Source organism: Orcinus orca, chromosome 2 (genome assembly GCF_937001465.1).
Source record: "Orcinus orca chromosome 2, mOrcOrc1.1, whole genome shotgun sequence".
In the NCBI taxonomy this organism is placed as follows: Eukaryota; Metazoa; Chordata; class Mammalia; order Artiodactyla; family Delphinidae; genus Orcinus; species Orcinus orca.
Window position 1 is genome coordinate 117264279 of NC_064560.1, and position 144179 is coordinate 117408457.

Here is a 144179-nt window from a genome sequence, read left to right on the forward strand (position 1 = left end):
TTTTTTGTTTTGTTTTTTGTTTTTGAGAGTTCTGAGTTTAAGTTTTATTCAGGGTCTTATTGCAGACTATAGCTTGAGAGACAGCCACTCAGTACCTCTGAGTAAACTGCTCAGAAGAGGTAGGGGAGAAGCATATATATATATATGGATTTTTCTTCACACACACACACACTGTATTTTATTTTTACAAGAGATAAATAGACTGACACCAAGCATTGTAAATGGATGACCACAACAAAAGCAACAATGATTGCAATTACCAAACATGAAACACACTCATACTATGTCATAACCTGCTCAGTTTTAATCCCCCCATTTCTTTGATACTCCTCAATCCTGAGGGTAACCGGGGCACGACAAAAAAGGGAACAGTTTTGGATAGAGAGGTTAATCATAAACTTGGCAGTGGAAGTCAGTTTTAGGGGGACTCAGTTTCAATCTCCACTCCTGTTTTAACTTTCCCCAAATCTTTGAGGGAATGGGGCAATAACCACTCTGGATACTTCCTACTAAAATGGGGTGTAGTCCTGCCTCAGCTGGGGAATGGACACCAAGATGGAAATATTCCCAAGTTCCAGGTCTTGGAACCTAGTCTTGCATGATGAAGATATTAGTTCCTTGGTCCACCATTTTAGTGTAATAGTCCCAGTTAGAAGTAGGAGGAGGAGTGACGACCTGAACTTTAATAAACCTTGAAAAGTAGATCTCATTCTCTGAGGAATTCAGGAGAATAAGCCTGAAAACCAGTCTGTACCTGTTACTTCTGGGGAGACGTGTAGCCAGGTAACCAGTTGCCTAATGTTATTTAAGGAGGTTTTAACTTCTGATGTGTTATTAACATACACAAAACAGGAGCTATTGGCCACTACACATATGTCTCCTTTTTCTATTAAAATCTAATCTAAAGCAATTTTATTGTCCAGTACTACTCTGGCTAAAGAATCTAGTGTCTTCTGCTGGGAGGCTATGGCTTGAACTGTCTCATTTGTTACTATTTCCAAAATAAGAAAAAATTTAATAGTTACAAGAGGAGACCACAAGGATGGTCTCCAGCTGGCAACTGCTAGCAGACACTGCCTTGAGAACCAGTGAGTGTCCTTGACACAGTTCAGAAAATACAGCAATACAGGAATGTGTCTAAAAATCACATCCAAAAAACAAAAACAAACAAACAAAAATGAATAAAAATGGGTGACTTCCCTGATGGTCCAGTGGTTAAGACTCCCACTGCAGGGGGCACAGGTTCAATCCCTGGTTGGGGAACTAAGATCCCACATGCCATGTGGCAAGGCAAAAAAAAAAAAGAATAAAAATCACATTCACAATGGCCATCCAGCTCCACCTTGGATGCCTGAACTACAGCCACTCCATTTGGATTTTCAAATGATTCCCCTCCTTAGTGGTCAAAGCAGTTATACAATACATGTTTGATAGGTCACAAAGCAGGCGGTTCTGGTCAGCATAAAGTTCAGGTTAATTATGTATTAGCCAGAATGACTTACCCATACTTCAGTGTGAAGATTTCTTCTATCATTTCCCCTTTTGTTTGCAAATCTTTGTCTAGATCAAAATATTTGTCCTTCAGTGCCAGTAAGGTTGCTGCCTCACCCTGGTCCATCATGTCACTCAGTGCTAGGTCTCCTTTATGTTTATACAGATATTTGCCTAGTTATCTACTTTGGGGGAAAACTAATCAGACCACAGAGAACAAGCTCAGAGGTATGCTAATGGGAAAACTTTTTATAGGCTATACATTTATCAATTATACCGAATTGTTACACATTGTACATGTGCTTTTAACAGTAGACTTAAAGCAAGCAATGATACATGTCATGAGTACTTAGGCTCTGTGACAACTTCACTAGAGAATCTTCTTTCCATTCTATACATTGGGGTCACCAGTATGGTTAGAAATAAAACAATAACTTTCAATATTAATAGGCAGTTACAAACATTTGTTAAAGAGTTCGATTAAATTAGTAGGATGGGTCTTACAGGCCTAGTCCAGATTCTTGGGTCAGCTGCCTACCATTGTTGCTGTCTTCTTGTCATCCTGGTGTGGATGTTGTTTGGAGTCAGCAGTTCTTTCTATAGACCAGTCCAGTGCAGAGGCCTTTCTTAAGTGGGAAATATGAACTCAAGAGTCAGTTCCCTTCAGTTTCACTGCACATGAGCTAGTTAAGGGTACCTGGTAAGGATCCTTTTATCTAGATTGGAGACAGATGCCTAATCTCCTGGTTGCAGGTCATAGGGCATCTGATCTTCATCTAAAGATAGATTGCTGTGATAAGCTTTAGAAACAAACTTAGAGTGTATTTTTAATAATTTAATTAAACTTTACAGTTCGGAACCCTCCTACATTCAATGGGAATGTAAATTGGTACAGCCACTATGGAAAACAGTACAGCCAAATTAAGACTAATTTGTTTGCTACATAAGTCTAATTTCAATAAACTTGGCCTGATTATTTACATAAGTCTAACTGATCATAAAGGGTCTTTTCAATTAGCTGTGCTGGAACTTTTCATAAGGAATCTCAGATTGAATCTTTAAAAGGCCTCTCAAGGCCAGAAAAGCCACGTCAAGAGCTTGCCACAGATTCTGCCTGTGATATCTACAGATTTGGATGAATTCCGCTCTTCTTGAAGTCGCAAAATACTTGAGATTTCTGCACCTGTTGGGAGGTGACCTTCCTTGTTCACCTGACAGGCTGCTGGGAACCTAAGGGTTTCAGTTTCTGGAGGGATTAGGTAGAAAGAAAAGTGTTTCAATTCTGCTTACATAGGTATAATTTACCAAGTTGCTGTCAATCACAATTAGCTTAAGTGGAAATGTTTCCTTATATCTGGAAAACACAGATTAAAAGCCAGTAATATTTCAGACGAAAAACATAAATATTACAACCATATTCACCAGTTCACTCAGTCCTATGTAACTCATCCTTGATTGCCTCAGGCTTAAGGGGATACTGCTTTTCTCGAGGATATTGATCAGAATTCCTTAAGGTGATCCTAATCAGCTGTATGTTTTTAGCTCTTCCGACTCAACCCTGAGACCATACATCTGGGTTCACCTTCTCTAAGATATGGGCAGGTACGTTCTCAGACTTTCTTATATCCTCTCCCAGGGCTAGTAAAAGCTGTTTTCCCCCACTGAGAGATATGCCTTTCCATTAGGCCAACACTTACAGAGGCTTTTAACTTTGAGAGCAGGTCCCATCCCAACAGAGGGATGGGACACTCTGGGACATATAGGAAGGAGTCCGGTAGTGTGGAGGGTCCTATTTTCATGTTAATTGTTCTAAAAATAACCTCCTAGTAAAGTTGCCTAATGCCTCTTTAATAGTACACTCCAGTGTGGACAGTCTTCCTCTCAGGGTGGTCCAGACTGAATAAGTGACTCCAGTATCTATTAAAAATTCTACTTTCTCCCCCTCTAGTTCTAAGACAACCTGGTGCTCCTTTGGGGAGGTTGGGATTATATATTATCAGGTTTATAAGGCCCTGTCAGTCTTCCTCTACTTGGGGTATCATGAGCTTTGGGATTTCTGTGGCCCTCCTGCTCTGAGGATGGTCAGGACATTCCCTTTTCAAATGCCCTTCCTTCTTATAGAAAGCACATTGATTGGGCCCCAACTTCACTGGTGGCCCCACTTTGGTCCCTCGGTGGGGGCCGGGGTTACTCACCCACATTGGTCTATCTGATGCCCGTGGCTTACCTGAGGTGAACTGGAGAGCAACAGCCAGGAGGGTGCCTGGCCTTTTCAGCTTCTTGTCCCCCTTTTCTTCCTCAGCCATATCTCGGTTGTTGAACACCCCAAAAGCAATATCTACCAGATGGGAGTTTGGGGTGTTTGGGCCCATTGCTACTTTCTGCAGCTTCCTTTGTATGTTGGGGGCACTCTGAGATATAATAAGTATTGACCACTGGGTTACTCTCAGGGGTGTGTAGATCAAGAGTTGTATACTGTTGGAGACATTTTCTAGTCCTCTCTAGGAATGCTGATGGGTTTTCAGCCTCTTGCTGAATATTTGACTTTTCCCCAATTAATGGGTCTCCGGCAAGAAGGCTTTATCCCCTTAAGTGGAAGACTGGTAATTCTCAAGCCAGGCCCTATTCACTGAAACACAGGATCCCATGTAGGGTCAATGGCAGGGACTGCTTCCGCTGCTGGTCTCCAGATCTGGTGGTTGGCTGAGTTAAGTGCTGCTTATCTGCCTCTTCCCCAGCCTTCGACAGGACGCTGGTCTTCCTCAGCTCTAAGGAGGTTGAGAGGGACTGAATTAGACTGCCCAATTAGAGTCATGAGTCATAAATATTCCACTCATTAAATCTATGAATCTCTCTGGATCCTCTCTCAGGCTTCTAGTATGTTCTTTCCAATTATAGAGGTCTGAGGTAGAGAAGGGGACATAGATGGTTGTAAGCCCCTCTCACCATCAGGGACCTGCCTGAGGCGGCAAACAGAAACCTCAGGTTGATAATTAGCCCCACTTCAGGTGGTTCCCCCTGAAACAGAGGGCCCAGGAGGAAGGGGCGGGCAAAAATCTTGAGAGGGAACGGTCAGGCCCTTCTTCACTTCTGCAGGAGGTGGTACACCTCTCTTCCCTTCTGACAGGGAAGGCGGAACAGGGTCAGGTGTTGGTACCCGGTAAGAGGTACCCGGTAGGGAATTCCATGGCAGTCCAGTGGTTAGGACTTGGCGCTTCCACTGCAGGGGGCACGGGTTCGATCCCTGCTCAGGGAAATAGGATCCCACAAGCCGCATGGTGGCGTGGCCAAAAGAAAAAAAAAAAAGAGGTGCTGGGTAAGGGGGTGGTACAAGAGGTTGGGCCCTTCCCATGGGAAGTCCTGAATCTACAGGGCCCTCTGATATATAGGCCCTCTATGGTTGGCAGAATCGGTTTCCCAATGCTTACTGGTTTTTGGCTTGCTGTCACTTTACAAAGGGCCATAAAGCACTGTACATGTGGCATCTCGAGCCATTTTTCTAACCTTCTGCAGTAAAGAACTAACTATAGGATGATATTGTGATTTGGAGATCCATTCTCTGGTCATTTGTCTTGGCTTCCTAGTGAGCATTGGGGCCAGACAACGTTACAGAAGATCACTATCTGTTTCTTTGTCATGGGTTGTTACCCAAAAGATTTACAATTACTTATAATACATCTCAACGGACTACAATCGGGAACAGAAATGTTTCCCATTCTGATGTACCACAGGGAAGCAGCCATTCTCAGGGGCTGACTGATACAATTTACAGACATCAGAGTCTGCTCCTCCTGAGTCTGAAAATAGTTTCCCACCTCTCATCCTCCTGATTGAAAAACTGGGACTTCCCTGGTGGCGCAGTGGTTAAGAATCCGCCTGCCAAGGCAGGGGACACGGGTTCGATCCCTGGTCAGGGAAGATCCCACATGCCACGGAGCAACTAAGCCTGTGTGCCACAACTACTGAGCCTGCGCTCTAGAGACTACGAGCCACAGCTACTGAGCCTATGCCCCACAACTACAGAAGCCCGCACGCCTAGAGCCCATGCTCCACAACAAGAGAAGCCACCGCAATAAGAAGCCCGGGCACCGCAATGAAGAGTAGCCCCTGCTCACCGCAACTAAAGAAAGCCCGCACGCATCAACTAGAGAAAGACCCAACGCAACCAAAACAAAAAAAGAAAGGAAAAACCTGATGTGGGGGACTTCCCTGGTGGTGCAGTGGTTAAGAATCCGCCTTCCAATGTGGGGGACACAGGTTCGAGCCCTGGTCCAGGAAGATCCCACATGCCGCGGAGCAACTAAGCCCGTGTGCCACAACTACTGAGCCTGCGCTCTAGAGCCCGCGAGCCACAACTACTGAGCCTGTGTGCCACAACTACCGAAGCCTGTGCGCCCTAGAGCCCGTGCTCCCCAACAAGAGAAGCCACCGCAATAAGAAGCCTGCGCATCGCAACGAAGAGTAGCCCCCGCTCCCCGCAACTAGAGAAAGTCCGCACTCAGCAACGAAGACACAACACAGCCAAAAATAAATAAATTAAAAAACAAACAAACAAAAAAACTGATGTGGTTGAGTATCCGGCCCAACTGATCTCAAGTGGGAACTCCTAAGTCGTGGCAAGTTTTCTGTTGATCCCCAAAAAGCTGTGACAACAAGTTGCCCAGTCTCCAGTGTCCCAGAAACTTGATAGGGGCCCTATCCAGGTCTGCATTCCCTGAACCCAGAGGTCGCTTGTTTCTTATTAAAAAATGAACTTAACCTCCTCAAGTCACAGAAAACATGGCTTCTAAACCCAGAGGTCTCTAGTCTCCCACAGGAGGAATGCAACACCCCAGAGCAGTCGGAACGAAGTTCCCACTCACAGAGGTTTCTGGCTCCTTACCAGGAAGAACACAACCTCCCAGAGTTACAGAAACCCAAGGTTTAATTTGTCCCACCTGAAACCCCAATTGCACGTTCCTGAAATTCTGCTTTAATCAAAAGTGAAATTATCCCAACACTTGCACTTAAATATAGCACTGGTTCTGAACTCTACTCACCCTCTGAAGTCTGCTGGCACTGAACAAAGTTGTTCAGGTGGGCACTCCACCCACAGAGATCAGCCTGTGAGCAGTCTCTGAGCTGTTAGATACCAAGCAGACCTCTGACCGACCAAGACACCCCAAGCGGCCTGATCAGTAGCGGAGGTAAGCCCTGGAGGAGTTGTCCCCACCAACTGCTTCACCCCAGTGTGGCCGGCCATCCTAGTCCCTGATCAGGACCCACCAGCGTCGCCAGAAATTGTTACCAGACTCAATGGGTCCGTGGCTTGGGGTGCATAGCCAATGAACACGCCAAGTACTTTTGATCAAAGCAGAGATATTTTTCACTTGTGACAAGTAAGGAGACAGGGAGATAGCTCTCAAAACACTGTCTCCCAGCACAGCAAGATCAGGGAAGTGTTAAGCTAAGGGTGCATGCATATTCATGAAAGGGTGAGTGTGATCTTTCACGTGGAGGTGGAGTTCTAGTTGAGCAGCACAACATGTTCAAACATACTTGCCTGTTAAAAAATGGTAGCAATCCCTGCCCTTGGGGTGGACATTTTAGTCTTAAAATGAGGCAAAGTTTACTCTAGGTTAACAAAATCCAGGCACCTAGTTGAGTGAAGTCAAGAGAGTCAGCAAAGGTCAGCGTAATCAATCCTTAAGCTCCAGTTAGTTTAGTGGTTGAGTGTTCAAGGGGGTTTAGATTTTGCAAAAACAGCTCAAGGATGTGCTTATGGCTGGTCTTTACCTTTTTTTTTTTTTTTTGCGGTACGCGGGCCTCTCACTGTTGTGGCCTCTCCCGTTGCAGAGCACAGGCTCTGGACGCGCAGGCTCAGCGGCCATGGCTCACGGGCCCAGCTGCTCCACGGCATGTGGGATCTTCCCAGACCAGGGCACGAACCCGTGTCCCCTGCATCGGCAGGTGGACTCTCAACCACTGCACCACCAGGGAAGCCCTGGTCTTTACCTTTGATATGGAACTGGGAGATTTTGTGACTGATTTATTGTATCTGCTATGATTACTTCTCTTGCCCAATAATAATTCCTGCATTCTTTGATTTTTTAAAAATAAATTTATTTATTTTATTTTATCATTTATTTTTGGCCCCATTGGGTCTTTGTTGCTCTGCGCGGGCTTTCTCTAATTGCGGCGAGCCGGGGCTACTCCTCATTGCAGTGCGCAGGCTTCTCATTGCGGTGGCTTCTCTTGTTGCGGAGCATGGGCTCTAGGTGCATGGGCTTTAGTAGTTGTGGCATGTGGGCTCAGTAGTTGTGGCTCGTGGGCTCTGGAGCGCAGGCTCAGTAGTTGTGGCGCACAGGCCTAGTTGCTCCATGGCATGTGGGATCTTCCGGGACCAGGGCTCAAACCCGTGTCCCCTGCGGGTTTCTTAACCACTGTACCACCATGGAAGCCCTCTTTGATCTTTTAAAATCATTACTTAGTGAGACCTGTTCTTTGTTTCACATGAAGACCTAGGAGGCCATAGTTCTCCTTCCTCCTAATCATCAGTAAAGAGAACACAAAGAGGTTTCTGAAATTCACACTCTGGTTCTTAACTTAAGCTTGTCCAGCACATGTTACAATTTCTCTTATTGCCTGGTATGGTGTTCTACTTCGGCAAGGTATGACATACTCTAGTTTAACCCCAGCCCTTCCTTATTACTGTCTTGCTAACAAATCTAGCAGGGTAGAGAAAAAAATTTTCCTCCTCAGCAGTTTACACTGAAGTATATGGATACATAAACTTAACATTTTGTTAATAACCATTAAGATCTTCTGGGATGGTATATATTACACTGGATAATAGCTGCTATGAAAAAAATCTCTTGTGAATTTGGTTAGTGTGAGTCTAAATATCTTGCTGAGTTCCAGTAAAGGTAATTTGTGTACTTGCAAATCTGAGCATCAGACTGGATTTTGATGTTCTTTCCAAGGAAATGATACCATGGTGATTAAAATTTTCTACCTCATTACTTTTTTGCCCTTGTTAAATATTTCTAGTGATTTTTTTTTTTTTTTTTTTTTTTTTGTGGCTGCACCACGGCATGTGGCATCTCAGTTCCCTGACCAGGGATCCAACTCATGCCCCTGCACTGGAAGTGCAGAGTCTTAACCACTGGACCTCCAGGGAATTCCCCCTAGTGAAATATTTTAAAAGGGTTGGAATATATATATATATATATATACACACACACACATATATAAATATATAAATAAATAAATAAATAAATAAATATATATATATATATATATATATATATTTGTGCCACTTGGGATTTATACCATTTTCAGTCTAAACATCTTGACTTTCTTCAGCTGTGAGTGTAATTACTCTCAGCTATATAGGTCCTACCTGGGCTCAGTCTGATATGTTATTCATTGTTCATTTTCATAAACTTTGAAACTGAAGATATGAACATTTTAAGAGCAAATATATCGGTAGTGCAAATCAATCTCTTGCCCCTCAGGTATTCTTCATTTGTGGAAACACCCACCTTCAAAATTTCATCTGTTTTCCAAGTCCAATCTGTAACCTTGGGACTGAGTGCTGTTATGAAGTACAATAATGATCTCATTTTCTTATTGACCACAAAAGAAAAAAGACAAATATATGGTATATATTAATACGATATAGAAACATAATATATATTTAAAACATCATGTAGAAGAACTAAGTGATAACAAAAATATTACTTAGAAATAAATATATACGGACTTCCCTGGCGGTCCAGTGGCTAAGACTCCGTGCTCCTAATGCAGGAGGCCTGGATTTGATCCCTGGTCAGGGAACTAGATCCCACATGCCACAACTAAGAGTTTGCATGCCGCAATTAAAAGATCCGGCATGCCACAACAAAGATCCCGCAAGCAGCAACGAAGATCCCGTGTGCCGCAACTAAGACCCGGTACAGCCAAACAAACAAACAAACAAATAAATAATTAAAAAAAGGAAATATGTAGCCTTAAGTACATAGTAGAAAAGAAGACTAAGAATTGAGCTAGATATCTACCATCGCAAGAAGTTGGAAAAAGAACAGCAAAATAAACTTAAAAATAGTAGGACAGACAAAATAAAGATATAATCAAGGATTAGTAAACTGGAAAACTGCAAAGCCAAAATTTGATCTTTTATTTTAAAATGCTAATAATCTCCTGACTAAACTTATCAAGGAAAAAAAAGAATAAGTTCAAATGGCCAAAGTCAGGATCAATAAAAGGAACATAGCTTCACATTGTAGAAAAAATAATAAGCATATATAATAGTATTATGAACTATTTTATGCCAATACATTTTAAAACCTAGATTAAATGGATGAATTCCTAGAATTCACCACACTAACGGATAAAAGTGTAAATCACAGAATCATCACAATAAATAAAATAAACTGTGATAAAACTTTAGTATCCACTCATGTTAAATTTCTTAGAAACTAAGAGTAAAAGGGAATTTTTCTTAACTGGATAAAGGGTATATCAACAGCAACAGTGACATCACAAAACCTTAAGTAAACATCACACTTAATCGGAAACTTTAAAGCTTTACTTTGAGATAACAAGACAAAGGTGCCTGCCTATCACCATCTCTAATAAACACTGTACTGGAGGTTTAATCTTGTGCATTAAGGCACGAAAAAGAAAGAAAAAGAATAATTATTGTAAAGGCAGAAATAAAACTCAGTTTCACAGATGATATGATTATGTATATAAAAAAATTGAAAAGAAATTTCATAAGCTATTAGGATTATTAAGAGTTTTAGAAAGGTGGCATTACAAAAATCAACATACAAAAATTTTATTTTATATAATAGCAAAAATAATGACATTTGAAAAAGATATCTTTTATAATAACATCAAAAAGTAACAAGAAACAAAATATATACACAATCTCTATTGGGAAACTTATAAAACTTTATCAAAAGGCTTTGACTTGAAGACTACATAAATGAAGAGACATTTATGGATTGGAGACTCAAAATTGTAAATATGCCAATTTCTCTCAAATTGGTCTATTGATTCAATGTTATCAATAAAAATCCCAACAAGTCTCCCTTTCCCCTGTGAATCTTTACAATCTGATTCTAAATTTTATGTGGAAATGCAAAAGGCTAAGACTAGCCAAGGTGATACTGAAGAAAAATAAAATGACAGGACTTTCCTCTCCAGATATTAAAATTTATCTTGAAGCTATAGTAATTAAGACAGTGTTTTATTGGCTTGGCTATAAACAAATAGGTCAGTGGAACAAAATAAAGAACCCATACATATATGGATTCTTCATTTATGACAGAGGTATCACATGTCATTTCTCAGTAGGGAAAGAATGGTCTTTTCAATAAATGATGCTCAGACAATTGGGTATGCACTTATGGAAAAAAAAAACAAATAAACTTCTACCTCACATCATATGTAAAACCAGCTTCAGGTTTATTAAAGATATGACTGTGAATAGAAAAATTATGAAGTTTTAGAAGATAAAATAAAGGACTATCTTCATGACTGGGTTTGGGAAAGATTGATATACTTGTGAAAACAATTTGGCTTTATCTAGTAAAGCTTAAGATTCATATATCTTTTGACTTAGAAACTTCTCTCTTTAGAATGTGCCCTACACTCTAGGGCCTAGAGAAACATTTGCATCAGAAACAACTAGAATGTCTATCACTGAATTGTACGCTTATGGTTAAAATGATCAATATTATGTATTTTACCACAATAAAAACTATTGCACACCAAAAAAGTTAATTGAAGAAAGTAATTCAGGGCTTCCCTGGTGGTGCAGTGGTTGAGAGTCCGCCTGCTGATGCAGGGGACACGGGTTCGTGCCCCGGTCCGGGAAGATCCCACATGCCGGGGAGTGGCTGGGCCCGTGAGCCATGGCCGCTGAGCCTGCGCGTCTGGAGCCTGTGCTCCGCAACGTGAGAGGCCACAACAGTGAGAGGCCTGCGTACCGCAAAAAAAAAAAAAAGTAATTCAATAGAAGGATAGGCTTTAAAAAATTTTTTAATTAATTTATTTTTGGCTGCTTTGGTTCTTCGCTGCAGTGCGCGGCTTTCTCTAGTTGTGGTGAGTGGGGTCTACTTTCGTTGCGGTGCACGGGCTTCTCATTGCAGTGGCTTCTCTTGTTGCGGAGCACGGGCTCTAGGGTGCCCAGGCTTCAGTAGTTGTGGCACGCGGGCTCTAGAGCGCAGGCCCAGTAGTTGTGGTGCACGGGCTTAGTTGCTAAGCCCGTTAACCACTGCGCCACCAGGGAAGCCTGAAAGATAGGCTTTTTAAAAATGTGCTGAAGCAATTCTATGGGCATAGGAAAAAAATGAACCTCAATCTAAACCTTTTACAAAAATTAATTCAAAATGGATAAAAGATTTAAATGTAAAGCATAAAGCTATAAAACTTTTAGAAGTACATGGAGGAGAAAATCTTCAGGAACTAGGACTAAGTGAAGAGTTCTTAGATATGCCACCAAAAACACAATCCATAAAATAAAAATTGTTAGTTGGATTTCACCAAAATTTTAAGTTTGTTCTGCAAAAGACCCTGTTAAGAGGATGAAAAGACAAGCTCTAGACTGGGAAAAAAACATTTGCAACCCACATATCTGACAAAGGAGTTGTATCTATAATACATAAAGAACTTCAAAACTCAGCAGTAAAAAAAAAAAACAAATAAAAAAAACAATCCAGTTTGTTTAGATTGTCAGAAAACGGGCGAAGACATGAACAGACATTTCATCAAGAAGACATACAGATGTCCAATAAACACACAAAAAGATGTTAGCCATTAGGGAAATGCAAATTTAAACCACAATCATATTATTATACCTCTGTTGGAATGGCGAATGTAAAAATTGTGCTAATAATACTAAATGCTGATGAGGATATAGAGAAACTGGATCTCTCATGCACTGTTGGTGGGAATGTAAAATGGTGTACCCACTCTGAAAAATAGTATGATACTTTCTTATAAAACTAAATATACACTTGTCTTATGACCCGGCAAGCTCTTAGGCATTTATCCCAAGGCAATAAAAATGTATGATCATACAAAATATGTTCATGAATATTCATAGCAGCTTCATTTAGTATAGCCAAAAACTGGAAACAGCCCAGTAGTTTTCAATGGGGGAATGATTAAACAAACTATGATACATCCTTACAGTGGGAATAACCCTCTACAATAGCAAGGAACAGACTATTTATACACATGGCAACTTGGGTGGATCTCAAGGGCATTATGCTGAGTGAAAAAAAGCCAGTATCAAAAGGTCACATACCGGGCTTCCCTGGTGGCGCAGTGGTTGGGAGTCCGCCTGCCGATGCAGGGGGACATGGGTTTGTGCCCCGGTCCGGGAAGATCCCACATGCTGCAGAGCGGCTGGGCCCGTGAGCCATGGCCGCTGAGTCTGTGCATCCGGAGCCTGTGCTCTGCAACGGGAGAGGCCACAACAGTGAGAAGCCCGCGTACCGCAAAAAAAAAAAAAAAAAGTCACATACCTTATAATTCCATTTATATAACATTCTAAAATTGATAAAATTATAGAGATGGAAAACAGGTTAGTGGTTGCCAGAGGATAAGGATGCAGGTGTGGCTGTGACTATAAAGTGGAAGCAAAAGGGAGTCCTAACTGTGGTGATGAATCAGTTCTGTATCTTGATTGTGGTGGTTGTTACACAAATCTATATATACATGGGATAAAATTGCATAAAACCACACACACACACACACAAATGAGTTGCATATAAAAACTAGTGGAACTGAATAAGGTCTGTATTTACCTCATATAAGTGGAATCATACAATATTTGTCCTTTTGTGTCTAGCTTATTTCACTAAGCATAGTATTTTCAAGGTCCATTCTTATTGTATCAAAATTTTATTCCTTTTTATGGCTGAATAATATTCCATTGTATGTATATACCACATTTTGTTTACCCATTCATCTGTCGATATACACTTGAATTGTTTCCACCTTTTGGCTAATGTGAATTATGCTGCTATGAACATTAATGTACAAATATCTTTCCGAGTTCCTGCTTTCGGTTCCTTTGGATATATACCTAGGATTGGAATTGCTCAGTCATTTGGTAGTTCTATGTTTAACCTTTTCAGAAACTGATAAATTGTTTTCCATAGTGGCTGCATCATTTTTCATTCATAGTGGCTGCATTATTTTACAACAATCACAATGTTCCAAATTCTCCACATCCTATCCAACACTTATTTTCAATTTTTAAAAACTTATATAACCCATCCTAGTAAGTTTAAGGTGGTATCTCAATGTGGTTTGAATTTTCATTTCCCTAATGACTAATGATGTCAAGCATCTTTTTCATGTACTTTTTGGCCATTTGTAGATCTTTAGAGAAATGTCTATTCAAGTCCTTTGTCCATTTAAAAAATAGAGTTGTCTATTTATTGTTAGGTTGTAAGAATGCTTTACATATTCTGGATACTTGATCCTTCTCAGATATATGATTCATAATCAGCTTTTCTCATTCTTTAGATTGTCTTTTCACTTTGATATTCTTTAATGCACAAAACCTTTTTATTTTGATGAAGTCTAATTTGTATATATATATTTGTTGCTTGTGTAATCTCTAAAATCCCATTACTCTAATACATATAAATAAGATGTGGTATATTCATGCAATGAAATATTATTTGGTCATAAAAAGGAATGAATGAAGCTGATACATAACTTGACTGAACCTTCCAACATTATGCTAAAGAAACCAGTCATAAAATATCACATATTATATGCTTCCATTAATATGAAAGGTCTAGAATAGGCAAAGTCATAGTAATAAAAAGTAGATTATATGGTGCTTTACAATGACCTAGAGGGGTGGGATAGGGAGGATGGAAGGGAGGCTTAAGAGGGAGGGGATATGAAGACATGTGTATGCATATGGCTGATTCACTTTGTTGTACAACAGAAACTAACACAGTATTGTGAAGCAATTATACTCCAATAAAGAGCTATTAAAAAAAAAAGTAGATTACTAGTTGCTTTAGGGGTAAGGTGGGTTGGGGTGATGTGAAAATAGGGGGCAATACCTAAAGGCTATAGGTTTTGCTTTTTGTTTGTTTTGCACGCAGGAACCCAGCATTTATACATGTGGGGCTGAAGGGGTTCACTCACTCCAGTGGTGGCCAAAGTGTGGGGCCCTGCACAGGTAGTGCCGGTTCATGGCGTCCTCAGCCCTGGCTCTGTGTGACTGGAAGAACACTGCCTCCTTGTGGCCGCACTTTTGGCAGTGGTAGTGCTCGGTTCCAGGCAGCATCTGGTCCTGGGACACGTCAGTGATGTTCTGGGTCAGTTGTGTTATTTTGCTGACGTAGATGATGCCCCGTTTTTCTTCTCCGGCTGGTAATCACAATTCTAGCATGCGTAGAGAAGAATGCGGTTGTCTTTGTCCCCCTTGGGTAAAACATGTTACACTCCTGGCAGAATATAATAACCAAGAAGCCTGGTTCCTAGGTCCTGTCTGTTTCCATAGCAACACCTATGGATGTTTTTAAAAAATTGTGGTAAAAGGCACAAAAATTGACATCTTAACCAATTTTAAGTGTACATTTCAGTAGTGTTAAGTACATCCACAATGTTGTGCAATCTCTAGAATTCTTTTTCATCCTACAAAAGTGAAACTCGATACATATTAAACAAGAATTCCTCATTCCCTGCCCCCTTCCACTTTGTGTCTATGAATTTGACCACACTCAGCATCTCATGTAAGTGGAATCATGCAGTATTTATCTTTTTGTGACTGGCTCATTTCACTTTGCATAATATCCTCAAGATTCATATATGTTGTAGCATGTGTCAGAATTTTTTTCCCCTTCTTAAGGCTGAATAATATTCCATTTTATGTATATAACATTTTATTTATCCATTCATCAACTGATAGACACTGAAATTGCCTATCAGTGAATATGCTATGAACGTGAGTGTACAAATATGTTAAGAGTTCCTGCTTTCACATCTTTTGGGTATATACCCAGTAGAATTGCTACATCACATGGTTAATTCTTTTAATTTTTGAGTAACTACTGTGCTGTTTTCCATAGCAGCTGCATCATTTTATTTCCATCAATTCAACAGTGCACAAGGGTTCCGATTTTTCTGCATCCTTGCCAACACCTGTTATCTTGTCTTTTTCCCTCTTTTTTGGGGGCCGCACTGCGTGGGCATGCGGGATCTTAGTTCCCTGACCAGGGATCGAACCGGTGCCCCTTGCAGTGGGGACTGAGTCTTAACCACTGGACCACCAGGGAAGTCCCCATCTTCTTTTTGATCATTGTGGTGGGTGTGAGTGGTATCTCATTTTGGTTTCAATCTGCATTTCCCTAATACAAATAATGCACATCTTTTCATGTGCTTGTTGGCCATTTGTGTATCATCTTTGGAGAAATGTCTATTTAAGTCCTTTGCCTATTTTTAAATTGGGTGATATGGGTTTTTTTGTTTTTGTTATTGAAGTTCTTTGAGTATTCTGGATATTAAGCCCTTATCAGATACATTATTTGCAAATATTTTCTCCCATTCTATACATTACCTTTCCACTCTGTTGATTATGTCCCTTGATGCACAAGTTTTAAATTTTGATAGTTCTATTTAACTATTTTTACTTTTGTTGCCTGTGCTTTTGGTGTCGTATCTAAGAAATCATTACTGAATCCAATGTTTTGAAGCTTTTCCCGTTTTCTTCTAAGTTTTAGAGTTTTAGCTCTTACATTTATATCTTTGATCCATTATGAGTTAATTTTTGCATATGGTGTAAGAGTCCAACTTCATTCTTTTGTATGTAGACATCCAATTTTCCCAGCACCATTTGTTGAAAAGTGGGGTTTTTTTTTGAGGTGATGAAAATGTTCTAAAATTGTGATGGTTGCACGTATCTGTGAATATACTAAAAACCATTCATTTGGGCATTTTAAATGATGAGTCAGGGACTTCACCAGTGGCGCAGTGGTTAAGAGTCCGCCAGCCAATACAGGGAACATGGGTTCGAGCCCTGGTCTGGGAAGATCCCACATGTTGTAGAGCAACTAAGCCTGTGCACCACAACTACTGAGCCTGCGCTCTAGAACCTGCGTGCCACAACTACTGAAGCCGGCGTGCCTAGAGCCTGTGCTCCGCAACAAGAGAAGTCGCAGCAATGAGAAGCCTGCACAGTGCAACGAAGAGTAACTCCTGCTCGCTGCCACTAGAGAAAGCCCGCACACAGCAACGAAGACTCAACGTAGCCAAAAAAAAAAAAATTTAAAAAATGATGAATCATATGTAAATTATATTTCAATAAAGTTGTTTTGAAAAAAAGAAAGTAAAAAAACCCCAACAACCCAGATTGCTGGTCCCCTCCCTCAGCGTTTCTAATTCAGCAGCTTTGGGGTGAGGCTGCTGCTACTGGTCTAGGGACTATACTTTGAGAACCACTCCGTTAACTCATAAGAAGTGATAGTTTCCTAAGGAACTTCAAAATAGCTTTCTTTTACTGTCCTTTAGAGACATAAGGATAACTATGGTTTGTACCTGGTTCTTTGATTAAGGTCCTGACAGACTTTAATCTTATCTGAGTTTTCAAATAGGTGGGTGTTCCTAAATGGAGCTTTCTTTGGCATATCTTCAAAGATGTATTGGATACATGGTTAAAAAAAAAAAACTTCATAAAGAGACACTGCTTTTAAAATATTTCATATAATAAGCTTATTTTAATAGCACAAAAACTAATCTGCTTCCAATCAGTAGAGGAAAAACTTCCAAAGAATTTTATAAAAATAACCAATACTTTGAACAAATACAAAAGCAAATAACTAGGTAAATATTACAATTATGTACTCCAAGCCCAAGAAAGCAGAGACCATCATTACAAGCCAAATCATTCTGGGAACTGGTCATTCCAGGTTACCAAAATGCATAAAACAAAACTTCTATTTTTTAGCTTTACAGAAAAGAAATAACTCCAGTAAGAAAACTAATTTAAGTTTCATGAGAAATAGACCATATTGGTGACTTTAAAAGTTTTTCAAGGAGTTCACAGAAATAGGGAACATCTACATCTTGATTTTTATGGCAAATGAGTTTTATGTTGACTTTTGAAGCTTAAAAGACCAGTTGCTCTTTTGACAAAGTAGCTCCGAAGTAAAAGCCAATCAAAAGGGCAGATAACATCCGTGGGACCCATAGGTCTTTAAACCCCATCCTAAAGTATAATGCAAAATGTTAAGACGAACTAGTTTAAAAATGCAAATATATTTTAGTTTAGGCTTCAATATAAGAGAAACAAAAATTATCATGATTAGGATTTGACTAAAGATTGGGTGAAGTTTTTTCATATTTGTCTATCTTACAGATAATACTGATCATTCAATATCAATGATGTGCTTATTTTTGTGTATGAGAAACGTATGGCTTCAGAAACCAATACTTACATTAAGTTCATTACTATTGCCAAAACTTGACAAACCTGTATTTTGGGTGTGATATTGTTTGAAGCTGGTTATTAAATAAAAGGAGACTGAGAATCTTGCTGGAAAGCATCCTTCAGAAAGACAGAAACTGCCCAGGCAGAAGGGTGTCTATACATCTTTCTGCATTTCTATATACATCTCCTTACTACCTCACAAACACAAGAACAAATTAATATATTTACATATATGTATTGGACCAAAGATGAATTAACTTTCCCTACAAAATTATATTTATTAGGAAAATACTAATAGACACTATTTAAAAGAAGGCAAGGTCTTCGAGAAAAGATGGCAACCATTCCAATAGCTGAGTGCTATTGCTTTCTCTTAATAACATCTCTGGAATGGAGCAAAAGGAGGATGAGTGGTTGGTAGATAGACATGACTACCCCAGAAATACCTGGTAGGCAGAAGCCAGCAACTAAAAATCACAGCCCTATATATGGAAAATGGCTAATGTTTTTGTTGGTGGTGACACCTTTTCTTATACTTAAAAGTTACTCCTTAGGGCTTGTACTGAAGCGGAGAGCACAACTTTAGTTAGGAGAAATTTTCCCTAAGTATTCTACTACTTAAACCTTTGGTAGAAAGGTGAGTAAGTGGACAGCAGGCTATTTGAGGCCTTTCATTACTCCTGACTGTAGAAATTTAAAAACCATACAAATTAACTGTAACATCATCAGAAGAAATTTTAGGCTTCTATGACCTAAAGATGATTAAACAGCAATGGAGACTCCGACATAATATTGTTACTTAGTGTACTGTGCTTGATTTGTTACAACTGTAGTCCATGGGTCTACTGGTAGAAATGGCAGTCAGTCCTGAAGCAGATCTTGGTAAATTTGCTTGACTACATTCTTTAGGTAGTTGTCTTCCAGTGGCGCTTTAGATAGAATGGCAGCGATTTTATCTTGGCTGTAAAGAACAAAAGGTTACTTAATTTTTCTGGAAACTTGTCTTAATTTCAGTGCAATTCATATCAGAGTACAGTTTGAGTACAGTTTCTGAGTCTGCTAGGAAGCACAAATAGGTATTTCTGGAAATAGCTAGATTGTCCAGTTTAAACTGAGATTCCAAAAATAAGGCCTAAGAACCAATTCTGTATATAATTGTGAGGTATCTTGACTTAGCTGCTTTCTCTAGCTATAAATATCTGTTGGTGTTTGCTGATGGATTTGAGGTGGGCATATTCTAAACTCTGTCACTTTACAATCTGTCAGCAGTGTGTCCAAAAAGTCACAAAATATACAGTAGAAATGAAATATTTTTAGGTCTGTTTCCGCAGACTAATTGAGAAAAGCACTATGACTGCACCATAAAAGTTGTTCAAATATGATCTGGACTAAGCTTATGCAGGATTTTTATCCTTCTTGATTCCTGTTTAGGTAGGGGTGTTCAAAAAGTGGAGCAAGTGTAAAAAAATAGACCAGCTGTCTCCAGCATCCACTGGAGATAGCAATGAAGGTCACTGACTTTAAAAGAACAAATTCTTCAAAATGAACTCAGATAGAGGTGACATTTGGCTTTCACTATGGTCTATCCATTTTCTGATCACTTTGAGAGATCTTTCAAAAGATATAACAAAGGTAAAAAAGTAGTTGGGGGCCCTTTCCTGCTGGCCTTTTACTCACCCAATGTTTCCAAGGTGATTTTGAATAGAGAAAGGTAATGGGACAGATGGGTAATGGGCTGAGAGAGACAAAGTTATCTCAAACTTTGCAAATGCTGCTGAGCTGCAGAATAAAAGCCTCAATCTGTAAAAGACAAGATCCTCAGTTAAAAATACAAAACAAAAATAGAATGAAACACAAATACATTTTGCTTTTATACTGGCATGAGAAACTTTGGTATACATCATTTCTTGTCCTTATCAAACAAACAGAGAGTAAAACAACTGCAACAAAGTATGATTATGATTGTATTTTCATTAGTCATGAAACTCAATAAAATAAATTATCTTAATAAGTTTTCAACTAATTACTTACTGTTATAGATTGAGCTGTGTCCCCTAAAAATTCATGTGTTGAAGCCCTAATCCCCAGTACATCAGAATATGAGCTAATTTGTAAACAGAGTCATTGCAGATTTAATGAATTAAGATGAGGTCCTCCTGGAGTAGGGTGGGGGCCCCTAATCCAAAATGACTGGTGTCCTAATCAAGAGGGAACATTTGGACACAGACATGCACACAGGAAGAATGTCATGTGAAAATGAAAGGAGCTATTGGGATTATATATTTACAACTAAGGAATGCCAAAAGACTGCCAGCAAATCACCAGAAGTCAGGAGGGAGGCATGGAAAAGATTCTCTTTCACAGCCATCAGAAGGAACTGACCCTGCTGACACCTCAATCTTAGACTTTCAGCCTCCAGAGCTGTGAGACAATAAATTTCTGTTGTTTAAGCCACCCAGTTTGTAGTACTTTGTTATGGCAGCCCTAGGGAACTAACACACTTACTCAGTATTATTCACAGCTATGTTCATTAGGTTATAATTTGGTCCCCATCGCTTTAAAAACTCAATCTCCTCTCCAAGAAGTTTGCAATGGCTCACTACCAGTGAGATTTCTTGAAGCATCTGGGAAAAATAGGAAAAAAAAAAAAAAGAGAGTATGAAAACATTTCAGTGTTTAGTGGCTCTTTTATAAAGAACCCCCCAAAGTTAAACAATTTAATATATTTATCATTTCAGGATACACTATTACATATATAAAATTTCAGTTCTGCTGTTTGGGACAGTTAACATAATTTTCCTTTAAATACTTCAATGGGAATTTACCTTGGGTACCTGATGCTGTGTTGTACATTTCTTCTTCCAGGATTGCCTTTGCTCAATGTACTGGAAAATAAGGTTATGAACTAAAAGGGAGGAAGGAGGAGCTTTATCCTCTGAGGAAGGGGAAAAAAAAATCAAAAGCAGAGTATTACTTATTATTCATATATTTTATATATATATATAAATACAAGCTAGAAATATTAACTAAAAATACCTTCAAACTACTAGGTGTCTAAGTATCGTCTCCATTTTATTTTCAAACACATAAATCAACATATATAGTGAACATAAGACATTCTGATATAAACTCAAGCCTTTATCACATATAGAATAGAACTTAGTTAAAAGTATAGGCTTAAATGTAACATAACCCTGAGTTTAAATTCTGGCTTTCCTTACTAGCTGCGTGATCCTAAACACAATACTTACTTCTTTTGAGCTATAGTTCCCTAACTGTAAAATGGGGAGTAGTGTTGATGTAAGTAGTACACATGCCTGATACAGAGTAAGTACTCACAATGGTAATTTGTAAATTATGGAAATAGCTATTATTAACCATTGTTCAAGATCTAGTAATAACTTTTTAAAAAAATTTCTTTTAAAACCCACCCAATATTTGGAACAATACCCAAGCAGTTTTAGGTCTAATACACATTTCTAAGAACAAATTATTATTATTGTTGTTGTTTATATTTAATTTAGTATGTAAAAGAGTTCTCAAGGAGCAATATACACTTGTAAATTTCCAACAAAGTCTTGTTGGTTTAAATGTTTTGAACTTACCATCTAACAGAGATTGAAAATTCAGGTCAACAATCTTCCTACAAGCCTTGTCCAGGAAACGGAGACCAACTAGGAAAAACCAACAGAAGGATAGTATTTCTTTTTATTATCTGATTCAAAGCCACATATAACTCAGTACTTTAGAATCCTCCTCTTTCTGGGTAGCAAGGTTTTTTTCATAGGCAGCTGAAGGTTTATCCTTGAATCATATTATTCTCTGTGTATGCAAAGTTTCCCCTGAGAATGCTGAACTATATTAACTGGGCAGGCCTTTAAATGACATTTAAGGTGTGGAACATTTTTGTAATTTATCAGGGCCTCCTCCTTTGATCCCTAACTTCTGTGTGAAGATAATATTATTTTCAGGAACCATATAAAGAAAATGACTATGACCTCCCCAGACCTACTATCTTTGTACTAATACAGTGAAAATCATGTATGCTTTCAGCATTATAGTAATGAATTTTAGGTAGCCAGGAGAGCTGATTGCTCTTCCAGACACCAGTTATCTCCTGTATCTCAAATTCAGATTCTTTTCACTTTGTTGATTATTTTCTATGTATTAGGCACCGTGGATATGACAGTGAGACAAACAGACATGATCAATCTATGCTCTAAAGAAGCTTACAACTCAGGGGAACACACAGATAATTGTACTAATAAACATACCAAGAACTACAAACTATAATAAGCTCAATTAAGAAAACTGCAGGAAGCAATGAGAACACATACCAGGAGGGCAAGTAGTGGAGGGAATGAGTAAAGGAGAGTCAGGGAAAACTTTCCTGAGAAAGTGATAATTTAGCTGAGCTCTTAAAGACTATTAGTAGACATTTATTTAGTGAAGAGGAGGTGCTATGGTCTGAAATTCATAGGCTGAAATCCTAATACCCAGTGTGATAGTATTAGGAGATGGGACCTTTGGGAGTTGCTTAGATCATGAGGGTGGAGCCCTCAGGAATGGGATTAGTGCTCTCACGACAGAGACCCTGGAGAGCTAACTAGGCCTTCAGTCATGTGAGGATACAATGAAAAGTCTGCAATCCGGAAAAGGGCCCTTGCCTGACTCTGCTGGCATCCTTATCTTGGACTTCCAGCCTCCAGAACTGAACTTCCAGCCTCCAGTAGTTGTTTATAAGCTACTCAGTTTATGGTATTTTTAAAATGGCAGCCCAGAAGGACTAAGACAGGGGAAAGAGCTTCTAGGCATAAGAAACATCAGTATGAATGTCCTGAGGTAGGATGAAATATGACTGAGCATGAAAGACCATGACCTTTTAAGGAAATGAAAGAAATCCATTGTGGCCGACGTGCAGAGAACAGTGTAAAATGAGGCAGGAAAAGGAGGAAAAATTCAATTCATGCAGGGCCTTACAGGCTATATTAGTATTTTGATCATTAGTCTAAGAATAGGGGGTGCATGATAAACTTTTAAACAATCACTATTGCTACAGGAAGGAGAAAGAATTGGAGAGGAAAAGGAAAAGATCCAGAAAGACCAGCTATAGTGTTATTGTAATCATTTAGATTAGAGATGACTATTGATAGAGAGACACAAAAAAGTAGATGAATATTAAATTAAAATCAGTAAGTCTTATTCATGATTTAGATATGCCTGGTGAGGAAGAAAGAGGTATAGGGACTTCCCTGGTGGTGCAGTGGTTAAGAATCCTCCTGCCAATGCAGGGGACAAGGGTTCGAGCCCTGGTCCGGGAAGATCCCACACGCCGCGGAGCAACTAAGCCCATGCGCCACAACTACTGAGCCTGCACTCTAGAGCCCGCAAGCCACAGCTACTGAGCCTGTGTGCCACAACTACTGAAGCCCACGTGCCTAGAGCCCATGCTCTGCAACAAGAGAAGCCACCGCATGCAATAAGAAGCCCGTGCACCACAATGAAGAGCAGCCCCCACTCGCTGCAACTGGAGAGAGCCTGCGTGCAGCAACGAAGACCCGACGCAGCCAAAAATAAATAAATAAAAATAAAGAAAGAGGTATAGAGTGATTCCTAAGTTTTAATTTTGAACCTGAACAGAAGTTGATGGTATTCATTAGAAAAAGAACTTTTTTTGGGGGTGCCACACCATGCGGCTTGCGGGATCTTAGTTCCTCAACCTGGGATTAAACCCGGGGCCATAGTAGTGAAAGCTCCAAGTCCTAACCACTGGACTGCCAGGGAATTCCCAGGAACTTTTAAGGAGAATTGGGCTTGGAGGCTGGGAGATTATAAAGATCCTAAGTTTCAATTTGGCCATGATCACCCAGGGTTGGCCATGCTGAAGCTATCTGTTTCAAGAGAAAAGACCTAAAGATACTGACAGGAGATTTTAACAAAATAGCTAGGACTCTGTCAAGTTACCATATAGTGATGTCTACCTACTTTGATAAACCTACCAATACACACAGAATTTCCAATTAGCTTTTTAGGTTAACTTATATACAAAAAAACAACCAGTCAAGAATCATCAGCCATTAGAGTAAATTCTCTATCACAAAAGACAGATGGAAAAAAGGAACTCAGAGTAAACAGATATGAATAGCATGTTGATCCATTATTTTGGATAGGCAAAATTTCTATCTAATGTAATTCGACAAAGGGTAACTTTCACTAGCTGAATTTTTATTTTATTTTTTATTTAATAAGATAAAATTCTATTATCACTAATTAAAGTGATTGCCTCTTTTAATTAAGATTTTCAGCAGTGCTTTTATTATGTCAATAGTTATTATTGTATTAAAATAGAGATATGAATCTTTAGTAAGTTTAGCTGTACATTTATGTGCAGGGGAATTATCTTATTCTTGCTACTCACCTACTGGCTCTCCAAAGGTGATGGTGAGTTCTACTGTGTCATAAAGAAAGGTGAATATAGCTTGATCATCACTCCACTCAATGACATCCCATTCAGACAAGCTGAAGAGAGAATAAACAAGACAAAAAAAACACTTTTTGAGATAAAAGAAGAGAGTTAACTTCTTATACCACCTGAATAGTACCATCAGCAGCTGTTGGAGTTTTCTACTATCTTGGGAGACAATCATTATTTTAATTCCAATATTGTGAATATACAAACTTATGCTTTTGAAAGAAATAAGAATGGACTCAATCTTGAGTTGTATATCAGAGAAAAACCAAGTCTAGGCAATATAAAATATTAAATATTTAAAAATTATAATTCCATAGCTCTCCCACCTTGTATACTTTCAGCTTAGTGTTGAGTATATTAACTTTTTTTTGAGAATGCATTGTATTATAGGTTAAAAACAGTGATACACATTACAAACATATGTCAACTGCACTAGTGGATTTAGACAACCGTGAAGGTACAGGATAAAACACAAGTTAATGTCACCTACTTTTCCTTACCTCAAATGATCCAGTAGCTCTTCAGTTCTATTTGTTTGTTTTTGCACAAAGTCTATTTGAGCAAGGGTCTGCTTTTTCTGTACCTCCAGCTCTAAGAGATTTCTGCAAATCAAACCAGGTATTTAGAGAAAGATAAGGCCACTGTTAGAGAATTCAGACTTCATTAAAAGTTTATGACAAAAAGTCATGTGCTAAATGGCTCCCCAGTGAGGTGTATGACATCCATTTTGCATTCTTAGTTGTTTTTTTTTTTTTAATAAGCATTAAACTAGAAGTTTGGGTCTAATTAGGAAAGGCCTAAATCAATGGCGCTCAAATTGGGATCCATGAAGATATTCTTAGGGGTTCACATGTTCTTTAGGATTATTATTAAAATTTACATTTTCATTTTGATGTTAAAAATGTAAGCATAATGTAGACCATAAGAATGCCCAACATAAAACTGAGACATGACATAATTTCAGTGCCTGCATTTGGTTTTGTTTAGTTTATTGGAGCTAAATAGAACTTATAATTTGTTAGTCATTTTGCTAGCATCAATTTATTTTTAGCCAAATATTGATATTATCACCTGTCAAATTTACATTTTCAATTGGAATTTTTTTGGTTTTGCCATTATTTGTATTTGATTTCTTTTAGTCTTATAGTTAAATAAGATCCAGAGTATAAGACACACACGGGCTTCCCTGGTGGCGCAGTGGTTGAGAGTCTGCCTGCCGATGCAGGGGACACGGGTTCGTGCCCCGGTCCGGGAGGATCCAACATACCACGGAGTGGCTGGGCCCGTGGGCCATGGCCGCTGAGCCTGCGCGTCCAGAGCCTGTGCTCCGCAACGGGAGAGGCCACAACAATGAGAGGCCTGTGTACGGCAAAAAAAAAAAAAAAAGAAACACATACCTCATTTTATATTTATTTATACTTAAGTGCCATATAAAAGCAGTTTAATGCTAGATTTTCTTTAATAGGATCCTGATATTTTTTTTGTTTCGTTTTGTTTTTTTGCAGTACGCAGGCCTCTCACTGTTGTGGCCTCTCCCCTTGCGGAGCACAGGCTCCGGACGCACAGGCTCAGCGGCCACGGCTCATGGGCCCAGCCGCTCCGCGGCATGGGGGATCCTCCCGGACCGGGTCACAAACCCGTGTCCCCTGCATCGGCAGGCGGACTCTCAACCACTGCGCCACCAGGGAAGCCCAGGATCCTGATATTTTACAAGCTTGAGAACTACTGCCTTGGATTAATGCTCTGTAAACAATAAATGCTTAGAAAATACTACTGACTAAGATGGCCTCCAAGGTCAAGTTCAAAGTACAGTAGAAGCTCTGACTCAGCCTTAGTCAATACTCATGCCCTCAATCTTGTCAGTTTCTGGAGGTAGGAAGTCACTTAGCCATGTGAAGTTTAGCGTATTTTCTAACACTCAAACAGAAGACTAACCTTTGAAGCTTTTCTTCTTCAGTTTTCAGCTGTTCCAGTTCTTTGAAAAGAAAAATAAATCTATCAGAATGTACACATTAAAATATTGGTACAAAAATCATCTGTTTTATTGAAAAGTCTATCTCACCAATCTTACCTAAATAAATAAATAAACTCAGAACAGGGGATTTTTTCCCCCCATTTATCTCCTTAATTAATTCAGTTACCTTTCTCTGCAGACTTCATTTCAGAATCCCACTCTTCCACAGGATTGTCTTTCTGTTCATCCTCCAAATACTTAGTTTCTAAAGTAGACAACATGCATTAGAATAACTCAGTCAAAAATAAACAACCAGAAATGAAAAGAATAGATGGTCCCCAAATGAAGTGTTAAGAATATTTCACATTCATCTTTCCCTACCTTTCCTTGCCAAAAAAGCACTGAGCTATAATAATAATTTCATACTAAGACTTGCTTCTAGTGGCAGACAAGTGAACTTTGAGCCATATGGCAATGATCTCCAATAGCAGCTTCTTAGGGGACACTCTGAGATGGAAACTGTTTATATATAATTTGCATATATTAAAGTTATTGTTAGGAAACCCCACGGACTAAGCAGGAACAGATACACATATACAGATGCACATACACAAATTTACATTTTTAAATTTAATTTGTTTCTGAAACCTTGGACACATCCTTAAAAGCCTTCTCTCTCCCCACATCCAAACCCAAGTTTAGATTTTTACCTCAAAAATATTTTCTGAATCCACTTTTATCCTTTGCCACCACCAGGTTCCCTTAATATAAGCTATTGTCCTTTCTTAACCATATCAGTCCAATAACTACACTTAACTTCTTATAATTACTCTTGATCTATTCAAATCCAGTATCTACACTGCAGCCAGTGCTTAACAACCTTCAAATGGCTATTCACTGTTCTTAGAAAAACTCAAAACTCCTTAAGAGGCCCTCCTTGGCCTGGCCCCTAAAAGTGACATCTCCACTTTCATCTCAGACTGTGTTCCCTTTTGCTCTTTCTATTCTAGCCACATTGGCCTTATTTCAGACCCTTGTACTTGGTATATTCTTTCCCATAGAAGGGCTTCTACCTGTGCTATTCATATTGAATAGTCGGCTCTCCCCTCCCTTCTCACTTTAACTCCTACTTATTCTTCAGATCTTGACTTAAATGCCACTTCCTCAGAGGGAAGCCTCTCCTGACCTGACTAGGTCAGATTTCTGTTTCAGGAACTTATAGCACCATGGAACCACTCTTCCATAGCAGTTACCATAAAACTATTTAATTCTTATAATCTTTTCTCAGTATTGTAATAGCAACTTGTCAAATCCAAGCATATTTGAATGTGATCTCCCATGATTTGCAATTGAAATAGTATTGTGGTTCTGTATATTATGTTTAAAAATTAAAGCATGGAAACCTTTCTTTGTGTATAAATGTTTGAATTAAAAGAAGGTAATGGGGGACCTCCCCAGTGGTCCAGTGGTTAAGAATCTGCCTTCCAACGCAGAGGACATGGGTTTGATCCCTGGTCAGGGAACTAAGATCCCACATGCCGCGGGACAACTAAGTTTGCACGCCACAACTAGAGAGAAGCTCACACGCCGCAACGAAAGACCCTGCATGCTGCAACGAAGATCCTGTGTGCCGCAACTAAGACCCGACACAGCCAAATAAATAAATAAATATTTTAAAAAAAGAAAGTAATTGAAGTATTGATAAATGAAAAAAAAATGCTCCACGAGGGTATAAAGTTTTGTTTTTAATCACCATAGTACTCTTAGCACCGAGCACTATACAAGGCACATAACAGGTACTCAGTAATTTGCTCAAGGAATAATGAAGAAAGAAATAGGGAGCCATCCAGTGGTACCTAGAAAGAGTGTGGTTGTTGGTATTTTTAAAGATAAGAGAGAGGTGAACATATCCAGTGGAGGAGGCAGAGAGGTTGAATATACAATAGATAAGGGAAAATCAGTGCTATAAGATTCCTGAGAAGACAAGAGGGGCTGCAATTCAAAGTTTAGGTGGAAACACTGATCTTAGGGAAAAGGAAGGATGAAAGAATTGATATAGAGATATAAAAGTTTGGTTTGTTTGGTAGCAGAAAGTTTAGAAGTTCTGGCCCTAATGGCTTCTATTTTTTTTCATGAAGTAAAAAAGCAAGACAATGAACAAAGGGGTGGTACAGTTTAAGATTATGAAATTCATATACTTATCAATTCAATGTAGAAAACATGTACTAGGCACTTATTCTGTGCAAAGCATAGTGCTAAGAACTTTGAAGGATATGAAGAAAAATAAAAGCTGATCTTTGCCCCTATGGAGCTTCCAATTTACTTAGGAAAATAAACTATAAAAAGTAACCATAATTACAAGTAGATATGATAGGTAATATAAGAGGTACTAACAAAGTAGCCATGGTAGCTCAAGGAAGATAGAGAACATGTCCTCTGGTAAAAATAGAGGGAGAATACATTAGGCAAAGACAAAGTGGCAGGACTGCACAGAAATGACAAAATTTGGTTGGAATTTAGGATGTGTAAGGGAATAATAGTAAAATCATATAAGAAAGGAATATCTGAAAATGATTGTAGAGATTGTTAAATGTCAAGCTCAGGAGTCTGCATTTTATTTTGTAATAAATGGAAAGGCAGAAAAGTTGTCAGAGAAGTAACATAATGAAAACTGTCTTTCATAATCATTAATCTGGCAGCAATGTGCAGGTTGGACAGGAAAGAGACAGAATGAAATTAAGAGTGTAATAGAATAAAATTAAGAGTGTAGAAAGATTAGTTAGAAGACTGGAAATAGCACGTCAGAATTAATGACAGCCTTAATGTGAATGGGAAAGAACACAGGGGATACTGAAGAAGCAGATATGACAGGACTTGATAAGAGAGACTACAAGACAATAAAATTTCGAGCCTTTTACAATTTATAAGAATGGTGATGCCGTTAAGAGATGAGAAAGAAAACTTGTTTATAGAGATAAGAAGTTTTCAGATTTTATTTTGGAAAAGGAAGACAATAAATTCCATTTTTTCACATAATGTTTAAGGTGATTAAGGACACTTTTGCCAAGAGGTTCAGCAAGAAGCTGGGAACATTAAGTCTGAACTCAAGAGAAAGAGGCAAAAGATGCCCTCACCCAAAATGATTATAAGCCACTTAAAGGCAAAAATCTGTGTATATCTTTTTTCTGATGCTAAGCACAGTATCTGGCAGGTAGCAGGTGCTCAACAAATGCTTGATGAATTTCACTGAATTTGGGAATTATTCATATAACATAATTGTTAAGGCAGATGAAAGCATTAGGGGAAAGAATATAGAAATGAGTAGATGATAAAATCTAAATGCTTACACAAGGGGTTAGAGAAGGGACAACAGAGGAGCTAAAAGGAACAGCTAGGAGAAAAGAATAGGGTCAGGGTAGTGCAGTATCATAGAGTTTAGGGAGAAGAAAATTTCAGGAAGAAAAGAATAATCAGCAGTGTCAAATGATGAAAGACATCTAGATGGCTAAGGACTGAGAGCTACCAAATCTGGTGATGATGGGAAATTTTGTGATCTTTGAGAAAGTAGTTTCAAGATAATACTAACAAGTCGGGATCATGAGAGATCCAACTGAAAGGATAGATAATTTTCAAACAGAGGTAAGTTCATTTATTAAAACAACAACAACAACACAACATCACGGTCTAGGTTATGAAGAGCTTCCCAAAGAGACTTATTATCTTGGGCATTTCTTGTTGATTGCATTATGAATGACAGTAAAGGAGTTTTAATTTGCTCGAATTTAATGGCTCAAGCTACTAATACAAGGCTTCAGCATAGTGCTACCAGCAATGTGTACTGTAGGGAAGCATTTAGATACAATTAAATTTTCTTTTGGAAAAGTATTCAGGATACTTTACCTATTTCCACCTCAGTGAGACAGTTATCAATCTTCTGAAGTATGTTGTCCATCTCATCTATCCTTTTCTGAAGCTTCTCCCTCTCGTTCTAAACACACAATATCATAGACTGTCAAGTTAAAACTCCAAACAAAACATTATAACATTATAAGTGGTTCAAACTGCTGTGTCTAATTCTTGAACAGGCAAATCTTAAAACAAAGATCAAAACTTCAAGTCTGGTCTTAAAAGAATTTTTTAAAGCATACAAAACAGATTAATATAAGTTCATATTTTGTGCTTTATTTTAGCATTTCCATGTAATATAAGATGTTAATATATATTACTTAAAAAGAGTTCATGAAAAATGTTCTATGGTTAAATAAATTTGGGAAACACTGGTCAAATAGAATTATAGCATTTTTTTCTTTTTAGACTAAAAAAATATATATATATGTATATTTCTGACCTTAGACTTTAATATGCTAGTTATTATATTTCTCCAAAAGGGGGACACTGCATGTAACATTTCCCAGACATTTTCAATGGAAAGTTTTTTTATGCAAGACCTTTCTTAAAGGATGATCATTTTGGGAAATGCTACTTTAAACACATGCACACACAAACACAGCTGAGTATGGACTATGAGGAAGATCATACTACAGCACAGTCCTTAGCAATGGAAGATCAGAATCCTGTATTGTTTTATTTCAGTATGTATAATGAATAACAAATTTGAGATGACACATAGGCACATATTAGTAAATATATTCTAGAATTACTCAAGATGCCAGGATTTACTACTTTCAATAAATTGAACCCCACCTCTTATGAACAATTTTAAGTTTTTGCCCAGCTCTCATTCACATGTCTCCTAAGGAACATGCTTCATATTCCATAACCACTATAAAGTAATTTTTTTTTTTTTTTTTTTTGCAGTACGCGGGCCTCTCACTGTTGTGGCCTCTCCCGTTGTGGAGCACAGGCTCCAGACGCGCAGGCTCAGCGGCCATGGTTCACGGGCCCAGCCGCTCCGCGGCATGTGGGATCTTCCCGGACCTGGGCACAAACCCGCATCCCCTGCATCGGCAGGCGGGCTCTCAACCACTGCACCACCAGGGAAGCCCCAATTATAAAGTAATTTTAATAGATCTTTCTAAGCTCTTAACTGTCTCAAATTACCTGAGCCGACTGTACCAGCTTGCTGTACAGGGACACTTTTCCTTGGTGAGTGAAGACTTTAGTCATCTTGGTAAAACGCGATTTTATTTTGTTCAGGTAAATTCCAAAGGCCTTCAGCTGTAAGGGAAAGTCAAAGATTACACTGCACTCAAACAAATGAGTTAGAGAAGGCAAATGGTCTGGGAAGGCTGGTTCAGCTGGTACCTGCTAAGCTTTGCCCATCCTAGACTCTGATTCCTAAGGCTTCTCATTTGCAAATTTAATACCATTTAATAGTTTAAGTCCAGAACCAAAGATTTCAATTTTGATTCCTACTTTTAATTCACTTATATTACAAATTAGAAAATGACTGGCTCTTAGTTAATAAAATTCTTTAATTAGGGCAAATATAAAATGAGTTGCTTATTATTTAATCAATTAAAGTAAATCTCTTCCCCATCTTAATCTAAGTGAAAAGCAAACAAGGAGGGAACTCAATAAATTTCAAATATATTTCATATATTAAATTGATCACTTAAGGTTTGAAAAGATTATATATTAATAATCATTCATGTATAATAAAATCTTGTTTACATATTATATCTGAGAAGTAAATTTTAAAGAACTCATCACTAATTATCAAGTAACAGTTACTAATTTCACAATAAACATTTTTCAAAATGTCTATACTGATTCCCATTCAGAAAATGAGAAAAAAGTACCTCCTCATCAGAGTAGTGTCTCACTTTTTCCCATAGGTTCCTATTTACATCAGTGAACAGTTTATCTTGGTTCAGTGCAGAAAGCTTTAATCTAAAATATAGAAAAGTTAATTAGCACAGAGTTCAGAAGTCAGCTAGAATGAATCAGCTCAGATCTACAGGCACACTTAATTTTTCCTAGTTCTTTTCTACATAAAGAGGGGAATTCACTCAGGAACAGCGGCCAGCCTGATTATTTCAACACTTGGAGAACAGTTCAAGAATGTTATGATTCAAAAAAACTTCCCTCCCAAATAAATAGAATTCTCATCTCAATGCATCAACTTGTTCCAAAATGAAAATACGTCGCTTATAGAGAATCCTTAAGCTTGTGAATGCATTATTGTTGTGAAGTTGTAGCTATTATTTTTTCTTGTAATAAATTTATTTATTTATTTATTTTTGGCTGTGTTGGGTCTTCGTTGCTGTGTGCGGGCTTTCTCTAGTTGTGGTGAGCGGGGGCTACTCTTCATTGCGGTGCGCAGGCTTCTTATTGTCATGGCTTCTCTTGTTGCAGAGCATGGGCTCTAGGCACACAGGCTTCAGTAGTTGTGGCACGTGGGCTTCCACAGTTGTGCCACACGGGCTTAGTTGCTCCGCAGCATGTGGGATCTTCCCGGGCCTGGGCTCGAACCCGTGTCCTTTGCATTGGCAAGCAGATTCTTAACCACTGCGACACCAGGGAAGCCCCGTAGCTATTATTTTAAGTAAAGGTTTCCAATTCACTTTGGTCTTATCTCATCTTTATAGAATACCATTAATAAAAGTAGCAAAGTTATATATTAGTTTCTTGTTAATAAGTAGAGGAAATACATTTTTATCAGAGTTAGAAGATAATATATACAGGCACATAGGTGCAAAATCAAACAGTAGAGCACATCTAAACAGACTTTTCATTGTATACAAGATCTACCTATTTCGTTCAAAACAAAACATTCTCAGACAAATCCTGAGACACCCAACTCTTTTAAACAACATTAAGGTAAGAAACTTGTCTTGTTCAGTGATGAACCCCAGGACTTAGTACAGTGCCTGGCACATAGTAGGTGCTCGATACATATTTCTTGAATGAACAAGCCAGAAATCAGGCAAATCTGCAGTACTATAATTTAACAGCATCTTAAACTTCTAGTTTTAAAACTACATAATTCCCTTTAATTATTTTTATTTATTGAGGTAACTGGTTTATAACATTATATAAATTTTATGTGTAAATTATATTTTGACATCTATGTACACTACAGTGTGCTCACCACCAAAAGTTTTAAAACTACACGATTCTTAAAAGATTGTTTCATTTCTTTTCTATTTGTTAGATTGGTTCAAATTTAGTTTGACAGTTCTAGATAAGTATGATATAAACATTGTCTTGAGTCGCAAGTCTTGATTTACCTGCGAAAATCTAGATATACCTAATTTGTAAATTAGTCTGCAGCATCTACTTATACCAAACCACTGACAATAGTCTGAGTAAAACTTTGTTCTTTTATAAATGCAAATCAAGGGCAAATGTGATAGAATTATAAACCCAAAGTCAATCTTGATTTTAGGCACTATATATAAATCTCTAAAGGGTATTATCTTCTTTTAAAGATGTTCTTTTGCAATTTTTGATATCATAATCTAATAATGATTGCTTATTAAGGACCTACTCTTTGCTAAGAATGGCATGCAACCTTTTTATATACACTATTTCTACTGCTCATTTCTACCTACTAAGTAGGTATTATTATCCTCAATTGATGGATGTGGAAATGAAGGTTAAATGACTTACCTAAGGTTACACAGCTACTGTTGTAGCCAGGATTGAACTTCCATCTGTCTGACTACAAAGCTGAAACTCTTTCCCATATACTATATCACACTGCCAATTAATGCTATCAACTTTTCCTATGCCGGTGTTATTCTTATCAAAACCTTGCCACACAGATTATTTACCCATCCAACAAACACACAAAAAAATGAAAACTTTCATACTCTTCAATCTTCTGGCGAAGAGCTTCACAATCTTCTTTATAAATCTGTATCTTGGGTCGGTAAACATATTGACTTAACATCAGGTCTTCTGGAGTAGGTGATGTGTTTATAGTAAACTGGAAAAAAAAAAATCAGTCCCTCAAAACTGGTATTTTGAGAACCAAACCATGTTCAAGAACTGTTTCAAGTCTCAGAGTGCCTATTTTAAAAAGTTCTACAAAGAAAAATTTGAAAACTCTGTTAAATTCATATACCTAGTAAGCTACTACTTGGAATCTGAAATAAAGTCTCTAATCTCAAAGTCAACTTCTCACAGATGTTTAGAGGAACTGTGGATGTTCCACTCATAGGATTGAAAGTGATTTGAAAATGACTATGCATTATTTGTCAATTATACCTCAATAAAATTGAGGAGAAAGGAAAATGGCTATGCATTGTTTTAAAAACTATCAATACCTGAAAATTCAAACTTACCAAAAACCTCTCCCTTAAAAGAAAGAAAAAAGATGCCAGTTTCCAAGATTATTCTTTTCTATTTTTATTCTCTAACCCTGTTCCTTACTTGTATCCCAGGTTGAACTCAAACTTTTCTGATATACATAAAATACAGCAGTAAAAATTTAGTTATTTTTAAAATGTCTTAAGTGTCTTTTGGACATTTTTTAAATGTCTTACAGCTCTAATCCAATGACTTTCTGATGTCCTTAATGCAGTATTGGAAAAACCAAGTTGGCTCATTACATATAAAAACCAAACCAAACAAAACGCCACAACTGTACATTATTTATAGGCAGTGTGGCACGGAATAAGTCATTTTACCACTCTAAGCTTTGGTCTCCTCATCTATAAAATGGGCACAATATTGACCAACCTCTTAAGATTAAAGTAAAAGTCTTTTAAAAAGGTACCAAAGCGGGACTTCCCTGGTGGTCCAGTGGTTAAGAATCCACCTTCCAATGCAGGGGATGTGGGTTCGAGCCCTGGTCCGGGAAGATCCCACATGCCACGGAGCAACTAAGCCCATGTGCCACAACTACTGTGCCTGTGCTCTAGAGCCCTCGAGCCACAACTACTGAGCTCACATGCCACAACTACTGAAGCCTGTGCACCTAGAGCCCGTGCTCCGCAACAAGCCACCGCAATGAGAAGCCCGTGCACCGCAACGAAGAGTAGCCCCTGCTTGCTGCAACTAGAGAAAGCCCGCATGCAGCAACGAAGACCCAACACATCCAAAACTAAAAATAAATAAATATTAAAAAAAAAGAAAAGGTACCAAAGCTCAGGGCCTGCTGAAGTAATCTAACAAATGTTAGTTTCCTCTCATTCTCCCCCTTCAGTTGACAAATTAAAAGGAAATAACGAATGAGATTTTACTCTCATTTCTCTATCTGTAACAAGCTTTCTAACAGATGTGCTCAGAAAGTGTAAAAATGTGCTAAAAGCAATTATAACTGATGTTGACTCTCTTTCTTAAAAAATATTTTTAAGGCTAAATTTATAAAGAAAAATCAAAGCTCTATACTTCTTCTCAAAGAAATCAGGCCTCCTTGGGAAAATGGCTGACTGCCTTTCATATAGGAGCCAAATACTTGATAAAGGAATATTTCTTTTTATAGAAGTATTTAGACAATAAATGAAAAAAAAAAGAAGAAAATTAGGATATCACTACTTTACAACTCCTAATGAATTACTAGATCTAGATAATCTAGTAATAATGGTTGATCATTAAATAATGGTTGATCATCACATCATCACCAGATACTATCTCCTGATGAAAGTACAACTATAAAGTAAACTTGAAAAAAAAACCCTTCATCTGAAAAGGCCTCTGCCAATTTACAGAAAATACAAAGGGCAGAGGAACACGTTAAAATGAAAGTTTGGGTACACACAATGGGCAAAATCCATACTTAACAGAGTATGGAAAAATCTGGCTTCCTCATAAAAAGGGAGGGGTTAGGGGAGAGAGGGGGAGAGAGGAAGAGAGAGAAAGAGAAGCAGGGGGAAGGGAGGGTTATGGAAGGGGACCTTATACTTCAAAAGATAATTGAGAGAGAGATATCAAGTGTTTATAATGTTTGGACCTCACCCGGGATGCAACTTAACAAATTGGAAAATAATGCAGACAATCAGGGAAATATAAATACTGACTTAATAATTAATCATTTTAAGATATGATTATGGTATTTGGATATTTTAAAAATAAGAGTTCCCATCTTTTTAGGGATACATACTGAAATACAGATAAATTGATGATGCCTGGGATTTGCTCCAAAATAACAGGGGTGGGGAGGTAGGAAAATGTAGAGAATAAAGAGTTGATAATTTTTGAAGTTTGGTGATGGATACATGGGGATTTCATTAAACTATTATCTATTTTTGTATATGTTTGAAAATTCCTATAATAGTAAAGTTTTTTTTTAAAAAAGAGTAGGTTTCCTCTTGAAGCTTCATAACCACAAAGTGAAACATGGGACCACATTCTCAGAGATTCACCAGGAATGCCAAGTGCCAATGGATATTAGGCTCATGCACTATGGGTACATACTGGATGCAACTGCCCATGCTGTATGCAATACATGGGTAATTTGCTGTACCTTGAGTCCAGGACTATATGCACAGGTCACCCTCCTCACTTGACTTATTTATTTTGATTAAGTGCCCAATTTATGCACAATCAGCTCTTGGGTATTTCAGGCCTGGCAGGGGTACTTGCAGTAGTTCCTCAACCGCACTGAAAGGGTGTAAGTTATAGTGTTTTGGCCTGAGCCACTCCTTGGGCATGCAGGAGGTCTTGGGGCACTACCATAGCACCTTTTTTTTTTCTTTCAGTTTTATTGAGATATAATTGACATATAGCACTGAATAAGTTTAAGGTTTACAGCTAATGATCTGACTTACGTATATTATGAAATGATTATCACAAGTTTAATAAACATCCATCATCTCAAAAAAACAAACAAAAAAAAACATCCATCGTCTCATACAGATACAAAATTAAAGAAATAGAAAAAAATTTTCCTTGTGATGAGAACTCAGGATTTGCTCTCTTAACAACTTTCATAGATAACATACAGCAGTGTTAATTATATTTATCATGTTGTACCTTACATCCCTAGCACTTATTTATCTTATAATTGGACGTTTGTACCTTTTGGCTGCCTTGATCCTATTTCCCCACCTCTCACTGCCTGCCTCTAGTAACCACAAATTTGATCTCATTTTTAATAAGTTTGTTTGTTTGTGAAATATAACTGACCTACAACACTATGTTATTAGTTCTTGTTACACAATATAGTGATTTGATATTTCTACATAGTACCTTTTGCCGGTGCTGCCAGCTGAGCTCCTACAACTGCACACACACACATGGATGCTGTACATCTGTCTATGAGGGCTGCCACACATCTCCCCACCTGCCTCAAAAATGCTCTCCCCAGTTCTACCCTAAAGGAGACTCATAGTCATCTAAGTCCTGCAACAGATGCCCATAGCTGTGAACCTCACTTTCCACAGCCCATACATACTCCATTTCTTTGGCCTTCCTCTACTTTGGGATTTTTAAATTTCTTTCCTGATATAGCTTGAACTCTCTTACCATCTTTTTTAAAAAATTTATTTTATTGAAGTATAGTTGATTTCTCTTACTATCTTGATGGGTTTGTTCCCAGATTTATTTCCCTAACACTGCCCCTCCTGACCTCTGTAGGGCCTGAGAGGAAAGGGGAGCATTCATACCCTCAAAGATTAGCTTCCTACATATCCTCTCCCTCTTCCACCCTGCCAGCATCCTCTCTGTTCCTACCCTTCCCCTCTGCTTTCTCTGGTCCCCTGGTACTCTTTCTGCTTTTCCTAAGACTCTGGCTGCATACCTAGGCACCTTTCTACTCCACATCTTCAGCTGAGGCAAGGAGATTCTACTAGGAAGGGGCACTATGGTGATAAGAATAATGAGGTTGGCAACCCAAAAGATGCACGAGTATCTTCCCAGTTTCCATCTTTGATTTACTTTTCACGTTAGATATACAATCCTCCTATAATTGATTTCTTTCTAAACAGCTTTATTGAGATTTAATTTGCACATCATATAATTCACCCATTTAAGTATACAATTAAATTATTTTAAAAATATATTCACAGGGTTGTACAACATCAAGCCCCAGCTAATTTTACAGCATTTTCATTCCCCTAAAAGAAACCCTGTACCCATTAGCTGTCATTCCCCATTCTCCTCCACCCCATCCCAGCTTCAAGTAACTCATAATCAGTTCACTTTTTGGCTATTATGAATAATGCTCATGTACAAGTTTTTGTTTAGATGTATGTATTCAATTCTCTTAGGTAAATACCTAGAAGTGGAATTGCTGGATCATATAATAGTTCTATGTTTAACTTTTTGAGGAAATACCCAACTGTTTTCCAAAGTGGCTACACCATTTTACATGCCTATCAGCAATGTATGAAAATTCCAATTTCTCCACATTCTTGCCAATACTTATTATTTTGTCTTTTTGACTACAGCCACCCTAGTGGGTGTGATAGTAACTCATTTTAATTTGTATTTCTTTAATCACAATTTTGTTTATTGGCCATTTGCATAGCTTCTTGGCTTTTTTTTTTTTTTTTTTGGCCACACCACGGGGCATGTGGGATCTTAGTTCCCCAGCCAGGGATCGGATATGCCCCCTGCACTGGAAGTGTGAAATCCTGACCACTGGACTGCCAGGGAAGTCCCAGACGATTTTTTAATTTGGTTGTCTTTTTGAGTTTCAAGAGTTCTTTATATACTCTGGACACAAGCCTCTTATAAGATGTATGATTTGCAAATGTTTTCTCCTATTCTGTGGGTTGTCTTTTCCCTTTTTTTTTTTTTTTTTTGTGGTACGTGGGCCTCTCACTTTTGTGGCCTCTCCCGTTGCGGAGCACAGGCTCTGGACGCGCAGGCTCAGCGGCCATGGCTCACGGGCCCAGCCACTCTGCGGCATGTGGGATCTTCCTGGACTGGGGCATGAACCCATGTCCCCTGCATCAGCAGGCGGACTCTCAACCACTGCGCCACCAGGGAAGCCCTCCCTTTCTTGATGGTATTATTTGTAGCACACAAGTTTTAAATTTTGATGAGCTCCAAATTTTAATTTTGTCACTTGTACTTTTGGTGTTGTATAGAACTGATTTTTATGTATAGGGTGAAGTTTGAATCAAGGTTCATTTTTTTTCCTATGGATATCCAACTGATGCAACACCATTTATAGAAAAGGCCACTGTTCTGCAAGGGCATCTTTGTCATAAACCAAATATTCATGTATGTGTGGATCTATTCTTTAAAAGTTAGAACTCATCTGGTCCTAGTGACAATTTTAATGGTAAATTGTAAAAAAAAAAATTTCAATGGTAGTTAATTAGAGTTTTCCAGTTCCTGGGTTAATTTTGGTAATTTATGTTTTTCTGAAAAACCATCTAGGTCTTAAAATTTGTCGTCACAGTTGGTGGATTAAAAAAAAATTCTTTTAATCTCTCCTTTAATCTGTGGACATGTCTTCTTTCTCAACCATATATATTTTAGCTTTCTCCTTTTTCTTAATTAGGCTCTTTAAGAGTTTTCTTATTTTATTGTCTTTTCAAAGTACCAGTTTTTAGATGTTATATTTTCTACTTATTTTTTTTCTATTTCAATAACTTTACTATTTACCTGCATTAAATCTGTCTTCCTGCCTTTTTATGGATGTTATTTTATTGTTCATTTTCCAATTTCTTAAAGTGAGTGTTAAAAAATCCTTTATTTTTAGAGTCTTTTCTATAACAATGATATCTCAGGCTTTTAATTCCCTGGTAAGTATAATTTCTGCTGTATATCCCATATATTTGGCATTAAATGTTCTCCTTACTTTGCTTTCTAAATAGTTTTGATTTCTTCTTTGATATGAGTTAACTAGAAATGTGTTTCTTAATTTCCAAGAAGCTAAGATATTTGTCCTTTCATTAGTTCTAATTTTATTGGATTAAGATCAGATGATGTCCATGAAATCTCCATTTTTTTTTCCATTTTCTTTGTGGCCAAGGGCATAATTAACTTTTGTAAATGTTCGACAGACTTAAGTGAAAAAAATATTGTGTAATTTTGTATGTAAGTGATATGTTTGTCTATTAATCTTTTAAACTCAGTTTGTTGACTGTATTATTTAAGTATTCTATGAGAGCCCTGCGTACCGCAAAACAAACAAACAAACAAACAAAAAAACTTCTGCCGGGGACTTCCCTGGTGGTGCAGTGGTTAAGAATCCGCCTGCCAATGCAAGGGACACGGGTTCGATCCCTGGTCTGGGAAGATCCCACATACCGGAGAGCAACTAAGCCTGTGCGCCACAACTACTGAAGCCTGCGCACCTAGAGCCTGTGCTCTGCAACAAGAGAAGCCACCACAATGAGAAGCCCGCACACTGCAACGAAGAGTAACCCCCACTTGCCGCAACTAGAGAAGGCCTGTGCGTGGCAGTGAAGACCCAATGCAGACAAAAAACCAAAAAAAAAAAAAAAACCCCCCAAAAAACAAACTTCTGCTGTACTTTGGTTTTTTAAAAACCGTATGTTCAGGAAAAAGTATAAAAAACAAAATAGATGGCAAGAAATGAAAAAAATTTTTTTACATTTTCAAAATTCATGATTATTTTTTAAAAAATCAATTTTTATGCTAACCCCAAATGTACCTTCTACAGGAAAACCTTCTATAGGAAAATTTGCTTCCTTAGATTCTTTTTTTGTTTTTTAATAAATGCTTGCTTTGATGCGGTTTAGTAAACAAGTACAATATATTTTAACTGAGATAACTATTTTACCAAGAAACTGAACTTACTTTGGTTGGGAGATTGCTCTGTCGAGGTTTTTGTATCAGAATGTGGACCTGAAGAAGTATAAAGAACTCCTTTATTGTTATTCTCCCATCTCTGAGTTTCTGAGGAAAAAAAAAAAGTTTGCATGACCATTCAAGGTGAGTCATTTTGACTATAACCACCACCTTTGTTTCTAAATGGCTTAAAGTACTTTGCATATATTTGTGGAAACACTATCCAGATATTTGTAAGCTATACATAAGCAGATTTTATCTAATATTATTTCTTAAGTTTATTCAGTAACAGTAAAATTGGGAAAAAATCCAACAAAACAAAACATAGGTCTTCCAATTATGATTCTACTCCACATAATTAATTGCCATGTTGGATCCTTAACCAAAAAAAAGAAAAAAAAGAAAACTAGCCTCCTGTATATTTGAAACATTTCATAATTAAAAAAAATTAAACAAGAGAAAACAAAATAAGGAAATTAGTTGCATTAGAAATGAGAACTACTTTAACATACCTCCTTCAAGCTCTCTTCACAAACGGTATCTCTGAGGAACTGTGATTCTATTTGACTACTGGGGTGTGCTACAAGTAAAGCAAATTCAAGTGATGAATAAGTCAAAATTAAATTGTAAACTTAATTTTAGTTATTGTTCAGGTTTATGTGTGGTTCAAGCTCTTGAAGCTATCTGCTAGGATTTTTCTGGGAAGACAGTCGTTTGTAGGGCAAAGTGTATTACAGTTTTAAGGCTCCATATATGTTTCTCTACTAATTATAAGCCTCTTAAGAAAATCACTTTCATAATATACACTTCTCAATTTATTAAAATAACTAAGAATTAAAAATAAACTAAGTATAACTTTACTTATCAACTACCAAAAAGCTTATACAACTTTCAAATATCTCCTGAACTGAAATATATTTATTATTAGTCAAGTAAGCAGATGACTTCTATTATTTAGCCTTCATGAAGGTCTTACTGCTGAAGTCCAGAGAGGTCCCATCAGCCTTGACTGAATCCAGAGAACTGCTGCAACTAGATGGGGTCCTGCTCAGGCTTTTTATCAACACACTGTTAGCATTTTTATCTATAGCTCCTTCAGCACGGTGATCAAAAATCTGAAATGATCAGTAAAGAAACATCATAAGAATAATGTTATGACAGTGTATACTTATAATGACTAAGTGTTCAATGTTAAGAGAAATACTTCTATAAAATTTATCTATAATCATATAAAATACCTTAATAAAGAATTAGAATAAGGCTTTTAGACTTCAAAGTAATTTTATTTAAAAATATATAGAAATAACTTTGTGCATTATACTATATAAGCAAATGTTTCCCAGAGGTATCTAGGTTACAGCCATATCATATGAGCTACCAAACGTTGACCTATCCGATTTTTCAACTACTAGTCACCATGGTCAGGGCTACCACACTGCAGAAAACCAGAAGAGAATACCGGCTGTACACAATGGCTCTGTCTGGAGTACAGAGAAGGCATATATTTCCAGGCTTTAGTACTTCCTTCCCCAGGTGACCAAGATTCCTTTGATTGAAGTCAAATAAGTCATATGGTCCTGCTTTTACCATTTTAACCATTTGACTTTACAGCCTTAAATGCCATTTTCATCTACCTACTTGCTTATATTTTTTTAAAAAATAAATTTATTTATTTTATTTATTGATTTTTGGCTGAGTTGGGTCTTCATTGCTGCGCGCGGGCTTTCTCTAGTTGCGGTGAGTGGGGGCTACTCTTTGTTGCGGTGCGCAGGCTTCTCACTGCAGTGGCTTCTCTTGTTGCGGAGCACGGGCTCTAGGCATGCAGGCTTCAGTAGTTGCAGCATGCAGGCTCACTAGTTGTGGCACACGGGTTTAGCTGCTCCACGGCATGTGGGATCTTCCTGGACCAGGGATTGAACCCGCGTCCCCTGCATTGGCAGGCGGATTCTCAACCACTGCGCCACCAGGGAAGCCCTACTTATGTTTTTAAGGGCAATATATTCCTTGTCTAAGTGCTAGGATGTGACCTCTATGAGAACAGATTTTTGTCCGTAAATCCCACTGAAGCATTCCCAGGACTTAAACAGGACCTAGGACATAGCAGATACCCAATAAATATTTATTAAATAAAATAATACTAATTTTCATAGAATCTATTCAGTTATACATTTTATATTACTGTTACAACTTTCTCAAAGCTTCATAGATGAACAATTTCCTCAGGACCTCACCTTAAAGAACCAATGAAATCATCTTCTAAGCTTACTTACGTATTTCTTAACAGAGTTTAAACTTTGTTTCTATGAACCTATGATTCTTTCTTTTTTTTCATAAATTTATTTGTTTTTTTATTTTTGGCTGTGTTGGGTCTTCTTTGCTGTGCACGGGCTTTCTCTAGTTGCAGCGAGCTGGGGCTACTCTTCGTTGTGGTGCGCGGGCTTCTCATTGTCGTGGCTTCTCTTGTTGCGGAGCATGGGCTCTAGGCACGCGGGCTTCAGTAGTTGTGGCACACGGGCTTAGCTGCTCCGTGGCATGTGGGATCTTCCTGGGCCAGGGATTGAACCCATGTCTCCTGCATTGGCAGGTGGATTCTTAACCACTGCACCACCAAGGAAGCCCCCTATGAACCTATTATACTTTCTAATCTTTATTTCTCCACCTATAAAACTCAGTTTCAGTGACAAGTTATCCAAATCAGTGTTCCCTCAACTTTTAAAATCTATGCCTTTTTTTTAAAAGGTTTTTAAAATAACACTTATTTCTTAAAAGTTAACACATGCAAAATAGGAAACCAAAAAACACAAGAAGAAAAAACAAAGTCATCCACAATCACAAGCAGTTTACTGTTTGATGTGTCGTCCTAGGTCTCGTTTGTGTACCTACAAAACTTAGCATCCATTTTTATGTAATTAAGATCATACAGTTATGTATCATGCTTTTTCACACATCATGAATATTTAACATTTCAAAGTCCCAAAGCTATGAGTATTTTGATAACCAAGAATACACTAAACCAACTCAATCTGGAAGGAAAAAATGTAATCCTGCCTTTCTTGGCAACAAAAATTTCATAAAAGACAAAAATGGCAACAGGCCTCTAGATAAAGATATTGGCAGAGTTATGATTAAAATACTACATTCCCTTAATGTTCAATTAAAAATGAGACATAAAAAAAAAAATGAGACATAATGCAACAGAGTACGTAAAGTATAATGCTTCTAAGAGGATTCATTACCTGATCTAAACTATTAAAGTATTAGCAAGGAGGTATGTTTCCACTGAATTACTTAATGTATTCCTATAGTATAGCCAAGAGATACACACATACATCAATGGTTATCATCAAAATTTAAATATGAACACATCCACATTTAGCCCTACCTTTATACTTCCTTCTGCCCCTCTGCTGCCAACCTAATGAACAAGTCCTGACGTACATTTCTCAGCTGAGGGTTTAACAATTCCATGTTTTGCTTTTTTATCAATTATAACAAAGATATTTACAAATGGGTTAATTCACTAGCTCTACTTTTTATCATACATTGTCACCTCAGGACTTCCAAAATGCCTAGATGTTGCAAAATAAAGAACCTTTTATGACTTTTAAATAAACACAAAATCTCACTTACTTCACTTTGAGATACTGGGCTTGATCTAGGCATTCTCCCATCCTCGAAAGAAATGGACTTTCAGCTTCTATATACCCTCACTAGCCAAGAAAATTCAGTCCAGCTTTTCTTTAAGCAGTTTGCATAATTAAAAAGCTTTTTACCCTCCAAATATTTTCACACTGAAGATGACTTGTCAAACCACATATACCCTGGCTGGAGATTCTAATATGCAAAGCCAAAATGACAAATCACTAGAAGTGACAGAATACTTAGAATTACACAATTTTGATATTAATTTTTGTACTACTTTCCATTTCATTTTTTGTGACCATTTGTCACTTCAAATTGTGTTTAAGTCTAACTGCCAGTCAATTAATTTCTTAAGATTCTACATAGGAATATTTCTCCAGATATATATATATATATATATATATGCATATAAAATTGGAAATAATTAATTCCTGGTTACCCGAGACTAAAATTAAAATTCAAGAATACTCATAAAAAATCAAGAACATTTCTTAATTCAAGACAGAGCTCACCTCCTGATCTTGTGCAGTATCATTAAACCTAATTTCACTTTTTCTGATTTTTTTCTCATCCTGAATATCATCTTCTTCTTCTTGTACCCAGGTTCTTTTCTGGCTATTGCAGGTTTCTTCCAGTTTATTTTCAGATGGTGAAATCTCTTTTTGGTATGTCTCAGTCAAAGCCTTTTCCTCAGTATCTATGCTAATAGAGTCTGAGGAATTAATCTCACCCGGATATATAGGAAGATTTTCCTCATTTATATACTGAGATGGACTTAAGTTCAGTTTAGCTGCAACAAATCCAGTGTCTGAATGTTTACTGGAGACTGGCTGAGTTTCTAAGTTATTTAAATCAGTTGTGTCTCCTGGAATCGGCTTCAGGTCATCAATACCAGTGACACTACAATTTCTCCTGTTTGGCAATCTGGGCAAAAATATTCCCAAAGAACATCTCCTCACTTTATCTTTTATAGTTGTCATTAATGGTACAGAGATGGTTTCAGCTCCATTATGAGAAATTTTATTTTCTTCATCCCTATCATCTTTAACACTGCTGGACACTATGTTAACATTATGTATTTCTGTAGCTTGCACTATACTCATATTACTGTGTGCCTTATTTACTAATTCAAGTAATTGTTCTGGAGAAGGTGGTATATGAACTGGTTGGAAATCTAAAAATTCTTCAGTTTTTTCATTCAAATTATTCAGATGTGGTTTGATACTACTAAAAGTTGCAGCATTAGATGCAATTACAGGATCTGATGCTTCTCTAGGATTGATATGAGTTTGAATAACTTGCTTAGTCAAGTCTGAGTTATTGTGGAAATCTATAGCTGTATTACATTTAGCTGTTTGAATATTTTTCTTTAGTTCTTTTTTACAGGCCATAGTAAACTGTTTCTCATTATTGAGCATTGTGGAATCGTTTTCACATATGGGTTCAGAGGCATTTCCTCTAACAATATTTAAATTCTTATTTCCCACTTTAGACAATATTGTTTCATCTTTACTGACAATACTCTTTCCTTGTTGAGGTAATGGATGTTGCTGGGCTGACAGATGATGCTGAGGAGCAACACAAACATCATCAACAAAGGTCTTCTTTAAACTATGCTCTGCATTATCAACAAAGGCCTCCGTTTGATCCTTTGGAAGCTTACAAGATACTCGCTTTGAGTTAAGTTTAGTCATCTCCCCCAAATCTTCACCATATACTAAAGTTTCATTAGCTAATAGATTTGGGGGCTCCTTAATCAGATCTTGATCTTTGAGTACTGTTAGGACACAGTCTAACTGTCCTTGGGTACTGGTTTGAACAACTTTTTCCTTCTCTAACAAAGAACAAGGAGCAGAAAGAGGCAGTCCCTCAGATTTCAAATAATATTCACTAGCTAAATTGTTTGCATAAGGAAGCTCATTTTGCACTGGGCAATGACTGGCTTTTACATCATCTTTATCACATAAGGGCATGCCATTCTCCTCCAAATTATCAAAAAAGGAAACATTAGGTAAACAGGAATAATTATCACTGGATCCACAAACAGCAGTTGCAGAACTGCCTGTAAAACCCACATTTCTTCTATCTGTACTATTTAAGTGACAGCTTTCAATTTTGGCTTTTTCCAATACATAGGCCTGGACTACAACTTTCACGGCCTCTTCATCCACAGCAGTGCTATGGAATTTGACTTCTGTCTCACCTTGACCCCCAGAAAATGTATTAGTAGGAACAAAGGGTATCACATGATGCTTTTGCTCAGTGTGAAGGACAGTTTTGTTTTCTACAGCCAGTGCTTGTTCTTTAGTGATTTCTTGAACAGAGCTACCATCCTTACGAAAAGAAACACCCAAGGTTTTTCCTTTTGCTATTCCAAATTTAGGGTACTCTTGAAGTATTTTCTCCATGGCTTGACAATCAATGAAAACAGTGTGGGACTTAGTAACTTCCAGATCACTGTGATTATCTACAAACATAACAGTTTTGTCCATAGGCCCAGTGGTTCTTTTATCTGGTGAGAGAGGTTTATATTCTAAGGCAGTTGTATGACTTGTGGTAATCTCCATATCATCCTGCCCACATGTATATAAAACAGTATTAGAAGTTCCTTCCAAAGGCACCCAATGGGAGTCCTCTCTATCTTCCAGGACACCTTTGTTATTTATTTCCACTGTACAACTCTGGATGACATCCACACCATTTCTGTCATTCTTTGAAAATGCAATGGTCTTGTCATTTTTGAGTCTAAGGCTCTTCCTTCTCTGACTTTTGCCTGATAGAGATTCATTCAGAAATCCAGACTTTTGTACATTTTTGTCATTTTTCCAAATGGTTGATTTAGACACTTCCATGTTATCAGCAGCTAAAAATGCTTCAGCTTTCTCTAAAGGATCACTATTAGACCATTCCCCCGGTAATGTTAGCTGGCTGACTTTTGCTACTGAATGATCACTTTCACTATTGTCCGGAAAGAAAACACCCTCCTTAGCAGGATTAGGTGTCACTTTTGACTTTTCTAGGCTTTTTCTTTTGGATAGTTCAAAGTTAGAGCTGTCTGGAAGCATAGTTTTCTCCTTTGCTTGGTAGTCAATGAAAACAGTATGGGACTTTGTCATCTCTAGTTCATCGTGATTATCTATAAACATTACAGTTTTGTCCACAGGCCTAGTAGTTATTTTATCTGGTGAGACAGTTTTACTTTCTGTAGCAGTTGTGTGACTTCTGGTGACCTCCATGTCATCCTGCCCACATGTATACAAAACAGTTTTAGAATTTCCTGCCAAAGGCACCAAATGGGAATCATGTTCATCTAGTAAAGGTCTATGATTTATTTCCACTGTGTAACTCCTGGTGATATCCATATCATTCTCATCTCCCTCTGAAAATACAACAGTCTTATCAATTTTTAGTCTGCCAAGACTTTTCCTTTCACAAATTTTGACATCTTGCTTTTCATTCAGAATTCCAGTTTTGTCCTTCAACACACCCATGATATCATTAGAAATAAATACTCCAGTTTTTTCTATCGGACTTTCATTACATTTTTCAACTTTTACAGCTTTCTGTCTGTTTACTGCTGTTAGCTGGTTGTTAGTGTTTTCTAAATTAGTCTTACCTAGTTCTAGTACTTCAGAAGGACCAAATCCAATGACAACAGTGTGACTCTTGGTTAGGTCCATATTTTGCTCCTTCTCTGAACAAATAATTATCTTGTCATGAAAACAGTCAGGCGTGGGACTGCCTAAACTTTTCCTCAGTGGCTCAGGCAGTTTAGAATTCTGGTCTGGTACAGGTTTCACTGTTTGACTATTAACAGCAGCATTATGATTTCTCATGGCAGACTGTCCTTCTGATGAAAACAATGGCTTTGTAGTAGGAAACAAAGATTGCTCACAAGAAACTGTATTTCTATTATTTCTCAGTGTTACTTGTTTATCAAGATCTCCACCAGAGTATACTATATTATGGCTTGTTGCTATGTTCTGGTTAATATCAGGTGACTGAGGAGAATCTTTATCAAGATGGGGTGAAATATTCAAAACTTGATCTTTTCCTTTGTCCCATGTGTCAGTTGGGATGTTTTTAGATATTATGTTTGGTTGTCGGGATGGTTCAATACGACCTTTGGTCATTTCTTCCCATTCATCTGAAGGGCTTATGCTGTGAGAGTGAGATTTACTGGTATTCTCAGATGCCAGACTGTAAGATGCAAGAGGAAACTGACTTCCTACATTAGCTATGTGACTTTTAGTCAAATCCATATTTTCATCTGTGAAGATTTCAGTCCTTTTGTCAGTCAATGAAGTAAATAAAGGATTTTCCAGGCTCTGCTGTAATCTTTCCTTCGATACGTGAGGAACTGAGCTATAATTTATATTCATTTCCCCATCCTCTGACACGATTATGTGATTTTGGATCATCATTTCTTTTTCAGATACTGGTGCAGCTGCTATCTGTACATTTGTCTGAACTTGTTTAAAAATTTGATTATGTATTGCAACTGTGTGACTCTTGGTAATGTCCATGCTTTCTTCTCCCGAATAAATCGTATTCTCTCTGAGAAGAGAGATGGCATCTGGATTGGGATACATTTTAGAATAACTCCTGTCATGCTTTAGCAAATTCTTCTCCTCTCTCATACTTGAGAAACACTTGGTCAGTTCCATGGCATCATTACAACTAGAATAGAAAAATGTCTTATAATCTTGAATAGCTGGACTGGAACGTTTAGATTCTGGGATCATGGCCAATGTTCTGACGTCCTGGTTGGAAGTCTGTGTGACTGTCTGAATTTCTGTCCCTGTAATATGACTGCTGGTAATATGTATGTCACCTTCAGGGTTTAAGGAAGGGTCTTGAAAAGCATCGTTTGGTTTACCCTTAAAGACTGTCTTCTGTCCTAGTGCTTTAGCTCCACGACCTGTTGAAACATCCATCATGACATTCTGAGTTTGATTTTCTATTTCAGACAGATTATCTGCTGAAGGTAACTTCTGTATAGTGTGGTTAATTGTCAGGTCCATAAAGTCATTGCCATAAATTGTAATATCATCACCTTTAAATTCCCTTAAGCTGGGCTCACTGGATGTGGGAACCAAAGTCTGAATATTGGCTGTATGACATTGGGTAAAATTCATCCCATCGTCTTGTTCTCTAAAGTGTCTAGTCATATTACTGCTATTTGCATCTACACTAAGAGATACATGCATTTGATGCATAGAAGAGGCCCTATTTGATTCTTTGTAATGAATAGGCATCTCAGAATTTTCTTTATCAGGTCCTGTAAAAGGAGAAGCATTCGATTTTCCTGTTTTCAATCTTTTTATGAAGTCATTGAAATTTATTTTCTTTTCTGAAAAAGTGCTTTGATCCCTGGAAAAATTTAATTCTTTCTTCATTCTTGAATCCTCAATGTGGAGCTTTAAGTTAGCCAGAAATGATGTGGTATCTATCTTGGTGGATTTTTCACTTTGGGTACAATCTAAAAGGCCTTTGGTAATCATCACAGTATGACTTGCTGTCAGGTCCATCTGGTTTTCATCTGAAAAGATGACTGTCTGGTCATTTGCATGTTTCCTTTCATGGTTGTATTCTGTAATTGAAACCTACAAAGAAAGGAAAATATAAGAGATCAAATCAAATGCAAACTTCTAAAAAGATATTTTATAACATGTACTATATAGAAAGAGTATTATATAAACAATCCTAGATGATGGTTTCATGTTACATTGGTTTGTTTGAATCAATGGTGTGGTGTGCAGCACAGAATTTCTTATTTAAATTTTTTTCTGAAGTCTGTGAATACTTTTAGTGTTTCTGAACAAATTAAAAGTTAATTATTCACCCACTAGACTGACTAAAAAATGAAAAGACCGACAATACCAAATGTAACTATAATGTAAATTCTAATTGTTATATTAGATAGGTCATTCTCATTCTAAGTAAAAAAGACTTGGAAGGAATAAGTGCGTGATGGCTAATTTATAGTACACTCTATACTCTTGGGTGGTTGAGTTGTCCTTGAATGCAGTGGTTTTACTTGTGAGGACATGGTCTAACTCTTTTTTTTTTTTTTTTTTTTTGGTCTTTTTTTTGTTTTGTTTTGTTTTGTTTTTTTTGGTCTAACTCTTTATTGCTCAAAGTACGGTCTGTGGACCAGTGCATTAGTATCATCTAGGAGACTGTTAGAAGTATAGAATTTCAGGACCTACCGCAGATCTGCTGGATAAGAATCTATATTTTAATAAAATCCTGAAAAGATTCACATGCCCATTAAAGTTGAGAAGTCCTTATATAATTAACATATTTCCCTATTATTTAAACTGGCAGTGATTTAACTATACTTAGTTAACTGGAAAGGTATGTAGTTTTTCCAATCTATGTTGGTCCATTTTGGTAAGTAATCCCTAAATCATGTCACTAACATGAAATTTTTTGTGTTTTAGAAGTTTTAACTATCAAAGAAGATTAAAATATGAAGGCACTTGCATGAACTCATACCTCTCTCTGGGGCATCTGGGTCTGAATGGGAGCACAAAGCAATGTATTCATCCCTATTAAGTAAAAAGAAAAACTATAGTCAATGACAAAAATATATATCACCAAGAGCCTGACTTCCCTTTTCTTAGGAATTTCATCAGCTACAAGTATTTACTAAAGTTTTTTCAGTTACTAAGTCCTTCCTAAATTTCACTGATACTTTAAAATTTTCCCACTTTAGAGACAGAGAGTTCAGTGATTACTGTATTCTCTGTGTGATTAAAATATTTTTCGAATGTGGTAGAGAAGGTGGGATTCTAAAAGTGTAAAGTGTGGACTACTTTTTTTCCTCCTTCACTTCTCCATTTTTATTTCCTGGATAGTAGAAGTTACATAGTAATGAGTACCAACTGATAAGACCAAAATGTTAATAGCATAGATGAACTTATTTGCAAAGCAGACAGACATAGACATAGAAAACAAATGTATGGATACCAAGGGGGGAAGGAAGGGTGGGGTGGATTGGGAGATGGGGATTGACATACAAACACTACTATGTATAAAACAGATAACTAATGAGAATAGACTGTATAGCACAGGGAACTCTACTCAATGCTCTGTGGTGACCTAAATGGGAAGGAAATCCAAGGAAGAGGGGATATATACATACGTGTGGCTGATTCACTTTGCTGTACAGCAGAAACTAAGACAATATTGTAAAACAACTATACTCCAATAAAAAAAAACAAAAAAAGACCAAGATATTAGGGTAAGATTCTGAGGCATCTTTTATTCTATGTTAAGGAGTCTAAATGTTTCCAGGATGAGACCTGCATTTTATAAAAATAATTCAAGAGAAGGAGAAGAAAGAAGATTCAAGAGAAGATAAACCAATGAGGAAGCTACTCTAAAAGTTCAGATACAACATGTTGAGAGTTTGTCTTAGGGCAAGAGACAATAAGAATGGAAATAAGGGATTAGACTCAGGACATTCTAGAACTAGAGATTGGTTCAAGATGGCAGAGTAGAAGAACGTGCGCTCACTCCCTCTTGCGAGAGCACCAGAATCACAACTAACTGCTGAACAGTCATTGACAGGAAGACAGTGGAACTCACCAAAAAAGATACCCCACATCCAAAGAAAAAGGAGAAGCCACAGTGAGATGGTAGGAGGGCTGCAATCACAATACAATCAAATCCCGTAACTTCTGGGTGGGTGACTCACAAACTGGAGAACACTTATACCACAGAAGTTCACCCACTGGAGTGAAGGTTCTGAGCCCCATGTCAGGCTTCCCAACCTGGGGCTCTGGCAAATGGGAGGAGGAATTCCTAGAGAATCAGGCTTTGAAGGCTAGCGGGATTTGATTGCAGGACTTTGACAGGACTGGGGGAAACAGAGACTCCACTCTTGAAGGGCACACACAAAGTAGTATAGCATCGGGACCCAGGGGAAGGAGCAGTGACCCCATAGGAGACTGAACCAGACCTACCTGCTAGTGTCGGAGGGTCTCCTGCAGAGGCAGGGGGTGGCTGTGGCTCACCATGAGGACAAGGACACTTGCAGCAGAAGTTCTGGGAAGTACTCCTTGGTGTGATGCCTCCCAGAGTGCACCATTAGCCCCACCAAAGAGCCGGGTAGGCTCCAGCTTTGGGTCGCTTCAGGCCAAACAACCAACAGGGAGGGAACCCAGCCCCACCCATCAGCAGACAAGCTGATTAAAGTTTTACTGGGCTCTGCCCACCAGAGCAACACCCAGCTCTACCCACCACCAGTCCCTCCCATCAGGAAACTTCCACAAGCCTCTTAGATAGCCTCATCCACCAGAGGGCAGACATCAGAAGCAAGGAGAACTACAATCCTGCAGCCTGTGGGACAAAACCACATTCACAGAAAGATAAGACAAGATGAAAAGGCAGAGGGCTATGTACTAGATGAAGGAACAAGATAAAACCCCAGAAAAACAACTAAATGAAGTGGAGATAGGCAACCTTCCAGAAAAAGAATTCAGAATAATGATAGTGAAGATGATCCAGGACCTCGGGAAAAGAATGGAGGCAAAGATCGAGAAGATGCAAGAAATGTTTAACAAAGATTTAGAAGAATTAAAGAACAAACAAACAGAGACGAACAATACAATAACTGAAATGAAAACTACACTAGAAGGAATCAATAGCAGAATAACTGAGGCAGAAAAACAGATAAGTGACCTGGAAGACAGAATGGTAGAATTCACTGCTGCAGAACAGAATAAAGAAAAAAGAATGAAAAGAAATGAAGACAGCCTAAGAGACCTCTGGGACAACATTAAATGCAACAACATTCACATTATAGGGGTCCCAGAAGGAGAAGAGAGAGAGGAAGGATGCAAGAAAATATTTGAAGAGATTATAGTCGAAAACTTCCCTAACGTGGGAAAGGAAATAGCCACCCAAGTCCAGGAAGCACAGCGAGTCCCATACAGGATAAACCCAAGGAGAAGCATGCTGAGACACACAGTAATCAAATTGGCAAAAATTAAAGACAAAGAAAAATTATTGAAAGCAGCAAGGGAAAAACAACAAATAACATACAAGGGAACTCCCATAAGGTTAACAGCTGATTTCTCAGAAGAAACTCTACAAGCCAGAAGGGAGTGGCATGATATATTTAAAGTGATGAAAGGGAAGAACCTACAAGCAAGATTACTCTACCCGGCAAGGATCTCATTCAGATTCGATAGAGAAATCAAAAGTTTTACAGACAAGCAAAAGCTAAGAGAATTCAGCACCACCAAACCAGCATTACAGCAAATGCTAAAGGAACTTCTCTAAGTGGGAAACACAAGAGAAGAAAAGGACCTACAAAAACAAACTCATAACAATTAAGAAAATGGTAACAGGAACATACACATTGATAATTAACTTAAACGTGAATGGATTAAATGCTACAACCGAAAGACACAGCCTTGCTGAATGGATACAAAAACAACACCCATATATATGCTGTCTACAAGTGACCCACTTCAGACCTAGGGACACATACAGACTGCAAGTGAGGGGATGGAAAAAGATATTCCATGCAAATGGAAATCAAAAGAAAGCTGGAGTAGAAATACTCATATCAGATAAAATAGACTTTAAAATAAAGAATGTTACAAGAGACAAGGAAGGACACTACATAATGATCAAGGGATCAATCCAAGAAGAAGATATAACAATTATAAATATATATGCACCCAACATAGGAGCACCTCAATACATAAGGCAACTGCTAACAGCTATAAAAGAGGAAATCGACAGTAACACAATAATAGTGGGGGACTTTAACACCTCACTTACACCAATGGACAGATCATCCAAAATGAAAATTAATAAGGAAACACAAGCTTTAAATGCCACAATAGACCAGATAGATTTAATTGATATCTTTAGGACATTCCATCCCAAAACAGCAGATTACACTTTCTTTTCAAGTGCACACGGAACATTCTCCAGGATAGATCACATCTTGGGTCACAAATCAAGCCTCAGTAAATTTAAGAAAATTGAAATCATATCAAGCATCTTTTCCGACCACAATGCTATGAGATTAGAAATCGATTACAGGGAAAAAAATGTAAAAAACATAAGCACATGGAGACTAAACAATATGTTACTAAATAACCAAGAGATCACTGAAGAAATCAAAGAGGAAATCAGAAAATACCTAGAGACAAATGACAATGAAAACATGATGATCCAAAACCTATGGGATGCAGCAAAACCTGTTCTAAGAGGGAAGTTTATAGCAATACAAGCCCACCTCAAGAAGATGTGGTACACATATACAATGGAATATTACTCAGCCATAAAAAGGAACGAAATTGGGTCATTTGTAGAGACGTGGATGGATCTAGAGACTGTCATACAGAGTGAAGTAAGTCAGAGAGAGAAAAACAAATATCGTGTATTAACGCATCCATGTGGAACCTATAAAAATGGTACAGATGAACCGGTTTGCAGGGCAGAAATAGAGACACAGATGTAGAGAACAAACGTATGGACACCAAGGGGGGAAAGTGGTGGTGGTGGTGGTGGTGTGATAAATTGGGAGAATGGGATTGATATATATACACTAATATGTATAAAATGGATGACTAATAAGAACTGCTGTATAAAAAAATAAATAAAAAGAGTGGAAGTTGAGAAAAGAAAAAGAAAAAAAAGACATTCTAGAACTGAAATATAAAGGTTTAGGTAACAAACTGGATGTTGGAAATAAGGTAGGGACTGAAGATGCTATAATGAAACAGGAAATACATTTAAAAATTCTTAAGTTTAAAGGTAAATATTTAGAATATTTCAAAGAGTTTATGGCAACCTTGACTGAATATGATGAAGTAATTACGGGCTTTTTATTAAAGCTTTATTTACATATCCAGCTTCCATTCTTGTCATTTACTTAACAAATATTGTTTCAGAACCTATTATGTGCCCCAGAACTCAACCATATACTAAAGCACAAAGAACAAGACAAAATTTCTGGACTCAAAAGAGTTCCTAGTTTAATAAGAGAGCCAAAAGTAAATACCTAAAATACAGCATGATAAATTCTACAATAGGGACTTCCCTGGTGGCACAGTGGTTAAGAATCTGCCTGCCAATGCAGGGGACAGGGGTTCGAGCCCTGGTCTGGGAAGATCCCACAGGCCGTGGAGCAACTAAGCCCGTGCGCCACAACTACTGAGCCTGCACTCTAGAGCCCGCAAGTCACAACTACTGAGCCCACGCGCCCTAGAGCCCATGCTCTGCAACAAGAGAAGCCACCGCAATGAGAAGCCTGTGCACCACAACGAAGAGTAACCCCCACTTGCGGCAACTAGAGAAAGCCTGTGCGCAGCAACAAAGGCCCAACGCAGCCAAAAATAAAAATAAATAAATAAATTTATATTAAAAAAAATCTACAATAGACTAAGAAATAAAAGGGGTGTTGTAAGAGCACAAAACAGAGTGACTAACTCCTTGGTTTTGTCAGTGAAGGCTTGATTTAAGCCAGTATTACTTAACGTATGTTGCCAGATGGTGAACTGCTTATTATCAATTAATTAATTCATTTTGAGATAAGGAGCTTGCAGCTGATGTAAAATTCCTTTCATCAGTAGAGCTTTGCTAAGAAAAAAATGCCGCTAAACAGTAGCTTACTGCCATAGTTGGTTTACATTCTATTGCAAGTTCCTTTTCTGTCAAGGACTATAACAGTTTGTGGACTGGTTACTTTGAAAGCACTAAAGTTAAGCTAAGTGAAAAGCTAAGTTAAGTGAAAGATGAGAAGACTGTTAGACAAACTGTATTAGGAAGATCACTTTAGGCAGAGGAAATAGCATTTACAAATGGATACAGGCAGGAAAAAAGTCCACATGGGAAACTGCAAGTAGTTATTCATGGGCTAGAGCACAGGATGCCTATAAAGGGCTGGAGATAAACTTGGAGAAAAAAACAAGCCAAGTTATAAAAGGTTTTCCAAGTTTATGCTAAAGAGTGTGGGTTTTATCCTGTAAGCAAAATAGTGTCACTGAACAACTGTAAGCTGGGAGGTAATATGATAAGATTTAGAAATATGTAGAATGGACTAGAAGGATAAGAAACTAAATACAATAGCTCAAGAAAGAACAGCGAGGACTTGAATTCAAATACGGGCAGAAGGAACAGAGAATAACTAACAGATGGGCCAGATATTTTGGAGACAGAATTGAAGGAGAATAGGGCCTGAGGAATTCCCTGGTGGTCCAGTGGTTAGGACTCCTCGCCACCACTGCAGGGGGCCCAGGTTCGATCCCTGGTCTGGGAACTAGGATCCCGCAAGCCGCACAGCCAGAAAAAAAGAAAAAAAAAATCAAAGAGAATAGGGCCAAATGGATATGGGGAAAGGAGGAAAAGGTAAAACATGACTCAATTCCTGACTTGAGTGAATGACAGTGAGTGGGAGTTCAAGACAGAGAACAACAGGAACAGCAGGTTTGAGAGAAATATTAGTAAGTTTGTGAAATTTTAAATTAAAGATTTTGTGTAAGGAAGAACACTTTCTCTACATTTTTTGTTCATGGTTCTCTTACATATTACTTTTCAAGGAATCTAGATAAAGAGAAAAACGTATGATAAGAAAAGTACTCTGATCATACTCACCAGTTATCTCACAGTAGTTATCTTCTGGATTCTTATTCCTAAAAATTATAAAGTAATTTAAAAATCTATACTCTGGACAATTACCAAGAATCACAACAGTTGAAAGAGTAGGGTAGGCAATAGGTTTTCGCAGGGTGACTGGCAGAAAACTCCAAAGACATCTTTAAAAAAAGACTCATCTGGGCTTCCCTGGTGGCGCAGTGGTTGAGCGTCCGCCTGCTGATGCAGGGGACACGGGTTCGTGCCCCGGTCCGGGAAGATCCCACATGCCGCAAAGCGGCTGGGTCCGTGAGCCATGCCCGCTGGGCCTGCGCGTCCGGAGCCTGTGCTCCGCAGCGAGAGAGGCCACAATAGTGAGAGGACCGCGTACCGCAAAAAATAAATTAAAAAAAAAAAAAAAAAGACATCTAATACTGGCAGAAAAAATTACAAGGCAATTAAAGGACCTTACCATTAATTTTTTTCAGATATCTAAATTTCAAGAACACTATAAAAATATGTTTAATACATGCTGCTTGCTTTTTCTTTTTAATTTTTTATTAAAAGAATATATATATTTTTTGGTCGTGCCACGAGGCTTGCGGGATCTTAATTCCCCGACCAGGGATCGAACCCGGGTCCCCTGCAGTAGAAGCATGGAGTCCTAACAGCTGGACCGCCAGGGAATTCCCTATTTTTTTTTTAAAGAATGACCTGTAGGGGCTTCCCTGGTGGTGCAGTGGTTAAGAATCCACCTGCCCAATGCAGGGGACACAGGTTTGAGCCCTGGTCCAGGAAGATCCCACATTCCTCACAGCAGCTAAGCCTGTGAGCCACAACTGCTGAGCCTGCGCTCTAGAGCCCCGGAGCCACAACTACTGAGACCACGTGCCACAACTACTGAAGCCCACACGCCTAGAGCCAGTGCTCTGCCACAAGAGAAGCCACTGCAGTGAGAAGCCTGCACTGCAATGAAGAGTAGCCCCGGCTCCCCGCAAACAGAGAAAGCCTGAGCATAGCAACGGAGACCCAACGCAGCCAAAATTAAAATAAATTAAAAAAAAAAAAAAACAACGAAAAAACGAATGACCTGTAAAGCAACTCATTTTCTAGAAATTTAGCTTTAAAAAAAAAAGGTAAGTCAAAGGAAACAACCCAGGGAATTCCCTGGCAGTCCAGTGGTTAGGACTCCGCGCTTCCACTGCCGGGGACCCAGGTTCAATCCATGGCTGGGGAACTAAGATCCCAGGGCGCAGCCAAAAAAAAGTTAACCCAAATGTCCATCAATGGGGAGCTGACTAAATGTTGGTGCAGACATACAACAGATTAGGTAGATCTACATGTAACAACATGGAAAGTGCCAAAGACATTGAGTGATCCCATTTTTGTCTTGTCTAAAAAAAAAAGAAAAGCTAAAGATAAACCATGCACTTGGATATACATATAAAATTTCTGCAAGGACATCCAAAATTATCAACAGTGGTTATCTGTGAGGAGCCTAAGTAATATGGCCTAGAGATTTTTCTGTCAATATATAAAGAGAATCTTTTTTTTTTTCCAGCTCAACACTAGTCAATTACATGGAAAAACTGTAATTTATTTAACCAGTCCCTTACTGATGGACCTTTAGGATCTTTTACATCTTTTACTATTAAAATAAATGTTACAGTGAATAACTTTATGTCATCATTTCACACATTTACAAGTGTATTGGTAAGATAAATTCAGAGATGAAATCTCTGAGCCAAAGAGCATGTGCATTTAAAATTTTGAATGATATTGCCAATTGCCTTCTACAATATACACCCACTAGCAATGAGACTTTTTACCTATATTCTTAACTGATTAGATGAAAAATTATGTCTCAATATAGTCTAAGTTTGTATTTCTCTTATGATTAAGATAAGCATGTTTTCATTTGTTCAAGCCTACTGCTATTTAATTTTTGTATTAATGTTATAATAAGAAAAACTAGTTTAATGAAAAAAATCTGAGGACTTGGTATTTATTGTTTTGTACTAGCTCATGTATTTGAGGATTTATATATGAAAGTAGAATGTTTCATCCCTCTTAATAGGATAAGGTGTACAATGCACATACTTATCAACTATAGCAGTATATTAAATTATGCAAAGAATTTGTTTTCTGAATTAATCCTAAGTATTCCACAAAAAGGAATGGAAATAAAAAACAAAAAGAATTTTAACTTTAAAAACACTTCATTTAATAGGAATAAACAAGTTTTAAAGTATAATTTACATCACTTTTTTTTACTTACTGCATAAATAGGACATTTCCTCCTGCTTCTGTTTCTATAAATAGAGAAAAGATTAAAGTTTTTCAATAATACACTGATTAAGCATTAGAAAAATTGCATAAGGACATTAACAATAAAAAAAAATACTAACCATGTACCTTTCATTCTGCCCCCCATGGCTCAAGTTACACTTTTTTTTTTTTACATCTTTATTGGAGTATAATTGCTTTACAATGGTGTGTTAGTTTCTGCTTTATAACAAAGTGAATCAGTTATACATATACATATGTTCCCATATCTCTTCCCTCTTTCATCTCCCTCCCTCCCACCTTCCCTATCCCACCCCTCCAGGCGGTCACAAAGCACCGAGCTGATCTCCCTGGCTATGCGGCTGCTTCCCACTAGCTATCTACCTTACATTTGGTAGTGTATATATGTCCATGCCTCTCTCTCGCTTTGTCACAGCTTACCCTTCCCCCTTCCCATATCCTCAAGTCCATTCTCTAGTAGGTCTGTGTCTTTATTCCTGTCTAACTCCTAGGTTCTTCATGACATTTTTTTCCTTAAATTCCATATATATGTGTTAGCATATGGTATTTGTCTTTCTCTTTCTGACTTACTTCACTCTGTATGACAGACTCTAGGTCTATCCACCTCATTACAAATAGCTCAATTTCATTTCTTTTTATGGCTGAGTAATATTCCATTGTGTATATGTGCCACATCTTCTTTATCCATTCATCCGATGATGGACACTTAGGTTGTTTCCATCTCCGGGCTATTGTAAATAGAGCTGCAATGAACATTTTGGTACATGACTCTACAAGTTACACTTTTTGAGCAATAAGATGGATACTAAGTTATACCAATTATCTGGTTAGATAACCACAGCATAATTATATAGACAACAGATTTAGCAGGGATTGCAGTAACAAATTTACCTGAAATTTCTGACTTTTCCACTATTTTCATATGAGGGTTTGTCTGGAATACTCTAGAAAACAAAATAAAGATTACTGAAAACCTGCAAGGTTTTTTTTTTTTTTAAAATAGTGTGGCTTGTAGGATCTTAGTTCCCTGACCAAGGATAGAACCTGTGCCCCCTCCAGTGGAAGCACAGAGTCCTAACCACTGGACTGCCAAGGAATTCCCTGGCAATGTTTTATTGGGTAGGCCAAAAAGTGCCTTCGGTTTTTTAAGTAAAAATAAAAGATACATTTTTCATTTTCACCAAGGACTTTATTGAACAACGTATTTACCCTTTTTTGTTCCACTACCTTCTGCCATTTTTCAGGCAACTTCATACTTCCATCTTCCCAAAAGATGGATCTTTTTGAGCAAAGTACTGTTCCAGGTGCCTTTTACAGTCTTCCAGGGGATTGAAATTTTTTCCATTAAGAGAATGTTGTAAAGACCAAAATGAATGGAAATCCAAAGGTGCAATGTCTGGTGAATATGGCGGATGAATCAGAACTTCCCATACAAGTTTTGACAGTTTTTGCCCGGTCATGAAAGAAACATGCAGTCTTGTGTTATCCTGATGGAAGATTATGCGTTTTCTGTTGACTAATTCTGGATTCTTTTCGTCGAGTGCTGCTTTCAGTTGGTCTAATTGGGAGCAGTACTTGTTGGAATGAATCGTTTGGTTTTCTGGAAGAAGCTCATAATAGAGGACTCCTTTCCAATCCCACCATATACAGAACATCAACAGCTTTGGTGTGGTTGGTGGTGGTTCATTTCACTTGCCCAAGATCTCTTCCATTCCACATTATTGTACAGTATCCACTTTTCATTGCCCATCACAATTTGTTTTAAAAATGGAACATTTTCATTATGTTTCAGTAGAGAATCGCATGCAGAAATATGGTCAAGAAAGGTTTTTTGCTTAACTTATGTGGAACCCAAACATCAAAGCTATTCACATAACCAAGCTGGTGCAAATGATTCTCAACGCTTGATTTGGATATTTTGAGTATGTCGGCTATCTCCCTCATGGTATAATGCTGACTGCTCTCAATTATTGTTTTGATTTGATTGCTATCAACTTCAACTGGTCTACCTGACCATGGAGCATCATCCAGTGAGAAATCTCTAGCATGAAACTTCGCAAACCACTTTTGACACGTTTGATCGATCACAGCACCTTCTCCATACATTGCACAAATCTTTTTTTGCGTTTCACTTGCTTTTCTACCTTCTTGAAATAAAGCATAATATGACGAAAATGTTGCTTTTTTTCTTCCAACTTCAATATTAAAATGGCTGTACAAAAATTCACCAATTTTGGTAAGTCTTTTTTAAAATGCATGCTGATATAACAGCTGTCACATACAATCTAACAAAATTGTTTCGAATGAAGTTAAAGACACTACGTGCTACTAGAGCCATCTTACAGAAAAAACGGAATGAACCTTTTGGCCCACCCAATAAAAGAATATTTTATGACTGAACTGGATTTATCCCAGGAATGCTAAGATAACTCAACACCCCAAAATTTGTTTTATCATATTAAAGATTAAACTGGGAAAAACTCTAGTTATTTTAATAGATGGTCAAAAACATTTATAAAATCCAATATCCATTCTTGTTTAAATGCAAAACAAAAATCTGCAACAGTAAAGTTAAATTTAACCAACAATACAGGGAGAATAGGTGTACTGATTTTAACAAATGTAAATTGGCTGAGCTACCCTATTAAAAAATGGCTATTGACTAAATTTTTAAAAATTTTAAACTCAATCTACAACCTGTAAGTTACAAATTAAAATTTTTCACAGCTAAAAATTATCTGTGGACAAACAACAGAAAAGATAATTATGAAGTCATCCAACACATTAACTAAGTTTCATAGCAATAAAGTATTAGAACTAAACAAGGTTGCTATCATACAGTAGGAGGAAAGTTATCAATGAAAACTAACAATGAATAAACCAAATTACATGTAAAAAAAAGAAGTCAGAGGAAAAAAATGAAAGAAATACAAAGAAGAAAATGCAGAAATATATTTAGATGCCTTAAGATCCAAATTTTAGAACACCACATATTAGGTAGACAAAGAGTAAGTTGTAAATGTATATAATTAATAAAACATATTTAGCAAACATATGGAGACACCTAACTGAAAGGGCAAAATAATTCTTTCCTCCATATTTATCTTTCTGGATATTTATCTTAATTATGGTTGTTCCTTGCTCTCTCATTTTTTTTTTCAACCTATATAGTGTCTGTGACACAAGGAAAGCTTTCAAAGGTACAATCTGTTGCAAAAATTATTTATGAACCAAGAAAGACACATGCTTTAATAACACAAAATTTAAAGGGTTTAACCAAACAAAAACTTTAAAATATTTTCTTCAATATCGTCTGGGTAGACAAGGAAATAAAAAATGAAATGTTTCAAAATGAGAAGGAAAAAAAAGCATAAATGAACAAAATATAGAAAAAATAGTAATGAAAAATAAAGTACAAATTAAAATAACTAAGATAACAATAAAATCAGCTAAAATTAAATGTTAAAATCTAATCTTTACAGTGCCTTAGGGAAAAAAAGGTACATTACTAGAGGTACTAAAACCAATAACAAAAATGTAATAATGACTATGTAACCATTGCTTCTTTTAAGTCCGGCAATTCTACTTTGGGGACTATAATCCCAAGGAAGTAACTCAAAAGAAAAAAGGTAATTTACACAAAAATATCTAATACAGCACAAGGAACAATCAAATGCTTAACAGAAAATTTAAAATAGTTATTTTTACATTAACATTAATATTCCTAAAGAAAACATGTAAGGAAATTCCCTAACAGTCCAGTGGTTAGGACTCAGTGCTTTCACCAAGTAGCCTGGGTTCAATCCCTGGTCAGGGAGCTAAGATCCACAAGCCAAGTGGCGTAGCCAAAAAAATCAAAAAAACAAAAAAACAGCACGTGAAGGAAAAGTCAGTCTGAAACAAAGGGGAGAAAATGAGTTATTAAATCAAACCTTGGCCACACCTATTCAAGGAGTATACTGGGAGTATACAGACAGAATCATTCAAGGCTTGCAACAGGTGTGTATGTACCTACTGTGGACATGGATTCATTAGCCTGGTGCCATTAAACATTCTGAACCATTCAAATAACTAACAGTTCAGATTCCATGATCAGCAAGCCATATTTACATTATAATTTACTTTCTTAGGTAGAATGCCTATAAGGAATGTATTGATCTACTCAAATAACGGTTCTGATTCATTTGATTTGGTTCTCATGATATATTTAGTAGTAGCATTCTTATTTATACACAAATCTCTAGTGAATCTGTTTAGTAGAAGTCCATCTCTAAGAGATAGGCCCATTTCTGGTACAGAAAAAACCAATATGGAGTCTGCAAAGCCAAGGGCAAGATCTAGGAAGACAGTAGCAACGTCACCAAGGAATATACCACCTAGGGAAGTCTACTGGCAGGCAATAGCTAGTCTTCCCTGATAATACCAAATCTTACTATGTCTTTCCCACCCCCCACTCCCAGAATTCAATACATATGAAATATTGACAACTCATGTTTATCCAGGAAGACGTTAATTGATTTGTGGATAAAAGATGGATAGAAAAGAAGTATAAAACAATTAAAATTACTATCAATCGACAACAATGAATTTATATTTCAGAAGGTACCTACTGTTTGGAACTACTCAGTAACAGAAAGATGTCACATAGTCTGCAGCTAAGTGGGAACCCCCTTCTTCACCCCTTACCAACATTTACTTACTACTCCTCTAAGGAAAAGAAGAAAACATGTTCCAAATAGCCCCACAACTGAAATCCTGGGCAACTATAAACTTATCCTAATGCAAAATCATGTTTTATATGGCAAATACAGAATTGAATTTCTTTAATCTGTCTGATCCTAAAGGTTTGTTAAGATAAAGAATTCGGAGGAGAGAGAGGAACAAATGAGGAATGGGAAACAATGCAGATCAAAGCCCAGGACTTTCCTAGGAAGATTTCTGGACAAGAAACAATCAAGCCTCATCCTAAAATGTTTAAATTCAAGGTTAAATTGATCTAGGAGCTCACCTCACAATAGGCCAAGTTAAAGAAATCTGAATTATACAGAAAATAAAATTTGAAGAAGGTGATATTAAGTAGACAAGCTATCTTTATGATAACTAAAAGGAGAGCCTGTTTACAAAAAGACAGGTACCCTGGAACACCATTACATCCCCTCTCCCTCCACAGAAATGTCTTGAAAATAGGTGGTTCAGGAAAACCCAACCCATTCAATGATGAGTAAAAAGTATACAATCTATAAGGACACCATAAGATTAAAAGAAAGCAAAGTATAACATAACATAAGAAAAACACTCAGAAAAATGTTGTCCCAGAGAAAATGAAAATTGTATGCATACAGTTTTTTATGGACTTAAAAAACATAACAAATCAATCATCTCTATCAAAGACAGAAATGAAAGCAGAAATACAAGAACTCAAGGAAAAGATGGTAAGAAAACAGGAAATGACACACAAATAGATGAAGCTCATGAAAGAAGCAGAAGAAAAAATATAATCATCACAGAATGAAGGCAAAACTGGAAGAGACATAAGGGTAAGTAAGTATCTTGGAAAATATGGTAAAGGACATAGGAAAAAATTTTAACTGAACAAAGTAAAAGAAAATAAAAGGACTTAAGATAGAATATAATACAGAAGAAAACCAAAGAATCTAAACATAATTTGTGTTTCTAAATTATGGAGTCCCTAATGAAATTTAAATAATGAAATAGAAAAAGATATTTAAAGGTTAATTCAAGATTCAAGACCCAAAACAGTCAAAATAAAGATGTATCCAAGTAAAGTCAATAAACTTCAAAGATAAAGGAAAAAAAAATCTGTTAGGTAGCCTGTCAAAAAGATCTAGTTGTTTATGAGGGGGAAAAATCATGCTCTCCTCTGACTTGTTCATAGAAACATTCAATGCCAGAAGATAACAGAATCACATTAACAAGTTCCTTAAAGAAAATGTGGGGTGGTGGTGGGATGAATTGCGAGACTGGGATTGACATACATACACTAATATGTATAAAATAGATAACTAATAAGAACCTGCTGTATAACAAACAAAAACAAAAAACAAAAAAAAACCCTCAGTGACTTTGGTGTTTGATAAAAAACAAAAACAAAAACAAAACAAAACATATTCAAAGTGAAAAAAAGAAAATGTGAACTGAAGATTTTATATCCAGCTAAATCTTCAAGTATAAAGGCTATGACTAACAGTCTGAGCGCCCAAGAACTCAGGGAGTATTGCTTCAATGAGCCTTTCTTGGGAAAACATAAGAGAAAAAGCTTTGGCCAACCAAGAGATAATTAGGGCAACTATAGTAATAGAACGGATGTGAACATTTAAATATATAGAATACAACTAAGACACAAATGTGACAGATGACCTAATGTCAAATACCCAGAGAGAGAGATAGAGAGATAAGAGAGTGAGAGAAAGGGAGAAAGAGATATAATACAACTTAAAAAAAAGGTGGGGTGAGGGAAGAACTTCCCTGGTAGTCCAGTGGTTAAGACTCCGTGCTCCCAATGCAGGGGGACCACGTTCGATTCCTGGTCAGGGAACTAAGATCCCACACACCGCAACTAAGCCCGCATGCCCCGAGAGCCACACGTCGCAACTACTTAGCCCACGCACTCTAGAGCCCGCACACCACAACAAGAGAAGCCCAACGCTGCAACGAAGACCCAGCGTGGCCAAAATAAATAATAAATAAATAAATAAAATTTTTAAAAAAGATGGGTAGGGAATGGGGGGAGAAAATGAGAGGAAGAAGTAGGCCAATAACTTCATCCATTATAAATGCCAAAGGATATCATATAATACAATGAAGTTTTATTTGAAGTTTAAGCACATTTAATAGTACAAAAGTATATTATTAAGTAAAATTGGGTTGGGAGAGAGGAAATAGACTAACTTTACCATTGCTCATACATGGTCAAACATTACACAAAGATATACCACAAAAATGAAAACAAAAATATAACAAAGACAGAAATTTTAACATCAGTCTAGGTAGAATTTGGGTCAAAAAGCAATAAACAAAGCAAGGATGAATATTTCATAATGCTAGAAAGTGCAATCCCAAATGAAGATATAACATTGATGACTATGCACCAATAAACATAGAATAAACATTCATAAAGAAGAACTACTGGAAAGAGTAGGATGCACTGTCAATTACAGACTAATTTACCTCTCTCATAATTCATGCAGATTAAAGTGACTAAAATTATATAAAATTACAGAAGACCCAAATAACATGCATAAAATGGATATATTTGATATATATCAAATTCTACACCCTAAAATACAAAATGTATCTTCTGTTCAAGTGGATGGATCATTCACAGAAACTGATCATATACAAGACCACACAGAAAATTTCAATAAAAATCAAAATAATACAAATTAGCATTCTCTCACTACAATATAACTGAAAATTAATGACCACAAGACGTCTTTACCACCTAGATATGAATGTTAAAATTCTCAATTAAACAACTCTTCAATCAATGAGGAAATACAAATATACTGCTCAGCATCAAGAAAATAATCATAAAAACATTACATATAAGAATTACATTAAATTAATAACTTAGGGAGAAGTGATATCTTTATGATGTTAAATCTTTTTATTCAGGAACTTGTCTTCATTTGCACAATTCTTTTTTTTTTTCCTTTTTTTGGCCATGCCACAGGGCATTTGGGATCTTAGTTCCCCGACCAGGGATCGAACTTGTGTCCCCTGCAGTGGAAGTGCGGAGTCCTAACCACTGGACAACCAGGGAAATCCCTGTACAGTTTATATTCTTTTATTATTAAATTTACAGCAACTAAATATAATATAATGGAAAAAGGACATTTACATTCTATCTGGTTATTATTTTTATATAGGAAATACATTAATTTCTAAATATTAATTTTGTACCCTGCTACTTCCTGTTTACAGAGGTATTTCAATTGATATTCTTGGATTTTCCTAATATTCAATTATTTAATCTGCAAAGGTGACAGATTTATCCCCATCTTTCCAATTTTTGTAACTCCATTTTCTTTCTCTAGTTTTTTTTTGTTGGTTAGCACCTCCAATACAATGTTAAATAGCAGCTGTAAGACATAGTTGTTTTGTTCTGGACTGTAAAGGGGATGCTTTCAATGTTTCTCTTTTAAGCATAACAGCCTTTTAAATAACAATTTTCTAAAGCTTCCCTAATTGAAACACAAATTATCCGAATCAGTTAGTACCAACACATTTGGTGTGACACACAAAAAGTATTACCTGTAACATTTTAATTATTTTTCTTTTCAACTTACTTTATAGTATCTGCAAAGCTGACTCGACGAGAGTTTTTCTTATTTCTCAAAGCATTGGATTCCTAAGGACAGAGAATATATGGTATGATTTTTTTTTATATGGTATGATTTTTAATGAAACCACTGTGAATTAGGTCTCCAAGATTATGATAGACAGAGACCAGTTCTTATTCTGAATTAATGTGATATCATTAATTTTCATAATTAATCTGATTCTCCAAAAAATTCCAATATAGAAGCGCTTAACATGAATATGATTTTCAATGTGAAAATAAGCACAGTGACAAAAACAACATATTTAAGGAAGGTGATTACTATCCCGTACCTTTTCTCTCTCCTTTAAATGAATGGTTATTTTGCAATTAAGTAGAAGAAAGACTGGGAACAAAACAAGTGATATGTTGCCTATTATGGTAACCTTACTATACTATTTTCAAGATTAAAAATTTTTTTAATTGTGGTAAAATACAATTCACATAAAATTTACCATCTTAACCACTTTTAAGAATTTTAATTTTGGGGGGTGGTGGTGTGATGAATTGGGAGATTAGGATTGACATATATACATTAATATGTATAAAATGGATAACTAGTAAGAACCTGCTGTACAAAAAAATAAAATTAAAAAAAATTTTTTTTAATTTTATTGTGGTAAGAACACTTAATCTACCCTCTTAACAGATTTTTAAGTGTACGATACAATACTGTTAACTATAGCAGCAATGTTGTACAGCGGATCTCTAGAATTCATTCATTTTGCATAACTGAAACTTTATACCGTTGATTAGCAACTCCCCATTTCCCCCTCCTCTCTGTCCCTGGCAACCACTGTTCTCTTTTCTGCTTCCATGAGTTTGACTATTTTAGACACCTCATATAAGTGGAATCATGTAGTATTTTTCCTTCTGTGACTATTTTACTTAGCATAACATACTGAAGCATCTTAACTGTTTTTTAAAATTAATTTATTTATTTCATTGCGGTGCATGGGCTTCTCATTGCGGTGGCTTCTCTTGTTGTGGAACATGGGCTCTAGACGTGCGGGCTTCAGTAGTTGTGGCTCACGGCCTTAGCTGCTCTGCGGCATGTGAGATCTTCCTGGACCAGCGCTCGAACTGGCGTCCCCTGCATTGGCAGGCGGATTCCCAACCACTGCACCACCAGGGAAGTCCTTAACTGTTTTTAAGTGTACACTTCAGTAGTGTTAAGTACCTCTATATGGTCGTGCAACCAATCTCCAGAAATCTTTTCATCTTGCAAAACTGAAATTGTATATCCATTAAACAACTCCTCCTTTTCCCCGCCAACCTCCCCACAACCACAATTTTACGTTCTGTCTCTATGAATATGACTATTGTAGGTACTTCATGAGTGTAATTTATAAAGTATTTGTCTTTTTGTGACTGGTTTATTTCACTTAACATAATGTCCTCAAGGTTCATCCATGTTGTAGTATATATCAGAATTTCCTTCTTTTTTTTTTTAACATCTTTATTGGAGTATAATTGCTTTACAATGGAGTGTTAGTTTCTGCTTTACAACAAAGTGAATCAGCTATACATACATATATATCCCCATATCTCCTCCCTCTTGCATCTTCCTTCTTTTTTTAAGGCTGAATAATATTCCATAGACACCACATTTTGTTTTATCCATTCACCTATCAAAGGACTCTGGGTTGCTTCCACCTTTTGGCTACTGTGAATATCACTGCTATGAACAGTGGTATACATATCTTCAAGACCCTGCTTTCAATTCTTTTGGGTATACACCCAGAAGTGGAATTGCTGGATCATATGGTAATTCTATTTTAATTTTTGGAGGAACCACTGTTTTTTACAGCAGCTGCACCATTTACATTCCCACCAACAGTGCACAAGGGTTCCAATTACTCCACATCCTAGCCAACACTTTCTATTTTCTGTTTTTAATAGTAGTCATCCTAATGGGTATGAGTTGATATCTTACTGTGGTTTTGATTTGCATTTCCCTAATGATTAGTGATGCTGAGCATCTTTTCATTATAATATACTACTTTTATTTTCCCTCATCTTCCTTAACAACGGCAAACATTTTTACTCACGTAGATACCAAACACAAAAAGCAAAAGACAAAAACAAATGAAATACATAGAGAATTTTAACTGTGCTAATTCTGGATAACTGAGGACAAGTTTTGTTATAACAAAGAATCATCCACTCTGTTAAGATCTTTGGCAGACACTACAGGCAGCTTTGAGCTTAATAATGACAATATTATGGACATAGTAAATACTACTATATTTCTTACTAAAAACCCCTGAAATTTGTGTGGTATATTGGAAAGAGCACTGAGTTAGAAATTAGGAGATTAGAGCTCCAATTTGAAGTTTGCCACTAACTGTGTGGGCTTAGACAAAACATTTAACCTCTCTGGACCTCATATTTCTCATCTATATAATGAAGGAACTAGATTCAAGATTAGTATTGAGGTCCTGTTGTTTTTAAAGCTCTATGAGTCTATGAATCTGTCATTTACTCATTCAAACATTCATTAAATTAAAAAAAACCACACATACCAAATCCCGTGCTGAGTGATGGAAAAAGATTGGTAAAGGAAACAATACAGTCCTTACTCTAATGCGGATTAATGGTGAAACAGATTAAAACAAAAAATCCACAAAAATATAAAATTCAAAGTGTAATGAGTGGTGTGAATAAAAACTGTATATAAAAAAATAATTTAGCCTGATAATCATGGAAGATTTCTTTGAGGAAGTACATTTAAGTTGAGACCTGAAGGATTAGTTAGTAGTCAGATGAACAGTTGGGCAGAGGGAAAACATTCTAGGCAGAGCATGTGCAAAGGCCCTGAGGCAGGGAAAGGCTTGATGTATTTGAGAAATAGAAAGATAAGAGAGGCAGAAGTAGTGTAAGCACTCAGAATTATATGGTCTCCAAAACTATATGCATTTCATCCATCAACAAAATGTACTGAAAGTGAACTATATACCAGGCATAATATATTAAAAAACACATAACGAAGTCCTGACCTCAGAGAGTTCTCAATTTAGAATGGACATTAGTAAACAATTACAATAGAAGATGTTAAGGGATGATTTTCTGAGAGAAATGATACCAAAACTGAGTCTTGAAAACAAATAGGAATTACCAGAGAAACAGGACTACAGGGCTTCCCTGGTGGCACAGTGGTTAAGAATCCGCCTGCCAACGCAGAGGACACAGGTTCGAGCCCTGGTCCAGAAAGATTCCACATGCCATGGAACAACTAAGCCCATGAGCCACAACTACTGAAGCCCATGTGCCTAGAGCCCATGCTCCACAACAAAAGAAGCCACCGCAATGAGAAGTCTGCACACTGCAACGAGGAGTAGCCCCCGCTCGCCGCAACTAGAGAAAGCCCGTGTGCAGCAACGAAGACCCAACGCAGCCAAAATTAATTAATAAATTTTAAAAATAGAGGACTACAAATATATGATAAACCAAGTATGATAAAATATTAATTATAGAATCTAGGTAATGACTATATGAACATTCACCCTAAAATTCTTTCTACTTTTCAGTGTGTTTGAAAAAAAAATTTTTAATAAAATATTGGCAGATAAATGAAGAATGAGGGACTAGCCATCTAGACAGAGGTAACATCACATGTAAATACCTACAGGCTTGACAGTTCATGTCTGTTTGGGGAATGGTAAACAGTTCTGAATGGTGAGATACACGTATGAGAGTGGCAAGAAAGAAGTCTGGAAAAGCAAATAGGGGTTAAAAATCAAGAGTGCCAGCTTGCTCAAGTGTTTGGATTTTAACCTTAAGGCCATGGGATGCTTACTTGTACACATGCAGTTGAGAATCATTTATGACATTCTCCCTTCATATAGCTAATAAAGTTTCTAACTATTAAAAATATCACTGACAAAAAAATATATATATATATATCACTGAGGGCTTCCGTGGTGGTGCAGTGGTTGAGAGCCTGCCTACCAATGCAGGGGACATGGGTTCGTGCCCCGGTCTGGGAAGATCCCACATGCTGCGGAGCGGCTGGGCCCGTGAGCCATGGCTGCTGAGCCTGCGCATCCGGAGCCTGTGCTCCGCAATGGGAGAGGCCACAACAGTGAGAGGCCCACGTGCCGCAAAAGAAAAAAAAAAAAAAAAACACTGAAAATAGTCATCTATAAAGCATTTGTACCAGAGACTTACCTGAACAGTTTCATTCCCATTCCCACCTCTGAGGTCCTGAAGAGGACTCCTTGGGGGTTTCAAAATCTAGAACAGAATTATTCAAGAAAATCTGCATTTCAAAATCTAGAACAGAATTATTCAAGAAAATCTGCAATGTCTATTAATAATCACTTCATTTCAAGTTATACCATGAGCAGAAAGGTAGAGATGCTAAAATTCCTGTAAAAACCTCTAAAACTCCTCAAACTCATATTGCTCAGTGGTATACTTTGTGGCTGCTTTAAATATTCGGCATCTATTCCCTTCTCCTTGCCCACATTCCCCAATTATTTTGCCTACTCTCATCCCATGTGGTCTCAGTAAAGCTCTACTCCAACTCTACGGTTCAACAGGTAGCCCTGGCTGAGAACAATCTGCACATGGTATTCTTTTGTCAATAGTGACTGGTTTGGTAATGAGGACTTGACCCATATCAAGATATGGTCAAGACAATCAAGCCAACATGATTCAATCCTGAGTATTCTGTTTCCTTTGTGTTTTATCCTGAGGAAATAGACACTATTTTTCATGTAGGACTTGAACCTGGAAGTTGGGAGAGCTAGATGTACTGTAGTAATCACAGAGGGAGAGCCCGTTCTGATAATGGAGATTACCCAGAGAAAGGGATCAGAGTATAAAAAATGAAATCCTAGTACTGGTGATCATGTCCAGTACTTTCACCATAAGCATATTTGCCACAGACAACTTTGCTGCAAACATTTTTGCTGCATAACTAACTGGCCATAAGGTATTTCTGCTATAAAAGATAAAAGAGGGACATTAAAGAGGACATAATGAAACATGAAAAATGAATAAGAAAGTTAAAGACTTTATTGCAAGATATGAAATACTTGAATACATTTAAAATGTGTGTAGATTCATGGCAATACTGAGCAAATAACTGATTTTATTTTGTGGGTTGTACCTAAGCACTTGCCTTCTGTCTTTTGCTCATAGTATTTTATACATTTTTTAGTTTATTGATTCGTTCCCTTCATTTGGCATTGCGCTTTTTCATTTTCATTAAAATTTCTTTCTTCATTAAGACAAATTATCAGTTTCCAAATACTAGGATACATATTTGTAACTGAGCTTTGTATTGCATTATAAAACGCTTCCACACCGTTGTTTGTTCTTGGCATAATGCCATATGTCTGTTGAGAGATGTTCCAAAATTCTGTGGGAGAAATGGGCTCAACTCTGCCTTGGAGACCTTGGCATATCTCAGATTTATGTAATATAAAAATGAGAGTACTGCATCAATGAAGAAATGAAATCAAACTATCAATTAGTTATTTAACCTTTACAGCTAAATTGCACTGCTGCCAATTAGTTATGTGGCAAAAGTGTTTGTGGCAAAGATGCTTACAGTGAAAGTACCCTACAACCTCTGGTGCTACTGTTGGAACACCTGATTGGTTAAATTGTGCCTAACATCATCCCTATCTTTGGATTTTTTCAATTTCATAACCCAATAAATTTTGTGCTTAAATTGGTTTGAGTTGGATTATTGTGTGTCTTGCTACAGCTTTGTACACATTTAAATATATTTTTTAAACAGCTTTATTAAAGTATAATTTACACAGCATAGAATGTATTAAATTACCATGAAACCCATAAAATAGGAATTTTAGTATATTTACAGAATTGTGTAATCAGGTTAAATTTTTTTTTTTTTTTTTTTGTGGTATGCGGGCCTCTCACTGTTGTGGCCTCTCCTGTTGCGGAGCACAGGCTCCGGACGCGCAGGCTCAGCGGCCATGGCTCACGGGCCCAGCCGCTCCGCGGCATGTGGGATCTTCCCAGACCAGGGCACGAACCTGTGCCCCTGCATCGGCAGGTGGACTCTCAACCACTGTGCCACCAGGGAAGCCCAGGTTAAATATTTGAGTCTTTATCCAGAGAGCAATAGAAGCCAGGGGGGTTGGGATGGTGATGTCATTCAAAATTACTGTGGTATGTAGTCATTATTCAATAAAAGGTAACAATTATTAGCTCAAATAGGTGTTTCTTACTGAGGAATGTCGTCTTCTAACAGGTCTCTCTACATTGTCACTGAAAGAGGAAAAAAAATTTACATACATAGCGGTAAAAAACTGAATTTCTAAAACCCATCATTACAACATCCCTTACGTGCTTTTAAATTGGTCATCACTTAACACTTGGCGTCACTTTCACTTAATAAAATTTATATTACAAGACTTAAATTCAGTATTTAGAAAGTCAGTGTTTTAAAATACATATGGTATACCATAAGACTATCTCTTGAAAAACAATCAGTAAAACATAATTTACCATATTGATTTATATAAGCATAATTATAAGATAAATGGACCAAAAGAAAAAAAAAAAAGAAAGAAAGGGAATTCTCTGGCGGTCCAGTGGTTAGGACTCAGTGCTTTCACTGCTATAGCCGTGGTTCAATCCCTGGTCAGGGAACTAAGATCCTGCAAGCTGCAGTGCAGCCAAAAAAAAAAAAAGAGACAAATGGACCATAAATCAAGAGACTCTAGTTCTGGTTTTACTACAGTGTGATTTTTAGAGCAGGTTTTGAATATTCAACTGGCTATGGTAGCCAAACAGACAACTTAGTCTGGTTTCCTTCCTGCCTGGTTTGATCATCACAGCTATTATGTACTCTGCTCAGGTTAGTTGTTGCCAAGCAAGAATATGAGCCCAGTGTTGCACCACTTGACTTTTCAGGAAAAGCTGAAAATCTAATTATTGTATGAAATCTTGAAATTTTGGCAATTAATTCAAAAATTAAAAAACATTGTTTATAGTTTAGACAATTTTTTCTTTGTCATATATATATATGCCTGTAGGCTGCAAACTGCCACTAGTTTGTGATGCCAACTTTAGACAAATCATTTCATTTCTTCAGGCCTCAATTTTCTCAACCTTAAATTGAAGAGATAGGAAGTGGTCTCTAAAGTCCCTCTCAGTTTTGACTCTAGATGAGTTTATATAAAGATATGGCAGGGAGTGCTGTGACTTTGTAACATTTACTTCTTTTCCCTGGAACAGACTGGGAAAACATTTCAGAAGTTATAAACATGTCTTACTAATTCGAAAAGTATCTTTCCCTGATAAAGAGTTGAACATTTTTAGCTGCATTTCCCAAACTTACTTTTCTTCATTAGCCTCTGAAGACATCCCATCCATTTTCGAAGAAAAACTGTTTCTGTAACAAATACACAATATGAGAAAAGGTGAGAAAAAAGGAAGAGAAGTTGTAATCTGTGAAGAGATTAAGAGCAGAGCAGAGTTGTAATTTCAGGATTACTTTCTGTGGGAGAGCCAAAAAAAGTAAAAACTTCACTATGGGGCTATTAAACATGAGAAATTTTGAGGATTTTAAACTATTCTCTAATAATGACCAATCCTAGAAAATTCTCATATTCAAGAGGAAATCAGTGACTGATTGGAATGATATGGACTTTAACGGTTCAAATAAAAATTTGTCCTAGTTTATATGAGTTTATGGATTATATAATAATTCAATCTCAAAATATAGTCAATCAGCTATCAAAATACTGATATTTGCATAAAGTGGATTTGCATAAATGCATATTTATCTTATGAAAATTTAACTTTAAGTACTCGAGCAAAAAAAAATTTAAGGCATAAAAATAACATTTTAGGGGCTTCCCTGGTGGTCCAGTGGGTAAGACTCTGCACTCCCAATGCAGGGGGCCCAGGTTTGATCTCTGGTTGGGGAACTAGATCCCTTATCCTTCTGCAACTAAGTCTGCATGCTGCAACAAAGACCCGGGGCAGCCAAAATAAATAAATAAATAAATAATTGGGGGAAAAAACATTTTAAACAGCGTAGTTGATTATGTTTACAATCTCACTCAATGAGTATCTGTCTTGGAAAGAGTGTGCAATAAGAAGCATAACCTGAAGTTTCTTTAACTGGTCTTATCTCCTACCTATCCATACCTATATTTTCACTTTATGCATTTTAACCTTAGAACTTTATCCCTGGGTAAGAAAAAATTCCATTGCAGATTTCAAAAAACAGAATAGCTAGAGATTCTGACTCAACAATATGAGCATTTCTACTAAATACTAAATTAATACCACATACATATGGACTTCCCTGGTGACACAGTGGTTAAGAATCCACCTGCCAAGGCAGGAGACATGGGTTTGAGTCCTGGTCCGGGAAGATCCCACATGCCACAGAGCAACTAAGTGTGCGCCACAACTACTGAGCCTGCACTCTAGAGCCCGCGAGCCACAACTACTGAGCCCACGTGCCACAACTACTGGAGCCCACGCGCCTAGAGCCCGTGCTCCGCAACAAGAGAATCTACTGCAATGTGAAGCCGGCGCACCGCAACAAAGACCCAAGGCAGCCAAAAATAAATAATAGATGGATAGATAGATAAAAAGACTAAAATACTTACTTAGAAAAAAATAAAATACCACATACACAAACTGTCAGAATCAATGTTCTTACACTTTTAGCAATAAGTAAAAAACCAAAACAACAAAAAAACAGGTACTTAAAAGATACCTTATTTTACATGCTTTCATCATATATAACAAGTCAAATTAAAGAATACTTCATAATGAACTTGAACCTGAAGTAAAAGTCTGCTTACTTTTCAGTACTGATTTATTTAATTAGCTGTTAATATAGATATAAGGTGATGGGTATCTTCTAGGATTTGATCTCTAACCCTCTCCTTTTGTCCTCCATCACTTTCTCAGTCTGTTTATCCATTCTTCTGGTTTCACTTACCTCCTGTTCACAGATAACACCTATATCTACTTAAAATAATATTTTTATTTTTTATTTAATTTATTTATTTTTTTGCGGTACACAGGCTTCTCACTGCTGTGGCCTCTCCCGTTGCGGAGCACAGGCTCCGGATGCAGGTGGAGGTGGTTGCGGGTAAGAGAGTTTTTTTTTTTGGTTGCTTTGGGTCTTCACTGCTGCTCATGGGCTTTCTCTAGTTGTGGCGAACGGGAGCTACTCTTTGTTGCAGTGTGTGGACTTCTCATTGCGGCGGCTTCTCTTGTTGCGGAGCACGGGCTCTAGGTGTGCGGGCTTCAGCAGTTGCAGCATGCAGGCTCTAGGGTGCACAGGCTTTAGTAGTTGTGGTACTCGGGCTCAGTAGTTGTGGCTCGAGGGCTCTAGAGCGCAGGCTCATTAGTTGTGGCACACGGGCTTAGTTGCTCCGCAGCATATGTGATCTTCCCGGACCAGGGCTCAAACCCTTGTCCACTGCATTGGCAGGTGGATTCTTAACCACTGTGCCACCAGGGAAGTCCCAAGAGAGCTTTCTTTCGATACAAAATAACTAACTTAAAGTAGTGAAGGTGGGTGCTTTTGGGAAAGAGGACAGTATGTAATAGCTTAAATTTTTAAATTAAAAATATTATTTTGGGGGCTTCATGATCTATGTCTTGCATTTTTTTCTTCTTTTGGAAATATTTTCAAATTCAGTGATATATTAAAAATTCACAGATTAAAAATAGTAAATACGGGCTTCCCTGGTGGCGCAGTGGTTGAGAGTCTGCCTGCCGATGCAGGGGATGCAGGTTCGTGCCCCGGTCCGGGAAGATCCCACATGCCGCGGAGCGGCTAGGCCCGTAAGCCATGGCCGCTGAGCCTGCGCGTCCGGAGCCTGTGCTCCGCAACGGGAGAGGCCACAACAGTGAGAGGCCCGCGTACCGCAAAAAAAAAAAAAAGTAAATACTATCAAATCAGGATCACCTAAACATCTTCATTGTTTGAAACAGTCATCGTGCATCATTCTTGTTTAGCCTGCAGACCAGCTGACACTTGATTAAGTAATAAGATTCAAAGCTTATTGATGTCCTCTTTTAAAAATATTCTATTCAGTACATACCTGTAAGTTCCACCTCCAACAGAAACAGGAGACTCCAGGTTCTCACATTAAGCTTCACGTGTAAAATGCTATTATGGTTGAACTTTTGATCACTGTCACATTAATTGATTACTGATTGGTTCCAGAACTGTGCACTTGGCACACAGGTAGGGGTGCTACAGCTTACTCACAAAGGTGTTCTGGGATATTTTGAACTTTTGAGAGAAACAACAATTCTCAACATCTATACATCACTGCTAGCTCAAAATAGTACCCATTCACATTACATTAGTTTTGATAACATATTATTGCAAAGCTGGATTTTTGGCAGTTCCTGTGATATAAAGCAAGTACTTTTGATCAATGTGGTACTGGAAATGAGGGTGGCAGTATCCAATCTGATTCCAAAATCTAAAAGGTGTGCAATATTCAACAGGCACACATATCCAATTAGTAAATAATTGTAAGTATTGATGAATAAAATTAAAATATTATCTTTTACTTCAATTTATGTATATTATTTTTTTCAAATGGCTACTAAGCAGGTAGAATCACTTAACAACAACTTCTAAAACTGTTTGGACCTAAGCACTTAATAAATATTGATAGAACTGTTAGATATTTCTTTTGTCCTAGGGGCATAATGAGCCAAGAAAATTTGGGAAGTACTAGTCTAAATAATCCAGAGGTCCACAAACTACAGCTGCTGGGCCACATGGGCCTTTAACAGTAGTTTTTTACATTTTAAATCAGTTACAGAGAACAAAAAAAAAAGCATAGAAAGAAGAAATGTGACAGAGATCATGTAGACCATGGAGCCTGCAAAACCTGAAAATCTACTATCTAGCTATTTGTCCACTCCTTCATTTACTTCACCACTATCTAGAATTAATATATTTCATAGTGTCCAATGATATAGATTCTAGATCTGTGCTGTCCAATACAGAACAGGTCTAGAGTCTATATCATTTAAATTTAAATTAATTAAAATTTAAATTAATTAAAATGAAATAAAATTTACAATATAGTTCTTGTTACAATAGACACATTGCAGGTGTTCATCACATGGGACTAATGAGTACCGTGTTAGTGCAGAAATAAAACATTACCATTAACAATGAAAGTTTTATTGGACAGCACTGTCCTACTAACAATATCTAGAGTGTCTTCTACCATCTCTTACTTAGCATCAAACACATCATTAATACTACCACTCCAAATATTTTTACTCAGTTTACATCTATTTGTCAATCTTGTAAACATTCCTAGCCATTCACATAGTCAAAAAGAATTATACTGCTTTGAACCCAAACTTTAATTAGCAAAATCTTACATTAACTCCTCTCTATAAATCATTCTTCCCTTCAAGTTCCACCTCAAATACCACTTTCTCCAAGAAGCCTCCTTTAGTCTCCATTGCCAAAAAGCATCAGATAAGCTTTTCTGTGCTCCCATATTCCTTCAGAATGTCCTACAATCCTTTACATTGTCCTGTTTTATAGTTATCTGTGTATATTCTTTCCCGTTCTGGACTGTAAACTCTAGATGAGGGACTCAATCATCCGCTCCCAGCCCTGGCACAAGACAACAAAGAACCCAATACAAATCTGAGGAATTCGACTTATTCAATTCAACCGAAAACTTCAATCTTAATACCTAGAGTAAGTTCTGCTTTGGTCTTTTCTGTCATCTCTCTATAAACCTATCTTCAAAATTCCAATCGGCAATGTATTTTTTTAGAACTTTTTCTTAAACTCCAGTATTGAGATAAACAGCAAGAAAAGACTCCTTAACTCTGGCCTAATAATGGACAGAGGAAGACTCTTTAAAAACTTATTTGTGGTGTACTAATATTGGCTTTATTTGTCTATGTTATTACATCCGCCGGAAACCCAAAATCTGCTCAGTGCTGCTAGCACTCGATCAGACATTGTAAATAAACCATAAGCCGAGAGTTTAAAATCACTTATTGCTGTCACTTCATTTATAGCTAAGAAAAGATTGAGTAAGAAGTGCGAACAGCCGCGAGTTCCCCAAGGAAAAGAAACTGGGGTGCGAGGAAGAGTACCGGAACCCTGACAGAAGATGGCGGGGCGGGGCGCCGCGGGCCGGGTCCCCCTCGCCGTGGGGCCCAGGAGTGGACGGAGACTGCTAGGGAGGAGGGAGGCGGCACATGTGCAGGCCGAGGTGAGGAAAAAAAGAGACCCGCACCCGCGGAGAAGCGTCAGTACCTGAGCCCAGCGAGTTCCGAGGCAGTTTGGCTGTAGGAGTGTCCCCCACCTCCCACCGCGGGGCCTTCAGACCGCTCAGACAAAACCTAAATCCCTCCGCGCGAAGCCCAGGCCGAAAGTTACCCGCCGCGGCCCAACTGCTTGAGAAATTCTCCTCGGACTTGTTTGGCGTCCGCACGCTTCTCAGAGAGGCACCTCACCGCCACCCCTCGACGTCACCTCACAACACCCAGACAGGCTCAGTGAAGCATTCAAATCTAACCGCCCTGTTGGAGCGCATGCGCAAAACCGCTCAACGCGTCGGCCCCGCCCCTTAGGCTCCAGCGCCTTCCTAAGACTCCTTTAATCAAACTTCCTTTGCAACCTGTATGCCGATTTTATTTCTTTCAAGGTTATCTCATTTTCTACCGAATTTTCCTTTGTCCATTCCCATTGCAGATCCCCCACAGTATGGGAGCGGCCATCTTCTTTTGATTTCTTGCTATCAAAAGGATAGGAGCTTTGCTTCCGTACAAAATGGCGGCTTCTATCACATTGCGTCACATCCCCCTAGTTTTACTCCCTATAGCTAGCAGGAAACAGGAGGTTTCGGGGACGAGGTGGCCGAGTGGTTAAGGCGATGGACTGCTAATCCATTGTGCTCTGCACGCGTGGGTTCGAATCCCATCCTCGTCGAGGAATTGCTTTTGCCTCTGATTTGAACAGATAAACGTAAATTTCCTTGCGGAATGAAAACAGTTGAATATTCGTTCCAGGTATGATTTACTAGTCAATTTACTCTAGCACAATTAACCTCCTGTTTGAATCTTTGAAAGAAGGGCTCGGGAGCATTGTGACCTCGTAGATAAAGAAAAAGTTGGGATTCGGAGTTTAATTATAAAATGGATTTAATGTCTTTTTAATGAAGTAAACAACAGTGCATGGAATTCCACGATTATTACTGTTCCCATATGTTCCAGTTGTGGTCTGGTCAACATTAATTAACCCAGCTCCTGATTGAGGAACTTCAATTACTGTGGATTCTTACCCCAGGGTTTTCACTTCAAAAGCTACCGCGAGACAGTGTTGAGGATTCTCTTCCAGCCCCCAGCAGGCTGCAGGTGTTCAAGAAAAGTATTCGACATTAAAAAGATGTTGACAACACGTGGAAACTTGGTAGTATCTAGAAGCCAGAGACTGAACGTCTACCTTCCCAAGGAGGTCTTAATTCCTCTCTTGGATTTAAGCAAAGAGGGAAAAACAGGGAGTAAAAAAAGAATAGATTACCCTCCTGAAAGGTCATCGGGCAGATTCATTCAACTCACATTTAACAACCTTCATTTATCCAGTATTTATCTACAGGCAACACAATGAATTACAGCACTTTAATTAACCATAACCCTGTGATCACGATAAACGTTTTTATTACTCCATTTTATAAATGAGGACACTGAAAGATAAGCTTGCCCAAGGTTATACAGCTTCTGTAATTGCAGAAAAGGCATTGTAACCCAAGTCTGTCGAACTCTGGTGGCTCTTAACATCATCCTATGTGGTGCTGGAAATTAGTAAAAAGTGCTCATCAATCCCTTGCGGTGATGGTTTACACATTCTCTCTGCAGTGTACGGTATCCCAGAACCTGGCACCAGGCAGGTGTCTTCAGCAAAGTTCTTAGCCCTCAGGGTGGAATTCAGGCTCCAGTGGCTCCTCCTTGTCAATTCAAATCCCTTGGGAATGTTGATACCTGCCTGGGCTGAGGACTGAGGGTCACCCCAGTACCTGCCTTCAGCCTTGCTCTGTAATCCATTCACCACTCTGCTGCTAGGAGGTGTTTCTACCCGGATTCTACACACTCCCAAGGGGTCCATGGATAGAATTCAATTGGTTACTTCGTTGGGGAAAAAACTGCAGCTTTATTTTCATTCATCTCTAATTGAAAGCACTTCCTTCAATAAAGATAAGCAGCAAACTACAGTAATATTAACCTTACCCGTGATTTTTGTCACCAATAGAAATAACAGATAATGTTATATCACATTACTGTTACTGCTTTATGCTCATTACTACTACTTCAAGATAATGGTAGTTGTTGGACCTGCCATTAGATCTTGTAAATTTATGCATTCATAAGAAAGTACATGCATTATACTATTAGATCACAGATTTTTTTAATTTTAAAATTTATTTTATTAAAGTATAGTTGATTTACAATGTTGTGTTAATTTCTGCTGTAAAGTGATTCAGTTATATGTATATATACATTCTTTTTCATATTCTTTTTCATCATGGTTTATCAGAAGATATTGAATATAGTTCCCTGTGCTATACAGTTGGACCTTGTTGTTTATCCATTCTATATATAATAGTTTGCATCTGCTAATCCCAACCTCCCAATCCATCCCTCCCCACCCCTCTTCCCCCTTAGCAACCACAACTCTATTCTCTATGTCTGTGAGTCTGTTTCTGTTTCGTAGATAAGTTCATTCGTGTCATAGATTCCACATATATGTTACATTAGATTCCACATGTAAGTGATATCATATGGTATTTGTCTTTCTGTTTCTGCTTCACGTGGTATTATATCACAGATTTCTGAACTATTTTGATAGCTGTATTCCAACTTAACTGGTTGACTGTCTATTACAACAAACTTAATTTTATGCATTTAAAAACAATATTCTGAGAAGGGACCCATAGGCTTTACCAGACTACCAAAGATCTATGTCACAAAAAAGGTTAAGAGCCCCTGAGAGATTTTTCTGAAGTGCCCTCAAGACATTGATCTTAACCTTCCTCTCAACTAGGCCTTGCTTTCTCTGGACAAAGCTCATGCTTACAGTAAGGCTTGCTATGACAGTCCCAGTTTTTGCATTTCTTTGATCTCTTCATGTATAAGAACTGTGCTTATTTTACCTGTTTCTGAGAGAATCAAAAGGATTCAGGCTAACACAGAAGGGTAAAGTAAGTCCCTTTAAAACCCAGAGAAAAGATTGTAAAACTCCTCTTGAATCCTGTCTGGAGTCACAGCTGGGGAAAAAAAAGGATTAACAACATGCCAGTTTATTTAAAAGCCTGAGGCCAGGGGTGTGGGGACTTGGATTAGTAGTAATGGAGAAAAATTTATCAATGTAATGAAGGAAGGCAGTAAAGTGTTAGAGGCGCCATCTACTGGAGAAGCTGCAACTGAAGACTTGGACAAGATAGTTCTGCCTGAATGGCTCATACGTTTTGAAATATCCCCATTACTCCCCCACATTTGTCAACAAACCACAGCTCAAGGAAATCATTCTCCATCAACACCAGGGTTCTTCACAAGTCCTATCCTGAACTATTGCAGGACCTCTCACCTCTGGAAGACCAGGAGAAAAAGAACCATTGCACAGCCAGATGCATTACCAAGATATTCCAGCTCTCCTGTTACTTCGGTGCCAGGGAATGAATCTTCATTCTCTGAGTCCAGCTTCAAGAAGACCCATTCTCTCTGGAGAATGAGGTGCTCTGGGAAGAACTGTCCAGTGTTTACTTGGTGATGGTCTGCTGCCTGGGCAGATCCTTATGTGTCAGCAGCCCTCATGGACAAATCTCTGAAGGAAGAAGTGAAATCCAGGATTTTTTTTTTTTTTTTTTTTGGTGTGCCTCCAGTTTGTTTCTTAACTCTTACAAGAGAAACTCAGACCCAGGGCTGCAAGACTTAACAAAGATTGGTTTTGAGAGGCAGGCAATATCAGAAGTGAATTCATTCTGTTCCTTACCATTAGGAAGTATGGTCCCACTGAGAATCATCTCTGGGAAGACAGTTGTGACAAGACCTGGAGAAGTTCAAGAATGAATCCAGGCATTCTTCTCTGAGTCTGCAACGTCAACTCAAAACTTATTTTTTTCCTCAAATTATTCCCTCAGCTGCATGCTATCATATGAAAACATCCATGTTGCCATAACAATTTCTGGGAATGCCTACTAAGCTGAAAACTAAACAATATTTTCATATTGAAGATCGATAGAGCAAAAATTGAAATCTAGTTTTATAGTAAACTTCTTCAGGAAGACAAAGTGAATAAATGCCAATAGACTAGGGGAAAGGGGGAATAACACTTGCTTATGCTTTGTATCTTCTGCAAAGATAGCTATGGATAGATAGCAAGCAAGAACCAGTTACATACACCTTTCCTTCTCATCACAGTGAGGATGAGCAATGCCCCAGATTTCAAATTTCAAATATTCATTTGAAATCTCCAGAATGAAGTAAAACTGGGTCAAGCCCAACTTCAGTAGGTGAAATTAATGGATGAAGGACCTGAGGACATGACTGATGATTCCATGGAGTTAGAAGCAATAATTCCTTTTCTGATTTTGGTACTATGGAGTAGTAAGTTTTTCATATTTCTCTTTGGGCTAAATAAAAGGTCATTGACTCTAAGCACTTTTTTCCCCTCTGGCTTTCTCAAAGATTCTGACTTTCTTAAGTATTTTTTTTTTTTTTTTTTTTTTTTTTTTTGCGGTATGCGGGCTTCCCACTGTTGTGGCTTCTCCCGTTGCGGAGCACAGGCTCCGGATGCGCAGGCTCAGCGGCTATGGCTCCCGGGCCCAGTCGCTCTGCGGCATGTGGGATCTTCCCGGACCGGTGCACGAACCCGTGTCCCCTGCATCGGCAGGCGGACTCTCAACAACTGCGCCACCAGGGAAGCCCTCTTAAGTATTTTTACCTGAATCTTTTAATTTACATTTATCAATTCTAGATCAGATGCCTTCAGTTAATGCTTAGAAAGTTACGACGGACAAATGAAGGCTATATTTGTTCTGAACTATGACAGCATACTGAGTGATAACAACAGACCAGTAACAATTCCAAGTCATCTCAATGATCAACTTTCTGTTGATAGCTAATACAGATATAGATTTTAAATTCTGATTTTTAAATACTTGAATAATATAGAAACTTGACACCTAAAATAAAATTTTGCTTTCAGAAAACTGAAATAGCTCCTTGACAGTAGTTTCTATGTACTCACTACAAGGATCACTTAAAATCAACTCTCCTTTCAATGACTGTCAGTAATCATTTTTTGGTATAACCCAGCAAGTTACAGAGGCAACCTTTATTTTAGCCCATGATGTAGGACTTAATTTTATTTTTCTTTTGGCTTAAACAACAGAAATTATCTCATAGCTCTGAGGACTGGAAGTCTGAGATCAAGGTGTCAATAGGGTTGGTTCCATCTGAGGGCTGTGAGAGTGAATCTGTTCCACATCTCTTTTCTAGCTTCTGGTGATTTTCTGGCAATCTTTAACATTCCTTTGCTTGTAAAATTCTTAATCCTTATAATTTTGCCTCAATTCTGATTCTGGACAATTTAGCATTTAGGATGAAATATAAAGCTATTCTTACTCCATTTAAAATGTTGGAAAGTTTACAAGAAAAAAGGACCAGAAAAATTGTATCATTTATTGTTTACTTGAATTAATGAAGTATTTTCAAGAATTTTGTGTCTAGATGTCACATTAATAAAGTGTTAGGAAATGCAATGCACAGGGCTCTCTTTGTGTCTGAAAGTATGCCAAATCTAGAATAACAAAACTCTAAACTGCTTTTAGATCTCTCAGCTCTGTTATGATAAAGAAGCATTATTTGAATCTGCTAAGGCATATTAAAGTGGTCAGTCACTTTTGCAAATTATTATATATTGCTTATCATTACTGTCTCCAAAATTCCAGACATATGGTGCTCTTTTTCCATCGCTGGTGAAAGCGACCCATGGCCGAGGCACTTGGGAGTGGTACCCACCAGCTGCATGGAGGTGAAATAGACCTTGGGAGTTGTGCAGTGGGTGACCAGGAGAATCACTATTTCAGAGATAACCAAAGGTTAAAAAAAGAAAGAGAGAGATCTTTTAACGATTAAAAAAATTTTTTTTACCTTGAAAGTTATTATACATACAATGATATAATACATACATGTAATATATTGTGTATGTATAGTTTAAAAGCATAAAACCAGTACAATTTATATACAACCCAGCTAAAGAAATGGAATATTACTAGGACCTTTGAAGCTTCCTGTGTGCCCCTCCCTGCTCGCATCCTCCCACCAAAGAGAAAACTACTTCACTGAATTTTGTGTTATTCATCCTTTTACTTTTCTTTACCAAATATACATATATACATATACATACATACATATATATAACATTTTAGGAATATATATTTGTCTTGTCTGTTTTTGAATTTTACATAAATGGAATCATTCATCTGTGACTTCTTTCACTCAACATTGTTTTATCCATATAATTCATTCATTTTTACTGCTGCTTATTATACAATTATCTGAATATATAATTATCTATCTATTGTCTTATGGACAGATACTTCAGTTGTCTCCAGTTTTTTGCTATTATAAGAATGCTGCTATATATATAAATATATATATATATATATATATAAAACCTCATTTATATATATAAAACCCTCATTTTAAACCTGAGGAAAGTGAACCACAGAGAAATTGGTAACCTGCTCAAAGCTATGATAAGTGGAAGGGCCAGGATTTGAACAGGCAGCCTGGCCCCAGAGCTTGTGCTCCTGTTCACGTGCTAGGCTGCTCAGCAGTGAACTGCAAAGGATATTATTTCTAAAGTAAGTGATAGTGAAGGGGGGAGGGTACTTCTGACCTTTAAAGTCCCATTCATAGAATATCATATCTGACTGTGAAACTGCATACAGTATATCACAACCAAGTCATTCTTTGCTTTGCTAACAGAAAGAATTTCTGGCAAAGGAAGGAAGGGAGGGAGGGAGGGAGGAAGCGAAAAATATGAAGAAGGAAAGAAGGAAGGAAGGGAAGGGGAGGAAAGAAAGGGGAAAGAATTTCAACAAAAATACAGGTAAGAAGAGCAACAAAACATCTGCTGACCTGGGGCTTCCCTGGTGGCGCAGTGGTTAAGAATCTGCCTGCCAATGCAGGTCACACGGGCTCAAGCCTTGGCCCGGGAAGATCCCACGTGCCGCTGAGCAACTAAGCCCGTGCGCCACAACTACTGAGCCTGCGTGCCTAGAGCCCGTGCTCCACCACAAGAGAAGCCACCGCACTGAGAAGCCCGTGCACCACAACAAAGAGTAGCCCCCGCTCGCCGCAACTAGAGAAAGCTCGCACGCAGCAACGAAGACCCAAGGCAGCGAAAAACAAATAAATTAATAAAATGTATTAAAAAAAAAAGAATGCTGCTGTGGATGTTCTTATACATGCCTTCTGGGGTACATATACAAGTGTTTCCTCTAGGTATATAGTTACAAGTGGAATCACTGGTCAACTTTAGTAGGCAATTCTTAACTGTTTTGATGTGGTTAATGGCTGATAAAAATGTTGCAGTTTTGAAAACATGGACAAGCTTCAAATGAAAGGAAAAGGAGGGTACACAGAGGGTTTGGAGGGGAGGAAAGCAATAGTCATAATCATAACAATATTGTTTGCCATGTGCAAAGCAGTGTTCTAAGCAGAATGAGTGCCTTGGTGATGATACCTCTGACTCCAATAAACTTATCCATCCCAAACCTGGTCACATTCATTAAGCTGCTCTGCTTCCATTTTCAATAATTCAATAATATGTTTTCAGTAATTCTGTGTTCTAGAAAATCCTCAGTCCTGAGGACCAGTGATCCAAAGCCTAAAGAGGCTTTGAAATGAGCCCATTTTCTCTAAACTAAGCCTTTGGGAGCAAGACTAACCCAAGCAAACCTAGGTCATCCATTGAGAGATACAGACCTTCTGGGAAACCCATGATTACAACACACAGCTGGAACTAAAGCCAAACTTGAAAATGCAGTTGCCTAACCAGCCGTTTCAGTCACTACATTCAGCTGCCTTTGCCTCTACCTCTCACACTACTTACTGATGGGAATGTAAATTGGTTTAATCTTTTTGGAGGGTAGTATGGTATTACCTATCAATCAGTATTTAAAGCTATCAACTCCGCAATTATACTAAAAATTTGCTCTACAGAAGCACCGTGTACAAGTGTGAAAGGATATAAGGATGTTCACTATAGATTGTAATAATGAAAAACTGCAAATACCTAAAATTTCAACAATAGGGGATGGATTAAAGTATGGTGTAGTCACACAATGGAACACAAGGCAGCTATTATTTTTTAAAAGTCCTAGAGAAAAGCAACTTGCAGAAAAATTTGTAAGGCATGATCCCATTTTTATTTTAAAATACAGATAGATTTATGTATCTATGAAGAGAAAACAGTCCATAAAAAGACCATTTAATTATTAATAGTAGTTACCTCCAGAGTAGGGGTAAGGAGAGGGGGGCTATAATAAAAATTAAATTTTTAAAAAGGGTACCATGGGCTTTGCTGATGGTGCAGTGGTTAAGAATCCACCTGCCAATGCAGGGGACATGGGTTCGAGCCCTGGTCCGAGAAGATCCCACATGCCACGGAGCAACTAAGCCCATGCACCACAACTACTGGCCCTGGGCCCTAGAGCCCACAAGCCACAACTACTGAGACCATGTGCTACAACTACTGAAGCCCGCGTGCCTAGAGCCTGTGCTCTGCAACAAGAGAAGCCACTGCCATGAGAAGCCCGCGCACCGCAATGAGAGTAGTCCCTGCTCACCACAGCTAGAGAAAGCCCGTGCGCAGCAATGAAGACCCAATGCAGCCAAAAACAAATAAATTAAAAATAAATAAATAAAAAGGGTAACATTTTACAAGGGGAAAAAAACACATTCAAGTCCAGCCAACTGTTAACTAGAGGAAAGATCAACTGGATTCAACCTGAGCTCCTTAAGGGCAATAACTTTTTCACAGATTCTGTACAACTGTTCTGGCACCTAGCACAGTAACTGACTGACACAGAGACCAATTACTTGACTAGCATGTGGAAGGTGGAAGTACACATGCATGTGCACGTACACACACACACACACACGCACACAAAACCCCTGTTTCTTAAGTGTCTGCAGACTAGTGGAGTCATGGTAGTCAGGGATTTTTGTTTTCAATAGAGACTGAAGTAATGCTGCTCAATAGAACTTCGTGTGATGATAGAAGTGCTCTCCACATATGCTGTGCAATAGACCAAGTGAATTGGACACTGGAAATGTGGCTAGTGCAAGTGAATAATTGCATATTAAATTTTATTTAATTTTAATTAATTTAAATTTAAATCACCACACATGGCTAGTATTAGACAATGCAGATTTGAAGGATTTGTTGAAATACATAGACTCCTCAGAAAAAAATATGCATACAGAAAATTTTGCATACAATTTCAAGAGATCCAGGGACCCTATCAAGCCCATCCGTGTGTCCTTACTTCAAGAACCTCTGAAGCTGACTAAAAGAATGCGAATAAGACAAACAGGACTAGAGAGGGAAAGAAAATGGGCAAAGGTTAATGTTCCCATTCAGAACCCTGGAAGACAACAGACTAGGTATGGAGATAGCCTCTGCCCCCTTCCTCCTCCCATCACACAGAACATTGACCTCCCTGTATGTTAACTGTTTACTGGTCTTCCCCACATCATGTTGTACACTGCAGACTGTGTACTCCATAAGAGCAGGGACCATATCTATCTTATTCACCATTATATAAACAGAGTCTGGTATAAAATTAATACACAGTTGGTACTCAAATGTCTGCTGAATGAATGAGTTTTACCAGGCATCTGATTTTTGCCAGTCCTAGGAAACCAGAGCTCCTGAGTTAAGGAGGGTCTCAGTGATAAGAGGAATTGGTTGGCTCATAAGAGATTAAAGAGAGAGAGTTTTCACAAAGCTGGTCAGATACTCAGATCGATGTGAATCTTGTCTTACCCAGGCTGTTTCTATGCTTTGTAGTTCAGAGCGCCCTGTTGAAATACAAGCCATGCAAAGACTTCCATAGTCAGTGACAGTGAATCATACACTGAGACCAGAGGGCCAAAAGTCCCCAAAACATTTCTCCTTGGGTGCCGCCTCCATCTTCTCTAGCTCTGGAATACGCCTGCCTTCTCTTACATTTCCCCTCTACCTGGAATCCTTCTCATGTCTCTACTGGGCAAATTCTAACTCATTGTTAAACGCCTCTTCCTCTGGGAAATCAGTGCTGGCACTTCCAGACTGAATTATGCCATATGTCCGCTGTTCCCTTTGTATTTTGCACACTTAAACATATGTGCTCTATCAGGGCAGAGCCTAGTCATTCATTTCTGTATCCCAGCACTAAATAATGTCTGGCATATAGTAGGTGGTTAACAACCAGTATGAACCACTAAAAGCATATAAACTCAATGTGTTTCTCCACCCACACTACTGTTCAGTATGTGCCATCCTAATGAGTGTGAGGTGATATCTTTGATAGTTTTGATTTGTATTGTCCTGATGTTGAGCATCTTTTCATATGCTTGTTGGCCATTTGTATGGCCTATTTAGAGTATGGGTTTCCTTTTGGGTGAGGAAAATGGCTACTATCAAAAAACCAAAGTAACAAGTGTTGGAGAAGATGTAGAGAATTGGAACCCTTGTGCATTGATAGAATTGTAGAATGGTGCAACCGCTATGGAGGGCCCTCAAAAAATTAAAAGCAGAAATACCATATGATCCAGCTGAGGGAAACCAAAATGTCACCCCAAAATATGCCCCTTCCTCACTCCCACTGCAGGAGACACGGGTTGGATCCCCAGTCGGGGAACTAAGATCCTGCATGCCCTGTCACACGGCCAAAAAAAGGTTTATGTTAATGCAGTGACTTTTGGAAAACCCTTAAGGATGGGAGCTGGTTGCCAGAGGAACCAACCCTGGAACTTCCAGCACCACCACCAAACTCCAACCTCTGGAAAAGAAAGGCTAGAGTTTGACTTAATAACCAACGGCCAATGATATAATCAGTCATGCCTTGGTAATGAAACCTCCCTAAAAATCTCTAATGACAAGGTTCAGAGAGCTTCCGAGTTGGTGAGCAAGAAGGCATCCACATGCTGGAGAGTGGCACACCTGAGCTCTACGGTATCAGAAGCTCCTGTGCTCAGAACCCTTCCAGACCTCGCCCTGTGTATCTCTTCATCTTGCTTGTTTTTCCTGTCCTTTAAAATCCCTTGTAATAAACCAGTAATTGAGTAAGGAAACTGCTTTCCTGAGTTTTGTGAGCCATTCTAATAAATGGTTGAACCTGAGGAGGCGGTTGTGGGAACCTTTGATTCACAGCGGGTCAGAAGCACAGGTAACAATCTGGACTTGCCATTGGCATTTGAAGTTGGGGCAAGTCTTGTGGGACCAAGTCCTTAACTTGTGGCATCTGACCCTATCTCCAGGTAGATGGTGTCAGAGATGAGTTACAGTGTAGGACACCCAGCTTGTGTCAGAGAATTGCTTGATGTGGGGAAACCACCACATATTTGAAGTAGAGTATTCTGTGAGTAAAGGCAAATGAGTTTTTCTTTCCTGGTATCTAAAATAGTTAAACACATAGAAGCAGAGAGTAGAATGATGATGCCAGGAATTGGGGGCAGGGGGACATGGGGAACTGCTATTCAACAAGTATAAAGTTTCAGTTACGCAAGATACTTAAGTTCCAGAGATGCTGTACCACACCATGCCTACAGTTAACAATATCGTATTGTACACATTGAAATTTGTTAAGGTGTAGATCTCATGTTAAGTGTTCTTACCATAATAAATAATAAACAAATAAAAGTTTTGTGAATCACAGGACACTGCCAATGAAGTGAAAAGACAACCTACAGAATGGGAGAAAATATTTGCAAATCATGTATCTTTTAAGGGTCTTATATCCAGAATACATAAAAACTCTTATAACTCAAAAACAACATGCCAATCTGAATTAAAAATGGGCAAAAGATTTGAATAGACATTTCTGCAAAGAAGATACACAAATGTCCAACAAGCACATGAAAAGATGTTTAACATTATTAGTTACAAGGGAAATGCAAATCAAAACCACAATGAGAGGGCTTCCCCGGTGGTGCAGTGGTTGAGAGTCCGCCTGCCAATGCAAGGGACACGGGTTCGCGTCCCGGTCTGGGAAGATCTCACATGCCGCGGAGCGGCTGGGCCCGTGACCCATGGCCGCTGAGCCTGCGCGTCCGGAGCCTGTGCTCCGCAACGGGAGAGGCCACAACAGTGAGAGGCCCGCGTACCGCAAAAAAAAAGAAAACAAAAAAACACCACAATGAGATAATACTTCAATCCCACTAGAATGACTACAATCAAAACAATGGAAAATAACAAGTGTTGGTGAGAATGGAGAGAAACTGGAACGCTTGTGCATTGCCCGTGGGAATGTAAAATGGTTCAGCTGCTGTGGGAAAGTTTGGTGATTTCCCCCAAAATTAAACACAGAATTACCATATGACCCAGCAATTCCACTCCTTGGTATGTACTTGAAAGAACAGAAAACATGTATTCAAACAAAAATTTGTATACAAATGTTCATAGCAGCACTATTCACAACCGCCAAAAGGTGGAAACAACCCAATGTCCGTCAACCGATGAATGGATATACAAAATGTGGTTTATAACCATGCAATGGAACATTATTCAGCCATAGACAGGAATGAAGTACTGATGCGTGCTATAAATTGGATGAACTCAGAGAACTTCCCTGGCGGTCCAATGGTTGACTCCGTGCTTCAAATGCCGGGGGCGCGGGTTTGATCCCTGGTCAGGGAACTAGGATCCCACATGTCACATGGCGTGGCCAAAAAAACAAAACGGGATGAACCCTGAAAACACTATGCTAAACAAAAGATGACAGACACAAAAGGTCACATATTATGTGATTCCATTTGTAAAAAATGTCCAGAATAGGCAAATCCATAGAGACAGAAGGCTGACGAATGGAATCAGGGGCTGGGAGGAAGAGGAAATGGGGATTACCTATTTAAAGAGTACGGGGGCTTCCCTGGTGGCGCAGTGGTTGAGAGTCCGCCTGCCGATGCAGGGGACACGGGTTCATGCCCCGGTCTGGGAAGATCCCACATGCCGCGGAGCGGCTGGGTCCGTGAGCCATGGCCGCTGAGCCTGCGCAGCCAGAGCCTGTGCTCCGCAATGGGAGAGGCCACAACAGTGAGAGGCCCACGTACTGCAAAAAAATAAAAAAATAAAAAATAAATAAAGAGTATGGGTTTCCTTTTGGGTGATGAAAATGTTTTGGAACTAATTAAGAGGTTATGGCTGCACATCACTGTGAATGTATGAAACGCCACTAAACTGTATATCTTAGAATGGTAATTGTGTTATGTGAACTTTACCTCAATTAAAAAACCAAAAAGACTAGTAAGAAAACCAGACACACAAGGTATTAGAAAAAGAGATCTATTTTACAAACCAAAAAGTCCCCAAACTCTAGCTGGAGGGAGAAGGAAGGAGGTAGCAAGTATGAGCAGGTCCTTTAAGAGCCCAACCTCACCCCTGAGAAAGTCTGAGTACCACCCCATGTGGTCAACTCCTACTTCATGGCCCATCCCCGTTCCAGTCCGAGAAGTAATCCCTCCATTGGCCACAGCCCTCAGTCCTCTTGCCAGTCATCCTGTGCCCAGGCAGGCATGGGTGAAAAGTACTCGAAGTCTGGCCCTTTATAGCACAGGGCATGCAGGAACATCACAAGGTCCTGGGGCAAGGGGTCCTGTCGCACTAGCCGGCACTCTGCACAGAGTGGGTCTGTCTCTTGATCCGTGACATCGATTTCCGTTGCCTTCCCTGATGCCAAGGGCACTGTGTCCAGATCCTGAGGGCCTGCCTCAACTGCTCCATCCATCTTCTGGGCAGATGCAGCCAACTCTCCTAGGCAGTCTTTGCCCAGCTCTGAGGAAGGGGCTGTAGAGTCTGGGAGTCCTGGAGACAGGTCACCCTCACAGAGATCTAGCACATCCAGACTCTGTTTGGCCTGGTGCTCTGCCACAAGGTCCCGCAGTAGTTCCTCATCTGTCTTTGGAATGTGGCCGCCTCGGCCTCGGGAGGGGCCCCAGGCGATCGAGTTGTAGATGGGGTCATTGAGGATGGGGTGACCCAGGAACTGGAGGTGGACTCGGATCTGGTGGGTGCGGCCTGTGAGTGGCCGGCACCGTACCACACTGGAGTGGCCATTGTAGCTCAGTCTCTGGAACACTGTCTCACAGGGCTTGCCCCGAGGATCTACACGGCATACCCCTACCTTGTAGGACACCACCAAGATGGGTTCCTTGCAGGTTACTTCCTCGGCAGGGAACTCCCCCTCCACCCGGCACACGTACTCCTTCTCCAGCTACACAGGAGGGGAGAGGGAGAAAGTCAGCACAAAGCCTAAACGCATGAAGCCCAAACCCTCTGCAGTGAGGACAATGGACCTGTGTCAGACAGAAGAGGATTCAAACCCCAGCTCCACCATTTGCCAGTTGTGCAATCCTAGGCACATTACTTACTTAGCCTCTTTAAATCCCATTAACTTGTCTGGAAAATGTTTGATTAGAAAAGCATTCTAATCTAAATGCTAACAGGGCTAATCTAAAAACAACAGGGCTGTTATACGGATTCAGTCAGCTGGGCTCTAACGTACTTGGTACTGGAGCTTGGTATACAGTAAACAATAAATATATTACAATCAGATCCAGAATTACAAGTCTCAAGACCACAATCACCACCATTTAACTCTTCTACCCAAGCATCTTCCAACGCCATCCAGAATTCTTCCCACCAAGTAGATTCTCACCACAGTCTTAAAAACCTTGCTCAGCCTGTCAGCACTTTAAATCTTCAAAACAGCATATTACTGAGAAGCAGTATATGCCATCTCTAAAGATCTTTTGAAACATGAGAGATAATAACCTGTCTCTGGCACTTTAGGTGTTGACCTTCCTGAAGATAGGCAGCATGACCAGATAAACATGAAGGCTCACTTCAGATCTAGAACTCAGTGACACCCTTTCAACACAGAGCATTCATGAGGTCAGAAGGTGGCCTGCAGGAGGCAAAAGCTTGGCTCACCTGCCGGTCCCGAACCTGTTCATGAATTCTCTCCGAGACGGCTGCTGTCTTGGCAAACATAAGGACCCCAGAGGTAAGGCGGTCAAGCCGATGCAATGGGTGTAGCTCCTTGAGTTGGTGCTCCTTGCCCAGGATGAAGATGACCGTGTTGTGTCGGAAGCGGCCACAGGGGTGGACAGGAATGGAAGAAGGCTTGTCTACAACCACCACATCTTCGTTCTCTGCTAGCAGGCGGACGGGTTCTGCTGTAACTGGTGGTTCATGCCTGTGCACTGTGTTCCGTAAGAAGTCATTGTCCTGCAAATGACATAGGCAACCAGTCAGCCCAGGGTCCAGCCACCTATAATCAGTCAGCAGCACACACAGCTTCCTCCCCTCTTCCTTACTGACATGGAAGAATGGTCACAGCACATCCTTAAACAGAAAAAGCAGTGTGCATAGTGTAGTCTCACTTTGCAAAAACACAGACATACAGGTAGATAGCAGACATTGAAAAACTCATAGGATATACACAAAATGTTAACGGTGATATCCCTGGGTGGTAAGAGTATGGATTTTTGTTGTTGTTATTCTGCTTATTCGTATTTTCTCTACCACAAAGTTATATTCGAAAAGTAAATTTTTCTAAAATAAAGGAAAAAAACCTCCATAAATCATCACTTATTGTGACCTTGAACAAACACCAAGCTCTAAGTCCAGAGATTTGGGCTCTACACCTGGATTTGCTACAGGCCTACTGTATGCTCTAAGGAAAGTCACTTAACTTCTCCAGGCCTCAGTTTCTTCATCTGTAAAATGTGAGGGTCAGTCCAGACCTCTGCTTCTCAAAATTGGGATGGGAGAGGGGATTCAAACCACTCACTCTCCAAATGCCTTGCATCCCCTCACAACTATGGTGAGGCAGTGTTAATAACAAGGGTGTCTGGTACCTCAGCTGTGATGGAATTTTAAAGAGTCAAAGCACTGGGCTAGACAATTCTAGTCTCAATCGCTGTCATTTCACAATTCTATCTTATCAGGCTCTGTGATAAATAATTTAAGCAGAAGTTATAAGGACACAGGCGTTGGAAGTGGCACTGTTACCTTACCTCTGTGAGGTTTACCTTAGTTTTCTCAGCTTCCTCACAGGTAAAATGAGGTGGCAGTATCTACTCCACAAGTTTGTCATTAGAATTAAATGTTAAAGTACCTAATGCTTAACTCTGTGCCCAGCACACAGTCAGGAGATATAAATGATAGTCTCGGTTATTACTATTTGTATAGAGATCTACAACGCAAGGTAGAAAGTCATAAGCACGAGTGCCACAAGACAGTGCGTAAAAGGAGCTATGAGAATTACAACTTCTGTCCCTTGGAAACACCGAAGACGCCTTGATGGAGGGGATAAGTGGACTGAGTTCTTAAGCATACAGGCTGTCTACCTGCGGAGATGGGGCGCTAAAAGAGTGTTCCAAGTGAAAATGAGAACGCTTCAGAATTACCCCGATTTTACTCCAGTACCTATGCCCTAGTAATAAAACCCTGCCCCCTTTTGGGCAGGCCCCATGAGGACTCCACCTTGAGCACAACGCTGAGGTCCTGTACTGGCTCCTCGTTGAGGTGCAGACGTCCTGCCCTGACCGCGGCTTCGTAGTAGGCAAGAGGGTGGGCTCGGAACTCGGTGCTGAAGACGTGCAGCAAGCTGTGGCCCACCCAGCGGCCTTTGCAGTAAGTTTGGAAGTCAAAGTAATAGGGCCGCACCTTGCGCAGGCCGCCCTCAAAGTAGTAGCTGGTCTCGGCAAAGTGTTCATCGCCGAAGCTAACGCCTGCCCGCCGCTTCTTCGGGGGCGGCACGACGCGCTCCCCGGTTGCTCCCCGCCGCTTCTTCCGCTTGCCGGGGCCCGGGCCTGCAGTCGCGGCCTGCTCCCCGCTCCCTGCGGCCTGCGTCGCGTCCCCCGGGGCCGGCTCCACTCCTGGGCCCGCTGGCTCCGGGCGCCCTGGGGGCTGCTCACCCCTCGCGTAGCCACCCGCATCTCCATTTTGCTGAGCCGGAGCCCCCAGCCCGCTATCTGCCTCGGCCCTGGTCGAAAGTGTTTCCGCCATGGGGCCCCTACGGCCACCCCAAGTCCTGTCAAAGGTGAGACGCCGGAGGTTGAAGCACACTTGCCCAAAAACCTGGAGCCACACGCGGCCGCCCCGCCACATGACCACCCAACCGCGGCGGCCATGTCGCGCTCTGATGACGTCACTCGGCACCAACCAATCAGTGAGGCCTAGTGCCGAGGCGGGACTGCGTTAAGAATAGGAGTGAAGGAGTGAGCAGAATGAGTTGAGTTGAGAGGCTGTGAGAATGATTCATTAAGTGTAGATTCCATGTAGATATGCTCGACGTCCCCTGAGTCTGGAAAGACTCTTGAAAGTTATTTTAAAACAAAACAAAACAAAATGAGGATTGCTAAACTCTGAATATCCAAGAAGCACTGTGTTGTATACTTTAAAGGGTATATTTTGTGACTTATATAACTCAATAAAGCTGTTATATATGTAATTAAGCACACACATCTCAGAAGCAATGTTTTTACACTTGTCCTGCTCCCTAAGAGCATGAGGACTAGAGATCTCCCATTTGCCTCCCATATGCTCGTGTCCTGAGATTAAAACTCCAAGTGGATCAGAAGATGTATTTGTCAGAGTTCTTAAATGCAAAGTACTGAAACCAACTTCTGTTAACTTCATAAGAGACGGAATTATTGAAAGGATATTAGTGCCTCATAGGATTCACAAGAGAGCCGGAGAACAGGCTCAGAAACATCCAAATCAAGAGAAGCCAAGGCCTCTGAGAACCAGCCACATGACAAAAGGGTGAATTGTATGGAATGTGAATTATATTTCAATAACTTTTTTTTTTTAAATACTCAAAATGTGGTCTGTGGATTAGCAACATGGGCAACATCTGCTGGAACCGCAGAATCTTTTTCCTCCTTCCCTCCAGATCAGCTGAGTGAGAACCTGCATTTTAATAAGATCCTCAGATCATCTGTCTGCATATTAAAGTTTGAAAAGGACTTTTATAGACCATGCAAAGTAGATTTTTGTCGTACCCTTTGGACATCCAACATCTTCTCAACACTCTTGTGTGGAGAATTTCCCACATTAAGTACTGCCTCCAAGAGGTGGAATTCAGAAACTGGCCTTCCCAGCCTCCCTTGCAACTTTGGCATCCATCACCTGGGCTCCTTTGATCAGGCAGAACCTTTGGTTCAGAGGCATATAGCAGAGGAAGCAGGCACAGTGTGGAATACATGTCTGACAAGATAGCATTGGAGGTATCTGATTTGGGGGACTAAGAGTGGGGGAAGTTCTTGTGTCCAGTGCCCAGCTGCAGTGTCTATGTTCAATGGCATTGGGGTGCTCCCTGAGAAGTCCCTCAGTGAGGTTTGGACACTGAGGTTTACTCAGTGGGTATAGACCCCAAGTCTGACTCTTTGGTCCATCTTGAGATCCTGTGAACTACTTAATATCCTTTAATACTGTGGTGTACAATAGAATAGCCATTAGCCACCTGTGGCTATTTAAATTAATTAAAATGAAAAAAAAATTTTAATTCAGTCCTTCAGTTACAGAAACTGCATCTCAAGTGCTCAATAATCACATGAAGCTAGTGGATACCTTATTGGACAGCTCAAATACAGAACATTTCTATCATCACAGAAATTTTATTGTACAGAGCAGCTTTAATTAATTCCTTTTACTGCTTAAACGGCTAGAATGAGCTCTATAGTTTGAACTAAGAACTCCACCTAACTTACTGTGATAAGGATTTAAGTCTTTAATTTAAGAGCAATGGGAAAGAGTTTCTGGGGTGTGTGTGTGTGTGTGTGTGTGTGTGTGTGTGTGTGAGTGACATGATCTAATCTCCATTTCAAAAAGATTACCCTGGTTGCAACTTGGAGAAGGGACTGAAGAGTGAATCACAAGGTCTAGCTCCAATGCAGTGTGGTCTTTGACCATGAGGGTTCTAATTTAAACATTCAGACACCAAACAAGTTTTGAACATTTGCCAAGCATCACTTGGCTCTAGAGATACAGAGGTAAGAAAGACATGGTTCCTGACCTCAGTGAAGGCCTAGGCTGGTTGAGGAAACAAATATAAAACATATTTGTGCTAATCACATTGTGGTTAAAGCAGAGACTAAGATAGAAGGATGCTGACTGCCCTCATGTGGCTTCCCAGTGTGAACAGTCCTTGGGGAGGGGGAGATCACCAGGGCTTATGGTTTCAGCTTTGCAAGTCCAGGATCTGGTTTGGATTTATTCAGTGCACACACTAATTAAACTCAAAGGACACAGATGAATCGCTAAGGGTGACCATTTTTTAATTTACAACTGTAATTTTAAGTTAAAAGGTGTATTCAATTTTATACCAGCCACTGTTTGTGCCTACTGTTAAAGGCACCCTCATCCTGGTATCAAGATATGTAAGAGGCCAAATATGAAATCAAGAGGTTTTTTTGGTGAGCAGGAAATTAGAGAAAACTTCATAAGTGAGTTGAAAGGCCATGGAGCAGCTCAATGAAGCACCCATAAATCTATGACAGTGATCCTTTCTATGAATCAGATGCTACCAGATTCGTGTCACCAGGTCGGGTGGCAGTTGGAGGACTCTGTGGATCCGCCCATCCTCATATATTCCCTGTGAATAAGCACTGCCAAAATCTTGCCTATTATTTGCTCCTTTGTTTTCTAACCTTCTTGCTTTCCACTTCCTTCTGTTTGCATATTCTAAGAATGGTTATAAATGTAACAGAGTACCTTGTAGTTCCCTTTCACATGGTGGTAATTATTACCACCATAGCCACACTGATTGGCTTTGGACACATCTAGAGATTATACCCTCAGCCAAGCTACTTCTACAGATGGTTGGCTGATGTCTTTCTTCACATGTGTCTTTTGGGAGACAGTAACCTGCCCTGGAAATTGGGGATCAGGTTGGGAGGGTTGCATCTCAGCGAACGGATAACCCCTGAAGGATATCAAAGGTCATCTCCTTTAAAAAAAAAAAAAAGAGTTTCTGACACACATTTCCCATGACCACTCTCTCCTTTATGTACTCTGGCCACACTTCCGTCATATCCTCTATAACTCTTTGATGTTATTTGTAAACTTGTCTGTCTCCATGGCGCTTCCTCCTAAGCTTTAAGGCTGGGACCCATACCAAGTCTTACCTGTCTTGAATTCCCGCTTAACACAATGCCTCGAACACAGCATGAGCCTGATGTCTATTGACTAAATGAATGTGGGAAAGCTACATAACTTGGTGAACGGGACCTGGATCTCCTGTGAGAGTAAGGAAAGTAATCGCTTCCAACCCCATTCGAGGAGCAGAAGTCCTCTAATTTGCGTATCGAAGGGCTGAAATTTTCGGGGACAAACAGCAGCCCAGAGAACTGCCGAGGAGATTAACTTGCTCAGGTAACCAAGAAAAGTCAAGGCCTTGGAAACTGGGCTTCCCTATCTGAGCAGGAACCACGTGGAAAGCGCCGTCCGCGCGGCTGTAACGCACTTGTTATGAGCCGAATCTACCTGGCCCTTGGGAAGACTGGGGCCCAGGGCGTGTTCTCCACCGTTTCCAGGCAGCAACAGTCCCGCCCATCGTTTCCTAGCCCTCTGCTTCTCGCTTCCTTACCCTGCTGAGCTCCACTCGACCAATTGACGCACAGAACATCGCCAGTTTGGGAGGTGGTTGGAGGACTCCAGGGATCCGTCACCTGGAAACTCCGCCTCCCTATTTCTCCCAGGCTGCCAGCGACTGAACTGAGCTGAGCGTTTGCGGGCTGCGGGGCCGGCGGTTGCGGTAGGTGGAGAGGCGCGGGGGTGCCCAGCGTTTTGTATCCCCGGCTCCGGCCGCATTCCGAGATACCACAGAGGTGCCTCGGGGCCTCAGTCGTCCCTCCTGGCCAGTCCTTGAGGCCTGAGCGACTGAGGCCCGAGATCTGGACATCAGGGTTTTCCGCGCTGGTATGGACCTCCTGCGGGGCACCGGGGGACCAGGGGACCAGGGCTCTGATGCTAGCAAAGTTTTGGTGTGGATGGGTTCAAACGACTTCGGTATAGGGGTGGAGCCTCATTGTGACCCTTGGCATCAGTTCATACAGGGACTCCGTCACATATCTGGCCCTTTTACTTCCGGGCCATTGCGCTGGCTGGGCGCTCTCTCCTGGAATTATTCAGACCTTTTCCCAGGCAGCCTTCCTAATCTCAAAGGTCCCTCCTGTAAGAAGGTGTCAATTCATCCTATTAGATTAGATAGTTACGAAAGCCCCCGGGCTTTGTGGGTAGCCCTTCCCACTTAGCTCTGCTCAGGCTACTTTCAGTATAGAGTCCCAAACAGGCAGAGTGATAATGGGTAAAAACATGGCTTTTGGAGCGTCACAGGTCTGGTTTCCAACCAGGGATTCACTCTGTATCAGTAATGTGCCTTTGACAAGTTACCCTCATGATCCTCAGTTTTTTCATCTGTAAAATGATGACAATGTCTGTCTTTCCATTTTTCTATTAAAATAAGAACACGAGCCGTATAGCCCAGCGTCACCATGTAATGAGCACATGCGTCTTGCATATGACAGTACTCTCCGACAGTTTTCACCAAGCAGCATTTTTATTATCCTTGTGTACTGTATATGGAACTGTGCAGGGCCTTTAGTCTGTATCCTATTGAAAACAGAATTTAATTGGCTGAGGACAGAGTGGTTGCATTTTGGAGATCTTTGGAGAAAAGTGCAGAATGGTTGTCCTCACTGGAAATGTCCTAGAAATTCCTCTGTGTGTGTGTGCGTATATGTGTTAAAACATCCATGACATAAATTTTACCATTTTAACCATTTATAGGTGTACTGTTAAGTGGCATTCACATTATTGTACAACCATTCCAACCATCTATTTCTAGAACTTCCCAAACCAAAACTCTGTACCCATTAAACAGTAACTCCCATTACCATCCCCGCCTCCAACCACCATTCTATTTTCTGTCTCTATGAGTTTGACTGCATAGACCTCATATAAGTGGAATCATTCAATATTTGTCCTTTTGTGTCTGGCTTATAGAAATTCCATTTTAAGGGACTTCCCTGGTGGCGCAGAGGTTAAGAATCTGCCTGCCAATGCAGGGGACACAGGTTCGAGCCCAGGTCCAGGAAGATCCCACATGCTGCGGAGCAACTAAGCCTGTGCGCCACAACTACTGAGCCTGTGCTCTAGAGCCCACCAGCCACAACTACTGAGCCCACGTGTCACAACCACTGAAGCCCACGCGCCCAGAGCCCGTGCTCCACAAGAGAAGCCACTGCAATGAGAAGCCCGCACACTGCAACGAAGCATAGCCCCCGCTTGCCGCAACTAGAGAAAGCCCACGTGCAGCAACGAAGACCCAACACAGCCAAAAATTAATTAATTAATAAAAAAAGAAATTCCATTTTAAAAGACAAACTTCATTATGAAAACAACCTGAGTGCAGAGCCAGAAGAGGAACCTAATTACCCTTTTGTCATCTTTTTCTCTTATAACATAGGAATGTAATAGAAGACATTTTAAATTTTGTTAAGAGAAACTTGATAAAAGGCTATTACCTTCCTTCCTAAGTCAGTCCTTATTCACTTGAGCTTCTGTTTTTTCAGCTCAGATTCCAAATGAAAATGTTTGAGAACGTTGACTCTACAACTACAAGACCTGGCCCGGATCTTTGGGCTGAAATCTGTTCCTGTCTGCCACATCCTGACCAAGAGGATAGTGCCAGCAATGCTTTCTCAGACTCCTTTATGGATTCTTACCCTGCAGGCACAGGCCAGAGGGAGGCCCCAGACTTTGCTGTGCAGCCAGCTGTAAAGCCTTGGGCACCCCTGCAGGATTCAGAAGTGTATTTAGCATCTCTAGGTAAGTTAGATGGCTTTTTTTTTTTTTTTAATCAGAAGCTGGTGGTTTTAAGGAAGCATGTTGAAGTTCTGTTACATCAAACCTGGTTTTCTGTTCTCTGTTTTTTTGTTTGTTTTTTTGTCCTTACCACATGTATCTGTCAGATGTAATTCTAGGGGGTGTTTCAGGTTGGTTGTTGAGAAGGAGCCCCCTTTTCCTTGTACATCCCTTAACAGTCTTTGTCATCTCCTGCCTCTGACTGTTTCATCTCAATTCTGCTTTATTTATTGGCATTCTGTAGGACACTCTTGTTCACTCTTGGTGGTCCATGTATTCAGATAACCCCAAAGTGTCATACCTTATGCATCCTGAAAGAAGAAGGTCATGGTCCCAGAGCTACATGTGGATTTATGATGCTACAGTTTGAGAAATAGATTTAATAGATTGATGGTTGGGATGGGAGTATATTGACATAAAATTCATTCTGCCTCTTGTTAGCCATTTTAGTTTTTAAGTATTTCCTGAACACATCTTCACTGCCCTGTCCTGTGGCCTTCCTTAAGTATTTAGAGAGACTCCTAACACAGGAAAGAGATTCAGATTGTCCCGTGCTAGGGGAAAGACGAATATCAGTCTTGGGCAGTGATCGCCAATCTTCAGAATTGAGTTAACCTTTATTATTAGACATCCATGAGACGCATCAATATGTCACAAAACCAAACCTGAGAATAATTATTTGAGGAAGGAAAGGCAATTCAGGAAGAAGAAGCATTTGAGGAAGGACAGAAAGAAGAGTCAGAATAGAGTTTACATGATTGCTAAGAAATTTCTTGGAAAAATAGAAGGAATTTGGTTAATGATGTACTGGAGGAAAAAAATATGAGAAAAACACAGGTGGAATGATGGCTAATGAGAAAGATGAGGGTGTAATATGAAATTTGTTGGGAGGCCACCAGAGATAGTATAGTAATACTTGCAGCAGTGGCCGAGGAGGTTACCAATTCTGTTGTAGTCAGAATATCTGTTTAATGATGATAGGAGAAGAAGCCACAGTCTTAGGAAGCTGAAGAACCAGATCCTTCGGCTTTTTGGTGCTCTGTGCCCAGGGCATATAAGAAACTTTCATGGATTCAGTGATGTTTTTGATTGGTGAAGACTGGTTCAGAAAGTTAAAACTCCACAGATCTTTCCTAAACTCAGTTAAGATGATGATTAAAATGTCCTCCCCTGAAGAAAATAAGAGGGATTCCTGTTGCCTTTGGCAGAGTCCGGAAGATAATGGCAAGCGGGTTTGGAGGATGCAAGGCACCTATTTCTGCCTGATCACATCTGATCAGGGACTCAGCACCCTCAGAAAGGGGAAGACCTTTTCCAGCCCAAAGACTACCTCCCACCTTGACAATCAAGGCCTGACAACATAAAGATTGTTTTTATTGCCAAATAAACTTATATCAGAGAATCCACTAAGAGCAACAATTAAAAACTTTTAGCCAGTTCAACCTGAGATGTACATAATCCTTTACCCATCCTCCAGGAGAAAAAAACTCCTCAAATATTTAACATTTATCAACTGTAGTTTTTTGTGTTTTTTTTCCCATGGGTGAGCTTTTGGTGGTAACTTGTAGCAACAAAAGGTGTTTGTTTTGATCAGTGGGTTCCAGCTGATGCGGCTTGTTTAGAAATGAAAACAAGATTGCAAATCATAAAGTTTCTATTGGTGGGCTTGATGTCCACCCCTCCCCTCCAAAAAGTCATCATTTACCTATTTATTATAGTTAGAGGCAAGACTAAATTAAGGCAGAAGGCAAATGGTGATACCCTTACTTGTATTCTTTTAAAGGGGCTATCTGTTCATCAGTTATACTTAAAATGCAAAGAAGAGTAACTAAACATGTATCACCAGGAAGCCATAATGGATCACTCTCACAGGGATTACAAGATGTTTGTTTTTGTTAGGCTCCAACATCCAGGCCTCAAGCAGAACAATCTTCAAAAAAAAAATTGGGAGATTCCTTTTCTTTAATCAAGAACTTAATCACACATAGAGATCTTAAAGGTCTCTTATTATTGAGTTCTCATCAAGTCAATTTTTGTGTCTAATGAACCAACGAATCTCTCTTCATTTTATCTAATTCTTTCTCATGAGGTTTGGAAACCACTTTATGACACTGTAACAAAAAATGCCATTTACTCCTCCGAGAGACTATTTTCAGGAGTTGAAAAAAGAAAATAGTATACACATGTCAAGCCAGGGAAAACAAGCATTTCTTAGAGAGATACCTGCTGGGCTTCTGTGATTTCAAAGAAACCGTGCCATCAATTTATTTATGAGAACCTATAAACTCCTTTTCTGGGGTTAACCAATTAAACAGTTATTTGGTACAATGCAGAGAGAAGGCATTGGGATGGAAAAAGAAAAATGTAGGTTTGTCCTCCTTAAAAAAATGAGCTCTTTTTCAGGGAGTGTGCTTGTACTCATCAGTGAGAGAATTTTTTTTTGTTTGTTTGTTTTTGTTTTTTTTTTGTTTGTTTGTTTGTTTTTGCGGTACGCGGGCCTCTCACTGCTGTGGCCTCTCCCGTTGCGGAGCACAGGCTCCGGACGCGCAGGCTCAGCGGCCATGGCTCACGGGCCCAGCCGCTCCGCGGCATGTGGGATCTTCCCAGACCGGAGCACGAACCCGTGTCCCCTGCATCGGCAGGCGGACTCTCAACCACTGCGCCACCAGGGAAGCCCCCAGTGAGAGAATTTTTAAGTTGACATTTTGCATTTTTGCTTTGTTTTGTTTTGTCTGATCGCACTGTGTGGCATGCGGAATCCTGGTTCCCCAACCAGGGATTGAACCCGTGCCCCCTGCAGTGGAAGCGCAGAGTCTCAACCACTGGACCTCGAGGGAAGTCTGGCATTTTGCATTTTAGATTAGTTTTGTTTCATACTCACTTTCCTTGTTAAGTTCAACTTCCTCTCTCTTTAGAGAAGAAACTGAGAAGAATCAAAGGTTTACATCAGGAAGTGACTTCCAAGGACATGCTTCGTACCCTGGCCCAAGCAAAGAAGGAATGCTGGGATCGGTTCCTCCAGGAGAAGTTAGCATCAGAATTCTTTGTGGATGGACTTGATTCTGATGAGAGGTAATTGATTCTCAGTCCAGCTCCAGGTGACGGTCTATTTCACTGAAAGCATTTCTCTTCCTCTAAAGAAGTCAGGGAGAGTGACATCTGAGTCCAGATATAAGTTGATATCAACATCAGCTTTTCTGAGCTAAAATCATCCTTTGTAAGGTTGCTTTATTTGCTTAGTCCAGTGGCAGATTTTTGGGAATGAGTTTTTTTTTTTTTTTTTTTACGGTACGCGGGCCTCTCTCTGTTGTGGCCTCTACCGTTGCGGAGCACAGGCTCCGGATGCGCAGGCTCGGTGGCCATGGCTCATGGGCCCAGCCGCTCCGCGGCATGTGGGATCCTCCCAGACCGGGGCACGAACCTGCGTCCCCTGCATCGGCAGGCGGACTCTCAACCACTGCGCCACCAGGGAAGCCCGGGGAATGAGTATTTTTGCCAAAAAGCAAATTCCCCACCTACATCTTTTTTTTTTTTTTGGCTGCGTTGGGTCTTCATTGCTGCGTGCAGGCTTTATCTAGTTGTGGCAAGCAGGGGCTACTCTTTGTTGCCGTGCGCGGACTCTCATTGCGGTGGCTTCTCTTGTTGCAGAGCACAGGCTCTAGGTGCGCAGGCTTCAGTAGTTGTGGCACGCGGGCTCAGTAGTTGTGGCTCACATGCTCTAGAGCACAGGCTAAGTAGTTGTGGCTCATGGGCTTAGTTGCTCCGCGGCATGTGGGATCTCCCCAGACCAGGGCTCGAACCCGTGTACCCTGCGTTGGCAGGCGGATTGTTAACCACTGTGCCACCAGGGAAGCCCCCGCCACCTACATCTTGATCACAGGTTGAACAGAGTTGAGAATAAACTATTGTCTTCATTTTTAAGTACACACTGTGCTTGAGAAAGTAGTAATCAATCAACAACTGGAACCAAGTCTTACCTATCAATCTCCACTGCCTTACAGAGTTTCTGTCATATTTCTGTCAAATTTGAGTAGACACTCAAATTTGTGCAGACCAGATGAATGAATTTCTTAATCTACTATGAAGGCACTGTGCTTGATGTCGTAGGCATGGAGGGGAGATGTAAGGACGTTTTAGAGCCTTTTTTTTGGTCCTCAGAACTAGGTGGGGAGAGCTGACAAATATATATGTAGACATACCTAACAAAACGAGGCAGCATAAGAAAAGAGCCAGATGAGTGGAAGTGACAACGTGCTTTAGGAGTTGAAAGACCATTGAGCTCCCTCTGGGGTCTGGTTTTGTACCAAAGGAGAACAGTATCTGCAGATGGGCTGCATGCAGAAAGGAGGAGAGGGCATTCTGCCACAAAGAGCAGGATGGTGCTTGACACACCGGGGATAGGAGCTCTGCCACTTACTGGTTGTATGTTTCTGGGTGAGTAACCTGTGTGTGCCTCAGCTTCCTGCTCTGTAAAGCAGGAGTAGTACCTCTTACCTTATAGGGTTGTTATGAGCATTAAATGAGTGACTATGTATAAAGCACTTAGAACAGTGCCTGGCACAGGGTCAGTACTGTGTGTTAGCTATTCTTAATATTATTCTTCCTGACAGAATTTTAAACTTCAGTAAGAAATTATTCAAAATGAAAATCAGTGAGGGAAATAAAAACCTGAATTTTAACACAAGTTCTTAGGGGAATATGACTTAACCTAAGTTTACATCATAGCATTAACACTGATTTTGAGAGTCCCATGGTATCAGATGAAGATACTGCTGCTGAAATCATGAACAGTATGTGAATAGAACTTCATGGTTACATTTTATTTTTTAATTTGCAAAGTATTTTCACTTACATTATCTCAAATATTGCATCAGCGTGCCCCCAGATCCTTCAGAAATGAGTGTGGCATCTAAGGTCAGGTCAGCTTCCCTCTGAGGGTTCAGAAAATAATATACATTTTACTCTTTTCTTTTCCCAATTGAGCCTTAAACTGCCCCAAACACAAAAGATGAAGATGCACAGATTTCTGAGCCACTAATAATTTGGTATTATATTCTCTCCTCTTCAATATTTCCTTCCTCTCCAGTTCTGAGAAGAAAAGACAACTTTCTCCTGCATAATTCTCAAATAGTAATTCTTCTTCTCAGAAATTAGATCAGCACCAAGACTCAAGTTTATGTTTCTGTGTATTTATTAATACCTAAAATAATGTGGTTTTCCCTTCCTTATAGAAATAATTGAAACAATTTTTGAAAAGTATGGTAGATGAAGATTAAATGCCCACATAGCACCTTAGTCCCCTGAGCTATGGGCACCTGTTGAGCTGTGGGCACCTGTCGCCCTGAGCCTACATCTGTGGGAATGCTTCTTTCTATCAGTGTTCAGAACAAGCGCCAGGAAACAGTAGACGTGCATTTGGTTTCAAACTTCAAAGTTTATGTTTTAAACACAGTCCATTTTGTAGTGGAATTGTGTGGTTCTTCACGTATGTGAAGGCCAGATGTGTGACCCTCCTTATGGCATGCTTTTGGCAAGGGAGCAATGGGCTGGGAAATCCTACTGTCCACAACATGATTCCCTCATTTTAGGTGTCTAAAATCTGCTGGTTATGGCCTTATTTCTCGGCTTACGATTTTGTGCTATTGAAGAGCACAGAATGAGGTTTATATTATTCCTAGTCATTTGCAATTTACCGTGAATGTCTAATAGCTTTAGGGTGGAGATATCCTGGGTACTCAAGGAAGGTGGGAGGGGGACACTTCCCCCTCCCCACAGATCCAAACAAAAAAGAGCCCCCTGGCATAGTGGCATTCCTTTGTGGGGGACATTGCTACTCAGATGTTTCCATCTTGGCATCTTGCTGTAGAAAGAACTAAACAAACAAAAACACACGAAAAATCGTGTTTAGTACAACTAAGTGCTGTAAGTATAATTAAGCCTCAGACTACCTCAGGTATAAGAGATTTCAAGATGCTCAGGTTTCTGCCTCACTAATAATTTGGTATTTATTTGAATGTTTCCTCCCCTTGACGATTTCTCTTCTCTCCAGTTTTGAGGAAAAAAAGATGGGACTGAGGCATAAGCTCTTTAGCTGTTCTCATCAAGCCTTCAGAGACTCTGCATTCATTTGAAGGCGGCCTGGTGCTGCTTGTCGCCCAAGTGCCCACTAGGGGGTAAATTATGCCACGGAGCTGCCAGGATGCACAGCTGTCAGAGGAGTATCTGTGCTCCCCACGTTAGCAGTGAAAAACAGTTATAGGAAGAAATTGGTGGTGGGCGGGAAGGCAGTCTTTGAGTAACTGAGATAATCATTGAGTAATTAACCAGTGAGATCTGATGCAGCCACCCTTTTCTCCTGCTCTTTCCTAGCACCTTGGAACATTTCAAGAGGTGGCTCCAGCCAGATAAAGTAGCCATCAGTACGGAGGAGGTCCAGTATCTGATTCCTCCAGAGTCGCAGGTTGAGAAGCCAGCGCCCGGGGACGAGCCAGCAGCAGTGGAACAATAAATTACACACACACACACACACACACACACACACACGCCCAGCAGCTGTCTTGGTTCCAGAGGGAACAGCAGAGAGCTCGGCAGCGGCAGCAGCAAGGAGAAATCTAGGGAGGGAAAAAGCCCAGCCTTCCACTCCACCAAGCAAGCAGCTGCGGGCCCCTGAGGACTTGCTGGGGGCTGGCACGTGTGACTGTCTTGGGTAAAGTGACTGACCCAGTGGGTGCTGGATCAAAATACCGCCTTCCTCTCTGTCTCACAGCTTGTCTGAGCTCTGTTGCTGCAGGTGAGAAGTCTGCTGAGAACCTAGTGAAGGACCAAGTGTGAAAGTATTTGGAGAAACTGATACCCTTGTGTATAATGGATAAGTTAAGTGAGCCATATTTTTTCTCGCCTCTTCTGGATGGTCCCACCTGTGTTCCAAGCGTTCCCTTGGTAAATTGTCAGGGATGCGTGGCACCGAAGAGAGTGAAGTCTGCTTCCTTGAATCCAAGACCCATCTGAGGCTTCTCTAACAAGTCCATAATAAATATAGGGACTTTAGGAAAAAGAGGCTGGGCTTTTCCTTCGTCTGATTTATTTCTTGTGGGGAAAATGAACGAAAGAAGTGTGAAAATACAGGTGTTTCTGTGTATACATGTATATTTTTTATTTCATGCATGGTTTCTCCCCTGACTTCCTCTGGCACTTAAAAAGAGCCAGGTTCCAAATTAGACTTGTGTTTATGGTATTGGTATTTGAAACCACTCCTGAATAATTCCACGCCTACTCCTTGCGGCAGCTTTCCTGGCTAAGCCTATGCTTCCTACCTTGTTTATGGTGTTCTTGTTCAGTTGGTATTGTCCACATAAAACTTTTCTCATCAGACTAGCTGTGTGTGGTGCTATTAACCTGATTCCTCTCAGAGAGACACTCCTAGGCAGTCAGGAGGTAAACACAAATGCATGTCAACGCAGGAGAGCTGGTAACTTTTGCCAGATTCCTGTTTTTAACGTGTGCCCTCTGACAAGCCAAACCTCGGTGCCCTGAGGGTAGGATTCTGAGGTCATGGCTCCAGTGGAGCCTCTTTCTGGGTAATAGGTTCCAAATCCCTAATGATGAGCAGGTGGCCATAAAAACCTTCAGAGAACATTTGCTCATTTCTAAATCAAGTAGATTGAGAAATTTTGCCTTGTCCAAAAGGATGGGAACCAACCAGGTGATTCTATATACTTGCTTAATTATATGAATATTTTTGTCGTAATTTCCAGATGGGTTTTCCTTTTTGTTTTGCCATTGACTACTGGTGTTAGCTTTATTCTTACTGCTTTTTATTAGTAGGATGCCTTTGACAGAGAGAGTGACCCTCTGTTCCCCAGACACTTTGAGCAAGCCAGACACTGACAGTCATCCAGCCCTGGACTAAGCTTGCAAGGGATTCTGCCTGGGGTTCAGGTGCCAAACCTCACTCTTCCTACAGAGCCATCTGATGGCTTTCAGATGGATGGATAGGCTTAGAAAGGAAAAAAAAACAAAAAAAACACCTAAGATTTTCCTTCTCCCTGCATGATAAACAAAATTATTCTTCCTCAGTAACAACAATTTAAGAAAAAAAGCAGTAAGGTCTGAAAATACTCTCCCAAAGAGCAGCTGATCATGGGTGGTTAGAGAATGTTTCTGTACCAGAAAACAGCGTTTCTGTCATTCAGGCAGGATTCCAACTTTGCCTTTTCCCTACCTCCCATTTTCGACCTAAGAAACAGAAATCTTAATATGAAAAGGTGGGGAGTTGATTCAGAGGAACTGAAAAGGAGTTGTAGGACTGAAAGATGTTTAGCCCAGAGTGAAAACCCGGGGTGGGGCGGGGGTGGGGGGGAAGGCCCCAGATCTCTGCTGCCTTCTCACTTCACTCCTCTACAGAGACAGGCTTCCACAGAAGGGAGTCTAATGGGCTGTAACTATGGTTTCTTTTTTTTTTTTAAACATCTTTATTGGGGTATAATTGCTTTACAATGGTGTGTTAGTTTCTGCTTTATAACAAAGTGAATCAGTTATACATATACATATGTTCCCATATCTCTTCCCTCTTGCGTCTCCCTCCCTCCCACCCTCCCTATCCCACCCCTCCAGGCGGTCACAAAGCACCGAGCTGATCTCCCTGTGCTATGCGGCTGCTTCCCACTAGCTATCTACCTTACGTTTGGTAGTGTATATATGTCCATGCCTCTCTCTCCTTTGTCACAGCTCACCCTTCCCCCTCCCCATATCCTCAAGTCCGTTCTCTAGTAGGTCTGTGTCTTTATTCCTGTCTTACCCCTATGTAATGAGGTGGATAGACCTAGAGTCTGTCATACAGAGTGAGGTAAGTCAGAAGGAGAAAGACAAATACCGTATGCTAACACATATATATGGAATTTAAGAACTGTGGTTTCTTAATTGGTTTAGAGGTGACAACTTAAGTGATGTCTCTAAAAAAAGGTGAAACTCTATTTACCAAAAACAAATTTGATATTAGTTCCCAAAGCTAACTTTTTAATATAAATTTAACTTAGGCGATTGATGTAGTACTAAATTTGAAACCAAGAGTCTTGGGTGCTATCTTTATCTGTGCTGTGGCTTACTGTGGGATCATAAATAAGTCAAATGACCTCTTTGTATTCCAGTTCCCTTTCAGAAATTGGACTAACCGTAGGAAAAATTGTATTGGCCAAAAATGCTGATCTGTTTCCTTTGATCCTGGAAACTCCCAAGGCGCTCCAGTTAAGACTTCCTCAAATCAGTAAAATTTACGAGCTGAGAGAGTCTTTCTTAGCACCCCTAATTTTCTTCCTTCCTCACGTCCTTAATGAAACAGACAGAAAGTTAGAGCACATGGAGCAATATTTACTGCTAAACCTTAGAGCCAGAGAAGGGCAATTCCCAACAGGGCAAAACAATAATAACTAGGTATATCCAGAGAAGGCTGGTTGGAGCCAGGGAGATAAGGTAAGTGACCGCCGCTGTTCTCTCCTGCCACAGGGCTTGGCAAGATCAGTGCTGGAATGGCACAGGCTTGCATCCAGTACCTGCTCCAGAAATAGGCTCTGGATGTAGGCACAGCAAGTAAACAAACGTCCTACCAGCCGTTGCCGAGGTGTGTCCCTCTCAGGCAGGCCTGCCCACCAGGACTATTGCTGGAGGAGGGAAGATGCCCTGGAGCCACTCCCTGGCCCTGCCTTGGAATGAGTCCCCCAACGCTGGGAACAGCTCCAGCCACATAAAACAGCTGATATTTTCCTGAAATTTCCAAACTATCCCAGCCAGCTTTGGCCCTACCTCAGTTATAAGATTCAAGACAGGACACTGTCATCGCAATCTTAGGCTCGTGGGAGGGCTGTCTACTTGAACCCAGTGGGCTATTTAAGGCACAGGTTCATTCATCTAACCAATGTTTTTTGAGCCCCTGCCGTGCTTCAGGCACTGTGCATGGTGGTGAATAAAATAAAACCGTATGTTCCCATACGGGTGGGGTGGGTTGATGGAGGGGCAGATACGGCCTAGTTAACTGGTGCTGTGGTCTCTGATTCTGTAGAGCCCTAGCACAGGCACACAGTGCTTTGAGAGCATATGGGAAGGAGATATGAGAGCCCTAGGCTAGCTGGGTGGGAGGTAGGAGAGAGACCGAGTTAGGGAAGCTGAGTCCCGAAAAATGAGTAGCAGTTGGAGAGAATAGAGGGATAAGAGCACGGGGGCAGAGAAAAGTTCCAGAAGAGGAAAATAGCAAGTACAATGGCCTGAAGGCAAAATAAAGTTTGGATACTGGAAAATGGTTCAGTGTAGCTGGAGCATAAAGGACAAAGGAGGAAGCATCAGAAGGTGAACTTAGAAATGAATAAACAAGGCCAGGTGGGAAGGGCTTTATAAGCCCTGTTAAGGAGCTTGGAATGTATTTGGGGAGCAACAGGGAGCTAAAGTGTCACTTTAAGAGGGGCAGTGACAGGACCAGAATTGCGTCTAGAAAGATGGTTATGGCTGCCATGGGTTTGACATGTTTAAATTGATGAGGGGAGCACAAATTCACACTTGGCAATGATCTGTCTACATGAAATAATGCAGTCAGATGGCTCGTGGTTTTCCTTTGTTTTTATTTTCTGGCTTGATTTCTTTGAAGTTATTTTTTCACTATTACAGAACACATAGAATCATGTATGGCAGATTGTGTTTTCCAAAGATGGCCATATCAATATATCACATCCCACACTTTCAACTTACAGTGTGGTGTGGACACTCTTCCACTGAGATGTTGGGTCAATATTCCCTCCCCTGAAACCTGGGTAGACCTACGTAACTGCCTTGCTAGTAGAGTACAGCATGAATAATATGACTTCAGAGGCTAGGTCATAAAAACATTCCACCTGGGATCTCTCTCTTTCTCAATATGTTCCTTGGTAGTTCTGAGCCAACATGTAAGAAGTCTGGCTACCTTGAAGCCTCCATACTAGAGAGACCCCACCGAGAGCTAGAGGGGCTCCTGCAGTTTAGTCCCCAGCTGTTTGAGTCTTTCCCACCCCAGGCATCAGACATATGAGTGATTCAGATGATTTCAGGCCCTAGCCTTCAAACCACCCCAGCTGACACCAAGTGGAACAGAGACAAGCTGTCCCTGCAAGCCCTGTAGATTCACAAACAGGAAAAATGTCATGGTTTAAGCCACTACGTTTTGGGTTGGCTTGTCACTCAGCAATAGAAAACTGGTACACCATCACCTAGGTTTCAGTTTTTATGTAGCTAGTTTGAAGTATTTTATTTGCGGTCCCTTATAGTTTCTTATGGTCACAGAATTTTGAATACTTATGCTGGAGAGGAGCAAAGTTGGGCGCAGGCACCAGCTGTTAGGTGTTTGCAGTTGCCTAAGAAAGAGGTGACAGTGACTCGAGGACTTGTATTTCTACTGAGGATGAACAGCGCTGCAAGAAAACATCACTCCCACCTTAACCATGAGAAATAGCCAGAGAATCTACAAAATCATAGCTTTTCTTGAGCCCTCAGAAAGCTGAGGTCACAAGGCAACCAAGTAAAGCCTCTTCAAGGAGAGAGAGATACACATGAACAGTTTCAAGTTTAGCAGAGCACGGGAAATGGGGGAGCTGTCATACAAGCAGGTAAGACAAAACCGACAAAAATTTTAACAAACGTTTAAAGGCTACACATGAGCTAGCGTGTCAGTTTAGAGTAGCTGGAGACCATTCCAGACACAGGGGGTTTCTACTCACAGGCAAACTTTCTTCCACAGGTCCCCTGAGGTTCATGAGAAAAAGCGGGAGCAGGGCAGGAAATGGGAGAGAGCGTCCCTCCTTGGTGGTACAAGCAAGTAGTTGATTAAGGCAGCTGCTGGGGGAAGGCAAAACGCCTCGGCTGCTTCCAATCCTTTTCTCCAATAAGCAACAGCCTTAAGCCACTGAGGGAGGGGCAACAGAGTCTTACTTCAGGGGGAGGAATAAAAGCAAGACTCATCTGCTTCTGGGTGAGGGGGTAAGAACTTTCTTGTCCTTCTTGAACACTTGAAAACCCATTGCTTCTGGGAGGGAGAACAAGCAAAAGCCCTCTACCCCAAGGGGAGAAGTGGGAAACTGTCTTGGGCCGAAAATTCAAGCAAACGTCTGCTCTGCTGGGGGAGAGGACAAGAAAATTTGGCCACCCAAAACCAACCACAGGTAGGAGACAGAGTTTGGCTGTCATTGGGAGCAGAAGCAGAAATACGAGAAAGCCCCATTCCTGAAACTCACAGAGGACCTGCCTAAGACTGAAGCTGAACCAGGATGTCAGAGACCCCGCCCCCAAACCAGCACCTAATAGCAAGGGAAGGCAGTCTCCTCTGGGTGGAGGGGCAGGCGTGCTGGGATGGCTGAAAAGGGGAGCGTGGAGCAGGAACACAGAAAAACCCTCTGACACCCAGTCTCCTCTCTCAGCAGCCCACAGCTAGATGAATTTAAATCTGTGATGCACTGAGATAATGACAGCAACAACAAAATTCAAACCCTGCCTGACTCCTAATTATCAATAGATGGACTCCCGTCCTCCCCCCTCCCCCCACACCAACAGGCTGACAGAAGGTGCATGCTCATTTCCAGGCATAAATACCATTTACCTCAGTCTCTGCTGTTCTACACATGATAGGCACTCAATAAAAATTTACAAAACATACAAAAAGCCCACAAAGAAAAAAACCCAATCCATTGTCAAAAGGTAAAGAGATCGACAGAACCAGACTCACAGATGACACAGATGTTGGAACCATCGGACAGGGACTTTAAAATAAAAATGACTTAGTATGTTAAAGGGTCTATTGGAAAGAGGTGGGCAACTTGCGTGAACGAATGGGGGATTTTGGCAGAAACATGGAAACTGTATGAAAGCCAAATGGAAATGCTAGAAATAAAAAACACATGATATCAGAGATGAATTCCTTCAATGGGCTTTTCAATAGGTAGGCACAGCTGAGGAAAAAAATCCATGAACTTAAGAAAGGTTAATAGGAATTATCCAAACTGAAACACAAGGAGAGAATAGAGTGGGGTGGGGGAAGAAAAAGCAAAGCCAAGCTTCCAAGAGCTGTGAGACAACATCAAACAGTCTAATACACATATAAGTTGAGTCCCAGAAGAAGAAGAGAGAGAGAAAGTGGCAGAAGAAATATTTGAAGAGATGACGGTTACGTGAACGAGGATGCGGCAGTGAGGCTAGAGAGCAGTGGATGTGAGAAGCATTTAGGGGGAAGAACCACGGGAACTTGGTAACCGAGTGGAACGAAGCGTGAGAGAGTGGGAAGAGTGAAGCATGGCACCCGGGAATGGCACAAGGTAGTGGTGGGTGGTTAGCAAGTGATACTCCCAGGACTGAGAACCAGGGCCTAGCTCTCTTCAGAGCCTGTGCTCTCTGTTGCTGCACTGTACTGCCTCGAACAGGCCAGACTTGGAGCAACAGTGGGCCTCTGCTCCTTCATTTCCCCACCCTCCAGCTCCAGGCTTTACTAAAGTTGTCCCTGTGCTGCTTGCATGAGTTAAGAGTGGCTAAGAGGTACTCATCCGCTTCCCTTCCCCCCACCTCCATTTCCCAAGTGCTACCTGTCACAGATCGTTCTGAAGTAAAGGTTGCCTCTTCCCAAATGGACGGACTCTCTTTTCGCTTCATGCTGACCTAATCCACTTAAAAAAAAAAAATTGGTTCTTTTGCAGACAAGTAAGGCAGGAGGAGGCAGAGGCAGAGGCGGGGGAGGGATTGTGTCTATGTGTGTGCATGTGTGCACATAAGGGAGATGGGCTACTGAGAGTTTCTGAGCATTTTAAAGCCTAGGACCAGTTTTGGTTTTTTAATCTTATGTCCTTTTTGGATGACATCATCAAGTGGTAGCTCGGCAGAATGCCGAGGTGCAGCACGGTCTTTGGCATGGTGCCTGATCAAGTAACGAGATCTCAGAGACAGGATGGACGGTCAGGGCTGGATAAGAGTACAGTTGAGTAGATTCATGGTTGTTTGAACAACCATCTGAAAATTACACTCAGTTGTTTGATAAATTGACATGATGTTGGTTTTTTTTTTTTTTACTCTGCCTAGCTCAACATTTTTATCAATGATTTGCATGAGTGCGTAGGAGGCATCCTTATCAAAAGTGAGCGGGATAGGTAATTGAATCACAGAATCAGAACTCAAAAATTTTTCTATAGACTGGAATGATGAGACAAAGTATGAAACCTACTAGGAATAAATGTGATGATCTTTATCTAGGATCAAAAAAATTAACTACACATTAGAGGACAAAGAACTGCGAATTAGCTACTTTGTTCTAGTGACAGAAGGTAGACTCAGCCTAGATCAAGCCATACAGGGACACTGACTGGGAAGGACAGAAGTGGAGCCGGCCTCAAGGCCGGCTAGATCCAAGCACTCAAACAGTATCTTCAGTCTCATCTTTCTTTCACTATTAACTCTGATTGGTGTGTTGGTATAGCACAGAGAGTTCTGCACATCATCCCAGCTGAGCACGTCCAAAGGTAGAGGTCTCCCTTCCAGCTCCATATAATAAACCCCAGGGAAGGAATCTGACTGGCCTGGCTTGGGTCACATGCTCCTCATTGAAACAATTACTGTGACCGGGGAAAGGATACTCTGTTATTGGCTGAGCCTAGGTCATGGGTCCAAACCTATGCCAAGGGGTACAGGGCTTTGGGGTTGGCAATCCCACCAGACCCATTTGAGAATGGGAAATGGGGGAGAGTTACTGTTACCTGAAAAAAAGCAAAAGGGATGCTGAGAAGCCAAAAGCACAGACATTGTCTTCACAGTTCAGCTGAGTACAGTTCAGTGTTGTGAACCTGCCAAAAAAGTTATAATTCTAGAAATTAATAGTGGAAATGTACTTAGGGCCATAGTAGTGAAAAATACATTCTGCACTGGTCATACTACTCTGAGGCATCATCTGGGCACCACACTGAAAGGGTAACATTGATAAACCATAGTGCTCCCTGGAGGAGGGGTCCAGGATGAGGAGACTCAGAAGATTGAGTCATTTGAAGAATCGTCAAGGCAGTAAGATTTTTTGGCCTAGAGAAGAGAAGATGTAGTAGACACCGTTGGCTTTAGAATATTTGGAGCAGTCTTGGATAGACAGATGAGACATTGAAGTACAAAGGACAAACTAGGTCTAGGGCAGGGAAGTCTCAAGGAGACCAATTACCATCTAGTATAAGGAGAACTTTCTAATAGCTGTCCAAGAATGGACAGGACTGTCTTGTAAAGGGTAGTGAGTTCCCTGTCACTAGAGGTGTTTAAGCAGGTGTCAGAGAGGTTGTGAAGGAGATTCCCAAATTGCATAGAAAGTTGGATCAGGTAACCCCTGAGGTCCTCTCCAGTTATGACAGTCCACGGCTGTCTGTTGGAGACCTATGTAGGCTTGCTGCTAATAAGTCAGCCCTGGCTTCCCCAACATCTGGGAGGTAGAGCTGGTGAGCTCTTTTCCTTCCCTAGATGATAATGACCCCTTCCAACAAACACCTGATCACCTACCAACAAGCAGTCAGGGGCAGAGCCCTCCAATACTGCTTATCTTAGCTCAGCTCTATGGGACACACTCTGGCTCTGAAGGTCACAGAAAGACAGCCCTTGTGCTATTTATGCTCTCTGAATACATATCATGAGACAAGGACTTGGATGCAGGCATTTTAGGGGCTGAACAGGAGCAAGGGAGCAATGAGACAGGGAAGCTGCATTGAGGGGTCCCCTGTGGGTACTTATAGCTCAGTCTTCCTGGGATCATTCTGAGGAGCCATAAAGATCGCAGATCAGAATTCCCCACTGAGTGATGAAGTAATTCCACCAGTGCCATCCCTCATTGGTTACGATTTGCCCTTTGGGAGAGCTAAGCTCCTGGGACTTCCAGGCTGCCCGGCAGGGACTGACAAGAGCCTCTGGCAGAGAAGAGGATGTGTCAGGACCGTCCACCACAGCTGCAGCTGGACACAAAAGGGGGCTGAAGGGATGTGGGGCACCAACAACATCGGCCACAGCCCCTTTCGCGCCCAGTCCCGGACCCATCTTCCAGGGCAGTGTGGTACCTTTGATTTGCACATTCCAGCCACTGTGGTGCGGCGTGCCCTCCAGGTTGGCTAATTCAGCACAGCCCTATCTGAATGTCCACACATACCTCTCTTGGACTCAGGTCTCCCTTCTGGGCCCCGCTCCCTCACTGGGCTCTCTGGGCAGAGGGCACCAGGCTGGGCCCTCTAAGCTGGCACCTGTTCTCCATCCACACGTGAGCTGGGAACTTGGTGACATTAGGGACACTGGCTCCATTGTCCCTTCTACACTGTGCTCCAGGTCAGGACAGGTCGAAGGCTGGATAGGCTCCAGGTTTCCTCTCTGCTAATGGTGCTAATGGTCTCATTATTTATTTTATTTTTATCTTTTTGGCTGTGTTGGGTCATCGTTGCTGTGTGTGGACTTTCTCTAGTTGCGGCGAGCAGGGGCTACTCTTCGTTGCGGAGCACGGGCTCTAGGCGCACGGGCTTCAGGACCGGCAGCACGCAAGCTCAGTAGTTGTGGCTCGTGGGCTCTAGAGCGCAAGCTCAGTAGCTGTGGCGCACGGGCTTAGTTGCCCCGCGGCATGTGGGATCTTCCCAGACCAGGTCTCGAACCCGTGTCCCCTGCACTGGCAGGCGGATTCTTAACCACTGCGCCACCAGGGAAGCCTCCTCACTATTTCTTAAAAGGAAAAGGCTAAGAACGGCCAAGAACCCAAAGACCCCGAGAGACCTCGCTCAAAGCCTCGGAGACACTTCGAAGATGGGAGATCATAGCACTAATGGTGGAGGCAGGGTTCCCGGCCAGACCTGGAGGACCGATCCAAGCTGGCCCACCACTCCTGTAACTTCTCTGGGCTGCCTTGATCAGAGCTCTGAACCTGTCTCTCTCCTCCTCCCCTGGTTCCTCTCACCCTCTTACCCCCACACTCCTGTCTGGTACTCACTCTTTCCAGCCCATCTCTTCTCTCCTCTTTCATATTAGTTACCTCCTGGGGCTTCATCATCTCTGATGTTCACATTCATTGCTCCCTAATTTTGCCTCATTTCTTATCATCCCTATTCAGTTGTTCTGATACCCATTTTACTACTTGGGATAAGTAAGGCTGAGAGTAGGTATTTATGATGAATTTGGGGTGAGATGGAACCAAGGGCCTCCCTAGGGTAAGGAGGTGTGTGTGTGTGTGTGTGTGTGTGTGTGTGTGCGCGCGTGCTCTGGGGTGGAGTGGAGTGGAGTTCAAGTTTACCATTATTAGCTTAGGACAAGATCCCTCTTCTAAGGTGGCAAATGTTATCCAGCCAGAGGAAAAGCCCGGCCAGCAAATCATCTCAGACCCCACCTGAGACCTCAGAGAGGACGAGACAAAGAGAAATATTGGATCCAAGCCCTGTGCATAACAAGGTAATTTACTGGGATGGGAGCGAGGGGGTGTGAAAGCCGATTGCTCTCACACCTCTGCCTTCTTCCCCTTCCCTCCCTCCCTCGGGCCCCCTCCTTTATCCTTTTAGTCTGGGGTTCTCTCTCCTTAGGCCATCATGGTCCTCTGTGCCTCTCTTTGTCTCTTTTTCTTATTTCCATCTCCGACTCTGTTTTGCTTTATTTATCCCTCTGTCCTGCGTTGCCAAGGCTCTGTCACCATCTCTCTAGCATCTTCATAGCCTCTGGGTCCCTAAGTCTGCTTGTTTCTCTTTGTCTCAGTCTGTGTGTGTGCCTCTGACTTGGTCTGTTTTTCTGTGTCTCTGTCTGTCCGTCCATGTTCTCAGAAGCCCTATAACTCTGGAATGCCAGGCAGGAATGGCTTTTCTGAGAATGGAGCCTGGGACAGCCACCCAACATGCTGAGTAGAGGTGGCTAAGGACATTTCCAGACCAGCAGTCGTCATGGTAACAGCCAGGGCGGGCCAGGCCGGGATGTGCTGAACCACGTGGGCCTGACCTTTCTGTGGGTGTCAGGTTTGAGCGGGAGCTGGGGAAAAACAGCAACAACTGCTTCCCTCTGGCCCAGCCCTTGGGCTTCCGGGCTGGGCTGAAAGGAGAGAGAGAGAGAGACGGAGAACTGGGACAGCTGACGACAGAGTGAGAGGAAGGACAGAAGGGTAGCCACAGCCATCTAGAGAAACCGCAGGAGAGAGGCACGGGAGCACAGGCACACACATGCTCCCACGACTGTCACCAAGGCTCCTATTGTGACTTGACCTGTGGAGGGCACCAGACATCATTCCTGGAGGCTCAGTTCACACTTTGCAGCCCGTGCTCTGGGTGGGTGGTTACAAAAGGTCAGTTCCCCACACTCAAAGATCCCCTCCGGACTCCTTCAGATCAAATGTCACTTTTTCCATACTGCAAACGCCTTTATTGCTCCAAGGAAAATATGCTAACATTAAAAAATGCCAAATGATCCTTGCAAAAATAGAAATAGAAAATGCAAAAGTTCAAAGAAAGACACTCAAAATAAAAGGCATGTCTCTGTTTTCACATCTGCCTTCCCACTGGAGGGCATGGACTGGGTCCTATAGATTTGTGGATTTCCAGAGGATTGCTCACTGAATAATTCATATTGATGTTGGTCCTCATCCAGAGCGGACCCTTGGTCTGGGGTGTGAGCTGAAGAAGGTCCCAGACTCCCCAGAGACAATGGCATACCTGCATGGCAACGAGTAGTGGGTAGTAGGTGTCATGCCTCTCCTTTCCTGCCGGACCTCAGCCCCACCCTGCTGCAGGTCCTGTAGTGCCAGGCTGGTTGCAAGACAGGGTAATCTTCACCTCTGACAAAATTACAGCTTGGCCCATTGGCGGCCCATGGGCTGGAGCAGCAATACCTGGCTGGCATCTGGGTGCTTTCCCCCAGCCCTGAGCAGCTGTCTCCTATAGGTGTTCCCTCATCCTGTGGCTTTATGGATTCCTCTTGCTGCACTAAATAGAGCCCTGGAGAGCGGGCTCGGAGTGGGAAGAGAGGGTTGGGGGCCTCCTTCCCGTCTTCCTCTCCCTCCTCCTGGCTGGCTGCAGCTGTGCTGCGTGATGTGGAGCTGAGGACAGACTTAATTACTGCTCAGCCCTGCTCATTAGCGCCTCTGCAAGCCAGAGAAGTCCGGAGTTAGGAAGTCTCCGTCACAGTGCCGGCCCGGGCCCCAGATTTCCTGGGTGATCGCTAGACCCACTTCTCGTGGACTGGGTCTGTCTGACTTAGGCTCCCTTTTGGGGCCTCCAGTGGGAGATGCCCCTCGCTGGGATGGGGGAAGGGTTGGAACTGGAAGGAGAGGAGGGAAGGTTAGGCCCCCTCGTGGGCTCTCACTTGTGTGTGCAGAGCATCGGGGGACAGCATATGGTGGAACATGCGATACGCCAATGCAATCAGAGAAAGACAACAAATGATTAAATAAACCAAATGCACTCAAATCCGGCACACTGATGACTTACCTGCCTTCGGAGGAACTTAAGTGAGGAGGCTGGTGCATTGTTCAGCCACTTTTTTTTTGCAGTAAAATGAAATAAAGAACTATGGAGTGCCTGAATACTGAACAAAAAAGGGAAGCTGAGGGAAGGAGGAGAGGAGGGGTGGACCCTGGAAGTTATAAACCCATAGACCTGGGTCCAATACATGGGAAAACTTTACAAATATTCACTTGTAAACACCCTAGAAGATCAAATGAGATAATACACATGGAAGCACTTTTTTTAACTGTAAAGGGTTTTAGAAGTATAAGGTGTTATTATGAACTATTTCTGCTCAGTGCAGACTGTTAACCAGATTCTACGGGGAGGCTGGAGGTTTTTGATAATGGCTCATCACCCACAAGGTACTCACACAATTTAGGCTGTTTCATTTAATTAGTCGTTACCTCTCAGAGAGACTACTGCAGAAGACTTCTAAGTGGCCTCCCCACCTCCACCTTTTTGCTCTTTCCATTCATCTTATATGCCACTGCTGGGGTAATTTTTCTGATGCAGAGCTCTGATCAAATACTTGCAATGTTTCCTCTTGCTGACTGCATAGAGCCTGGAGACCTTAGCTTAGCAGTCAAGATCCTCCATAATCTGGTTCCACCCAACTTTCCCAGCCTGATTTCCCTCCTTCCACCCTAGTAGATGCAGACTCAGGTCACTTATCCAAGACCACACAGATACCATGTGGCCCATCCCCAAATCAAGCCCTCAAACCCGACACCTGATGCCCAAGCCAATGCTCTTTCTAGCCCATCACTTTTTCACTTTGATGAATAGAGCTGCAATGAAGATCTTTCTACACTGAGATTTTTCTCTTCCTTGGAAAAACTTCCTCAGGACAAATTCTGAGGAGCGGGATTACCAGGTCAAAAGACATTAATATTTTTATGGCTGCAGGAATTGACATACGTTTTGTAAAAGGGCTCAGCTGATTTATATTTTAGCCAGTGATATCAATGTATACAGATTTCACCAGACCCACCTTTCCACTGGGGGTAACCTTTGAATAAATTGCTTATTGAATACGATATTTCTTTGTTTTAGTTTGAATTTCTTTGACTGTTGAGATGGAATATTTTCCATGCTTAGGTTTACTATTTGTATTTTATTTTGTGTAAAATATGTGTTCATATCTGTTGCTCATATAATCACTAAAATCTTCATGTTTCAGAAGCTGCAGTTAAAAAAAAAAAGAAAAGGCAATCTTGAAGAGCAGATATAGTGGACTCTGTGAAATCAGAGCAGAGGTCCCTATCTGAGGAAGGCATGAAAATAAGCTGTATTTTGAGTAAATCTTTAAAACAAAATTGAGTTCCATTAACTTAAAGTATCAATACTAGTCTACCTTTAAAGGGAGAGATAGGGGAAGGTATTTCCTGGACTCAGACAATACTTTCCCTGACCCTGTCAATGTGTCATTAACACTAACATTCGTTATTTAATTTCTGAGTCATTTTGGTGACTATATAATTATCCTAAAACAGCAATGATTTATTTTTTTATGTTGTGTTTAAATCTGTTTTATTTTTTTGACTAAATAATGCATACACATGGTACTAAGGTCAAAAGATATAAAAGGATATAAAGTAAAAAAGACCTCTGCCACTTTCCCCTGTCTTCTGATCACCCCGTTTCCCTCCCTGGAGACAGGTGCTATTCCCAATTCCTTGTGTATCCTTCCAGGGATATTCTATACATACATGAGCCTATATGTGTATATTTTTAATAGAAATGATAGCATAAAATATGTGCCAGTCTGTACTTTACGGTTTTGGGAACATTCCATATCAGTGTATAAAATGTTTAAATTCTTTTAAAAAACTGTAATGTCAAATGCGTGTGCTCTACTCTAAGAAAACTCAATAAACAAAAATCTACATACATAAAGCAAATTTACAGGAGGTACTTCACAAGCTGAGCCTCTATTTGGATAGAAATTTTCTAAATATTAAGCCAACTTCATACATTTCAGTTATGATTCATTTCATCAAAATTATATTTATATATTTATATGGAAACATTCTGTGAAGAGCAAAGGCCGGGCTTCCCTGGTGGCGCAGTGGTTGAGAGTCCGCCTGCCGATGCAGGGGACACGGGTTCGTGCTCCGGTCCGGGAAGATCCCACGTGCCGCGGAGCGGCTGGGCCCGTGAGCCATGGCCGCTGGACCTGCGCGTCCGGAGCCTGTGCTCCGCAACGGGAGAGGCCACAACAGTGAGAGGCCCGCGTACCACAAAAAAAAAAAAAAAAAGAGAGAGAAAAGGCCATTTAATTTGGAAATTATTTATTAAGCAAATCAATTGTTAAGAATTATACTTCGGTCAAAATGACATATCCTGATCTGGTCAGAAAGTGTGATCTTATGTTTGAAAAAGTTGATCCAATGTAATTCCTGTATTTTTTTAAAAGCCACAAATGTAATAATTCTGTCTGTCTAGTTTGCAATTTGTTTAACAAACATCAACGGTGTAAAGTGTAAAAGAAAGGACTTTCAATGTTCGTTGACGTAGGATATGCATTTCAGGGCTCAGTCTACCAAGATCCTATGTTCTAACATGGCACAAGACTAGACTCGTACCTGGGATCCCAGCAAAGGGTTAGGGCATACCCTGCAAATATCCCCAGCTTCTTTCAATCACTGACCCCAGGGCAATATGGATTTACTGAAAACTGTCCTGTGCTTTCAGCCTGTACCATCTTTAGGGGGTAAGTCTCACGTGTTTACTGCCTGCTACAGAAAGCAGCTTTCTCTGCTCCAAAATTATTTTGAAGCAGCAAATTGGCACTATTTGTGGAATGAGTCATTGTCACCCTACTGTGTTGGGTATGATCTTTAAACTTTGATCTTATCTATCCTTGGAATTTATCTTTCCCAACTCAGGGTCTTAGCCCTTCTAATGTCTGCTTTCTAATTGCATAGTTAGAATGTATCATAAAAGCCATTTTATTTGTTCATTTGTTCATTCACGTGGTATACATGAGTCACTCTTACCTCCTCAAGTCTTTGCTCAGATGTTACCTCCTCAATGTGGCCTACCCTGATTATTCTATTTATTTATTTAAAATATTTTTAAATTAATTAACTTATTTTGGTTGCGTCAGGTCTTGGTTGCAGGCACACAGGATCTTCATTGAGGCATGTGGGATCTTTTTGTTGTGGCACGTGGGCTCTTCGATGAGGCACTTGGGCTTCTCTCTAGTTGTGGCGCACGGGTCTCTTCTCTCTAGTTGTGGTGTGTGGGTTTTCTCTTCTCTAGTTATGGCCCGTGGGCTCTAGAATGCGTGGGCTCTGTAGTTTGCTGCACGCAGCCTCTCTAGTTGAGGCGATCAAGCTCAGTAGTGGCAGGTGGGCCTCGTTGCCCCGCAGCATGTGGGATCTTAGTTCCCAGACCAGGGATCGAACCTGCGTCCCCTGCATTGGACGGTGGATTCTCTACCACTGGACCACCAGGGAAGTCCCGATTATTCTATTTAAAATTGAAACATCCCTTCCTTCTTTATTCTCCTTACCCTGTTCTATTTTTCTATATTACTTGGCACCTTCTAACATAATATATACTTTTCTTATTTGTTATGTATAGTCTTTATTGTACATCTGCCTCTCCCAGAATGTAAGCTCCATTGTGTATTGAATTGCTGATGTGTCCCAAGAATCTAGAACACTGCCTGGGGGCATAGTAGGCCCTCCAGAAATACAGGATTTGTTGAGAGAATAAGTGATGTGAGTTCCTGCTGTGTGTAAGGTGATGGGCTAAGCCTGTTGAGGTGAGTCTGCTCCAAAGATGATTCTGCTGTGAGTCTACCCTCAAAGAGCCCATAGTCTAGCCTTAGAGTTGAGACATGGAATTAATAACAATACAAGGTATAAACTGCAGAACAGAAAATGATCTGTGAAGTTAGAGGAGGAGGAAAAGAAAGCTTTCAGTCATGAAAAAACAGAAGGACGGCATGAGCAGAGGCACAGGATGGGTTGAGGAGTCAGAGAGACTGCAACAGAATCCTGAATCTGCCGTAGTGGAATGAGGTTGGCTTGTTATAAGCTCCTCATCCACACACTGCGGGTAAAAACTACTTATCTTAGTAGGATCGTGAGGGTCAAAGAAGATAATGCATATACACAGGATGGATAAACAACAAGGTCCTACTGTATAGCACAGGGAACTATATTCAATATCCTGTGATAAACCATAATGGAAAAAATATGAAAAAGAATATATATATGTATAACATATACATGTCACTTTGCTGTACAGCAAATTAACACAACATTGTAAATCAACTATACTTCCATAAAATTTTTTTAAAAAGATAATGCATAGCCTGTGGTGGACAGCACCTGGTACCAAGTTCATGATGAACTAATATCAATCCACTTCTTTCTCGTGAGTGTCCATCAACAGGAGAGTAGAAATTATGACATATAATGGAATATCATAAGTGGTAGTTACGAGGAATGTGTACCATGTAAAACAGTTTATGGCCGACGTTCAGTAAAAAAAGACTATAAAATTTGCCATGATTACAACTGGGTAAAAATAATTCAAAATTTACGCAAAAATTAAGTCTATTCTTGGGCTAGTCGGGTGGGAGTGAGAATTAATTTACCTAAATATACTCCTTTGACTTTTGTAATTCTACTACTTCTTTGTCACTATTTAATTTTTGTTTATTTATGGCTGTGTTGGGTCTTCGTTGCTGCATGCGGGCTTTGTCTAGTTGCAGAATGAGGGCTACTCTTTATTGCGGTGCACAGGCTTCTCATTGCGGTGGCTTCTCTTGTTGCAGAGCACGGGCTCTAGGCGCGTGGACTTCAGTAGTCGTGGCACGTGGGCTCAGTGGTTGTGGTTTGCGGGCTCTAGAGCGCAGGCTCAGTAGTTGTGGTGCATGGGCTTAGTTGCTCCGTGGCATGTGGGATCCTCCTGGACCAGGGCTCGAACCCGTGTCCCCTGCATTGGCAGGCGGATTCCTAACCACTTCGCCACCAGGGAATCCCCGTGTCACCACTTAATTTCGATACCATTTCAAACTTACAGAAGAGTTGTGCAATACAAGGAATTTCCAAATATGTTTTACTCAGATTCACCAATTATTTGCATCTTTGCTATCTCCGTGCCACCCCCTCCCCAGGCATATATAGAATTTCCTAAGAATAAAGAACATTCCCTTATATCAGCACAGGATGGATGATTTCCTACTATTTTTACAAATAAGAAAGTTGAGAGACTATACCTTCCTGAGATCCTGGACCACAGTCTCGCTAGGCTCAGGATGCAAGGCTCCTCTCTGCGGTCCTCAGGCCTCTCAGATCTGAAAGCACCAGCAAACTACCAGGTCAGTCACGCTGCCAGTGGGCAGAGCCCCCTTAACACACCTGGCAGAGGGAGAGGTATATTGTGCCTTCCCCTAGGTTGTGGGGGGCAGAGGCTGCGTTGGCACCACCCCTGGGGAGCCTCCTATTTGAGGACTGAAACTCTGCATGTGCAGGGCCACAGAAGTTTCTGCGATCCTGGAAGCTTGTCCACTGGAGCTGAGCTTCCCTGGGGAATGAATGGACTCTCAAGGGAAAGGCACTCGGCTCTCTGCTAGCGCCCCACCCAGAATCTGCTGAAAATGTTTCTTCAGAGCACTGAGCTCTGAGGACCGAGCTACAAGTGCTGGAACAAAGTGGTTAAACAAGAGTCTGTCCTTGAAAATCCCAGGCTTAGAGCCCCCGCTCTACAAGGATCGCTTAAGGGGCTGCTTTTATTTGGAGGAATGAGGTCTATACAGAGGGCACTGGGCAGTGACTGAGCAGCAGCCGGCTGGGAGGAAGGATGAGGTTTCCCAGTAGCTTGTAGACGAGGCCTGCACACATATAATCAACATGTAGACACCTCCGCCATCACCAGGGTAACAGTCCTCTCCACTCCTCCCTCAGGCCTTGTGAGTTACGAGACCCAAGGCATTCCTCTCCCCATATTTGCAGCCTCTGCTTCCTGCCCAACCGGACAAACGCAGGCAGAACAGATCCCACATGCTGTAGTCTGGGAAGGAATTTAGCATCATTCCTGGCCCCCAACCCCAACCCTCTGGTCTGACCTTGAGACCTAGGCCCAGTCCCACGCAAGCCCCAGGGTTATTATTGGCCTTGCCCTTGCTATTCTTCCCTTTACCCTCAGACGCCCCTTCCTCCCTGACTCTGTTACTCATTAACTTTGTGATTTGGAAGCATCAGCCTCTCTGGACCTGTTTCTTCATCTATAAATGAGATAATGACATTTACCTTAGAGGGTGATGGGAAGGGAGAAAAGAATCTTCACTTGTGAAAGTGCACAACTAACCTGAGCCAGTGTTAGTCAAATCTGAAGCTCACCCATAGGAGCGGCCAGAGCTTGACCTCTCCTGTGCTGAAGGTCATAAACTACTCAGTTAATATCCATGGGCTTCCCTGGTGGCGCAGTGGTTGAGAGTCCACCTGCTGATGCAGGGGACACGGGTTCGTGCCCCGGTCCGGGAAGATCCCACATGCCGCGGGGCGGCTGGGCCTGTGAGCCATGGCCGCTGAGCCTGCGCATCCAGAGCCTGTGCTCCGCAACGGGAGAGGCCACAACAGTGAGAGGCCCGCATACCAAAAAAAACCCCCAAAAAAACTATACTCCCATGTTCATTGCAGCAATATTTACAGTAGCCAAGACATGGAAACAACCTTAGTGTCCATTGATGGATGAATGGACAAAGAAAATATGGCATGTATACACACACACACACACACACACACACACACACACACACACACATACTGGAATATTATTTAGCCACAAAAAAGGAAGGAAATCCTGCCATTTGCAACAACATGGATGGGCCTTGAGGGCATTATGCCAAGTGGAATAAATCAGACAAAGACAGATACTGTATCCTTTCACTTACATGTTGAATCTAAAAAAACCCTAACTCGTGGAAACAGAGAACAGATTGGTGGTTGCCAGGGCCAGGGGGTAGAGGATGGGGTTGGGGAAAATGGGTGAATGTTGTCAAAAGGTACAAGTCTCCAGTTATAAAATAAATAAGTTCTGGGGATGTTAAGTATAACATGGTGACTATATTAACAGTACTGAATTGCATATTTGGAAGTTGCTGAGAGAGTAGATCTTAATAATTCTCATCACAAGAAAAAAATTATAACTCTTTGAGGTGATGGATGTTAACTAAACTTATTGTGGTGATCATTTATATATATATATATATATATATAATGTCAAGTCATTATGTCGTACACTTAAACTAATACCATGTTATATGTCAATCTCATTAAAACCGGAAAAAAATAATATAAAATTCTAATATTGTCCCATGGCTCTTTACATGACCTCCAATATCCCAAGTGCTCAGGGCCCATCTTACTTCTCTAGTCCTACCTTGGCCTCCACTTGCCATCCTCCAACCCCAACAAACTCCCTCAGTATCAGCTATCACAATGATGCAGATCATAAGTGGTTGTACTGATCTAACAGACCCACAGTAGAAAGCAAAACTAAAAAACATGCTTTAACTCATTAGGGAGAAAGATCCTATGACTTAAGTCCATAACCCATACTGTTGCCCAATTTCTTAATCTTAGGTATCTGCTCATTGTATCCCACCCAATGCTGGTGACAGAAATACCTATGCATATCTCTATCAACTCCATATTTATCACAGCATAAAATACATCAAAGTGATAAGTGCACTAATGTTTTACAATAATGAAAAAATAATGACAGATCATTATGTATTGACATGGAAAGATTTTTATACTTTTAAGCAAAAACTGCAAGCTACAGAATTATTTTCAATGATTCAAAAGTGCCTAGCATATAGAAGGTAATCAACAAATACTTGTTGAATTGAAAGAATATGATCCCAGTCTGTTTTTTTTTTTTAAATGAACACACACTTATAAACAAGCCCATATATTTTCATGTGCCTAAAAAAAGTTCTGGAAGCACAGTGAGCACTGTCAACTGTGTTTACCCCTGGGGTGTGAGCAGCTTTAACTTTCCCAGGATCTGGTCTACAGAGCCCACATCGTGGGAGGTGAGGCTGCAGTGGGCAGCCCACGCGTACACCAGGCTGCTCAGAGGAGTCGTTGTTGGAAGGGTCTTTACTCCTGCTCTCTCAGTGGGAAAGAACAGTAAAGCCCAACCACTTCCAACCACTACTCAAAGTAACTTGCAGGGTCAGGGAGAAAAAAGCCAAGGACGAGATGTACAATTATTCAGGACACTGTTTTATTTATACCTAAGGAGAGACACCAGAGTATGAACCCCCAGGGGCCTGGGCACTGGGTGGGGCCAGACATTGTGGGCGGGTGACCTGGAGGTGACTGTAAGCAAGCCAAGACCCTGCGAGGGGACAGCCAGAGGGACCTCTCAGGCATTTAGGTCAGGGCTGTGGGGACGCTGGAAGTCTGGGGGATTTCTGACTCGTAAGCCAAGACTTGCTTGTAAAGTCCATCAAAGCGGTACTTGCACATGTTATCACATTTGATCCTCGCAACAATACTGAGGGAGGCATTTATTAATTTATTGATCAATTTATTAATTAATTTATTGATCAATAAGTATTTTCATCAAGGAAAACCCGTTTCTAACATTCATTCTGACAATTAGCGAAGCACCTGATACAGATAAGACAGAAAGATAGCAGGAGCACTTGTAATAGCCAACTCTGGAGTGTGGACTTGTTTTCAAATCAACATATAATAAAGTATACCCATTTTAAGTATATTAATTTTATTTTATCACGAATGTATCCTTTTAAGTATACTAATTGTAACGTACATCAAGTACACTAAAAGCAGCTCGATCGAGTTTTCTCAAAGCTATAAACTCATATAACCACGCCTCCAATGAAGACAGAGCACTTCCATCACCTCAGAGTTTCCTTAAGCCTCTTTGCAGTCATTCCTCCAACCCGCATTGTCACCAGGAAACAACTTATCTGCTGTTACTATAGCTTAGTTTAGTCTGCTCTAGAATTTCATACAAATGAAATCATCGTGTTTGGCGTCTTGCATTCAGCATAATATTTTTAAGATTCGTGCATGTTGTGTGTATCAGTAATTTGTTCTCTTGAATTACTGACTTGTCTTTAATTGTATTGGATATACCACGATTTATTTATCCATTCTCCTGTCAATGGATCTTGGGTTGTTTCTGATTTTTGGTTATTGTGAATAAAACTGCTCTTAATATTCATGTACAAATCTTTCTATAGATGTATATTTTCATTTCTCTTGGGTAAATACCACATACTGTTATGTATGTTAACTTTACAAAAAACAGCCAGTCTTCTCCAAAGTGGTTGTACCATTTAACACTCCCACCAGCAGTAAATGAGAGTCCCAATTGTTCTGTATTCTCACCAGTAAAAGGCTTTGTCAGCCTTTTAAATTTTAGCCATTCTGGTGGGCATGTATCTCGACATGGTCTCAATTTGCATGTTGGCTAATGACACTGAGCATATTTCATTTGTTTATTGGCCATTTGTATATCTTCTTTAATGAAATGACTGTTCAAATCTTTTTTCTATTGATTTTTTATAATTAAACTTTTTTTTCATTTAGCAAATTTTTACTAAAGTGATTGAGGTAATCATAGTTATTACCTTTCTACAGGTAAGGAAATTAAGTCCAGAGAAAACTTTCCCAAACTTTCTTACAGTACAAAACCAGCCATTTGTGGCAACAACTCCAAGTTATTCTGAGCAACTGTCTGTACTGCAAAGGGAGGGAGTGTTATCCTCAAAGCTGTGCTGAATGAAACCCACCTGCTTAGTAGGCTTTATTCAAGGTACCCAGATGTTTGAGAGTGAACCAGACCCTTCTGATATTTTAGCTTCCTGCCTAGTAAAAATAAAATAAAAAATCAGATGTGCACCTAATTAATAGACATCCTATGTTCATGGATCAGAAGACAATACGGTTAAGACGCCGATGCTCTTAAAATTGATCTACAGATTCAACATAATCCACCTCAAAATCCTAGCTGGATTTTTTGTAGGAATTCACAAGCTCACTCAAGATTCACATGGAAATTCCAGGGACCCAGAGTTGCCACAACAATCTTGAAAAAGAGCAAAGCTGAAAGACTCACTGTTCCCAATTTCAAAACTTAATACAAATTCACAGTAATCAAGACAGTGTGGTGCTGGTCTAAGGATAGGTATAGAGCAATAGGATATAATCGAGAGTCTAGAAATAAACCTTTAAATTTATAATCAACTGATTTTCAACAAGGGTGCCAAGACAATTCAAAGGGGGAATGAACAATCTTTTCAGCAAATGGTGCTGGAACAACTGGATATCCAAAGTTGGCCTCCTACCTCAAACCAAAACACCATACATTTCTTAGAAGAAATATAGGAAGAAAATGTAGGCATAAATCCTTGTGACCTTGGGGTCACAAGTGACAGAAGAAAAAATAGATAAACTGAACTTCATCAAAATTAAAAACTTTTGTGCTTCAGAGAATAAACACCATCAGGAAAGAAAAAAAGACAACCCACAGAATGAGATAAAATATTTGCAAATCAGATAAAGTATTTGCAAAAATATTTGCAAATCTGATGTTTGATAAGGTGCTGGTATCCAACATATATAAAGAACTCTTACAATAATAAAATTACAAGTAATCCAACTAAAAAATGAGCAAAGGATCTGAATAGACATTTCTCCAAAGAAGATATGCAAATGGCCACTAGCCATCAGGGAAATGCAAATCAAAACCACAACGAGAGGGACTTCCCTAGTGGCGCAGTGGTTAAGAATCTGCCTGCCAATGCAGGAGACATGGGTTCCAGCCCTGGTCCGGGAAGATCTGACATGCCATGGAGCAACTAAGCCAGTGTGCCACAACTACTGAGCCTGCACTCTAGAGTCTGCGAGCCACAACTACTGAAGCCCGCATGCCTAGAGCTTGTGCTCCGCAACAATAGAAGCCACCGCAATGAGAAGACCCCGCACCGCAAGGTAGAGTGGCCCCTGCTCGCTGCAACTAGAGAAAGCCCGCGCACAGCAAGAAAAGACCCAACGCAGCCAAAAAATAAATAAATAAATAAAATGTATTAAAAACAAAAACATAATGAGATACCACTTCATACCTACCAGGATGACTATGACCAAAAAGACAGATAACAACAATCATTGTCTAGGATGTGGAGAAACTGGAACCCACATACATTGCTACTGGGAAACATCCTGCTGGTTCCTCAAAAGTTAAACACAGAGTTACCAGGGTATATACCCAGGAGAAATGAAAACATATATCCATACAAAAACATGTACATGAATAATGTTCATAACAGCTTTATTTATAATAACCAAAAAGTAGAAACAACCCAAATATCCATCAGCTGATGAAGATAAGTAAAACTCCATACAATGGAATATTATTTAGCAATAAAAAGGACTTTATTACTGATACATGTGACAACATACATGAACTTTGAAAACATTATGCCAAATCAGTCACAAAAGAGCATATATTGCATAATTCCATTTGTATGAAATGTCCAGAACAGGTAAATATATAGAGACAGCAGATTGGTGCTTGTTTAGGGAGGGAATTGGGGGGAAATGGGGAATGACTACTAATGCATACAGAGTTTCTTTTGAGGATGATAAAAATATCCTAAAATTGATTGTGGTGATGGTTGCAGAACTCTGTGAATATACTAAAAAACATTAAATTTTACACTTTAAACAACTGAGTTGTATTTAGAAAACATTGAGCAAATGTCAAATTCTATAAATTATTAAATATTTTCTTAATTGGGAAATGATTTTATAAATATAGTTACATTGTTGTTTTATAGATAAAGTACTTTTATGATAAGCTCACAGAGCATAATGCAAAATGATACCATTACTCAATACATTGGATATTGGTTGTTATTTGCTGAAATTTTTATCAGTATAGTACAATGATCCTGCTTCAGAGGCAGGTATAGGATGGATTTCCAACATGATGAACAATGTGTGGATTGAAGCAGGAGAAATATGCATGGAATTGGGTACTAAATAAATGTGTTTTTGTCAAGATTCTATCCACGTTGTTCTGAAATAAAAAACAGGTTCTAAACATTAAAACACACACACACACAAACAAGGAAAATGACACAATCAGTAAAACACGCAGAACATATTATTAAACACACAGTTACACACACACACACACACACACACACACACACACACACGCTCAATCTGGCAGTCACTGCCACATCTAGAGACAACTAGACAAGCTCTAGTGGGGAAGGCTTACCAGTTTCCCCAAGGAAAGGAACATTTCCTGATTAGCCATCTCCACTCCCCTCCCCCGCACCATTTGCATCCCTAACCTAGGTGCACATCAGGTTGTCTTTCTTCTTCCATGGGGTGCCCCTGGGTTTTCAGGGTAAGAGGGGAGCCAAGGGCGAAGCACAGTTTATGGGGTACGGCAGGGTGCTCAACCCAAGGAGGGCGGCCTCAGCAAGCAGCACTGCCACCTTGTGGCCGGGGATGGTCCTACCTCTGGATAAGGCCCCAGAGACCCTCAGTGGGGCTCCTTTAGACTCCTCAAAGGAACACATTTGGTAACTCAGCAACATTCCTTCAAATTTCATTTTTATTGCTTTCTTAGTATAAAAGTAATTCATGTTTGCCTTATAAATTTTAGAAAGAGGAAATAAGGAAAAAGAAAATAATAAAAATTACCTGTAAACCCAACCCCCGGAGGTAAGCAAGGTAAGGCCACTTGGGTGTATATTTTTCCAGTTTTTCTTCTAAGTTTTTTTTTTTAAGCAAAAATGGGATTATATAGTATATACAGGTTTTTTTCATAAACTAAATATATTGTACAAATATCTTTCCACTCACTTGTTCAACATTGTTCTGCAACATTCTTTTTTTTTTAATTAAGGAAAATTCCAAAAATGTATGAAGGTAGAGAGCCTAGTATAATTGGCTCCTATATACAAATTACCCAGCCTCAACTATTGTCAATACATGGCTGACCCCACAACATTTTTGATGGCTGCATTATATTCCTTTATTTAGCTGACTGGGCCATAGTTTATTTGACCAACTCCTTATTGTTGAGCATTTAAATTATACCCAGTTTTACACTGACATATTGTTATACTGGGGTGAACATCTTTATTGTTGAATCTTTACAGAAATACATTATTTTCTTGGTTAAATTTCCAAGTCAAAGGTGATATGAAGTTTGTAAGGTGTTTCTTTCTTTCTTTTTTTGATTTTAATGTTTATGTTTATTGCCTTTTCTTACTTGGAAACAGAGCCAGGACCTAAGGAGCACTGAATATTCCCAATTAATTTAACAAGCAAGTAAAACAACCCATATATATTTTTGTCTTGATATTATCCACATATATTGTAAGGAGTTTCTTATATCACCCAGATACTTTCCAGAAAGGCTGAATAAGGAGCCTTTTTAAATATAAAAAAATTGAGGACCTTCTCCTCATACCATAGTGAAGAAAAATTGGTAGAGAAAACTTACAATGATTAAAAAAAATACCTACTATAAGTTCAGCAATGTTTAAAGGAGAGTTTTATTTTTATTAATCACAATCACACCTATATAGTTTTCCTTCAAATTTTATTTTCAAAATTGCAAAACCACAGAAAAGTTGAAAAAATAGTACTATGAGCACCCTTACACTCTCTACCAAGCGTTAACAATTTACCATTTTGCTTTCTCTCTATATATGAATACATTTTTTGAAAATAAATTGTAAACGTCATGCCACTTCACCCCTAAATTAGCATTATTTAGCATGCATCTCCTAAAATAAGGGCATTTCCTTATATAACTACAAAACCACTATACATCTAAGTAAACTAACAATAATTCCATAACATCATCTAAGTCTACAAGAAAATTTCCCCAATTGTCCCCAATTATATCTTTTTATTTATTTAATATCTTAAAAAAATCAGATTCAAAGTTCATGAATTGTTGTATCATTTAATCTAGATTAGTCACTACTTTTTCCATGAACTTGTCCTTTTGAAGACCACAGGTCAGCTTTCTTACAGAATGTTCCACATTCTGAATTTAGTGACTGTTTCCTCCAACTGTTGTTCAACTTGTTCCTCTGCCCACTGTGTTTTCCACAAATTGGAAGTTAGGTCCAGAGCCCACAAAAGAGGTAGACTATAGTTGATTGCATTATTTATTGGTCCTGATCATATTCCATCCTTTCCTCTGAGGTGCCTGGCATATATAGTACTCAAGTATTTGTTAGATAGATGAATGACTTGCTTGCATCCTTGTGCAGTGATTTTCAGGAGCCAGTGTATGGATCACTGATGATCTTGAAGATATTTTCACTAGACAAGTGCAAATGAGGAAAATAAGGACTCTGAGTTTTCCAAAAAGCCAATCACATTTCATTTCAAAGACTTGTTACTTCACCTTACAAATTACTTACCAATTCCAAAGGGAAAAACAGTAACATAACAGTAGAGAAACATAGTCGTCACCATTCTAACTGTGTGATCAAAGTTAACATCTCTCAACATAGGACAAACCAATGTCATGTGCTTCTTGCTGTGATATACTGAGAAAGGACACATTATTGCTGTGGTATTCTTGGCAGAAATGCATTACTTGAATATACTCATGAGGAAACATCAGACAAATTCCAACTGAGGGACATTCTACATAAAAACTAGCCAGTACTTAAAAAAAAACAAACATCAATGTCATGAAAGACAAAGAAAGGCTGAGGAGCTGTTCCAGTTTGAAGGAGACTGAAGATACATGACAACTAAGTGCAACATGTGATCCTGGGCTGGATCCTGGACCAGAGAAAACAATAGCTCTTAGAAGAAGAAGGAGGAGGAGGAGGAGGAGAGGGAGAAGGAAAGAAAGGATGAGAAAGAGGAGGAGGAGGAGGAGAGGAGGAAGAGAGGGAGGAGAGAGGAAAGGAGGAGAAGAAGAAGGAGGGAGAGGAGGAGGAGGAGGATGGGGGAGGAGACATTATTGGGACAATTGGCAAAATTTGAAGAAGGTATGTAGACTAGATAATAGTATTGTACCAAAGATGTTAAATTTTCTGATTTTGATAATAGTATTGTGGTATTTCAGGGTTAAGAGATGCCATATCTACAATTTACTCTCAAACAGTTTAGATAAGAAATGTATGTATCTAGACTATTTTCTCTCTGCACATATGCGTGCATGTGTGTGTGTGTGTGTGTGTGTGTGTGTGTGTGGAAAATGACAAACCAAATACAGCAAAATCTTTAGTAATTGGCAAATCTGAGTGAAGAGTTTATTGTACTACTCTTGCAACTTTTCTGTCTCTAAGTTTGAAATCATTTCAAAGCAAAAAGTAAAAACAAGCAAAATCTATTAGTAATCCTTCAATGATGTCCTTACCATATTTTTAGAATTAAAAAGAGTTTGTTTATGAATGAAATGATGGTGATGGTAGTTGGTAATTATTATCAATGAACTTCCTGGAAAAGTGAAAAGTTAGCCACTTCCTGTTGGCCCCTTCTCCAATGTTTTTCCTGGTAGAAAAAATATCCTAAAATGTGAGAAGCACTATTTTAGTGTGTATCCCTGAAAGAACGGACTCCTGCCTTCATACAGAGGCAGGACACACTGTGTCCTCAGTCACGAGCCAAGAAGAGCTCTGTGGAGGCTTCATGGGGCATGAGAGACCTGCACACACACATCTTCTTGGGCACTCATCCACGGTACACATCCTGAGTGTCTCTGGAAAGCAAAGTCCAGCCTCTCTTGGCATGCCACTGGCTGTCTAGCCTAAGGTGTGATGGGATGCTCCAGAGCTGACCAAAGGGACAGAGTTAACATTATTGGCTCTTTCTCAAGAAAGCAAGGACAGAGTGAGAAAATCATGGCAAGTTACAAAGGCAGGCTCTTAATTAAGCCCTCAGCCCCATGGAGCTTGGGCCTTGATGGAAGGGGTAGGATTTAGCTAAGCCAGGGGAGAGGGTGATTATCTTCCCTTAATACACTCAGTAGGTGCTCAGAAAGTGGATATGTTGTCATCATCAACTTCAGGAAACAGAGGCAGTTGAGACTCTGGATCAAACCAGCCCTCGCTTCCTTTACCAATTCTTGGTGGGAATGTTTAGCTGACCAAAGAGCATCCCTGGCTGTGCTGGGAGGGTAGGCAAGCTCTCCTCCACTTCCATCATCCCAGGATGTCCTTGGAGGATGCAGGACCCTCAATGGCAGGTGAGATTAAGAAACAGGGCTCCAAATTGTCATTATATACAGATGACATGATACTATACATAGAAAACTTTAAAGACTACACATAAAAACTACTAGAACTGATAAATGAATTCAGCAAGGTAGCAGGATACAAGATTAACATACAGAAATCTGTTGCATTTCTTTACACTAGCAATGAAATATCAGAAAGGGAATGCAAACAATCCCTTTTAAAATCACAGGAAAAAAATAAAATACTTAGGAATAAACCTCACCAAGGAGGAGAAAGACTTATATGCTGAGAACTACAAAACATTAATAAAGGAAATTGAAGATGATTCAAAGAAATGGGAAGTTATCCCATGCTCTTGGATTGGAAGAATTAATATTGTTAAAATGGCCATACTACCCAAAGCAATTTAATGCGATCCCTATTAAATTACCCATGACATTTTTCACAGAACTAGAATGAATAATTCTAAAATTTATATGGACTCAAAAAAGACCCAGAATTGCCAAAGCAATCCTTAGGAAAAAGAACAAAGCAGGAGGCATAACCCTCTCAGACTTCAGACAATACTACAAAGCTACAGTAATGAAAACAGCATGGTATTGGCACAAAAACAGACATATGGCTCAATGGAACAGAATAGAGAGCCCAGAAATAAACCCACACACCTATGGACTATGAATCTTGGACAAAGGAGGCAAGAATATACAATGGGGAAAAGAAAGCCTCTTCAGAAAGTGGTGTTGGAAAAGTTGAACAGCCACATGTAAATCAATGTGTTAGAACACACCTTCACACTATACACAAAAATAAATTCAGAATGGCTTAAAGACTTAAATATAAGACATGACACCATAAAACTCCTAGAAGAGAACAAAGGCAGAACATTCTCTGACATAAATCATACCAATGTTTTCTTAAGTCAATCTCCCAAGGCAATAGAAATAAAAGCAAAAATAAACAAATGGGACCTAATGAAACTTACAAGCTTCTACAGCAAAGGAAACCATAAACAAAACGAAAAGACAACCTATGGACTAGGAGAAAATATTTGCAAATGATGCGACCGACAAAGGCTTAACTTCCAAAATATACAAACAGCTCATATAACTCAATAACAGAAAAACAACCCAATCTAAAAATGGGCAGAAGACCTAAATAGACATTTCTCCAAAGAAGACATACAGATGGCCAATAGGTACATGAAAAGATGCTCACATCACTAATTATTAGAGAAATGCAAATCAAAACTACAATGAGGTACCACCTCACACCGGTCAGAGTCGCTGTTATTAAAAAGTCTACAAATAATAAATGTTGGAGAGGGTGTGGAGAAAAGGTAACCCTCTTAACTGCTTTTGGGAATGAAAATTGGTGCAGCCATTATGGAAAACAGTATGGAGATTCCTCAAAAAACTAAAAATAGGTTTGCCATATGATCCAGCAATCCCACTCCTGGGCATAGTCCCAGACAAAACTATAATTTGAAAAGATACATGCACCCCTATGTTCATAGTAGCACGATTTACAATAGCCAAGACATGGAAACAACCTAAATGTCCATCGACAGATGAATGGATAAAGAAGATGTGGTATATGTATATACAATGGAATATTACTCAGCCATAAAAAAGAATGAAATAATGCCATTTGCAGGAACATGGATGGACCTAGAGATTGTCATACGAAGTGAAGTAAGTCAGGAAGAGAAAGACAAAGACCATATGATATCACTTATATGTGGAATCCAAAATACGACACAAATGAACATATCTACAAAACAAAAACAGACTCACAGACATAGAGAACAGACTAGTGGTTGCTAAGGGGGACAGAGGCTGGGGGAGGGAAGGACTGGGAATTTGGGATTAGCAGATGCAAACTAGTATGTATAGGATGGATAAACAACAAGGTCCTACTGTATAGCAAGGAAACTATATTCCATATCCTGTGATAAACCATAATGGAAAAGAATGTGAAAAAGACTATATATATATGTATAACTGAGTCACTTTGCCGTACGGCAGAAATTAACACAACATTGTAAATCAACTATACTTCAATAAAATTTTTAAAAATGAAAAAAGAAACAGGGCTTCAAACCTTTGGACAAAAAAAGCAGGAACCTGAATCTGCTCTGTGGACCCCAGCAGGCCTGCTGGACAAGAAGAATGGATTCAGCCAGACCTCCAGATGCCACTGATAACTCTGTGAGCACAAGTGAGGACACAGCTGCGAATGGGGCCCAGGCCAGGACAGGAGCTGGAGGCTCACCTGGGGATACCAGTGGGTCACACAAATTCCATCAGGCTGGGTCAGAAGTTCCTGTGCTGAACTGGGACACTGATTCCAGATTCAAGGGAGGTGTGGCGGAAGCCTGAGTCAGAACCTTGATGACAGCTGGGGGAGGGCATGGTTTGGGGCACATGTTAAGGATGGAGATTAGTGAGGTGGGGGAATAGGGAGCCAGAAATAGCCACAGAGTTGTGAAGACTGGGAAACAGGGATGAGAATGGGGATGGGAGTTGACTACCTACTAGGGTTATTGCTAAAGCTTCTGAGTGAGCTTGAGCTGTGATGAGGGTCAGGGGTGGGGCTGAGGAAAGATCTGGGGGAGACTGGGTCACTGGGGAAGACAAGGTGATGGGAGGGAGGAGGAGGGCAGGGCAGGAGGACAAAGACCAAGAGGGCAAACCCCAGGTCCGTACAGATGGACACTCAACAGGTGAGGGTGTCAGAGCCAGGAGAGTTCATGACTAGCCCCCAAATAGAGGTCTGCGGGACAGAGGGGCAGGGCAGAGGAGGGTGGGGTGCGGACATGGGGAGAGGTCAAGAACTCCTGACCTCCTCGGTGGGTTGGAGGGCTGGTCTGAGACCTGCACGGAAGAAGGCTTGGCTCTCGTCACCAGCTGAGCTCACTGAAGCTGTTGACCCTAGTTAACACACTGCTGTCCAATCCAAGCAACATCGGAGCGTCGTCTTAAAACTCGGGTCTAAAACATTCTGTTCCGACCTGGCAGAGCGCAGGCCCCAGGGGCGGCCCCGGGCGGCCACCCAGCCGGCGGCCCCGCCCCTCGCGGCCTCCGGGTCCAAGCGGGCGCCCAGTCTCCGCCTAGTCGGTGGCGACGGAACAGGCAGTGCGAGATCCGCTTTGGAGCTTCAGGCACGTTCCAGCCGGCTCAGCGCCAGAAGGCGGCGCTGCGAGCGGACAGAGCGGAAACTTTGACCCTGGCCCGGCCCCGGGGGAGAGCGCGCGGGGCCGGGGAACGTGTCCCGGCTCACTCTCCGGCTCTCATGGTGGGGAGTCTGGGCGGCTGGCGGGCGTGAGGCCAGAGTCACGAGTAAGGGGCCGCAGCGCAGAAGGCTCGCAGAGCGCACAGGGTCCTGTCACCCGCCCGGGTTATGGGCCCCTGTGGCCAGATCCCGGAGGGGGACCTGGAGCTGCGCGGCGCACGGGAGTCACACCAGGCCGCGGCGGGGCGCGACAGCTGGGAGGTTGCTCGGTGCTCCCTGCCCAGCGCCTCCCACCAGCCTGAAGCTATGTAGGAGGGAGTAATTTGTACTCCAAAGAGGGGTTTTGCTGGTCCACTGGCGAGGCAGAACCGGTGCCTGCTGTAGCCACATCCCCACCGCCTGCGCGCCCACCTGGAGGTGCAAAGACACCCTGATTGTTACAGAAACATTTGTGTTGGAGCACTAACCCGAGCCCACAGCGCGGAGTGCGGCAGGTTCTTCCGCCAGGCGTGTACACACGCGTAACACGGCATAAAATGTGTCGTTTTTTTAAGCGCGTTACCTGAACCCAGGACTGTGCAAGGCGCATGGGTAACCCAGATTTGGATGTTTGCAGCCTATCTTTCCTCCCTGTGTCACTCTTGAAGCAGGACTTAGCAATTCCTCTCACCCCTCTCCAAAAAAATCCACTTACACAAGAGCTTTAGTAAATCTTGTAGGGTTTTTTTTGACGGCTTACAGGGGAGACCAAGGAAAGGGGATTTTATACATACAGCACAGGGTGAAGCATTTCATTCCGTTAGACATCTCTTCCCTTAGTTGCCTTTTTGGCTGTTCCTCATCCACCCTTTCTCTGAGAGGCCTCTGAATCTTGCCCAACCCCAGGCACTCCCTCCAAGATCTTCCTCTGGGCTTCTGCATCTCTCCCCCTTCCTCAGGCAGAGAATAGCTGGGTAATGCCTTCCTTAACTGCTCATGGGAACACATGCTTTCAACCACACCAGACAACCTGCTCAAACAAGACCCTCTCATCACCAGCATTCACGCTCTGCAGAGATCAGCAACAGTTTTTATTTCTGAAACACATGTCTTCTCTCATCCAGTTGTTCCAAAAATCCACATGGGGTTGTTCCCATTCTACAGATAAGGAAACTGAGGCTTAGAAAGATTAAATAACTTCCTCAATAGCATATGTAATAAAAGCTGAACCAGGACTTCCCTGGTGGCACAGTGGTTAAGAGTCTGCCTGCCAATGCAGGAGACACAGCTCAGAAATCTGTGCATCTTCATCTTTTGTGTTTGGGGCAGTTTAAGGCTCAATTGGGAAAAGAAAAGAGTAAAATGTATATTATTTTCTGAACCCTCAGAGGGAAGCTGACCTGACCTTAGATGCCACACTCATTTCTGAAGGATCTGGGGGCACGCTGATGCAATATTTGAGATAATGTAAGTGAAAATACTTTGCAAATTAAAAAATAAAATGTAACCATGAAGTTCTATTCACATACTGTCCATGATTTCAGCAGCCGTATCTTCATCTGATACCATGGGACTCTCAAAATCAGTGTTAATGCTATGATGTAAACTTAGGTTAAGTCATATTCCCCTAAGACCTTGTGTTAAAATTCAGGTTTTTATTTCCCTCACTGATTTTCATTTTGAATAATTTCTTACTGAATTTTAAAATTCTGTTAGGAAGAATAATATTAAGAAGAACTAACACACAGTACTGACCCTGTGCCAGGCACTGTTCTAAGTGCTTTATACATAGTAACTCATTTAATGCTCATAACAACCCTATAAGGTAAGAGGTACTACTCCTGCTTTACAGAGCAGGAAGCTGAGGCACACACAGGTTACTCACCCAGAAACATACAACCAGTAAGCGGCAGAGCTCCTATCCCCGGTGTGTCAAGCACCATCCTGCTCTTTGTGGCAGAATGCCCTCTCCTCCTTTCTGCATCCAGCCCATCTGCAGATACTGTTCTCCTTTGGTACAAAACCAGACCCCAGAGGGAGCTCAATGGTCTTTCAACTCCTAAAGCACGTTGTCACTTCCACTCATCTGGCTCTTTTCTTATGCTGCCTCGTTTTGTTAGGTATGTCTACATATGTATTTGTCAGCTCTCCCCACCTAGTTCTGAGGACCAAAAAAAGGCTCTAAAACGTCTTTATATCTCCCCTCCATGCCTATGACATCAAGCA

General features: G+C 40.2%; 3 protein-coding genes, 2 non-coding genes and 1 pseudogene across 10 annotated transcripts; 3 read left to right on the forward strand and 3 right to left on the reverse strand.

The window, feature by feature from the left end:
* Nucleotides 1-14617: 14617 nt before the first annotated feature.
* On the reverse strand, nucleotides 14618-15014 carry LOC117202927 (DNA-directed RNA polymerase II subunit RPB9-like; annotated as a pseudogene).
* A 2194-nt stretch (nucleotides 15015-17208) lies between these two features.
* Nucleotides 17209-80446, reverse strand: KNL1 (kinetochore scaffold 1). Of its 3 annotated transcripts, XM_049705816.1 has the most exons (26): nucleotides 80271-80413; nucleotides 75201-75254; nucleotides 74086-74125; nucleotides 72050-72115; nucleotides 67848-67909; nucleotides 60430-60482; nucleotides 59510-59543; nucleotides 57253-57290; nucleotides 51130-51182; nucleotides 45141-50234; nucleotides 41963-42101; nucleotides 41499-41566; nucleotides 40996-41094; nucleotides 34146-34261; nucleotides 32130-32220; nucleotides 31429-31545; nucleotides 30268-30355; nucleotides 26555-26632; nucleotides 26349-26388; nucleotides 24914-25015; nucleotides 24360-24460; nucleotides 21547-21615; nucleotides 20767-20876; nucleotides 20447-20565; nucleotides 19619-19741; nucleotides 17209-18902 (listed from the first exon to the last, which is right to left on the reverse strand). In XM_049705816.1, the coding sequence occupies exons 2-26, from the start codon at nucleotides 75233-75235 to the stop codon at nucleotides 18803-18805; spliced, it is 7035 nt and encodes a 2344-aa protein (XP_049561773.1). In that variant the 5' UTR covers nucleotides 75236-75254; nucleotides 80271-80413; the 3' UTR covers nucleotides 17209-18802. The 3 variants fall into 3 exon arrangements, 2 of the variants coding, with proteins under 2 accessions (XP_049561773.1, XP_049561774.1); XM_049705817.1 differs by lacking the exons at nucleotides 17209-18902; nucleotides 19619-19741; nucleotides 20447-20565; ... (2 more) ...; nucleotides 24360-24460; nucleotides 24914-25015 and adding an exon at nucleotides 25337-25772 and having other exon boundaries at nucleotides 80271-80435; XR_007475478.1 differs by lacking the exons at nucleotides 17209-18902; nucleotides 19619-19741; nucleotides 20447-20565; ... (6 more) ...; nucleotides 30268-30355; nucleotides 34146-34261 and having other exon boundaries at nucleotides 80271-80446.
* A 294-nt stretch (nucleotides 80447-80740) lies between these two features.
* Nucleotides 80741-80822, forward strand: TRNAS-GCU (transfer RNA serine (anticodon GCU)). The gene has a single exon. It is a non-coding gene; the product is annotated as a tRNA-Ser (tRNA).
* Nucleotides 80823-83036: 2214 nt separating this feature from the next.
* On the forward strand, nucleotides 83037-83156 carry LOC117202938 (small nucleolar RNA SNORA26). The gene has a single exon (XR_004485477.1). It is a non-coding gene; the product is annotated as a small nucleolar RNA SNORA26 (small nucleolar RNA).
* Nucleotides 83157-93430: 10274 nt separating this feature from the next.
* On the reverse strand, nucleotides 93431-97446 carry RPUSD2 (RNA pseudouridine synthase domain containing 2). The gene is made up of 3 exons (XM_004273995.3): nucleotides 96651-97446; nucleotides 95094-95390; nucleotides 93431-94374 (listed from the first exon to the last, which is right to left on the reverse strand). Exons 1-3 carry the CDS (start codon nucleotides 97275-97277, stop codon nucleotides 93640-93642), a joined length of 1659 nt encoding a protein of 552 aa, XP_004274043.1. The 5' UTR covers nucleotides 97278-97446; the 3' UTR covers nucleotides 93431-93639.
* Nucleotides 97447-100775: 3329 nt separating this feature from the next.
* Nucleotides 100776-110408, forward strand: CCDC32 (coiled-coil domain containing 32). Of its 4 annotated transcripts, none has more exons than XM_033435795.2 (4): nucleotides 100776-100926; nucleotides 102751-103001; nucleotides 105953-106109; nucleotides 109407-110408. In XM_033435795.2, the coding sequence occupies exons 2-4, from the start codon at nucleotides 102758-102760 to the stop codon at nucleotides 109543-109545; spliced, it is 540 nt and encodes a 179-aa protein (XP_033291686.1). In that variant the 5' UTR covers nucleotides 100776-100926; nucleotides 102751-102757; the 3' UTR covers nucleotides 109546-110408. The 4 variants fall into 4 exon arrangements, with proteins under 4 accessions (XP_033291686.1, XP_004274044.1, XP_033291687.1 ...); XM_004273996.4 differs by having other exon boundaries at nucleotides 100793-100926; nucleotides 102746-103001; XM_033435794.2 differs by lacking the exon at nucleotides 100776-100926 and adding an exon at nucleotides 100935-101090 and having other exon boundaries at nucleotides 102746-103001.
* The last annotated feature ends 33771 nt before the right edge of the window (nucleotides 110409-144179 follow it).

Coding starts and splice junctions, on each gene's coding strand:
- RPUSD2 (XM_004273995.3), bottom strand. CDS start 97,277: ATGTGGCGGGGCGGCCGCGTGTGGCTCCAGGTTTTTGGGCAAGTGTGC. Junction 95,391..96,650: donor ACCTCAGCGTTGTGCTCAAG/GTGGAGTCCTCA, acceptor TGTCATTTGCAG/GACAATGACTTCTTACGGAA. Junction 94,375..95,093: donor AACAGGTTCGGGACCGGCAG/GTGAGCCAAGCT, acceptor CCTCCTGTGTAG/CTGGAGAAGGAGTACGTGTG.
- KNL1 (XM_049705816.1), bottom strand. CDS start 75,235: ATGGATGGGATGTCTTCAGAGGCTAATGAAGAAAA. Junction 41,095..41,498: donor GTGAAGAGAGCTTGAAGGAG/GTATGTTAAAGT, acceptor TTTTTTCCTCAG/AAACTCAGAGATGGGAGAAT. Junction 34,262..40,995: donor AGAGCAATCTCCCAACCAAA/GTAAGTTCAGTT, acceptor TTTTTTTTCCAG/TTTACTATAAACACATCACC.
- CCDC32 (XM_033435795.2), top strand. CDS start 102,758: ATGAAAATGTTTGAGAACGTTGACTCTACAACTACAAGACCTGGCCCG. Junction 103,002..105,952: donor AGTGTATTTAGCATCTCTAG/GTAAGTTAGATG, acceptor CTCTCTCTTTAG/AGAAGAAACTGAGAAGAATC. Junction 106,110..109,406: donor GGACTTGATTCTGATGAGAG/GTAATTGATTCT, acceptor GCTCTTTCCTAG/CACCTTGGAACATTTCAAGA.